The 143128-nt window shown below is 50.2% G+C and overlaps 2 protein-coding genes, 2 long non-coding RNA genes and 2 pseudogenes across 4 annotated transcripts; 5 read left to right on the top strand and 1 right to left on the bottom strand.

The window, feature by feature from the left end:
• Positions 1-23208: 23208 nt before the first annotated feature.
• Positions 23209-29177, top strand: LOC129397560 (endogenous retrovirus group K member 5 Env polyprotein-like; annotated as a pseudogene).
• Positions 29178-55018: 25841 nt separating this feature from the next.
• On the top strand, positions 55019-62340 carry LOC117978151 (uncharacterized). Its single transcript, XR_008625052.2, has 3 exons — positions 55019-56000; positions 57503-57565; positions 59449-62340. It is a non-coding gene; the product is annotated as an uncharacterized LOC117978151 (long non-coding RNA).
• A 15-nt stretch (positions 62341-62355) lies between these two features.
• Positions 62356-67395, top strand: LOC134730240 (putative protein N-methyltransferase FAM86B1). Its single transcript, XM_063603678.1, has 3 exons — positions 62356-62560; positions 63736-63885; positions 67271-67395. Exons 1-3 carry the CDS (start codon positions 62356-62358, stop codon positions 67369-67371), a joined length of 456 nt encoding a protein of 151 aa, XP_063459748.1. The 3' UTR covers positions 67372-67395.
• Positions 67396-68102: 707 nt separating this feature from the next.
• Positions 68103-100420, bottom strand: LOC100992801 (chitobiosyldiphosphodolichol beta-mannosyltransferase-like; annotated as a pseudogene).
• Positions 81491-84418, top strand: LOC134730241 (putative gustatory receptor clone PTE01). Its single transcript, XM_063603679.1, has 2 exons — positions 81491-81632; positions 83567-84418. Exons 1-2 carry the CDS (start codon positions 81509-81511, stop codon positions 84265-84267), a joined length of 825 nt encoding a protein of 274 aa, XP_063459749.1. The 5' UTR covers positions 81491-81508; the 3' UTR covers positions 84268-84418.
• Positions 100421-117664: 17244 nt separating the features above from the next.
• Positions 117665-119838, top strand: LOC117979870 (uncharacterized). Its single transcript, XR_004670923.3, has 4 exons — positions 117665-117779; positions 118377-118474; positions 118931-119028; positions 119524-119838. It is a non-coding gene; the product is annotated as an uncharacterized LOC117979870 (long non-coding RNA).
• Positions 119839-143128: the final 23290 nt, after the last annotated feature.

Below are 143128 nucleotides of genomic sequence, written 5' to 3'. Positions count from 1 at the left end.
GCCAGAGTCTTAAAGAGGTTAGAGAGGTGGAGAAAGAGAAAGGAAATGAAGTCCCAGCTGCCGAGAGCAACAGATGCTGACTAGATGTTGCTGATAGTCATCTTTAAACTGAGTTAAAAGATGCTGAGAAGCCATCAGCTCCCATCCTGCTCTCCAGGGACAACACTGCTGAAAAAGGCCTGGAGATCAACAAAGGCCCAAACACAGCTGCACTGAGCAAAGAAACCAGAGATTGAGACAAAAAAGACATTTCCTAGAAGACTAGTCATTTCCAAGAGGGGAGAAAAAGTGGAGTCAGCAAAAACAGTTGAGGCTGGGTAGAGTGACTCACACCTGTAATCCGAGCACTTTGGGATTACTCCCAGGCTTAGACGGGAAGATTGCTTGAGCTCAGGAGTTCAAAACCAGCCTGGGCAACACAGCAAGACCTTGCCTCTAGAAAAAGGGAAAAAATTAACCAGGTGTGGTGATACATGCCTGTGGTCTCAGCTACTCGGAGGCTGAGGTGGGAGGATCGCTTGAACCCAGGAGGTAGAGGCTGCAGTGAGCCAGGATCACACCACTGCACTCCAGCCTGGGCTACAGAGTGAGATCCCGTCTCAACAAAGAAACAAATTAAACAACATTAAGGCCGGGCATGATGGCTCATGCCTGTAATCCCAGCACTTTGGGAGGCCAAGGTGGGCAGATCACGAGGTCAGGAGATCAAGACCATCCTGACACAGTGAAGCCCCATCTGTACTAAAAATACAAACAATTAGCCGGACATGGTGGTGGGTGCCTATAGTCCCAGCTACTCTGGACGCTGAGGCAGAAGAATGGAGTGAACTCGGGAGGTGGAGCTTGCAGTGAGCCAAGATCATGCCACTGCACTCCAGCCTGGGCAAAAGAGCAAGACTCCATTTCAAAAAAAAAAAAAAAAAGAAAATTAAAAATTTTTTTGAGACCAAGTCTCACTCTGTCGCCCAGGCTGGAGTGTAATGGTGCGATCTCGGCTCACTGCAACCTCCGCCTCCTGGGTTCAAGTGATTCTCATGCCTCAACCTCATGGCTCAACATGACTACAGGCATGTTGTCACCATGCCTGGCTAATTTTTGCATTTTTAGTAGAGGTGGAGTTTCGCCATGTTGTCCAGGATGGTCTTGAACTCCTAGGTTCAAGCAATCTACCCACCTCAGCCTCCCAAAATGCTGAGATTACAGGCATGAGCCACCGTGCCCGACCTCTAACTTTTCATTATGGAAATTTCCCATATGCACAAAAAGCAGGGAGAGAATTGCACCATGAACCCCCATGCACCCATCATCCCACTGTGAGAACTTGTCAATATTTCGCCAATCTCATTCCAGTTCCCGCTTTTCTTTTCCTTCTTGCTATTTTAAAGCAAATTCCACATATTTCATTTCACCCACATCCATAACACACCAGGGTGCATTCTTGATGTAAGGATTTTGTTTTGTTTTATAACCCTCATGCCATTGCCACAGTTAATAGATTTAACATGAAGAAACTAAGATTCTTGCAGGTGGAGAAAAGATCTAATTACCACCTTAAAGCCTCTCCTACCAGCGCTTCTCAGATCTGAACGTGTACGCAAATCACCTGGGCATCTTGTTAAAATGCAGATTCTGGCCCAGCAGGGCCTCCCGGGTGAGCCCTGAGAGTCTTCAATTCCAAAAGCTCACAGATGACGCAATGCTGCAGGTCCATGAATCACACAAGAGGAAGGGTCGGCCAAACACCCAAAACAACTGGGTGCAAAGTCCTGACTGTTCCCGACTGCAGGGCCTTCAGTGAACGGGGAAGTTGGGGACCATTTGGGAAAGAAGGGAGGTTTTTCGTATCAGCTCCTGGCCCTGTAGAACTGCCAGGGAATAACAGACACAAGGTCAGCAAAGTTCAACCAACAGCACGAGTGCATTCATATTCCACAAACACTGCAGCAAAGAACCATGAAATGGGTGGCTTCAAACAATGTCTGGGCCGGGTGCCGTGGCTCACACCTAAATAATCTCAGCACTTTGGGAGGCTGAGGCGGGTGGATCACTTGAGGCCAGGAATTCAAGACCAGCCTGGCCAATATGGCAAAACCTCATCTCTACTAAAAATACAAAAATTAGCCATGCATGGTGGCACGCACCTGTAGCCCAGCTACTTGGGAGGCAGAGGCTAGAGAATGGCTTGAGCCCGGGAGGTGGAGGTTGCAGTGAACCGAGATCGTGCAACTGCACTACAGACTGGACAACAGAGCAAGGCTCTGTCTAAAAAAAAAAAAGAAAAAACATGTCTGGAGGCCAGAAGTCCAAAATCAATCAAATGTCAGCAGGACCATGCTCCTTCAGAGGTTCTAGGGGAGAATCCATTCCTTGCCTCTTCCAGCTTGTAGAGGCTATTAGAATTCCTCAACTTGTGGCTGCATGATCCAATCTCTGCCTCTGTGATCACCTTGCCTCCTCCTCTTCTCTTCTGTCTCGGTCTCCTCCTCTGGAGAAGAGTGCCAGGCCTCTGAGCCCAAGCTAAGCCATCATATCCCCTGTGACCTGCATGTACACATCCAGATGGCCAGTTCCTGCCTTAACTGATGACATTATCTTGTGAAATTCCTTCTCCTTGCTCATCCTGGCTCAAAAGCTCCCCTTCTGAGCACCTTGTGACCCCCCACTCCTGCCTGCCAGAGAACAACCCCCCCTTTTTCCTTTACCTACCCAAATCCTATAAAATGGCCCCACCCCTATCTCCCTTTGCTCACTTTTTTTGGACTCAGCCCACATGCACCCAGGTGAGATAAACAGCTTTATTGCTCAAACAAACCCTGTTTGGTGGTCTCTTCACACACACCCATGTGAAATTTGGTGCTGTGACTCAGATGGGGTGGGGGGGACCTCCCTTGGGAGATCAATCCCCTGTCCTCCTGCTCTTTGCTCTGTGAGAAAGATCCACCTATGACCTCAGGTCCTCAGACTGACCAGCCCAAGAAACATCTCACCAATTTCAAATCCAGCAAGCGGCTTCTTTTTACTCTTTTCTCCAACCTCCCTCACTATCCCTCAACTTCTTTCTCCTTTCAATCTTGGCGCCACACTTCAGTCTCTCCCTTCTCTTAATTTCAATTCCTTTCATTTTCTGGTAGAGACAAAGGAGACACGTTTTATCCGTGGAGCCAAAATTCCGGCGCCTGTCACAGACTAGGGAAGGCAGCCTTTCCTTGGTGTTTAATCATTGCAGGGACACCTCTCTGATTATTCAGCCAGGTTTCAGAGGTGTCAGACCACGCAGGGAAGCCAGCCTTGGTCCTTCACCCTTAGTGGCAAGTCCCGCTTTTCTGGGGGAAGGGGCAAGAACCCCTCAACCCCTTCTCCTTCACCCTTAGCAGCAAGTCCCACTTTTCTGGGGGAGGGGCAGGAACCCCCTCTTATCTCTGTGCCCCGATCCTTTATTTCCATGCCCCAAACTCTTATCTCTGTGACCCTATCCCTTATTTCCGTGACCGGACCTCTTATCTCTGCACCCCAACCCCTTATTTCTGTGCTCTGACCTCTTAGCTCTGCACCACAACCCTTTATTTCTACACCCCAACCCCTTTCTCACTTTTCTGGAAGGCAAGAACCCCCCACCCCTTATCTCTGTGTCTCTACTCTGTCTTTTCCCTAGGCTTACCTCCTTCACTATGGGCAAGTTTCTGCCCTCCATTCCCCCTTCTTCTCCCTTAGCCTGTGTTCTTAAAAACCTAAAACCTCTTCAACTCACACCTGACCTAAAACCTAAATGCCTTATTTTCTTCCACAATGCCTCTTGACCCCAATACAAACTCGACAGTAGTTCCAAATAGCCAGAAAATGACACTTTCAATTTTTCCATCCTACAAGATCTAGATATTTCTTGTAGTAAAATGGGCAAACGGTCTGAGGTGACTGACGTACAGGCATTCTTTTACACATCGGTCCCTCCCTAGTCTGTTCCTAGTGCAACTCATCCCAAATCTTCCTTCTTTCCGTCCCACCTGTCCCCTCAGTCCCAACCACAAGCGTCACTGAGTCTTTCTAATCTTCCTTTTCTGCAGACTAACCTGACATCTCCCCTCCTCGCCAGGCTGAGCTAGGCCCCAATTCTTCCTCAGCCTCCGCTCCTCCACCCTATAATCCTTTTATCACCTCCCCTCCTCACACCAGCTCCAGCTTACAGTTTCGTTCCATGACTAGCCCTCCTCGACCTGCCCAGCCATTTCCTCTTAATAAGGTGGCTGGAGCTAAAGGCACAGTCAAGGTTAATGCTCCTTTTTCTTTATCCCAAATCAGATAGCGTTTAGGCTCTTTTTCATCAAATATGAAAATCCAGCCCAGTTCGTGGCTCATTTGGCAGCAACCCTGAGATGCTTTACAGCCCTAGACTCTAAAAGGTCAACAGGCCGTCTTATTCTCAATCTACATTGTATTACCCAATATGCTCCCGACATTAAATAAAGCTCTGAAAATTAAATTCTGGCCCTCAAACCCCACAACAGGACTTAATTAACCTCGCCTTCAAGGTGTACAATAATAGAGTAGAGGCAGCCAAGAAGCAACATATTTCTGAGTTGTAATTCTTTTCCTCCACAGTGAGACAAACCCCAGCCACATCTCCAGCACACAAGAACTTCCAAACGCCTAAAGCGCAGTGGCCAGGTGTTCCTCCAGAACCGCCTCCCCCAGGAGCTTGCTACCAGTGCCAGAAAGCTGGCCACCAGGCCAAGGAATGCCCACAGCCCGGGATTCCTCCTAAGTCATGTCCCATCTGTGCAAGACCCCACTAGAAATTGGACTGTTCAACTCACTTGGCAGCCACTCCCAGAGCCCCTGGAACTCTGGCCCAAGGCTCTCTGACTGACTCCTTCCCAGATCTTCTTGGCTTAGCAGCTGAAGACTGACAATGCCTGATCGATCACTTCGGAAGCCTACAGGACCATCACAGACGCTCTAGGTAACTCTCACAGTGGAGGGTAAGTCCGTCCCCTTCTTAATCAATACGGAGGTTACCCACTCCACATTACCTTCTTTTCAAGGACCTGTTTCCCTTGCCTCCATAACTGTTGTGGGTATTGACGGCCAGGCTTCTAAACCTCTTAAAACTCCCCAACTCTGGTGCCAACTTAGACAATACTCTTTTAAGCACTCCTTTTTAGTTGTCCCCACCTGCCCAGTTCCCTTATTAGGCTGAGACACTTTAATTATCTGCTTCCCTGACTATTCCTGGACTATAGCTATATCTCATTGCCACCCACCTTAACCCACAAGTAGGAGATACCTCTACTCCCTCCTTGGCGACCGATCATGCACCCCTTACCATCTCATTAAAACCTAATCACCCTTACCCCTCTCAATGGCAATATCACATCCCACAGCATGCTTTGAAAGGATTAAAGCCTGTTATCACTCGCCTGCTACAGCATGGCCTTTTAAAACCTATAAACTCTCCTTACAATTCCCCCATTTTACCTGTCCTAAAACCAGACAAGCCTTACAAGTTAGTTCAGGATCTATGCCTTATCAACCAAATTGTTTTGCCTCTCCACCCCATGGTGCCAAACGCATATACTCTCCTATCCTCAATTCCTCCCTCCACAACCCATTATTCTGTTCTGGATCTCAAGTATGCTTTCTTTACTATTCCTTTGCACCCTTTATCCCAGCCTCTCTTCGCTTTCACTTGGACTGACCCTGACACCCATCAGGCTCAGCAAATTACCTGGGCTGTACTGACGCAAAGCTTCACAGACAGCCCCCATTACTTCAGTCAAGCCCAAATTTCTCCCTTATCTGTTACCTATCTCAGCATAATTCTCATAAGAACACACGTGCTCTCCCTGCTGATCGTGTCTGACTAATCTCTCAAACCCCAACCCCAGCTACAAAACAACTCCTTTCCTTCCTGGGCATGGTTGGATACTTTTGCCTTTAGATACCTGGTTTTGCCATCCTAACAAAACCATTATATAAACTCAAAAAAGGAAACCTAGCTGACCCCATAGATCTTAAATCCTTTCCCCATTCCTCTTTCTGTTCCTTGAAGACAGCTTTAAAGACTGTCCCCACCCTAGCTCTCCCTGACTCATCCTCACCCTTTTCATTACACACAACCGAAGTGCAGCGCCGTGCAGTCGAAATTCTTACACAAGGACCACGATTGCCTCCTGTAGCCTTTTTGTCCAAACAACTTGACCTTACTGTTTTAGGCTGGCCATTATGTCTCTGTGCAGTGGCTGCTGCTGCCCTAATACTTTTAAAGGCCCTTAAAATCACAAACCATGCTCAACTCACTCTCTACAGTTCTCATAATTTCCTAAATCTATTTTCTTCCTCACACCTGATGCATATACTTTCTGCTCCCTGGCTCCTTCAGCTGTACTCACTCTTTGTTAAGTTTCCCATAAGTACCATTGTTCCTGGCCCGGACTTCAATCCGGCCTCCCACATTATTCCTGATACCACACCTGACCCTCATGACTGTATCTCTCTGATCCACCTGACATTCTCGCCATTTCCCCACATTTCCTTCTACCCTGTTTCTCACCCTGATCACACTTAGTTTATTGATGGCAGTTCCACCAGGCCTACTCGCCACACACCAGCAAAGGCAGGCTATGCTATAGTACAAGCCACTAGCCCGCCTCTTAGAAACTCTTATTTCCTTTCCATTGTGGAAATCTATCCTCAAAGAAATAACTTCTCAGTGTTCCATCTGCTATTCCACTACTCCTCAGGGATTATTCAGGCCCCCTCCCTTCCCTACACATCAAGCTCAGGGATTTGCCCCCACCCAGGACTGACATATTAGCTTTACTCAACGTGCCCCGATTCAGGAAACTAAAATACCTTTTGGTCTAGGTAGACACTTTCACTGGATAGGTAGAGTCCTTTCCCACAGGGTCTAAGAAGGCCACCACGGTCATTTCTTCCCTTCTGTCGGACATAATTCCTCAGTTTGGCCTTCCCACCTCTATACAGTCCAATAGTAGACTGGCCTTTATTAGTCAAATCAGCCAAACATTGTTTCAGGCTCTTAGTATTCAGTGAAACCTTTATATCCTTTTCAGTCCTCAGTCTTCAGGAAAGGTAGAACAGACTAATGGTCTTTTAAAAACACACCTCACCAAGCTCAGCCAACAACTAAAAAAGGACTGGACAATACTTTTAGCACTTTCCCTTCTCAGAAGTCAGGCCTGTCCTTGGAATGCTACAAGGTACAGCCCATTTGAGCTCCTGTATAGACGCTCCTTTTTATTAGGCCCCAGTCTCATTCCAGACACCAGACCAACTTGGACTGTGCCCCAAAAAACTTGTCATCCCTACTATCTTCTGTCTAGTCATACTCCTATTCATCGTTCTCAACAACTCATACATGTCCTGCTCTTGTTTACACTGCTGGTTTACACTGTTTCTTCAAGCCATCACAGCTGATATCTACTGTTGCTATCCCCAAACCGCCACTCTTAACTCTTAAATACATAATCTTTGCTGGCAAGGCTATGCTGAACCTCCTTAGGCACTCTCTAATTAGATGTCCTAGGTCCTTCCAATTCTTAGTCCTTTAATACCTGTTTTTCTCCTTCTCTTATTCTGTTTAGTTTTTCAATTCATACAAAACTGTATCCAAGCCATCATCAATAATTCTAAATGACAAATGTTTCTTCTAACAACCCAACAATATCACCCCTTACCACAAAATCTTCCTTCAGCTTAATCTCTCTCACTCTAGGTTCCCATGCTGCCCCTAATCCCGCTCAAAGCAGCCCTGAGAAACATCGCCCATTATCTCTCCATACCATCCCCCAAAATTTTCGCCATCCCAACACTTTACCACTATTTCGTTTTATTTTTCTTATTAATATAAGAAGACAGGAACGTCAAGCCTCTGAGACCAAGCTAAGCCATCATATCCCTTGTGACCTGCACGTACACATCCAGATGACCGGTTCCTGCCTTAACTGATGACATTCTACCACAAAATAAATGAAAATGGCCTGTTCCTGCCTTAACTGATGACATTATCTTGTGAAATTCCTTCTCCTGGCTCATCCTGGCTCAAAAGTTCCCCTACTGAGTACCTTGTGACCCCCACTCCTGCCTGCCAGAGAACAACCCCTTTTTCCTTTGCCTACCCAAATCCTATAAAACAGCCCCACCCCATCGCCCTTCACTGACTCTGTTTTTGGGCTCAGCCTGCCTGCACCCAGGTGAAATACACAGCTTTATTGCTCACACAAAGCCTGTTTGGTGGTCTCTTCACACGGATGCGCGTGAAAAAGAGTGTCCTTTTTTTTTTTTTTTTTTGAGATGGAGTTTCACTCTTGTTGCCCAGGCTGGAGTGCAATGGCATGATCTCAGCTCACTGCCACCTCCTCCTCCTGGGTTCAAGCAACTCTCCTGCCTCAGCCTCCCCAGTAGCTGGGATTGCAGGCACGCACCACCATGCCCGGCTAATTTTGTATTTTTAGTAGAGATTGGGTTTCTCCATGTTGGTCAGGCTGGTCTCAAAGTCCTGACCTCAGATGATCCACCCACCTCGGCCTACCAAAGTGCTGGGATTACAGGCATGAGCCACTGTGCCCCAGTAAAAGTGTCCTCTTATAAGGACACTTGCCATTAGATATACAGCCTACCTAAAATACTCCAGGATAATCTCATCTCAAGATCCTTAACTTAATTACATCTGCAAAGACCCTTTTTCCAAATAATGCCACCTTCACGGATTCTAGGCACAAGGATCTGGATATATCTTGTGCAAAGCCACCATTCAGCTCACTACCCTAGAAAGAGGAAAAACAACGAAGTAACAGAAGGTGCAGAAGAAAGAACAGATGCAGCTTGTGTGGCAGTGGCCATCAAGGCAGGCTGGGGTAAAACTTTATCAACAGAACCCCCTGATGGAACTCAAGTGTGGCCGTCTGCTCCCAGCTACTCACAGAGAACCTTTCTGTTTCTGACAGCAGAGTAAGAGAATAGGTGGGAAGAGAGATAGCCCATTCTCTGTTGGCCTAATTCCTAACGAATCATGCCTCTGCCTTCGGGCCATTCTCAAGTCTTGTTCAAGGATAAAATGATTTATTGATGGCCGTAATTATAAAGCAATGCCAACAGAAGCAGCGTCAGCATTTTTCATTTGTACTTACACATTAGCAAGAGCAGTTTAGGGAAACGGGTGCCTTCAGGTTCTGTTTTCTCCATCTAGAAAAGGGCTGCCTTCATGGAATGCTGGTCCTGGGGAGAAGCCTCATTTCTGTAGCAGGAATTGACATAGTTTTAAATTCCGATTGGTACTTGGAGCTACCCGTCCTCATTTCAAGCACTTCTGGTTTGTTCTGGGTTCAGTGGGTGAGCAATGAGTAGAACTCTGGGGAGGAGGATTTGGGGTGAGCGTGGTTTTGATACCCAGAGAGAGCTGTTTTTCCATCAGTGTCTTGAATGTGATTCAGAATGGGCTTCTCCGCTCAAGATGGGAGTACTGGGCTGATTTAAGACGGGTGATTGACTTGTTTTGGTGGCTCTTTTTATACTAGCTGGTTGACGAGCTATTTTCTTCATTAGTTTCAGGCATGTGAGCTTAATGAAGCATTGGACCTCCCAAATTACAAGGAAAATAAAGATTTAGCTTATATGGTAGGTTCGAAGGAGTTAGTGAACAAACACAGTAGGGCCACAAATTATTGTTAAAGACATGAATGCATGAAAGTGTATCTATGTCCAAATGGACTCTCTGCAACCATACTGTTCCACCTGAAAATTGGTAGATAGAAATTCAGCAAATGCTTGGACAGGGGATACTCTCAGAAGTATTCTGACTCAATAGCATGGTTTCTTTTCATATCACTAAAGTAATTTCTTCCCAAATTGACTCTGGACTAAATCTTATGATACCTACTTGTTCTGATTATACTCAGTCACCTGCAAATAAGGTGGGGGCAGTGGTAAGGGGAGCTGTTGAGTGAAATTAAACATTTGTTGGATGCCTACTGAGGATAAAGCCCTGTGCTTTGTGCCAGGAAGATTCCAGAATAAATGAGGCACAGACCTACTCTCAGGAAGCTTTTGCAAACGAATGGAGAAAACACATTTGCAGGCAATGACTTATGGTATAAGAGGAAATGGGGCCAGGTACAGTGACTCACACCTGTAATCCCAGCACTTTGGGAGGCCAAGGTAGGTGGATCACTTGAGGTCTGCAGTTCAAGACCAACCTGGCCAACATGGCGAAACCCTGTTTCTACTAAAAATACAAAAAAAAAAAAAAAAATGAGCCAGGCTTGATGGTGTGTACCCACAATCCCAGCTACTTGGGAGGCTGAGGCAAAAGAATCACTTAAACCTGGGAGGTGGAGACTGTACTGAGCCGAGATCCCACCACTGCACTTCAGCCTAGGAGAGAGAGTGAGACTCTGTCAAAAAAAAAAAAAAAAGGAAATAAGATTGGTGTTGAATGGGAAATCTAAGCAGGATGGAATGGCAGGAGAGTGCCCACTTGCCCAGCTCCAATAACACTTTTGACAGCCATGACAATATTGCAGGGAAGCCCATTCCTCATGGTATCTGAAACCCCATGAAGGCTTGTGTCTGGAGGCTGCTTCAGTCTTGACTTTAAGATCAGGGGATACAAGGAATGATTTTCATCTATCCCAAGCCAATAGTCCAGCCAAAAATCTAGCTCTGAGATGATGAGAAACAGCAAGTCATGAACCATGTCAGCAACTTCATCATCATCATCATCATCATCATCATCAAAAACAAAAAACAGACCTGTAACCGTCTTGGTCTTGTGTGCCTGGCTCTTGTCTTAATTCAAAATATAGAAGTAAATTCTATGGCCAGTGAACAATGACCAAAATAGCTCTCATCACACTTGTCTGCCACCATGTAAGATGTGCCTTTTGCCTTCCACCATGATTTTGAGGTTTCTTCAGCCACATGGAACTGTGAGCCCATTAAACCTCTTTTTCTTTATAAATTACCCAGTCTTGAGTAATAAAAGAGTGGTTTGTCCACAACATCAATGAACAATGCTGTCACCTGTTCCAAACGCGTATGGTTTAAGAGGTTTGGAAAAACAACAACCTAAAATAAATAAGCACTAACCAAACTCATGGCTACATAATCCCTGTGGTGAGGTAACTGACAATGGATACAACTGGGACAGTTTAATGTTAAATCACCTCTATCTACATGTGCCTAAGCAGTGAGATACTTGGTTTTAATCCTAAAAAATCACAGTGTACATTTACTCCTGCCTTCCAACTGGGCTCTAACGTCACCTCCTCAGAGAAGCCCTCTTTTCTGTGCTTCCATTCTGCTTTTTTTCAGCATTTAGTAGAGCATCAGTCACCACCCATATCTGGGAACAATGATTGTAAGTAACAGAAACCCATTTGCATGAGCTGGAGGGAAAGGAGCACACCTTATCTCTAACAGGCAAACTCATGGGCACAAGAAACAAATGAGAGGCCATGAGAGAATGGAAACTGCAGTTACAGAAACCAAAATGCCTCTTTCTGGCTCTCAGAAGCCCATGGTCTCTTTTTTTTTTTTTTTTTTTTTTTTTGAGATGCAGTCTTGCTCTGTCGCCCAGGCTGGAGTGCAGTCGTGCTATCTCAGCTCACTGCAAGCTCCACCTCCCAGGGTTCACGCCATTCTCCCGCCTCAGCCTCTCAATTAGCTGGGACTACAGGCACCCGCCACCACACCTGGCTAATTTTTTGTATTTTTAGTAGAGATGGGGTTTCACCGTGTGAGCCAGGATGGTCTCGGTCTCCTGACCTCGTGATCCACCCATCTTGGCCTCCCAAAGTGCTGGGATTACAGGCATGAGCCACCGCTCCCGGCAGCCCTTGGTCTTTCTTATCAGCCCTGTGGACTTTCTTATCTCTGCTTCTCTCACTCACAACCAATTTTCCCTTTTTGCTGGTGGCCCATCATGGCAGCCAGCAGAACCCACCACCAGCTGATCAGTCTGTTACTGGATATCTTGGAGAGGGAGGGAGGGAGAGAGGGAGAGGGAGAGAGAGAGAGACAGAGAGAGAATGATAATTGGGCTTCTGGCCAACCAATTGAGTATAGGGAGGGGAAGCACCATGGTACAAATATGGCGCCAAGACCTGCTTTCTAGCATGGCCAATGAGTAGGGAAATTGAGGGAAGGTACCTGCAAACACAGCAGACATCTCAGAACATGCTCTCTGTTCTTAGTTCTCTCTCCTGCCTTCTCCTAGATTGTAAATATCACAAGACAATCTAGAATAGTACCTGGCTCAAAATATTTGAGAAAGAGAAAAAGGAAGGGATTGGATCAAACTCTGGACTTCATGGTTTCCTGAATTCACTCTGCAAGTTTTTGGGTTGTTTTTTGAGACGGAATCTCACTCTGCTGCCCAGACTGGAGTGTAATGGCATAATCTTGGCTCACTGCAACCTCCACCTCCCAGGTTCAAGCAAATCCCCTGCCTCAGCCTCCTGAGTAGCTGGGATTACAGGCATGCACTGCTACATCAGTTAATTTTTGTATTTTTAGTAGAGATGGGGTTTCACCATGTTGGCCAGGCTGGTCTCGAACTCTTGACCTCGTGATCCACCCACCTTGGCCTCCCAAAGTGCTGGGATTACAGGTGTGAGCCACCACACCTGGCTGACTCTGCAAGTATTTAAGTGAATGAATGTCAGTCCCTGAGCATCAGAAGAAAGGCATTAAATCTCTGTTAGGTTTAATCATGGTCAGCAGCTGTGGGGTGTCCTGGGTTTGGGATCAGTGGGATGAGGAACAAGCAGGTTCTCCAAACCACCACTCAGGGAGGGGAGGTGTTAACTAGGCCAAAGATGACAGGTGGGTACATGCCTGGGTTTCAAACAGCTTATGCCAGGCCTAAAAACTGACGCTGAGGCAGAAACTGTATTAAGCAAATTTATGACACAGTGGAGGGGGTCAAAAAGTTTAATATTGATCAGAAGAATATAAATATTAATCATGCAATATGTTATGGCTATCACGCCATCTCCTGCTACACGCCAGGTTTCCTTTACCATGAGATACAAGAGATTTGTGCATCTGACATAACCCTCCAAATTGTAAGGTCCCTGAGAGTGGACTCATGACATTCATGTTTTATAAATGTGGCATAAAGGCTCACGCTGGCTGCCATGTGGCCCAATGCCAGTTTGATGCTGCATTCAAAGAACCATCATTCCAGCATCCAAGCATACTTAAAGGCAATTGAAATGTTTACCGACGTCCCTCAAGACAAACACCAAAGAAAAATTATTTTCAAAAGGCATAGCAACACTTCTTAAAATCTTATTTTCCCATTTCTTTCTGTCTCTCTACCACATTCCCAAGAGTTTCCCAGGAGTAAAACTATCATAAAGACCCAGGAGCAAAATGATTAATGACTTCACTATATCTGATTCTGATTTAGTTGGTTTAGAGTGGTGTCCGGGCATACGTATTTTTTAAAATCTTGCTGGGCACAGTGGCACACACCTGTAGTCTCAGCTACTCAGGAGGCTGAGGCAGAACAATCACTTGAGCCCAGGAGTTTGAGTCCAGCCTGGGCAACTTAGCAAGACCCTGTCTCTGAAAAAAAAAAAAAAAGTGAAAACAAATCTCTCTCAGCTGCAGTCAGGGTTGATAACTAGTTGATCTAATAATTGTGGTAGCCATCCTTCACAATGGACCTTAATATTCCCACCTCCTGGTGTTATTCATTGTGGCATCTGTCTTAGCTAGTCCTCAATTGGGTCTGGTATCCTGGCCCCACCTTGAGAGTCTAGTCCCACCTCCTACCCCACACAAGGTTTTACACTTACTTTCAAGACTGGCCTAAAAATGTAAAATGTACTTGTTTTGACCTTGTTTCCAATAAAACAACTATTCTAAACATTCATTTAGGATGGTTAGGGAAATTTGAACACCGGCTAAATATTAGAAGATATTTGCTTCAAAATAACCCAGCTTGGTAATGAGATGATGGCGGCTGAGGCTGGTGATAGGCACAGAGGGCTTCATTATCAAATAGAAACAAGTGGAAAAAACAGAATTTTTCCATAATAAAAATGTAAGGTAAACAAGAAAATGTATTGAGTGCATAAAAAGAGTCTATGGTCTCACAGGCATTAGCTTATAATTTGAACATAAAAAATAAAAGTGATGGCCAGGTGCAGTGGCTGATGCCTGTAATCCCAGCACTTTGGGAGACCGAGGTGGGTGGATCACTTGAGCCCAGGAATTTGAGACCAGCCTGAGCAACATAGTGAGACCCCCATCTCTAAAATAAATAAATATAAATAAAAGTGACTAGAATTGATTATAGAACATCAACTCAATTTGAGTCTATAAAGATTCCTGGTGGAGGGGGGCAATGGGGAGAAGGAGAAAGAGAATATATTTGTGACCTAGATTATTTTCCTTAGTTTTGAGAGAATCTTCGGGTCCCCTGGGTCTTCTAGCCCAGTATTTATGTTTATTTTTTATTTATTTATTTATTTTTTATTTTTTTAGATGGAGTCTCACTCTGCCACCAGACTGGAGTGCAGTGGTGCAATCTCGGGCCACTGCAACTTCCGTCTCCCAGGATCAATCTATTCTCCTGTCTCAGCCCCCCAAGTGGCTGGGACTACAGGTATCTGCCACTTCACCCAGATAATTTTTTTTTTTTTTTGAGACCGAGTCTGGCTCTGTTGCCCAGGCTGCGGTGCAGTGGTGCAATCTCGGCTCACTGCAAGCTCCACCTCCCAGGTTCATGCCATTCTCCTCCCTCAGCCTCCCGAGTAGTTGGGACTACAGGCACCTGCCACCATGCCTGGCTAATTTTTTTGTATTTTTAGTAGAGACAGGGTTTCACCGTGTTAGCCAGGATGGTCTCGAACTCCTGACCTCGTGATCTGCCCGCCTCAGCCTCCCAAAGTGCTAGGATTACAGGCATGAGCCACTGTGCGGGACCGCACCCAGCTAATTTTTCTATTTTTTGTAGAGATGGTGTTTCACCATGTTGATCCAGGCTGATCTCCTGACCTTAGGTGATCCGCCCGCCTTGGCATCCCAAAATACAAGGATTACATGCATGAGCCACCACACCCTGCCTATTTTCCTTAGTTTTCAGAGAACCTTTGTGTCCCCTGGGTGTTCTAGCTCAGTATATCTCAAACTTTGCTGCACCGAGGACCTTGTTGAAATGCAGGTTCTCATCTGGGAGGCTCAGTGGGCCAGCAAATCTGCATTGGTTTAGGAAGCTCACCCTGAGTATCAAGCTTCAGTGAGGACCAGGCAGGCCCCTGCCTGCCAACCACCTCTCAGCTGGGCTTAACTCTGGCTCTCTCCTGCCAGGGTTCCTCCCCTCAAAATAGGAGCTATTTTCAAAAAGTCTCTTGGAAAAAAAGCCCTGTTTTAAAATTGGGGCGTTCAGGATTGGCCATCTGCTCACCATGGGGTTTTAAGACCTTTGCCCAGACCCCTGCAACCAACTTAGAACTGACATCTTTACTCTTGAAGGCCCGACTCCACATCATATTAAATTCATTAAAATCAACCCCCATTACAGGCATATCTCAGGCATCACGCCCTCAGAACGGAGTTGCAGCTGACCACTTGACAGTGTTGTAAAGCATTAAACATGCATTCATTTCAGCCTTGCAGTTTGCACATTTAGGAGCCAATTGTCTTAGGTCTAAAGCATTCATGTCCAAGCATTGTTATGGGCCCCAGACACTATGCTTCCCAGCCTTCATGGCCTCTGCAATGCTGGTTCCTACTGCCCCACCCCTGGGTTCTGGCCGGCTATCCCGCACCACCTCACTGCTCCCCCATTCAAGTGTGCCTTCGATGTGTGGTTTCCAAACTCATCTACACTTTAAGGTCACATGGGATTTTTTAAAAATCTTCCAAAACCCAGGCCACACCCAAGAACAATTGAACCCTAACCTCTGGAATGGGACAGAGCATCCGTTTTTTGTTTTGTTTTGTTTTTGAGACAGGGCCTCGCTCTGTTACCCAGGCTGGAGTGCAGTGGCACAATCATAGCTCACTACAGCCTCCAACTCCTGGGCTCAAGAAACCCTCCCACTTCAACCTCCACGGTAGCTGGGATCACAGGCGGGCACCACCACGCCTGGCTAATTTTTAAATTTTTTACAGAGGCAGTATCTCCCTATGTTCTCCAGGTTCGTCTCAAACTCCTGGGCTCAAGCGATACTCCCGCCTCAGCCTCCCAAACTGCTGGGATTATAGGCATGAGCCACCATACCTGGACATCAGCATCTGTATTTTTTGAAGCACAGATGAGTTTGGGAACTACCGCGCTAGACTGAGCTCGGTTTCCTAGCCCTGTCTGACCGTAGGATTCGGCTGGGCTGCTTCTGAAAACAGAGCTCCCCAGGCTCCTTCCCAGGTAATTCTGATTCATTAGGTCTGGGGTGGGCCCCGGAATGTGCATTTTTTATGAGATCCCTCTGGATGAATCAGGCTAAAGCCAGTTTGGGATCTGAGACCTTGGAGATCATTCCCCAGCCTCCCTCCTAACCCAGTTCCCAGCTTGACCCACCTCACCCAGGCTGTGTCACGTCTGACTTCGCAGATTACACCTGAGAGGGAAGCCCCAGCCATCACAATGTGAGAACATTTTACAATGACGAGGATACGCCAAACACATTTTAAAATTCATTCAGGATTAGCGTTCACCTTAAACTTGACAGACTCTGAGAACGGGCTGGCCACGTGCTGTGCACAACCCTTAGTGCTCTTCTGTGACTAATATTTGGATAGTTGACAGTTGGAAGCTCAGGAAGCCTCTCTCTCTCAGAGGGGTCGAGGTTAACTTCTTTATTTCTGAGGTAGGGAAGAAAATGAGGATGTTCTGCCTTTTGCCAGACTGAATACTGTCCTCCAAAAATTCACATTCACCAGGAATCCCAGAATGTGGCCTTATTAGAAAATAGGGGCAGGGCATGGTGGCTCATGCTTGTAGTCTTAACACTTTGGGAGGGTGAGACAGGAGGATCACTTGAGATCAGGAGTTCAAGACCAGCCTGGCTAGCATGGCAAAACCCTGTCTCTACTAAAAACACAAAAATTTGCTAGGCATGGTGGCATGCACCTGTAATCCCAGCTACTTTGGAGGCCGAGGCTAAAGAATCACTTGAACCCAGGAGGCAGAGTTGCAGCGAGCTGAGATTGTGTCACTGAACTCCAGCCTGGGCAACAGAGCAAGACTCCATCTCAAAAAAAAAGAAAAGAAAATAGGGTCACTGCAGATCTAATTACAAAGAGGTCATATGGGAATAGCGTGGACCTTAAATCCAGTAATAATGGCAGTCCTCATGGGAAGAGAAGAAGAGACAGAGACACACAGGGGAGAAGGCCACATGAGAATGAAGGAAGAGAATGGAATGATGTGGCCACAAGCCAAGGATTGCCAGCAACCACCAGAAGCCAGAAGAGGCAAGGAAGGATTCATCCCTAGAAATTTCAGAGGGAGCACGGCCCTGCCCGTTTCAGACATCAAGCTTCTGGAACTGGAGAGAATGACTTTCTGTTGTCTTGAGCCACCCATTTGGGGAACTTTGTTAGAACAGTCACAGCCAGGTCATGTGCTCCTGAATGCATCTCAGGCATTGATAAGCACTGTCTTGGTCAGTCAGGGTGGCTCACCCCTGTAATCCCAGCACTTTGGGAGGCTGACGTGGGTAGATCACCTGAGGTCAGGAGTTAAAGACCAGCCTGACCAACATGGAGAAACCCCATCTCTACTAAGAATACAAAAATTAGATGGGCGTGGTGTTGTGCACCTGTAATCCCAGCTACGTGGGAGGGTGAGGAAGAGAATCACTTGGACCCTGGAGGCAGAAGTTGCAGTGAGCCGAGATTGTGCCATTGCACTCCAGCCTGGGCAACAAGAGCGAAACTCCGTCTCAAAAAAAAATAATAAGTACTGTCTTGACTGTGGTCATCAAAAATATTTGATTAAGGGTTAGCTAGAAAGCCTGACCCTTTCACAGATGGACGGAAGGGCCAAAAGAAAATAGATTGTTTGCAGTGGGGCAAGAAGGATAAGAATCCTATGGAAAGAAAAACAGAGGGATTTGTTTAGTGAGCGCTGGGGAGAGACATTTGTTTTCTTGCTTAAAAAAGAAACACAGGTGGGGTGCGGTGGTTCAAGCCTTAATCCCAGCACTCTGGGAGGCCAAGGTGGGTGGATCACCTAAGGTCAGGGGTTCGAGACCAGCCTGGCCAACACTGTGAAACCACATCTCTACTAAAAAGACAAAAACAAAAGAAAGAAAGAAATTAGCCAGGCATGGTGGTGAGTGTCTGTAATCCCAGCTACTCCGGTGGCTGAGGCAGAGAACCACTTGAACCTGGGAGGCAGAGGTTGCAGTAAGTCAAGTTGGCATTGTTGCACTCCAGCCTAGGAAAAAAGAGTGAAACTCTGTCTCAAACAAAAAAAAAGAAAGAAAGAAAAAAATAAAACATAGTTTTAAGTCCACTCAGTGGAGTTTAAAAATACATTCCCATTGCACAGTGCTTTAGGAATCCTTTCTAAACTTCTGTTGCACATGATCTAATTTGATCTTCATAGCAACTCCTTGAGGTGGATAGGGCAGGCCTTTCTGAACACCTATTTTCTAGTTTGCATTAAAAGAACGGAATTGGCTGGGACCAGTGGCTCATGCCTATAATCCCAGCACTTTGTGATACAGAAGGGAAGTGCTCGGAAGGGAAGAATGTGGTCCATTTAAATGATGTCGAAGTGAGGAAGGGAAGTACTGGGTAGAGGAGGGTGTGGTCCCTGGCTAGGGCTCCACCCCAGGGCCTGTGCCCACGGACCTAGGTGAGGACAGGCATTTTTGTTTTCCTGCCCAAATGTTGCATTTCCCAAGACCACCCTGGCTGCCACACCCCCATTCTGTGCCTATAAAAACACTGAGGCCCTAGCAGGCAGACACACAGGCAGCTGGACTTCGAGAGGAGCACATCAGCGGAGGAACACAAGGGCGCTGGACGTCAAGAGGGAGGCACCAATGGGCACCAGCACACCGCAGGCCACTGACTGGCAGAACAACGCACAGTTTGGCTGGGACAGTCAGAGAAGAGTCAGGCCACTCGCCCGACTCCAGGGGTAAACCACCTCCCTTCTGGCTCCCCCCTCTGCTGAGAGATACTTCCACTCAATAAAACCTTGCACTCTCATGCCTGTAATCCCAGCACTTTGGGAGGCCAAGGCGGGCAGATCACGAGGTCAGGAGATCCAAACCATCCTGGCTAACACAGTGAAACCCCATCTCTACTAAAAATACAAAAAAATTAGCCGGGCGTGGTGGTGGGCACCTGTAGTCCCAGCTACTCGGGAGGCTGAGGCAGGAGAATGGCATGAACCCTGGAGGTGGAGCTTGCAGTGAGCTGAGATCGCACCACTTCCGGTACACCAAGGCAAGAACCCCAGGACAAAGAGAGTCCTCTGTCCTTGCAATAAGGCGGAGCTCTAATTGAGCCGACTAACACAAGCTACCTACAGATGGCTAAACTAAAAGATCACTCTGTAACACACGCCCACTGGTGCTTCAACTATAAACATTCACCCCTGGACACTGCCATGGGGCTTGCTGCCTGTCTGCATGCTCCCCTAGAGGTTTGAGCAATGGGGCACTGAAGACCCCATCTCTACAAAAACAAAAACAAAAAAAACCATTAAAAATTAGCCAGCTGTGGTGGCACACACCTGTAGTCTCAGCTACTCAGGAGGCTGATGTGGAAGGATTGCTTGAGCCTAGGAGGTTGAGGCTGCAGTGAGCCAAGATTGAACCACTGCACTCCAGCCTGGGCGACAGAATGACACCCTGTTTCGACAACAACACAAAGAATGGAACAAAATCACTTCTCAAATAGCTAGCAGAGGCAGATCTGGTTCTCAAATGCAGGTTTTCCAGGTTTCAATTCTTGTTTCTAGCAGTATTATGGAGAAACATGATCACTAATACATAAAGGAGAGGAGGATTCAAGTTCTGATGAAAAGATGGTAAAGAGAGGAGTTAGTTGACTAGGAGTGACTAGGAATGGGAAGAAAACGCATGACACTACTTACAGGAAAGAAGAAAAATAAGCATAGAGGTGACTGAGCGGACAGAAAGGACTTGGGAGAAGCGTTTGTCCCCGTCTCTGCATTTTTTCCCTTGCTTTAGTAACTTCCCTGATGACTTGGATGAATCTTCTCTTCCAGGGCACCTAGTGTTCCCTTTCTGTCCACTTCTCCTGTCCCAGGGCCCATACAGTCTGGGAAAGCATGCTCTGCAGGCTTCTCATATCTTTCCTTCCTTAATCAGCCCCTAGCGTCTGTACATAACCCATATACACCTGGAGTTCCACATGTCCCAGTCTTTGCACTGCAATGAATTCAAAGAAAGGTAGACTAGCTGGGTGCAGGGGTTCACACCTGTAATCCCAGCACTTTGGGATGCTGAGGCAGGCGGATCACTTGAGCCCAGGAGTTCAAGACCAGGCCTGGCCAACATGGTGAAACCCCATCTCTACTAAAAATACAAAAATTAGCTGGGCTTGGTGGTACATGCCCAGTAGTCCCAGCTTCTGGGGAGGCTGAGGCAGAAGAATTGCTTGAACCCAGGAGTCAGAGGTTGCAGTGAGCTGAGATCGTGCCACCGCACTCCAGCAGCCTGGGCAACAGAGCAAGGCCCAGTCTCAAAAAAACACAAAGACAAAACTAAACCAAAACAAACAAACAAACAAAAAAAAGCTCACACACACACACACACACACACACACACACACACACAAAGGTAGACTCCAATAGGAAAAATTCACTCAAAAGCAATTCAAATAATTATTCAGTCAACCCAGTTCTATCTCAGTTCTTTATTATATATATAAACTTATTCTGTCCAGATTCCCTAGTTTTCTTTTTCTTATCTTTTTTGTTTTCTTTTGAGACAGGGCCTCACTCTGTCACCAAGGCTGGAGTATAGTGGCACAATCATGGCTCACTGCAGCCTCAACCTCCTGGGCTGAAGTAGTTCTCCCACCTCAGCCTCCCAAGTAAGTGGGACTACAGGTGCATGCCACCATGCTCAGCAACTTTTTGTATTTTTTGTAGAAACGAGGTCTCACTATGTGGGCCAGGCTGGTCTTGAACTCCTGGACTCAAGAAGTCCACCTGCCTCAGCCTCCCAAAGTGCCAAGATTACAAGCATGAGCCACTGCATCTGGCTGATTCCTTAGTTTTCTTTTTCTCTTTGCCCATTCCCTGGATTCCATAAGCAGAAGGAAAACCCAGGGGCTGACTTTGTAGGCAAGACTCTTTCCTCTTCAAAACATAAATTGGTTCAAGTGGTAACAAAACTGAAACATGTCTATAACCTAACATCTTTTCTTCCTACCCCTTCAATCTCCTGAGCAATGAGAAAAGTTACTGTGTTCTTTATTTGTGTAGGGAAAAGAGACATCAGACTGTCACTGTGTCTATGTAGAAAGGGAAGACATAAGAGACTCCATTTTGAAAAGGACCTGTACTTTAAATAATTGCTTTGCTTAGATGTTGTTAATTTGTTGCTTTGCCCCAGCCACTTTGACCCAACCTGGAGCTCACAAAAACATGTGTTGTATGAAATCAAGGTTTAAGGGATCTAGGGCTGTGCAGGACGTGCCTTGTTAACAAAATGTTTACAAGCAGTATACTTGGTAAAAGTCATCGCCATTCTGTAGTCTCAACAAACCAGGGGCATAATACACTGTGGAAAGCTGCAGCGACCTCTGCCCTTGAGAGCAAGGTATTGTCCAACGTTTCTCCCCATGTGATAGTCTGAAATATGGCCTCATGGGATGAGAAAGACCTGACTGTCCCCCAGCCCGATACCCGTAAAGGGTCTGTGCTGAGGTGGATTAGTCAAAGAGGAAAGCCTCTTGCAGTTGAGATGGAGGAAGGCCACTGTCTCCTGCTTGCCCCTGGGAACTGAATGTCTCGCTGTAAAGCCCGATTGTACATTTGTTCAACTCTGAGATAGGAGAAAAGCTGCCCTGTGGCAGGAGGCGAGACATGTTTGCAGTAATGCTGCCTTGTTATTCTTTACTCCACTGAGACGTTTGGGTGGAGAGACACATAAATCTGGCCTACATGCACGTCCAGGCACAGTACCTTCCCTTGAACTTAATTATGATATAGATTCTTTTGCTCACATGTTTTTTGTTGACTTTCTCCTTATTATCACCCTGCTCTCCTACTACATTTTTTTTTGCTGAAATAATGAAAATCATAATCAATAAAAACTGAGGGAACTCAGAGGCCGGTGCCTGTGCAGGTCCTTGGTGTGCTGAGTGCCGGTCCCCTGGGCCCACTGTTGTTTCTCTATACTTTGTGTCTTATTTATTTTCTCCGTCTCTCATCCCACCCGACTTGAAATACCCACAGGTGTGGAGGGGCAGGCCATCCCTTCATCTGGTGCCCAACGTGGGGCCCTTCTCTAGGGTGAAGGTACCCTAAGAACGTGAGCATTGAGGACAGCCGACGACAGATTCCCGAGTACGTCCACAGTCAGCCTTGAGGTAAGCTTGTGCGCTCGGAGGAATCCAGGGTAACAATGGGGCAAACTGAAAGTAAATATGCTTCTTATCCCAGCTTCATTAAAATTCTCTTAAGAAGAGGGGGAGTTAAAGCTTCTACAGAAAATCTAGTTACGCTATTTCAAACAATAGAACAATTCCGCCCATGGTTTCCAGAACAGGAAACTTTAGATTTAAAAGATTGGGAAAAAATTGGCAAAGAACTAAAACAAGCAACTAGGGAAGGTAAGATCATCCCACTTACAGCATGGAATGATTGGGCCATTATAAAACAACTTTAGAACAATTTCAAATAGAAGAAGACGGCGTTTCAGTCTTTGATGCCCCTGAAAGCTGTGTAATAGATTGTGAAGAAGAGGCAGGAACAGACTTTAAGAAAGGAATGGAAAGTACACATTGTAAAAATGCAGTAGAGCCTGTAATGGTTCGGTCAATGCAAAATGTTGACTATAATCAATTACAGGAGTAATGTATCCTGAATCATCAAAATTGGGGGAAGGAGGTCCAGAATTATTTGGGCCATCAGAGTTTAGACCAAGATGGCCACCAACCCCTTCTCCCGCGGTTCAGATGCCTGTGATGTCACAATCTCAAATGCCAATCCAGGCACAGTGTCCGCAATATCAGCCAGTAGAAAATAAAACCCAACCATCGGTAGTTTATCAACACCAGCCGCCAGCCGAATTTCAGTATCGGCCGACTCCAGAGGTTCAGTATGGATCTCAGGCAGTGCGTCCTGTGCCAAATAGCAAGGCACTATAGCAACAACCCACGGCGATGGAGTTTCATCTTACAGTACCACCTAGTGGACAAGATAGTGCACTGCATGAGACCATTGCTACAGCCAGAAAACAGGGAGAACTTGGGGCATGGCAATATCTGGTAATGTTACAACCGATGCCGGCCGGGAAAGGGAGTCAAGCAGGAGCGTCTGTCTGAACTGAGACCAGATATGAATCTTTCACCACAAAAATGTTAAAAGATATGAAGGAAGGAGTTAAACAATATGGACCTAACTCTCCTTATATGAGAACATTATTAGATTCCATTGCTCATGGAAATAGACTTATTCCTTATAATTGGGAAATTTTGGCTAAATCTTCCCTTTCACCCTCTCAGTATCTACAGTTTAAAACCTGGTGGATTGATGGGGTACATGAACAGGTATGAAAAAATCAGGCTACTAATCCTGTTGCTTATATAGATGCAGACCAATTACTAGGAACAGGTCCAAATTGGGGCACTATTAACCAACAATCAGTAATGCAAAATGAGGCTACTGAACAACTAAGGGCTATTTGCCTCAGGGCCTGGGAAAAGATTCAGGACCCAGGAACCTCCTGCTCTGCTTTTAGTTCAATCAGACAAGGCTCTAAAGATCCGTATCCAGACTTTGTGGCAAGGTTGCAAGATGCAGCTCAAAAATCCATTGCAGATAATAACGCCCGAAAAGTTATTGTAGAAATAATAGCTTATCAAAATGCAAATCCAGAATGTCAATCGGCCATAAAGCCATTAAGAGGAAAGGTTTCAGCAGGAGTTGATGTAATTACAGAATATGTGAAGGCTTGTGATGGGATTGGAGGAGCTATGGGTAAGGCAATGTTATTGGCTCAAGCAATTACAGGGGTTGCTTTAGGAGGACAAGTTAAAACATCTGGGGGAAAATGTTATAATTGTGGTCAAATCGGACATCTAAAAAAGAATTGCCCAGGCTTAAATAAACAGAGAAAAAAAAAAAAAAAAAGAGCCACCTGGCCTGTGTCCAAGATGTGGAAAAGGAAAACATTGGGCTAAGAAATGTCGTTCTAAATTTGATAAAATTGGACAGCCATTGTCAGGAAATGGGAAGAGGGGCCAGCCCCAGGCCCCGCAACAAAGTGGGGCATTCCCGATTCAGCCATTTGTTCCTCAGGGTTTTCAGGGACAACAACCCCCACAGTAAATACCACCATTTCAGGAAATCAGCCAATTACAACAATACAACAATTATCCCCTGCCACAGCAGGCAGCGCTGCAGTAGATTTATGTTCTACTCAAATGATTTCTTTACTCCCTGGAGAGCCCCCGCAAAAGATTCCTACTGGGGTATATGGCCCACTGCCAGAAGGGATGGTAGGCCTTATTTTAGGAAGATCTAGTCTAAATTTGAAAGGAGTTCAAATTTATACTGGGGTAATTGACTCAGATTATAAAGGGGAAATTCAGTTAGTGATCAGCTCTACTGTTCCCTGGAGTGCCAATCCAGGTGATAGAATTGCTCAATTACTGCTCTTGCCTTATATTAAAATTGGGGATAGCAAAACAGAAAGAACAGGAGGGTTTGGAAGTACAAACACTGCTGGAAAATCTGTTTATTGGGCTAGTCAGCTCTCAGAGAATAGACCTGTGTGTACAGTTACTATTCAGGGAAAACAGTTTGAAGGATTAGTGGATACTGGGGCTGATGTTTCTCTCATTGCCTTAAATCAATGGCCAAAAAATCGGCCTAAACAAAAGCCTGTTACAGGACTAGTTGGTGTGGGCACTGCCTCAGAAGTGTATCAAAGTGCCAGGATTTTACATCGTCTAGGACTTGATAATCAAGAGAGTACAGTTCAGCCTATGATTACTTCTATTCCAATTAATTTATGGGGCCAAGACTTATTAGAACAGTGGCATGCAGAGATTACTATTCCAGTCTCTCTATACAGCCCCACGAGTCAAAAAATCATGACTAAAATGGGATATCTCCCTGGCAAAGGACTAGGGAAAAATGGAGAAGACATTAAAGTTCCAATTGAGGCTAAGGGAAATTCAGAAAGAAAAGGACTAGGGTATCCTTTTTAAGGGCGGCCACTGTAGAGCCTCCAAAACCCATTCCATCAACTTGGAAAACAGAAAAGCCTATAAGGGTAAATCAGTGGCCACTACCAAAACAAAAGCTGGAAGCCTTACACTTATTGGCAAAAGAACAATTGGAAAAGGGACATATTGAGCCTTCGTTTTCGCCTTGGAATTCTCCTGTGTTTGTAATTCAGAAAAAATCAGGCAGATGACGCATGCTAACTGATTTAAGAGCTGCTAATGCAGTAATTCAACCCATGGGGCCTCTCCAACTTGGGCTGCCCTCTCCAGCCATGATCCCCAAATATTGGCCTTTAATTATAATTGATCTGAAGGATTGCTTTTTTACCATTCCTCTGGCAAAACAGGATTTTGAAAAATTTGCTTTTACTATACCAGCCATAAATAATAAAGAACCAGCCACCAGATTTCATTGGAAAGTGTTGCCTCAGGGAATGCTTAATAGTCCAACTATTTGTCAGACTTTTGTAGCTCAAGTTCTTCAACCAGTTAGAGACAAGTTTTCAGACTGTTATATCATTCATTATGTTGATGATATTTTGTGTGCTGCAGAAATAAGAGACAAATTAATTGACTGTTACACATTTCTGCAGACAGAGGTTGCAAACGCAGGCCTGACAATAGCATCTGATAAGATTCAGACCTCCACTCCTTTTCATTATTTGGGAATGCAGGTAGAGGAGAGAAAAATTAAATCACAAAAAGTAGAAGTAAGAAAAGACACATTAAGAACATTAAATGACTTTCAAAAATTGCTAGGAGATATTAATTGGATTTGGCCAACTCTAGGCATCCGTACTTATGCCATGTCAACTTTGTTCTCTATCTTGAGAGGGGATCCAGACTTAAATAGTAAAAGAACATTAACTCCAGGGGCAACTAAAGAAATTGAATTAGTTGAAGAAAAAATTCAGTCAGCACAAGTAAATAGATCACTTAGCCCCACTCCAACTTTTAATTTTTGCTACTGCACATTCTCCAACAGGCATTATTGTTCAAAATACAGATCTAGTGGAGTGGTCATTCCTTCCTCACAGTACAGTTAAGACTTTTACATTGTACTTAGATCAAATGGGTACATTAATTGGTCAGGCAAGACTACGAATAGTAAAATTGTGTGGAAATGACCCATATAAAATCATTGTTCCTTTAAATAAGGAATAGGTTAGACAAGCCTTTATCATTTCTGGTGCATGGAAGATTAGTATTGCTGATTTTGTGGCAATTATTGACAATCATTACCCAAAAGCAAAAATCTTCCAGTTTTTGAAATTGACTACTTGGATTTTACCTAAAATTACCAGACAAAAACCTCCAGGAAATGCTCTGACGGTGTTTACTGATGGTTCCAGCAATGGAAAAGCGGCTTACACTGGGCCAAAAGAACGAGTCACTGAAACTCAATATCACTCAGCTCAAAGAGCAGAATTGGTTGCTGTCATTTCAGTGTTACAAGATTTTAATCAGCCTATTAACATTGTTTCAGATTCTGCATATGTAGTACAGGCTACAAAGGATGTTGAGACAGCCCTAATCAAATATAGTGTGGATGATCAGTTAAATCAGCTGTTTAAATTGTTACAACAGACTGTAAGAAAAAGAAGTTTCCCATTTTATATTACTCATATTCGAGCACATACTAATGTACCAGGGACTTTAACTAAGGCAAATGAACAAGCTGACTTGCTAGTATCATCTGCCTTCATGGAAGCACAAGAACTTCAGGCCCTGACTCATGTAAATGCAACAGGATTAAAAAACAAATTTGATATCACATGGAAACAAGCAAAAAATATTGTACAACATTGTGCTCAGTGTCAAGTCTTACACCTGCCCACTCAAGAGGCAGGAGTTAATCCTAGAGGTTTATGTCCTGACGCATTATGGCAAATGGACGTCACACATGTACCTTCATTTGGAAAACTGTCATTTGTCCATGTGACAGTTGATACTTATTCACATTTCATATGGGCAACCTGCCAGACAGGAGAAAGTACTTCCCATGTTAAAAGACATTTATTATCTTGTTTTGCAGTCATGGGAGTTCCAGAAAAAATTAAAACAGATAATAGGCCAGGATACTGTAGTAAAGCATTTCAAAAATTCTTAAATCAGTAGAAAATTACACATACAACAGGAATCCTTTATAATTCCCAAGGACAGGCCATAATTGAAAGAACTAATAGAACACTCAAAGCTCAATTGGTTAAACAAAAAAAGGAAAAAGACAGTAAGGAGTATAACACTCCCCAGATGCAACTTAATCTAGCACGATATACTTTAAATGTTTTAAATATATATAGAAATCAGATCACTACTTCTGCAGAATAACATTTTACTGGTAAAAAGAACAGCCCACATGAGGGAAAACTGATTTGGTGGAAAGACAACAAAAACAAAACTTGGGAAATAGGTAAGGTGATGACATGGGGGAGAGATTTTGCTTGCGTTTCACCAGGAGAAAATCAGCTTCCTGTTTGGGTACCCACTAGACATTTGAAGTTCTACAATGAACCCATCAGAGATGCAAGGGAAGGCACCTCCGCAGAGACAGAGAACCCGCAATCAAACATCATTGACTCGCAGGGTGAACAAAATGGTGATATCAGAAGAACAGATGAAGTTGCCATCCACCAAGAAAGCGGGGCCGCCGACCTGGGCCCAGCTAAAGAAGCTGACACAGTTAGCTGAAAAAAGCCTGGAAAACACAAGGGTAACACAAACTCCAGAGAATAAGCTGCTTGCAGCTTTAATGATTGTATCAACGGTGGTAAGTCTCCCTATGTCTGCAGGAGCCGCTACAGCTAACTATACTTACTGGGCCTATGTGCCTTTCCCACCCTTAATTCGGGCAGTCACTTGGATAGATAATCCTATTGAAGTATATGTTAATAACAGTGCATGGGTTCCAGGCCCCACAGATGACCGTGGCCCTGCCCAATCTGAAGAAGAAGAAATGATGATAAACATTTCCATTGGGTATCATTATCCTTCTATTTGCCTGGGAAAAGCACCAGGATGCTTAATGCCTACAATCCAAAATTGGTTGGTAGAAGAACCTACTGTCAGTGCCACCAGTAAATTTACTTATCATATGATAAGTGGAATGTCACTCGGGTCACAAATGAATAATTTACAGAATTCTTCCTATCAAAGATCATTAAAATTTAGGCCTAAATGGAAACCATGTCAGAAGGAAATTCCAGAAGAATCAAAAGACCCAGAAGTCTTAGTTTGGGAAGAATGTGTGGCCGATACTGCAGTGGTACTACAAAACAATAAATTCAGAATTATTATAGACTGGGCCCCTCGAGGCCAATTATATTATGACTGTATGGGCCAGACCCACTCATGTTCACAGGCTCCATCTGTCTGGCCCACTAATCTGGCCTACGATGGTGATTTAACTAAAAGGCTAGACCAGGTTTATAGAAGGCTAGAATCACCCTATCCATGGAAATGGGGTGAAAAGGGGATTCCATCACCCCGACCAAAGTTAGTTAGTCCTGTTGTTGGTCCTGAACACCCAGAATTATGGAAGCTCACTGTGGCCTCATACCACATTAGAATTTGGTCTGGAAATCAAGTTATGGGAACAAGAAATCATAAGCCATATTATACTATTAACCTAAATTCCAATCTGACAATTCCTTTGCAAAGTTGTGTAAAACCCCCTTATATGCTAGTTGTAGGAAACATAGCTATTAAACCAGATTCCCAAACTATAACCTGTGAAAATTGTAGCTTGTTTACTTGCATTGATTCAACTTTTGACTGACAGCATGGTATTCTGTTAGTAAGGGCAAGAGAAGGCGTGTGGATCCCTGTGTCCATGGATCGACCGTGGGAGGCTTCTCCATCCGTAGATATCTTAACAGAAGTAGTAAAAGGAGTTCTAACTAGATCTAAAAGATTCATTTTTACTCTGATTGCAGTGATTATGGGTCTTATTGCAGTCACAGCTACTGCTGCGGCTGCTGGAATTGCTTTACACTCCTCTGTTCAAACTGCAGAATATGTGAATAACTGGCAAAAGAATTCCTCAAAATTGTGGAATTCTCAGACTCAGATCAAAAATTGGCAAATCAAATTAATGATCTTAGACAAACTGTTATTTGGATGAGAGATAGGCTCATGAGCTTGGAATATCTTTTTCAGTTACAGTGTGACTGGAATACGTCAGATTTTTGTATTAGACCTCGAGCCTATAATGAATCTGAACATCACTGGGACATGGTTAGACGCCATCTACAAGGAAGAGAAGATAATCTTACCTTAGATGTTTCTAAATTGAAAGAACAAATTTTTGAAACATCAAAAGCCCAGTTAAATCTGGTGCCAGAAACTGAGGCAATGGTAAAAGCTGTTGATAGCCTCACAAATCTTAACCCTATCACTTGGGTTAAAACCATTGGAAATTCCACTATTGCAAATTTTGTATTAATTCTTGTATGTCTGTCCTCTCTATTGTTAGTCTACAGAGGTATATCCAGCAGCTCCGGAGAGACAGCGACCAGTGAGAATGGGCCATGATGACGATGGCGGTTTTGTCAAAAAGAAAAGGGGGAAATGCAGGGAAAAGAAAGAGAGATAAGACTGTCACTGTGTCTATGTAGAAAGGGAAGACATAAGAGTCTCCATTTTGAAAAAGACCTGTACTTTAAACAATTGCTTTGCTTAGATATTGTTAATTTGTAGCCTTGCCCCAGCCACTTTGCTCCAGCCACTTTGACCCAACTTGAAGCTCACAAAAACATGTGTTGTATAAAATCAAGGTTTAAGGGATCTAGGGCTGTGCAGGAAGTGCCTTGTTAACAAAATGTTTACAAGCAGTATACTTGGTAAAAGTCATCGCCATTCTGTAGTCTCAACAAACCAAGGGCACAATGTACTGTGGAAAGCCACAGGGACCTCTGCCCTTGAGAGCAGGGTATTGTCCAAGGTTTTTCCCCATGTGATAGTCTGAAATATGGCCTCATGGGATGAGAAAGACCTGACTGTCCCCCAGCCCGATACCCGTAAAGGGTCTGTGCTGAGGTGGATTAGTAAAAGAGGAAAGCCTCTTGCAGCTGAGATGGAGGAAGGCCACTGTCTCCTGCTTGCCCCTGGGAACTGAATGTCTCGCTGTAAAGCCCGATTGTACATTTGTTCAACTCTGAGATAGGAGAAAAGCTGCCCTGTGGCGGGAGGTGAGACATGTTTGCAGCAATGCTGCCATGTTATTCTTTACTCCACTGAGATGTTTGGGTGGAGAGAAACATAAATCTGGCCTACATGCACGTCCAGGCACAGTACCTTCCCTTGAACTTAATTATGATATAGATTCCTTTGCTCACATATTTCTTGTTGATCTTCTCCTTATTATCACCCTGCTCTCATACTACATTTCTTTTTGCTGAAATAATGAAAATCGTAATCAATAAAAACTGAGGGAACTCAGAGGCCGGTGCCAGTGCACGTCCTTTGTGTGCTGAGTGCCTGTCCCCTGGAACCACTGTTGTTTCTCTATACTTTGACTCTGTGTCTTATTTCTTTTCCCCGTCTCTCATCCCACCTGACTAGAAATACCCACAGGGGTGGAGGGGCAGGCCACCCCTTCAATTTGGTGACACATAGCCTGTGTCCTCAAAGAACACTGACACCCCGGTAACATCCATTCGAAGAGTTTCTCCGTACCTCCCCTCCTTTATCCCCAAGGTCACTGGGTCAGAGCTCACGGAGTCATTCACAACATGATGTTTAACAGCGAGACGCTCTGGAATTACTCCTTCAAGACGACTCAGAAGAAGACCCAGTGCTGAGACAATTGTGTTCTCTCTCTCTCTGGATCACCGCCCAGAGACAAGGACTGCCAGAGACCCTGGCTTCCACAGCTGCTGCCTCTCATTCCTGCACCTGTGGGATGAGAGTTCGAAGCTGTGTGACCTTGACCAAGTTACTTACCCTCTCTAAGCATATGTTTCCCTAAATGTGAAACAGAGATGATGGTGATGTGTTTATTTCATAGATTTGATAGAAGGATTAAATGAGAGATGCATCAAAAGCAGTAGGCACAGGGTCAATGCTCAGTGAGCTTTCTCTTTTCCTATCAATAGACAGGTCTCCATGAGGACAGAAACTGGCTTCATCTCGACTGTAGCGTCAGGGTTGGCCACAGTGTCTGCACCCAGCAGGACTTCAGTAAATATCTGTTTATACACTAACCACAGACTTAGGCATAAAAGCCCTTTGGAATAAAGTTGATCATTTCATGCACCTTCAGACTATGAAGAGCAGTGATGACAACTTTAGCTTGAGAGGCTCTCAGTGCCCATTCATCACCGCTGTGTAAAGGCAGAAACCAGAGCTGTGTGTTTAACTCCCAGGCCCAAAATCTGTTGGCCTTGCTTTATCACTATGAGCTTCCAATGCCATCCCTTTAGAATGGGGCCTCTCTCTTCTTCCCCAAGGCACCAGCCTTCACCCCAGACCTCTCCTTATTAGCTGGTGCCTCCTCTCTGTACTCTGAGCCCATGCTGTGCTCGTCAGATAGCAACATGGGAGAATACAACATCCCAGAATGCAGGCTGCAGAGTTAGATCCCCAGAACAGGATCTCAGCCGGCTCCATCCTTCCTCAGCTGGGCAACCATGGCCATTGACTTGCTCTCTGTGCCTCAGTTGCTCCATCTATGAAATGAAGATTGTCATAGTCCCTGCTTCAAAGAGTCACTGGGAGGATTAACTGAGAAAATGCAGGGAAGGTGCTTGGAAATAAATGCTCAAAAAAATTCCATGTGGCCAGGCACGGTGTCTCACGCCTGTAATCCCAGCACTTTGGGAGACTGAGGCAGGTGGATCGGTTGAGGTCAGGAATTCAAGACCAGCATTGTCAACATGGCAAAACCCCGACTCTACTAAAAACACAAAAATTAGCCAGGCATGGTGGCAGGCACCTGTAATTCCAGCTACTTGGGAGGCTGAGGCATAAGAATCTCTTGAACCTGGGAGGCAGAGGTTGCAGTGAGCCGAGATGGTGCCACTGCACTCCAGCATGGGCAACAAGAGTGAAACTCTGTCTCAAAAAAAAAAAAAAAAAAGGCCATCATTCTTATTAATGGAGGCCAAATCATCTCAGCGCTTCTTTGGCTGATCAGTACCCTCCAAGCCAGTGTTATCCAATAGACCAGAGGTCCCCATCCCCCAGACCACAGACCAGTAGCGGTCTGTGGCCTGTTAGGAACTGGGCTGCACAGAAGGAGGTGAGCAGTGGGCTAGTGAGTGAAGCTTCATCTGTATTTACAGCAGCTCCTCATGGCTAGCGTTACTGCCTGAGCTCTGTCTCCTGTCCGATCAGCAGTGGCATTAGATTCTGATAGGAGCACCAACCCTATTGTAAACTGCATGTGGAAGGGATCTAGGTTGTGTGCTCCTTATGAGAATCTAATGCCTGATGATCTGTCACTGTTTCCCACCACCTAGAGATGGAATTATCCAGTTGCAGGAAAACAAGTGCAGGGCTCCCACTGATTCTACATTGTGGTGAGTTGTATAATGATTTCATTATATATTATAATGTTAATAACAATAGAAATAAAGTACACAATAAATGTAATGCACTTGAATCATCCTGAACTTTCCCCCCACAAATACATGGAAACTGGTCCTTGGTGCTAAAAAAAATTGGGGACCACTGCACTAGATTATTCAGTCACTGTCCAATCAAACATTCTGCAATGGCAGGCTTGCTCTACTCTGCACTGTCCAACATGGGAGCTGCTAGCCACCCACATGGGCTGTCGAGCCCTTGAAATGTGGCTAGTGAGAATGAAGAGCTGAAATTTCAATTTTCTCTTAATTTTTTGTTTTTTTTTTTTGAGACAGAGTCTCACTCTGTCCTCCAGGCTGGAATGTAGTGGTGCAATCTCATCTCACTGCAACCTCCATCTCCCGGGTTCAAGCAGTTCTCCTGCCTCAGCCTCCTGAGTAGCCAGAATTACAGGAACGCGCCATCATGCCCGGCTAATTTTTGTATTTTTGTAGAGACGAGATTTCACCATGTTGGCCAGGCTGATCTTGAACGCCTGACCTCAGGTGATCTGCCCAACTTGGCCTCCCAAAATGCTGGGATTACAGGTGTGAGCCAACATGCCCGGCCTTAATTCATTTCTAAATCACAAAATCTAAACAACAAGTGGCTAGGAGCTACCATAGTGTACAAGGCAGCTGTAGAATCACAGGAAATTGTCAATGACCCTGTCCTGCTTCAAGTTTACTTTTCCCCCTCATGGTGAGACTCTAGATTCTTTTCTCTTCTCTCACATTTTTTAGACTTTTAGGATTAGACCATGAAAATAAGTTCTGTCCTTCCAAGAAAATAACGTTCATAACAATTACTGTATACCAGGATGATTTCAGTGCTTTACATGTATTAATTTACAACTACTCTGAGGCAGGAGCTGTGATTATGCCCATTTAACAGATGACAAAACTGAGGCACAAAGCAGTGCTGGAACTTCTCAAAGTCACACAGGTAGCAGGAAGCAGAGCTCGGATTTGAACTCACTTTGGGTTCAGCAACTCACAGCTCTCATCTATGACATAATATTACTTCTATGGTCAAAACACTTAGATCTGGATTTCACAGGAATCTTGTGCTTGCCTGGCTGCTAGGGAGGTTTTCATCATCTTCATTATCTCACAGTTCAAAACCCAGGGCCTCCATGCTCTTGCTATGGTGGCCGTTCACTGGCAGGAGGCTTCTGGGAAGGTTCTCCTTTTCTGTCATTTTTCTTATTCGTGGTTTTTTGTCTCGTTGGTGTTTATCTGCAGAACTTTGTTTCCTTCTGCTCAATTCATAATCAGAGTGCTTTTCCTCCTGGCTGAATTCATAAGTGTTTGTGCAAAAAGAGGTTGGCGCAGAGCCAGGTGACTGACGACACCCAGCTCATCTGGCAAGTGGATATCAAATTGTTGTATCTCGTTCTGCCATTCACAGCTCCTGCCGTGGGGCTGAGTCATCTGCCAGCTCTCCAAGGAGCTGGTGGGAAACCACTGCAATCAGAGCGAACCCACGGCCCGGGTGAGCCCGCCTTGGCACAGCACTCCAGCTGACCCCCAGTGCCTTTTGGGAACACATCTGCATTGCCAGGCAGGGCTGTGGGAGGGCCGCCTGCCTCCTGTCCATCACAGAGAAAACCTACCCTTGTCCCGCGTCCCTTCCAGGCAGCCTGTGTGGGGATTGCTGCATTCACCTTTAATATGGCTAAAATGTTTTCCTTCAATGACAGTAATGCTGCCAGAACCCATCAAGACACACAGGAACTGATGTGCCTTGGCAGATGATGCTGGAAAGATGGGATTCCCGGCAGCCTTTTCATCTGTTGCTCACAGCCCACGAGCATCTCCACCGTCCAGCAGGTCAGGGCACGGTCTCTCTCTCTCTCTCTCATGGTCTCTTTCTCACGGTCTGGGCAGAAAGAGAGAGAGTCCATCTGGAGCAGACTCGGATTTTAAATGAGTGTCCCCAATAATTTAACATGATTGATGGCTGAGGTATTTCACCAAGTTCAGGAGTCCCAGTTCTCAGAGAGAGGCAGCCAGCCATGACTGTAAGACCTGGGCAAACCGTACAAACCAGACAGCAGGTCTCACCCCTCACCAGAGAGCTCCAGAGTATCAAAGAGTGAAACAGCAGAGGGATGGTCTGGGTGGGGTCATCGTGGCTGGCAAGGGTCTGTGACAGCACCTTGTTAGGCTACCCCCAAGAGGAAATTTGGAGAGAGGGTGGGAGGGCAGCTCTCAGTGCAAGTTAAGTCTCCTGGAAAGTAACTTCCAAACTTTGGAGGATTGTGAGCAAGATGGGACCAGCAACTTCTACCTAAAAGGATGTTAGTAGCAAGATAACTCATCCTAATATTGGTCTAAGCTAGGTCTTTATTATGCATCATAAAGGTTCTGAGAATAACAATGTAACCTCCAAAAGGGCTGCGGGCTTTGAGGAATCTCAGGCAACTCGCTTCCTTCTGCTCAGTGACTCCCCTGGAGCACAGCAAAGCAAGGAAACACTTAGAGCCAAGCTTGAGTTCGAATTTCAAATACAGGGAGTCCATCTCTTTCTACCCAATTGTTCCCTAGAATCAGTAACTAAGTCCTACCCCTTAACGGCAAGTACTTCCTACCAAAGCACAAGAGCGATGGGCTGTCCATGATCCTCCCCCAAACATGTGCACCTTGTGACATAAATTCAGTCACCCAAAGAGACCACACAAAATGCAAAACCAAAGTGGAGACTTTCCTTGAATTATAGGTTCCAAAGAGTTTTGGACCCTCTACAAAACCCAAGAGTTAGGAATTGCCTGTAAGAAGCACCAGCCCTTGTTTTAAAGAGGCAATTTAGGAATAAGAGCCATGCTGATGCCACACTACGCTAAGGGAGAATAATGAACCTAATAAAACTAGCGATTTCCCAACTGCTTTTGCTGCTGGAAACACTGATTATTTTATATATATATTATATATTATATTTAATATATATAATATAATAATCTGAACACTTAATTGGATGCAAAAGAATGGGTATTTACTATATATATGTTATATAATATATAATATATATTATATATAATATATATAGTATATATATATATAATATATATTATATATATATAATATTATATAGTATATATATAATATTATATATAATATATAATATATAATATATATCATATAATATATAATATAATATATATTATATAACATATATATATAGTAAATACCCATTCTTTTGCATCCAATTAAGTGTTCAGATTATTTCTCAGAAGTATTTGTGGAAAATAGCACTTCTGATAATCAAGTGTCCCAAATAAACAGAGTCAAGTGTGGTGTGGTACATGTGTGAGTGTGTGTGTGAGTGTGTGTGAGTGTGTGAGTGTGTGAGTGTGTGTGAGTGTGTGTGAGTGTGTGAGTGTGTGTGAGTGTGTGAGTGTGTGTGAGTGAGTGTGAGTGTGAGTGAGTGTGTGTGAGTGTGTGTCAGTGTGAGTGTGTGTGTGAGTGAGTGTGTGTGAGTGTGTGTGAGTGAGTGTGTGTGTGAGTGTGAGTGTGTGTGTGAGTGTGTGTGTGTGTGCACACGTGTTTTTCTGGAGCTCGTTTTATGGAGATCCCACATAGCTCCCCAAATTCCTATGAGACCAAATAAGAAAAATCACAGTTTCCTAAGACTACAGCTAGGAATATCTTTGGAAAAGGTGTGTATTGAGAACACAGCATATGGAAACTATTTCACGTTGGCAATATCTGTGATTTAACATTGCAAACATTAGAAATACAACTGGTTCTTCAGAGCTACCTAAGTCCCTCAAAATGGCAATATTAGCTTCTTCTAAATAATAAATTAGCCAGTCAAACTGTGTTCTACTGCATGTTAGAAGTTTCATCCTTCTAGTCAATGTCACATTTCAAGGCAAAGTCGATTTATATGTAAGTTAAACAAAGTGCTGTCACTAAAAGTTGAGAATTATGTCTAATGCCAATCAGAAATGGAATAAATAAGTATTAGAGGATTTGCAAGTGAAAGCAACCATAGAAATGCTATCACCAGGAAGGAAAATGTATTACCTGCAGAGGTTACAGATAGGACGCTAGAACCCAAAAGAGAAAGAATCCCTGTAAATATTTCCATTAAGTTAATCAAGAGTGGCTGGGTATGGTGTCTCATGCCTGTAATCCCAGGACTATGGGAGGCCAAAGGGGGCAGATCACGAGGTCAGGAGTTTGAGACCAGCCTGGCCAACATGGTGAAACCCTGTCTCTATTAAAAATACAAAAAATTAGCCGAGCGTGGTGGTATGCACCTGTAATCCCAGCTACCCGGGAGGCTGAGGCAGGAGAATTGCTTTAGTCCAGAAGGCAGAGGTTGCAGCGAGCAGAGATCACACCATTGCACTCCAGCCTGGATGACAGATCACGGCTCCATTTTGAAAAAAAAAAGAAAGAAAGAAAGAAAGAAAGAAAGAAAGAAAGAAAGAAAGAGAAAGAAAGAAAGAAAGTTAATCAGGGTGAAAATAGGATGAGTTTTTCACCCACAAAAGGAGATGAGATTCATGCATTCTTTCAACATGCATTCCATCAATAGTGAGCACCTGCTCTGAGCTAGGCCTGTTCTAGGTCCCAGGAAATGGGTAACCAACCAGACATGGCCCCTGATTTGGAGCTCACATTTTAGAGCAGCTAAATGGACAGTAAACAAGTGAGCAAATTAAGATCATCTTAAATTGGGGGAAGTTCTTTAGAGAAGCACTTCCATAAAGCTGAATCGCATCATAGACTATGACTGCCAGGCAGTAGGGAAGGTAATATCTCACCTGCCTGTGGATAGCAGAGTTTCTGAGGCCTTGCAAAGTATTTAGTACTAAGATTTCTGTCTTAGCTCAAGTTCCCTAAAAGCAGAGCCTGAGGCAGGGATTGAATGCATGTAATTGATTCAGGAAGAACTCTCAGGAGATAGGAGTAAGGAAAACAGGATATGGCAGGGCAGGAGCTAAGTGAGATGTGGTCTCAGCTGGAGACTGGCTCCAGTCTGATCTCACAGGGAGCGCCAGAGGATGAACTGCACCACTATGTTATCCCAGCCTAAGCTGTTTTGTTCTCCTGTGTCAGCCGGTCCCTGGCCAAGGGCTGCAGACTCTCTGGGGGCCCCAGCAGACTGGAGGAGAAGGAGCATGGTCTGTGGTCTACTCTTTTGTGCACACCCACCCACCTCTTCCCCAGCTGACACTGCTGGAGGAGGAGAGGGAGAGATGTCATCTCCTCCTATGGCAACCTGTGGGATGGCAATGGACCTTTTCCTGTTGGGTGTAATCTGCTGCCATCTCTTGCTGTCTGCAGCCTGACACAGAAGGGTGAAGGTCACCAGGTTCCACTGACAGGGGTCTTTGTCTCAAGCGGCAACCCTAGGACCGCGGGTCCCTTGCAAGATTCAGTCACATTTCATGACTGTCTGCAACACACCCCATGCCTCTGATGGAAGGAACACAATGCTCCATGCTGCACACATTTCTGCCAGACCGGGGTCCCTGATCTCAATTATCCTCTGCAGTCCCCAACTCTGGGGTCTGCAGACACATTTCAGATCCCTTCTTAGTATCTCCCAGGAGGCAGAAGCCAGAGGAAATAATCCTTGTCCCAATGCACCTGACCATGCCACCTCACTACATGCTCTTTCTCCCTCTCCAGGAAAAATCAAGCTTGTTGAATACTTACCAATATGCCCACATGCATTTAGTCCCCATAACCACTTCTTGGGGCAGCATTACCATCCCCAAGTTACAGACGAGGAAAATGAGGAGAGCATTAATATAACATGCATCTAAGTGGTGGACAAAGGATCTAACCAGGCAGTGCGGCACCAGAGCACACATTTTTGTTGTTCAGAAAGATGGGGTCTCTCTCTGTCCCTCAAACTGGAGTGCAGTGGCCTGATCATAGCTCACTGCAGCCTTGAACTCCCGAGCTCCAGCAATCTTCCCGCCTCAGGCTCCCGAGTAGCTGGGACTAGAGGCATTCACCACCAACACAGCTAATTTTTTAAAAACATTTTTCTAGAGATAGGGTCTGATCCCAAACTCCTGACTTCAAGCGATCCTCCTGCCTCAGCCTCCCAAAGTGCTGGGATTAAAGTCGTGAGCCCCCGCACCCAGCCCAGAGCACACTTTTTTTTTTTTTTTTGAGATGGAGTCTCACTCTGTCGCCCAGGCTGGAGTACAGTGGCAAAATCTCGTCCCAGAGCCCACTTTTAACCACCATATCATTCTGCCTCTGGGTAGGTTAGTCAAGCTCTGTAGCTGATCAGATGTCTTAGAGAGAAAGAGACATCAGTCTCCCCTTTTTCCAGACACCCCCAAATTTTACAAGTGATTTTCTCAGATCCCTCAGCATCAGGAATGGGGATGAGCAGGGCAGCCTTTCCCCTTCCCAACAGCCCAGCAGATATCCCAACATTACATCTCATTGGCTCTGACTAGGACATGAGCCCAAAGCTGACCAGTTGCTGTAGCCATGGCATTCAGCATCCTCAGTCCTCTGGCCAGGCCAGAGCTACATCCCACCTCTGGATCCTCGGGTTGAGTCAATACATCTTGAACCAGGTGTGGACTGAAGCTCAAGGGGGAGTCAGAGTAATGTGACCCAGCCCACCAGGGAGTGGGTGCTGAGCAGGCAAGCATTCATCACCCACTGCACACACCAGGGAAGGCTTGTGGTGGCTTAGTCCCACCTGGGGGCAAAGAAAAGAGTGCCTGCTCTGTGCCAAAATGTGATGCCCAACACTGTATCTTAAAGCTAGCTGGCTTTGTAATCCCAGCTACTTGGGAGACTGAGGCAGGGGAACCACTTGGATCCAGGAGGCGGAGGTTGCAGTCAGCCAAGATCATGCCATTGCACTCCAGCCTGGGTGACAAGAGAGAAATTCTGTCTCAAAACAAAAAAATAAAATAAAATAAAAAGCTAGCCTGCTTAATCTTCACAAAGATGCCATCTACTTTTTGGCATTCTACAGGTAGAAACACTGAGACACTGAGGCACTGGGAGATTTTAAAACTCACCACCAGCCGGGCACGGTGTCTCATGCCTGTAATCCCAGCACTTTGAGAATCTGAGGCAGGCGAATTACTTGAACACAGGAGTTCACGACCAGCCTGGGCAAATTAGTGAGACCTCATCTCTACAAATTATTATTATTTTTTTTAATTAGGGCTATGCGCGGTGGCTCACACATGTAATCCCAGCAATTTGGGAGGCCAAGGCAAGTGGATCACTTCAGCTCAGGGATTCAAAACCATCCTGGCCAACACGACAAAATTCTATCTCAACTAAAAATACAAAACTTAGCTGGGCATAGTGGCACATGTCTATAATCCCATCTACTTGGGAGGCTGAGGCACGAGAACTGCTTTAACCCAGGAGTCAGAGGTTGCAGTGAGCTGAGATTGCACCACTGCACTCCAACCTAGGTGACAGAGTGAGACTGTGTCTCAAAAATGGCCCCAGCTACTCAAGAGGCTGAGGTGGCAGAATCACTTAAGACCAGGAGTTCAAGGGTGCAATGAGCTATGATTGTACTACTGCACCACTATATATACATGTATATGTATGTATGTATCTATACACAAACATATACATTTATATGTATGTATGTATCTATACACACACATATACATGTATATGTATGTATGTATCTATACACACACATATACATGTATATGTATGTATGTATCTATACACACACATATACATGTATATGTATGTATGTATCTATACACACACATATACATGTATATGTATGTATGTATCTATACACACACATATACATGTATATGTATGTATGTATCTATACACACACATATACATGTATATGTATGTATGTATCTATACACACATATACATGTATATGTATGTATCTATACACACACATATACATGTATATGTATGTATCTATACACACACATATACATGTATATGTATGTATCTATACACACACATATACATGTATATGTATGTATCTATACACACACATATACATGTATATGTATGTATCTATACACACACATATACATGTATATGTATGTATCTATACACACACATATACATGTATATGTATGTATGTATCTATACACACATATACATGTATATGTATGTATGTATCTATACACACATATATACATGTATATGTATGTATGTATCTATACACACATATATACATGTATATGTATGTATGTATCTATACACACATATATACATGTATATGTATGTATGTATGTATATATGTGTATGTATATATGTATGTGTGTATATATACATGTATACGTGTATATATGTGTGTGTATATATATGTGTATATATATATAACACACATGCACAAATTCACCACCACCAACTCAGAAATTACCCTCTCCCTCTATTCTAAGGAATTATTTTTCATTTTGCCATCTCTGAAGTTGGAATACACCTTACAATCACTGGAATGTCACGGTCTCCTTGGCAGCATTTTTCTGCTTAGTAGCCCATAACATAATAGCACATCTTGTAACTAACAATGTTGTAGACGCTATGAGATCCTCGGGAAGCCCAGAATCTAACTCCACCCTGTCTGACTCCAAAGACCACATATTTCCTATGCCTTTGGACTGGGGCACAGATGTAGACAACTCGAGCTTTGCTGATTGTGAGAAAGGTATGAGAAATAGCCCTGATGCAATTTTCTTCTTGTACTTGCAGGGGAACAAAGCGGCATCATTCCACTATTCCAGGGGAGGTGCTAAATACGAGGGTGAGGCTGTCAAGCGGTCCCTGGTGGAGTCCTACACTCACCCAAACAGCAACGAGACAGAGCGGAGGGGAACATCGATACTGTCATGAACAGGTTCACCTAGGAAGACTTTGACTTTGTGACTCTGTGCTACAGAGAGCCAGATAACGTGGGACATCGATTCGGGCCAGAGGCAGAGAACAGGAAGTTGATGATTCAGCAAATCGACAGGACCATCGGGTATCTGGTGGGAGCCACTGAGAAGCACAGCCTGCAGAGCACCTCAGCATCATCATCACATGAGACCATGGGATGACCACCGTGAAGAAGAGACCCAATGTCAACAAGATCCCTTGTCCAACTACATCAAGTTCAGGAACTTGGTCAAGTTTGATATCGTGGGCTATGGTGGCTTTGGGATGCCCCTACCCAACTTGGGGCAAGAGGAAACCCTTTACCAGGCACTGAAGAATGCGTACCCTCACCTCCACATCTTCAAGAAGGAGGAGTTTCCAGAGCATTTCCATCTCGCTAAACATGACCAGGTTCTGCCAATCGTGATGTATGCCAACTCTGGTTACAGTATCAATGGGGTAAGTTCATTCTAAAATGAATAAAGTCACCTTGGATCTAGGAGACAACCATTAGAGAAGGGTGGTTCTGCAAAAATCAAACATAAGTGCACAGCCGGGCAGGGTGGCTCAAGCCTATAATCGCAGCACTTCGGGAGGCTGAGGCAGGTGTATCACCTGAGGTCAGGAATTTGAGACCAGCCTGGCCAACATGGTGAAACCCCATCTCTACTAAAAATACAAAAATTAGCCAGGCGTGGTGGCGCGCATCTGTAGTTCCAGCTACTCTGGAGGCTGAGGCAGGAGAATCGCTTGAACCTGGGAGGCAGAGGTTGCAGTGAGCCAAGATCATGCTACTGCACTCCAGTCTGGGCAACAGAGTGAGACCCTGTCTCAAAAAAAATAATATAATATAACATAATAAAACAAAACAAAACAAAATAAAATAAAATAAGTGCACACACTACGAGTTGTAGCCCACAGGGTCCTAAATGTTCCCCACCCCCCGCCCAACCAATGCTGCCCCAAATTACCATTATACAAGATTAATGACCAATTCAACTTGACAAGGCTGATTTAAAAATAAAAATAAGGCTGGCCATGGTGGTTCATACCTGTAATCTCAGTGTTTTGGGAGGCCAAGACAGGAGGATTGCTTAAGGCCAGGAGTTCAAGACCAGCCCGGGCAACATAGGGAGACCCATCTCTACAAAAAACAAACAAATAAATAAATAGCCAGACATGGCGATGCATGCCTGTAGTCCCAGCTACTCAGGAGGCTGAGGTGGCAGGATTTCTTGAGCCCAGGAGGTCAAGGCTGCACTAAGCTGTGACTGCACCACTGCACTCCAGCTTGAGCAACAGAGCAAGACCCCGCCTCTAAAAAATAAATAAACAAATAATAAAAAATAAACACCAACTTCATTATTCAAAACTGTGCATAGCTCTTCACTAAACATTGAATAGCAGTTCTTTCATTTTTGTCTTCCCAACAGCCCTATAAAATAGATGATCTTAGTTCCACCATTTTAAAGAAGAAATCAAAACCTAGAGAGAAGTGACTTGAGATTAAAAATGTAAGGTTGGGCTGGGTGCAGTGACTCACACATGTAATCCCAGCACTTTAGAAGGCTAACGTAGGTAGACTGCTTGAGCCCAGGAATTTGAGACCACTCTAGGCAACACAGTGAAACACCACCTCTACAAAAAATGCAAAAAAAGTAGCTGGGCGTAGTGGCACGTGCCTGTGGTCCCAGCAACTCAGGAGGCTGAGGTGGGAGAACGGCTTGAGCCCGGGGGTGTTGAGTCTGCAGTGAGCCATGATCACGCCACTGTGAGATAGGAGGCAGGACTTGACTCCACAGGCAGGGCTTGGACACCAGACCAAATTGAGGACTAGCTAAAACAGGGCTGGGGCAGAAGCAGCTTTCCATCAGACATGCCCACCAGTGTGCCATGTGAGTTTACTATTGCCAAGGCAACACCCAGGAGTTACTGCCCCTTTCCATGGCAATGACCCAATGACTCAAAAGTTACTACCCATTTTCTAGAAATTCCTGCATAAACTGCCCTTTAATCTGCATGCAATTAAAAGTGGGTATAAATGTGATTGCAAACTCTCTGCTGCTGTTCTCTGCCTCCAGGGTAGCCCTGCCCTACAGGAGCAGTCACAGAGCTGTAATGCTGCCTCTTCAATAAAGCTGTCTTCTTTTATACCTCTGGCTTGCCCTTGAATTCTTTCCTGGGTAAAGACAAGAACCCTCACGTACTTTTGAGAGGTGACAGCATGCTGGCAGCCCTCAAGCTCACTCTCGGCGCCTCCTCTGCCTGGGCTCTCACTTTGGCGGCACTTGAGGAGCCCTTCAGCCCACCGCTGCACTGTGGGAGCCCCTTCCTGGGCTGGCCGAGGCTGGAGCCGGCTCCCTCAGCTTGCGGGGAGGTGCAGAGGGAGAGGCGCGGGCAGGAACCAGGGCTGGGCACGGCGCTTGTGGGCCAGCGTGAGTTCTGGGTAGGCATGGGCTCACTGGGCCCTGCACTCGGAGTGGCCCGTTGGCCCCGCTGGACCCGGGCAGTGAGGGGCTTAGCACCTGGGCCAGCAGCTGCTTTGCTCAATTTCTCGCCGGGCTTTAGCTGCTTCCCTGCAGGGCAGGGCTCGGGACATGCAGCCCGCCATGCCTGAGGCTCCCCCCAACCCGCCATGTGATCCTGCGTGGCCTGAGCCTCCCCGATGAGTGCCGAGCCTCTCCCATGAGCACCGCCCCCTGCTCCAGGGCGCCCAGTCCCATTGACCACCCAAGGGCTGAGGAGTGCCAGTGCAGGGCACAGGACTGGCAGGCAGCTCCACCTGCGGCCCCCATGTGGGATCCACTTGGTGAGGCCAGCTGGGCTCCTGAGTCTGTTGGGGACTTTGAGAACCTTTCTGTCTAGCTAAGGGATTGTAAATACACCAATTGGCACACTGTATCTAGCTCATGGTTTGTAAACACACCAATCAGCACCCTGTGTCTAGCTCAGGGTTTGTGAATGCACCAGTCGACACTCTGTATCTAGCTAATCTAGTAGGGACTTGGAGAACTTTTGTGTCTAGCTCAGGGATTGTAAATGCACCAATCAGCACCCTGTCAAAACAGACCAATCAGCTCTCTGTAAAACAGACCAATCGGCTCTCTGTAAAATGGACCAATCAGCAGGATGTGGGTGGGGCCATAAAAGGGAATAAAAGCAGGCTGCCCCAGCCAGCAGTGGCAACCCACTGGGTCCCTTTCCACACTGTGGAAGCTTTGTTCTTTTGCTCTTTGCAATAAATCTTGCTGCTGCTCACTCTTTGGGTCCACACTGCGTTTATGAGCTGTAACAGTCACTGTGAAGGTCTGCAGCTTCACTCCTGAAGCCAGCGAGACCACCAACCTACCAGAAGGAAGAAACTCTGAACACATCCGAGCATCAGAAGGAACAAACTCCGGACAAGCCGCCTTTAAGAACTGTGACACTCACCGCGAGGGTCCGTGGCTTCATTCTTGAAGTCAGTGAGACCAAGAACCCACCAGTTCCGGACACACTATGCTCCATTTCGGGTCTCCCCTGCCCTGCATCAACTGCACTCTGGCCTGGGTGGCAGAGAGAGAGACCCTATCTTAAAAAAAGAAAGAAATGTAAGGTTAAGTGCTGCCCCCAAGCCTGAGTGGCCAATCATTATACAGAGTACACAAAGATCACCTAAAAAGTCACCACAGAAGCCCCCCGCCACTGGTTCTCATTTGCCCATATCAAAAAATATGCAAGCCTGTTCATACAAAGACACACACAGATGCTCATAGCAAAATTATTCATAATTGTCAAAGGTGGCAACAACACAAATGCCTATCAACAACAGATGAATGGGCAAACAAGTACAGTCTACCCATGTGATGGAACATTAATCAGCCAAAATATCGAATGAAGGGCTGATTCATGCTACAACCTGGATACACCTTGAAACCATTAGGCTAAGTGAGAGAAGCCAGACAAATATGAGATGATTCTCTCTCTCTCTCTCTCTCTCTGTGTATATATATATGCCCAGAATATGAAAATCCAAAGACACAGAAAGTAGATTAATGGTTGCCAGGAGCCAGGGGTGGGGATAGTCGGGGGGAAATAAGGGGTGACTGCTAATGGATACAGGGTTTCTTCTGGGGTAATTAAAATTTCGAAAATTGATGGTGATGATGGCTGCACAACTCTGTGAATATATTAAAAACCACTGAATTATGCACTTTATTTATTTATTTAGAGACAGGGTCTGGCTCTGTTGCCCAGGCTGGAGTGCAGTGGTACAATCTCAACTCACTGCACCCTCCACTTCCCAGGCTCAAACCATCCTCCCACTTCGGCCTCCTGAGTAGCTGGGACTACAGACACACACCACCATGCTCAGCTAAATTTTTTGTATTTTTGGTCGAGACAGGGTTTTGCCATGTTGCTGGGGCTCATCTCAAACTCTTGGGTTCAATTGATCCTCCCACCTCAGCCTCCCAAAGTGCTGGGATTACAAGTGTGAGCCACCATGCCCGGCCAAATTGTACACTTTAAATGGGAAAATTGTGTGGTATGTGAATTATCTTTCAATAAAGCTGTTATTAAAAAGCAGCTTTAAGGGCCAGATATAAGGGCCATGCCTGTAATCCCAGCACTTTGAGAGGCCAAGGCAGGAGGATCACTTGAGCCCAGGAGTTCAAGACCAGCCTAGACAACATGGCAAAACCTGGTCTCTACAAAAAATTTAAAAATTAGGCTTGCGTGGTGGCTCATGCCTGTAATCCCAGCACTTTGGGAGGCTGAGGTAGGTGGATCACTTGAGGTCAGGAGTTCAAGACCAGACTCGCCAACATGGTGAAACCCTGTTGCTACTAAAAATACTTTTTAAAAATTAGCCAGGCATGGTGGTGGGTGCCGAGGCTGAGGCAGAAGAATCGCTTGAACCCGAGAGGTGGAGGTTGCAGTGAGCCGAGATTACGCCACTGCACTCCAACCTGCTGAGAGACAGAGCAAAACTCCATTTCAAAAAAAGAATTAAAAATTAAAAATTAGCCAGCGGTGGTGGCTCTTGTTTGTAGTCCCAGCTACTCAGGAGGCTAAAGTGGGAGGATTGCTTCAGCCCAGGAGGTTGAGGCTGCAGTGAGCCAAGATTGTGTCACTGCACTCTGGCCTCAGCAACAGAACAAGACCCTGTTTCACAATTTTGAAAACAATTAAAAAACAAGCCTAAAGAAAACACAAAAACCAATGCTAACTGTGAGACATAAATGAGGTGGTCTATTTTTTGTTAACTACCAACCAACAATTCATGGCAGAAACAAAGTTTAAATGATGCTATAGCCAGGCGCTGTGGCTCACGCCAGTAATCCCAACACTTTGGGAGGCTGAGGCGGGTGGATCACCTGAAGTCAGGAGTTTGAGACCAGCCCGGTCAACATGGTGAAACCCCGTCTCTACTAAAAATACAAAAATTAGCCAGGCGTGGTAGCGGGTGCCTATAATCCCAGCTACTCAGGAGACTGAGGCAGGAGAATCGCTTGAACCCCGGGGGGGCAGAGGTTGCAGTGAGCCAAGATCGCACCATTGCACTCCAGCCTGGGCAACAGAGCGAAACTCCGTCTCAAAAAATAAATAAATAATTAAATAAATGATGCTATAAACCTCATGTGAGGGAAGACTGCCCCAGGTACAGCTTGAAGAACCCTTGCTGTGAATAGGAGCCAAATGCGATCATTATGTTTACAACTTGCTTCATGTTAGCTTGCTGCAACTCCAGAGTGTAACAGGTATGAGAAAACTCATGGGGTTACTGTTGAATGTTGGTGGAAATATTCACATTAAAATACAACAGTTTATCACCTAAGGTATATTTTATCCCTCAAGTGGCCCGGAACACTGTGATTACTGCACACCAATCCCACGCCCATAAACCTGGTTTATGACGTTTTGTAACAGGGTATCTTGACAGTAGCATGAGGACATTTAACGAGACAAGAACATTCCCCACTGACCAACCAGATGGTTTGAGGGAACAGGATGCTGTGCTCAGTTTAATATTCTGCTGAACCGACCATTAGCCAGAAAATCCTTTGGGTCAATGTCTCTCACTGAATCCACTTCTCATCCTCTCCACCTGCCTGCTTTGCAGTGCAGAGTAAAGTGGGCCTTCCTTGACTCTCTTCAGGGACCAACGTGCTTGAGGCCAACATGAGGACGTTCATTTTTTTTTTTTTTTTTTTTTGAGAGAGTGTCACTCTGTCGCCCAGGCTGGAATGCAGTGGTATGATCTCAGCTCCCCATGGCAACCTCTGCCTCCCAGGTTCAAGTGATTCTCCTGCCTCAGCCTCCTGAGTAGCTGGGATTACAGGCACGCGTCACCAGGCCCAGCTAATTTTTCTATTTCTTGTAGAGACAGGGTTTCACCATGTTGGCCATGCTGGTGTCGAACTCCTCACTTCAAGTGATCCACCTGCCTTGGCCTCCCAAAACGCTGGTATTATAGGTGTGAGGAAACGTGCCTGGCAGAGGGCTTTCATTCTTGATGGACTGCTCCATAGCCTCAGAGACAGTCAGACTGGTTTCTTCAACCAGAGCGGAGCAGACAGGCAATTTCTGTATGCACCAGGCCAAATATTAGACCAACTCTTCAATGTACAGAGAGCATCACATTTCTTATATGCTAGAATATCTGTTGGTCTAAAATATAAATAAATAGTATTGTAGCCGCCACAGTGGCTATAATTCCAGAGCTTTGTGGGGCTGAGGCAAGAGGTTCACTTGAGGTCAAGAGTTCGAGACCAGCCTGGGCAACATGGCGAGACACGCCCACCACCACCTGCCATCTCTACAAAAATTAAAATAATTAGCTGGGCATAGTAGTGTGGGCCTGTAGTCCCAAGTACTTGGGAAGCTGATGTAGATGGATTGCTTGAGCCCAGGAATTTGAAGCTGCAGTGGGCTATGACTGCATCACTCTACTCCAACTAGACCTTGTCTCAAAAAAAGAAAAAAGTGTTGCCATTGACATTACTTTATCATTTGAAAAGAGGGACAGACAAGAAAGGTATTTGGCATTTACCATGCAATTACCCAGAATCCTCATCCCATTCTACCCCCACCCTTCCCCTAAAAGTATATGTATATGTATTTATACCATAAAAAATACATCTATTTGGCTCTGGAACCAGATTGCTTGGGTTCAATTACCTGATCTAGCATTTGCTCCTGATGACTCAGTGCAGAAAAGCTCTGTAACTCAGTTTCCCCAGCTGTAAAATGGGGAATGGCACCTTTACTGGGCTGCCATGAGGGTAAAGGAAGTAACATATATTTATGAAGCATTCAGAACAATTCATGATACATAGTAAGCTCTATATATATGAGCTTATTATTACTGTCAGAACGATTATCATCATCTTGCTGTTTCCAATGGGTACGCTTTCTACATTCTCTTTCTTAAAGACCTTTAAATCCTTGGTATTCTCTCCACCACCACCGAGAGCAGTGTCCTTGTAGTTTAAATTCTCAAAGACTTCGTGGATTCAACAAGCATGACATTAACTAAGGGACAGTTTTCTTTCAGCGGATTGGAACCTAAAATGGCTTTTTTATTGTTATTATTTTTCAGAGAATTATAATGTGTTTCAACAAAGGCAGCCGTGGCTTTGATAATGTCCTCATGGATATGAGACCATATTCAGAGCTTTCGGGCCAGATTTCAAGAGGAATCGCCTGGCCGAGCCTTTTAACGGCATCCACATCTACCCATTCATGTGTAAGCTCCTGGGAGTCACCCCCAAACCCACAACAACTCCCTGGCAGTCACCCAGGAAATGCTCGTGAACTCCTATGTCCAGCAGCCAGGTGAGATACAAAAGCAGCTGCCAGAAAACTGTCAGCATAGTCTGCTCCGTCCTGAGATAGAAAAGAATCAAAAAGGGGTCTCATGGTGGGGAGGAGGGAATTCAAGCACAACAATCCTGTTTCCCAGCAGCTTTGGAGCCCCAGGAACAAGATGCCAATAGCTCCAAACATATAGCAGGGGAGGTAGGGAATCCCTCGACCTGCTGGCAACATTTTACATAGTGTCTTTTAGGCAAAGGGAAGGCGCTCTATAAAGTCAGGCTGTAATCCTTCCGGTCCTCAGGAAATCACTGTGTACAGTCTGCCCCCAAGATGCCCCTTCCAGATACAGAAATCAGCCCTCCTTCAATAGCACAGAAAGCTGTTCATAGGGGAGGAGCAAAACCCTGCTGTTCCCTCGATGCTGAAAAAAGGAGAGGGGAGAGTCTGAAATGAGACTGCAAATTCTCAAGACTTCAAACCCCTTCAATCTGGGTGATACAAAGGAAGAATAAAATCATCTCAGAATTTGCTGTTGCCTTCTTTTGTGGGTTGTTTACAAACACTGGCTATCTTTCCTTTTGCCAGGAGAGACTTGGATACTGTCCAGTGATCTAATGAGCGCTTAAAGCAATTACATGCAAAAAGGAGTAAGGAGCTGGGCACAGTGGCTGATACTTGTAATCCCAGGACTTTGGGAGGACGAGGTAGGAGGATCACTTGGGGCCAGGAGATTGAGACCAGCCTGGGCAACATAGTGAGACCCTGTCTCTACAAAAAATTAGCTGGGTGTAGTGTCACATGCCTGTAGTCCCAGCTACTGGGAGGCTGAGGCGGGAGGATAGCTGGAACCCAGGAGTTTGAGGCTGCAGTGAGCTATGATTGTGCTACAGGACTCCAATTCCTGCCTCTGAAAAAAAAAAAAAAGGAAAAGAGGGGAGGGCAGGGGTGATACACATCCTTTCTCTTCTTGTAAGCCACTGCCCATGATCTCCTTGTGAACATACAGGAAGCAGTCCCTTTTGTAGAAAACTAATTAAATGAATGACTAATTCACCAAATTATGGAGGATTTTTCTGCTTTTTAAGTTTTGGAATTTTGCTACAACTATTTTGTAGCCCTTCCCCTGTCCCACATCCCATTGGGAGCCTGGGATAAGCTGCGTCTGACTGTCAGTTACTGATAAGCAGGACATCCCACAAACAGATTTTCAGTGAATTGGCTTTCAGCAAATTGATCACTTGGCAAATTGTTCATTAGGCAAATGGATCATTTAGCGAAAAGGTCATTTAGTAAATCGGCTTTCAACGACTTGCCCTATGAGATTTCTCTAGAGTGAGCATTTTCTTGGTTAAATGTACATTTCATTTCCATAATGAATACTCACTGGCGGCTAGATGGGAAACTTCCCAGGGAACCAGGAGCAACCAGAACAACCTCTTAATAATCAGGCAATTAAAAACCCTCTGGTTTCTTAACAGGAGCGGAGGTACAGATGGCATCTGCTCTGCAAGGCGCAGTGATCGGGTTCAGCATTGTCACAGGAGCTCTTGCGGTTCTGTTTGTTGCTAGTGTGACATACACAGCCATTCGTCGGAAAAAGGACTGAGTGGTCTTTGGGTCTCCTGTAGTTGATCATTCATATGATAACCCATGACAACTCCTTGCCACATGCCACAGGAGGTCCAGCACTCCAAGAACCCAGCAGCCAGGGCCAGCTTCATGGGTTTGCAACCTGGACAGTCCCACAGGGACACAGAAGAGTCCCCACTGTGGTTTAATAATCTGCCATCACCATCTTGAAATTCTTTATTTTTTAACAAGGGTGGCCAGGGATAGTGGCTCATGCCTGTAATCCTAGCATTTTGGGAGGCCAAGGCAGGCAGATGGCTTGAGCCCAAGGAGTTTGAGACCAGCCTGGGCAACATAGCAAGACCCCATCTCTACAGAAAATACAAAAATTAGCCAAGCGTGTAGTCCCAGCTACTTGGAGGCTGAGATGGGAAAATTACCTGAGCCCAGGGAGGTCAAGGCTGCAGGAGCTGAGATTGTACCACTGCACTCCAGCCTGGATGACACAGAGGGATCTCGTCTAAAAAAATAACCACAAGGCAGGGCGTGGGGGCTCATGCCTGTAATCCCAGCACTTTGGGATGCTGAGGCGGGCGGATCACTTGAGGTCAGGATTTTGAGACCAGCCCGGCCAACATGGTGAAACCCCATCTCTACTAAAAATACAAAAATTAGATGGACAAGGTGGTGCATGCCTGTAATCCCAGCTACTCAGGAGGCTGAGGCAGGAGAATTTCTTGAACCTGGGAGGAGGTGGTTGTAGAGAGTTGAGGTCGCGCCATTGCACTCCAGCCTGGGGCACAAGAGTGAAACTCCATCTCCAAAAAAAAAAAAAAAAAAAAACAACCACAACAACAATGAGGGCCCCGCATGTGGCTGAAAACAACAGAAAAGTATTGTCTCGCAGGCCTGGATGCTAGAAGTCCAAAATCAGGGTGTCAGCCGGGCTTCGCTTCCTCTGAAACATGTAAGAGAGAATACTTCCTCGTCTATTCTGGCTTCTGGTGGCCGCTGGCAATGCTTGGTGTTCCTTGTAGATGCATCGCTCTAATCTCTCCTCCCTCATCACATGGCTGCCTTCTCCCTGTGTCTCTGTCTTCACCTGACATTCTCCTCTTTATTTTATTTTTTTGAAACGGAGTTTCCCTCTGTCACCTAGGCTGAAGTGCAGTGGCACAATCTTGGCTCACTGCAACCTCTGCCTCCTAGGTTCAAGTGATTCTCCCGCCTCAGCCTCCTGGGTAGCTGGGATTACAGGCGCCCGCCACCACGCAGTGCTAATTTTGTATTTTTAGTAGAGATGGAGTTTCACCATGTTGGCCAGGCTGGTCTCGAACTCCTGACCTCAAGTGATCCACCCACCTCACCCTCCCAAAGTGTGCTGAGATTACAGGCATGAGCCACCATGCCCGGCCCTCATTCTCTTCTTTTATAAGGACACCAGTCATTGCATCTGTCCCCGCAACAGCAGCCCCCAATCCAGTATGACTCATCGTTACTTGATTACATCTACAAATACCCTATTTCCAAATAAGGTCACATTCCTGGGTACCGAGGATTAAGATTTCCAATTTTTTCCCTGAGTCAATTTTTTTTTAGTCAGGGCCTCACCCTATCACCCAGGCTGGAGTACAGTTATGTGATTATAGCTCACTGCAGCCTCAAACTCCTAGGCTCAAGGGATCCCCTGACCTCAGCCTTCCAAGTGGCTGAGACTACAGGTGCACACCACCATGCCCAAGTAATTTTTTTTTTTTTTTGGTACAGATTAGGTCTCACTCTGTTGACCAGGCTGGTCTCCTGACCTCAAGCGATCCTCTTGCCTTGGCCTCCAAAAGCACTGAGATTACAGGCGTTATCCCATGCCTGGCCCTCTTTCTACATCTCAATAATTGTATCATTAGCCTGAGCTGCCCATATTCCTTATTCTGCCCATCCCTGACCAATCTCCTCCTTTAACATAACTTCCATCTCGATATCATGGGGCCTGCTGGGCACTGCAAACAGCCTAAGGAAAGTGGAAACTTTACTTAACTTTAAATCCTATTACAAATTCCACATTGAATGTAATTTATATTTGAACTATAAAAATTTTCTGTAAGTTGAAACAGGACCTATAAAGGTCTCTACACCCTGAAGCAACGTTTTAGAAAGAAATCAATTGGTGCTTTTCTGCAGAAACCATTAACCATAGGAGAGATAAAGAAAAACTTCAGTGTACTGATTGAACTTCCATGCCCATAGCTTAATTTCTAAAAGGCAATCATTCCATACTGTTAAACTGCCTTAGGTTGCTATTACTGTTATTAAAGAGACCCTCAAAGCCAGAAGCTGAATCTTGATTGTAGTTCTTGCACATACACACACACTTGCAACTGAAACCACTCAGATTGTCCTAATGCTGCACCCCATAACAACACTACCTGGAATTTTACGTTTGGTTTTAAGCATCAGTCCTAATCTTCACTTGCACCCGAACACACCGCACCTGTGAGAGCCACGTGACATTAAAAAAATCCCTTCAGTGAGGCCGGGCATGGTGGCTCACGCCTGTAATCCCAGCCCTTTGGGAGGCCAAGGCAGATGGATCATGAGGTCAAGAAATTGAGACAATCCTGGCCAACATGGTGAAAACCTGTCTTTACTAAAAATACAAAAATTAACTGGGCGTGGTGATGCCTGCCTGTAGTTCCAGCTACTCAGGAGGCTGAGGCAGGAGAATCACTTGAGCCCAGGAGGCAGAGGTTGCAGTGAGCCAAGATCGTGCCGCTGCACTCCAGCCTGGCAACAGAGGGAGACTGTCTGAAACAAAAAAATCCCTTCAGTTCCTTGATCCTTCCAGATTCAGGTCCAAGATAGATGACATTTGTCCCTCATCAGAGCCCGAACACCAAGATAAAGATTTCTTCTGGCCGGGCGCGGTGGCTCATGCCTGTAATCCCAGCACTTTGGGAGGCAGAGGCGGGCAGATCACCTGAAGTCAGGAATTTGAGACCAGCCTGGCCAACATGTTAAAACACTGTCTCTACTAAAAATACAAAAATGGCCCGGCATGGTGGCTCACGCCTGTAATCCCAGCTACTCGGGAGGCTGAGGCAGGAGAATCACTTGAACCCGGGAGGTGGAGGTTGCAGTGAGCCGAGATCGTGCCATTGCACTCCAGCCTGGGCAACAAGAGAGTGAAACTCCATCTCACAAAAAAAAAAAAAAAAAAATGTTTCTTCTGTGTGCATGGCTCAGCTCTGTGGTCCACTAGCGTCCTTCCTCAATCCGCTTCCAATCTATGGAATCAGGAAAGACTGAACCAACCTAGATTTATTAATATTTTAGTATAACATAATACAGTGTTACTTACTATGGCATTGACCGTATATACCCTTTTGCTCCTTGGAAGAAAGGCAATTAATAGCTATTATGTGAGTTAGTAAAATAAGCCCAGGATTTATGAGTGTAACTAACCTGTTCCCATTGGTTTTCCTTGTCTCCTGCAGGCAGAGAGCTGATCAAAACAGCAAAAGCAAAGCAGTGCCCCTGGCCCAGTTCTGAAGCCAACCTTCCTTAACCACGCAGACCCATCCCTGGTTAGGACTTGCTGTGGATTCTCAGGTGACTCCATCTCAGGATTCAGGGACTGAGAGGGTATATGCAACATCTCAGACCCAGAAACCGTTGATTCTGTCTAAAAGCACAGCAATAACCACATCCCACCCTCTTGATTTAAATGAAAGTGTTTGGGAGAATAAAAGATGAACCTTTTTTTTCTTTGTCAGATCTTGCGCTCATTTGGTTCTGGTGGGCAACAACAGCTATGAGAGAACAAGTGTATTCAATTAGAATTAATTCCCCTCTCTTATTCTCACAGCTGAGCAGGGCTCAAGTGCCTCTCATCTGAAAGAGGTAATAAGATTTAATCTGTCTCCTCATCTACCTTCTGCAAGTATACTTAACAAATTAGCTCTCGGGACTCTTCCAAATGGAGTTTTATGAGGCATTTGCTAAGGTAAACGTTTTAGACTTTGAACACAGTTCAGATTTCAGGGGCAGTACTGAAATCTGAACTGTGTTGCTAACTGCCCTGCTTTTCAACTCAAGACACAATAACTTTGAACTAAAATAATTATATTTTTGTTGTTTTCCACTCTGTCCCCAAGTCTATATCACCACCACCACTAATCCCACCCCGCAGGAGCTAACTCCTCCTTCCTGTCCCTGCAAGATCAAAACTCCTCCTGGAAGCCCCGCTAGCTCTGTCGGCTCACCTTCATGGCAGATATCGCTATTGTACTTTTATATTCATTTGTATGATAAGTACTTCAATGTCCACTTCTTCCACCAGCCCCTGAGACCCTGGAGGGCCTGGACCACACCTAGTTTTTCTCACTGTTACATCTGCCTTGCCAGGCGCATGGTAGGCGCTTAGTAAGTATTTGGTGAACGAATGGCTTGTTTGGTGACAGTCCAAAGGCTGGGGGACAGAGGGAAAGCTCCCTCCTGTCGGGCCCCAGACGGGTGGCGCTGATGGAGAAGCGGCTAGGATAAGGCCTCCAGGACCGAAGCGCGCACCCATAAGGCCCCTGCCAAAAAGACCTTCCTGAAGGCGGAGGAACTGCGACAGTGTCTACTTTGGCCCAAGGCCTGACTCGACGATCCCAGGGACCCTTGCCCTAACCGGCCCCGCCTCCCGGGCCCCAAACCCGGACTCGGCCCCGCCCAAAGCTCCGGCTCCTAGGGCCCGCCCCTGGCCCCGCCTCGGCCGACCATGGCCTTGCTCCTGGGCCTGCCTCAAACCCTCCGCAGGTAACGCCTCCCGAACGTGAGCCACACTCCGATCCCCGCCTCAAACCCCTCCCCGTTTCCCACACCCTGGACCCCTCGCTCCGTCTCGGCCCCGCCCCAAGCCCAGCTCCCTCTCGGCCCCTGAGCCCAGCCCCGACCCACCTCCCAGTCCCTGGGTTCCTCCCGACACCGGCGCCTCCCTAAGCTCCGCCTCCCAGGGCCCGAGCAGCGCCTGGCCATACCCCAGGGCCCGCCTCCTGAGCGCAGCCCGCAGCCCAGACTCGGACCCGCCTCCCGGACCCTGGGCCCCTCCCCACATCGGCCCGCCCTAAGCTCTGCCTCCCAGAGTCCGAGCACCGCCTGGTCATGTGCTACGACGTAGTCAACGCCCCGCCCTGGCCCCGCCTCCTGAGCCCTTCTCTGTGCTATTGTTTTCTTCTTAATAAAATGGGGGATATAATGATAGCTACCTCTTAGGGTTGTTGTCAGAGTTGAGTACAAAAGCCTGTGGATCAGTGCCTGGCTCATGGTAAATGCATGTCGGTGTTAGCTACTGTTTTTATTCGGTCTGAAAATGTTTAATAAATGCCTTCCGTGAGCCAGGCACCATGGATCAGCAGTACCCATGACAGATGAGGCTCTGCTTGCATGGGAGAGCCAGAGAACAAACAAATAAATGAATAAACAAGAAAAGACCAGATGAGAGTAGCTTTAAAGCCAATAAAACAGGGAAATGGTGAATGGAGCAACTGGGGAGAAGAGTCACCAAAGTCGGGGAATCAGGGAAGCCTTCCCCAAGGAGATGGCATTTGAACTGGGGCCTGACTGGTGAAGCAGCTAGCCATGGGAAGGGCTTGGGGAACAGGATATGCAAAGTCCCTGTGGTGGAAACAAGCCAGCTGTGGTTGAGGAACAACAGCAAGGCAGCCAGTGTGGCTGGAGTGGAGTGAGCAGGGTGGGCAAGAGGTGAGGGAGAACAGGCCAGAGAGAGGGATTAGGACCAGGTCTTGTAGGGCCTTTTACGGCATGGAAGGAGCTCTGAAGCAATGAAGTGCCTTGCCCCGTGTCACATACCAGCCGAGACAGTCTGCCTAACTCGGGAGCCAAAGCTCGCTGCTGGGCTTGAGGCCCCTGTAAGAGGACAATGTAACCCAGGCTGGTATGGGCACATTCTGCATTTCCAGTTAAACTCAGATGGCAAGCCCATCAAACCTTGGTGCAATGGCTGCCCTGGTAATTCCTGGCTGACCAGTGCAACCAGGGAGCTGGCCCATGACCTGGGTGGCAGCTAAGTAGCCAAGACTAATGTGGCCAAGAGTCAGTGTTCTAGCCGTCTTCCTGTGACTCATCCAGGTGCACCTGCGACATTTGAAGGTCAGGCTTTCAGCTGCTGTGGCTTCCGCTTCCAACTGGCTCCACGTCCCCAAGGAGAGATCACATAGCGCTTTGCCAACACATTCTATTGCATGTTTAATGTTCCTGTGAATGCACCCTTGAGATTTCTCTCTCTTCCCTCCACACAGAGCTTAGAAGCAAAGTTAAGAGACTCATCAGATTCTGAGCTTCTGCGGGATATTTTGCAGAAGGTAAGAATCCCAGAGTCCCTGGGACTCATGATCCTGCCTCCTGAATCTCTCCGGAAGACCTGAGAGAAGAACCACAGGTGTGCTTGTACCCTTTAAAAACACCCCTGTTCAAAGAACAAAATCATTGAGTCAGCACTGGAGGTGGGTGTCAGCACCTCCGACAGCTCCAGCACTTTTGTTTTCTATCTAAGACTTAGACAAAGACATCAGTAGATACAAAAATCTGCATAAGAGGGGGGAATCTAGGGAATGTTTTTTAAACCATCCACAGCAGAAACAGAGATGACAGGTGCAAAACAGCTTCTAGCATTTGGTAGATGCTCAGAGACTTTCTTTTTTGCATTTATGAGGCCTGTCCCGCCCACTCCTGTCTCTTCTAGACCTAAATGGGCCCTTGCTTTGCCCAGGGTGGGGTTTGCACTCAAATGCATCTGCATGCAGGTGAGAGGCAGGATCACCACCCGGCCCAGCCACAGCCTGACCTTGGCCTTGAGGGCCAAGTGCAGATCACCCTGCATCCTGGGTCTTCACCTTCAAAGGGCCATGAGCCCTTCAGAAAAGACAAAGCAACAGACTCCCTCCCAGAAAGAAGTGCACCAGAAGAATACATTTTCCATACAAACTCAGGGGAGGCAGACATCCTCCACCCCCACCCACCCAGCCCATCCTAGGAGCCCCAGTGAAGAATTCCTGTGCTAGAGGTGAACCAAGATTATCCACGTGGAAAAGATGCAGCCACAGCAGGGAAGACTTTCGGGGCAATACAGTAGGACAGGGCTTCAAGCATGGAGATACCTGAAGTTATCTCGCACCCTACTCTGAGTTTCACCCTGAGCCTCACTCTCGTAGGTGGTGAAGCATGAAATGTAGGGAGAGCTGCTTTAAAATCCAGCAAAAGGCTGGATACACTGGCTCACACCTGTAATCTCAGGACTTTGGGAAGCTGAGGTGGACGGAACACCTAAGGTCAGGAGTTCAAGACCGGCCTAGCCAACATAGCAAAAACCCATCTCTACTAAAAATACAAAAATTAGCTGGGCGTGGTGGTGCATGCCTATAGTCCCAGTTACTCAGGAGGCTGAGGCAGGAGAATTGCTTGAACCTGGGAGGTGGAGGCTGCAGTGAGCCAAGATCGGGTCACTGCAATCCAGCCTGGGCAACAGAGCGAGACTCTGTGTCAGAATAAATGAAAAACCAGCACCAGCCTGAAGAGCCTGTATATTGTGTGGGGTACTTTGCTGTCCTTGGGCAGAATCTGCATCCCTCCCAGCCAGCAGGCACTGCGGACCATCTCCTCCCTCTCCCTCCAGGCTCTTGTTTTCCCACCGTCCCCACTCCTGCTGCACAATTCCCTCTGCCCTCATTTCCAAGTGCCAGGCTATGGCCACCTCAGAGCTTGCACCGGCTGTTGCCACTGCCTGGAACTTGCTCGTCCTGCACTTGGCTTCTCTTGGCTTTAGTTGGAGTGTCACCTCCCCTCCATCCTGTCCCCAGGGACACATGCTCCAAGAGAGCAGTTGCCGAGTGGGCCTTCCCGCCTCTTCCATAGAGTCAGACAGTTGGCGACTGTCCTTACTGCAAACCCTGGTTCACACAGGCTCCCCTGGGAGGGAGGTGGTTTGGGCCCACATGCCCTGTGTTCCTGCTCAGAATGGGCATTAGAAATGCTGCCATAGCCTGTGCCACTGCAGTGGAAGCATTTTTAGGAAATGACTTATATCTTAAGACAAACTTCAGATGCTTGGGGCCAGAACGCTGTGTCCATCTACATCTTTGCTGAGGGATGGGGTAGCCTGGAGTTTGCCCTCTGCTGTGTTGGCTTGAAGCTCATAGGAGACTTAAGATGGGCTCTCGAGCAACCAACGTTCTGTCCTTTGCTATAGAATGTGAAGCATCCTGTGTGTGTGAAGCACCCGCCGTCAGTCAATTATGCCCAGTGCTTTCTCTCAGAACTCATGAAAAAGGTCAGTTATGGGCAGTGTCCACCCAGTAGCCGGACAGCATAGCCACCTGCATGCTGGAGCCCCCGTCCTTCCCAGGCCCTGGCCCTGCTTTGCAAACCCCAGCATGGCAGGGCCCTCCCCAGGCAACTGGCTGCAGCTGTGTGTGACCCATGGGAAACAGTGCAGGGCGGGAAGAAGGGGAGGCCAGCGTCTCTCCCTCACTCTGCCTCCTGGGGTTTCCACAGCAGCTGCTTCTCTGGGGCCCCAGCTCCTAGCATATGGATTCTCATTCCTACCAGGCTGGCCCAGCCCACAGCACTGGAACCCTCACCCACACCCTCTGTCCTGCCCGCCAAAGGGTTTGGAGTTTCCTGCTCTTCTCCATCTCTGGGTTGCCCCACGGGCCCCTGTTGGAAGTTTTTCCTCTTGCCATACCTTTGGAACTAGTTCCTCTGGTGAATTCTCCGCATTGATCCTGCTGGAATGAGCTCTTTCCTGACTGATATAGGATGGATTTTATTTTTTACTTATTTATTTATTTTTTTGAGACAGAGTCTCACTGTGTTGCCCAGGCTGGATTACCGTGGCACAATCTCGGTTCCCTGAAACCTCTGCCTCCTGGGTTCAGGCAACTCTCATGCCTAGCCTTCTAAGAAGCTGGGACTACAGGCACACGCCACCATGCCTGGCTAATTTTTGTATTTTTAGTAGTGACAGAATTTCACCATGTTGGCCAGGCTGGTCTCGAACTCCTGACCTCAGGTGATCCGCCTGCCTCGGCCTCCCAGAGTGCTGGGATTACAGGCATGAGCCACTGCACCTGGCCTAGGATGGATTTTAAAGATGGGCCCGAACATGCAGGGTTTGACATGAGGATATCGAGAGGCCATTCCTTAGTAGGTAGTAGCAGACCTGCTGAGTAAAAGGGCCACACTTTTAGCAACTAAACAATCCCCTGCTTCTCCAATAACTGCTTTCTCCCTAGTCCTCCCCAAAAGGGTGCATCTATGGTCACCAGCAGGTCTGCCCTGTGCCACCAGGAGAGGGCAGCAGTCACCCAGTGTACCCTGCTGCTGTCCTGTGAATCCTAGGACGGGGCCAGCTGTGGAGAAGCAGCCTGCTGACAGCCACAGCCTGCAGCATGGGCCGCCCTCACAGTTCTGCCTGGGCTCACTTAAAAACACCTTTTGTTTTCCTCCTCTCTGTCATGGTCATGTGGCAGCTCTCACGGAATCTTTGTCTCCTGCACTAGACTACACCTAACCCTACCCTCTCAACACCTCTTGTTGAAGGCCCTCCCATCCAGGTTTCCCTACCAAGTGGAATTATTTTTTTTTAGAGACAAGATCTCTGTTGCCCAGGATGTCCTCGAACTCCTGGGCTCAAGCAGTCCTCTCACGTCAGCCTCTAGAGTAGCTGGAACTATTCGACACACACCACCACGCCCAATGAAGTGAATATTTTATATACCAGCTGGCCGATATTACACCATTCCATCCCAAATCTCCCCTCTGAACTTGGTGAAAATCATCTGGCCATTTTTACAGATTAGAACGAAAGCAAACAAGCTCTCACTCTGTCTGCCCCCAGCACGAGGCTGTCCACACGGAGCCTTTGGATGAGCTGTACGAGGCGCTGGTGGAGACTCTGATGGCCAAGGAGTCCACCCAGGGCCACCGGAGCTATTTGCTGGTATGAGAAGGACACCCTCCTCCCCCTCACAGCCCAGATACCCTTCCTGCACAGACAAAGTGTAAACGTGGGTGTGGGTTCAAATCCTGACTCACCCATTCTGCAGTCTTAGACATGAGGTCCATTAACCTTCTTTAGCCTCAGTTTCCCTGTCTGTAAATCAAGCACTTCAACAACAGCATGTGTCGTGGGGTGTTGGGCATTTGTCCAATAGGTGACACACACTACCTGCTTCACAAGGACCTGGTGCCCAGTCCTCAAAGAATACTTGACAGGGCTGGACATGGTGGCTCACGCCTGTAATCCCAGCACTTTGGGAGGCCAAGGCGGGTGGATCTGAGGTCAGGAGTTCGAGACCAGCATGGCCAATATGGTGAAACCCTGTCTCTACTAAAAATACAAAAATTAGGCTGGGCGTGGTGGCTCATGTCTGTAATCCCAGCACTTTGGGAGGCTGAGGCGAGGGGATCACCTGAGGTCAGGAGTTTGAGACCAGCTTGGCCAACATGGTGAAACTCCATCTTTACTAAAAATACAAAAATTAGCGGGGTGTGGTAGTGGGCGCCTGTAATCCCAGCTACTCGGGAGGCTGAGGAAGGAGAATCTCTTGAACCCGGGAGGTGGAGGTTGTAGTGAGCCGAGATCGCGCTATTGCACTCCGGCCTTGGCAATGAGAGCGAATCTGTGTCTCAAAAAAAAGTACAAAAATTAGCCGGACATGGTGGCACACGCCTGTAGTCACAGCTACTTGGGCAGGTGAGGCAGGAGAATTGCTTGAACCCAGGAGGCAGAGGTTGCAGTGAGCCAAGATTGTGCCACTGACTCCAGCCTGGGTGACAGAGTTCAAAAAATAAATAAGATAAAACATAGATACAGAAAACCACAACGGAAAAACAGCATATTGAATCATCACAAGGCAGCCACCCCTTCATAGCCACACCTGGCCCCTGGCCACCACTGACCTGGGCTCCATCGCCAGAATTCCATTGTCTCAGGAATGTTCGATGAATGGAATCCTGTGTGGCCTGAGATGAGTGTCTTTCATGCCACGTGACACCCTTGAGGCCGTGCAAGCTGTTGGTATGTCAACAGTTAGCTGCTTCTCATTGCTGAGTGGCGATTGGTCCTGTCATGGTTTATTCAGCCATGTGGTGGATGGCTACTTGTCTTCTAAGCCACTTGCCTTCTGATCACTGGACTGACTCTCTCGTCCTCTCTTGGTGCAGCCCTCGGGAGGCTCGGTCACACTCTTTGAGAGCACAGCCATCATCTCCCACGGTACCACAGGTCTGGTCACATGGGATGCCGCCCTCTACCTTGCAGAATGGGCCATCGAGAACCCGGCAGCCTTCACTAAGAGGTGACCTCGGGGCACAGGGCAGGGCACTGAGGCAGGCTTACCCTGGTGCAGTCGAAGACACGGTCCCCTTTCCTCCCGCCAGGACTGTCCTAGAGCTTGGCAGTGGTGCCGGCCTCACAGGCCTTGCCATCTGCAAGATGTGCCGCCCCCGGGCATACAACTTCAGCGACCCTCACAGCCGGGTCCTCGAGCAGCTCCGAGGGAATGTCCTTCTCAATGGCCTCTCATTAGAGGCAGACATCACTGCCAACTTAGACAGCCCCAGGGTGACAGTGGCCCAGCTGGACCGGGACGTAGCGACGGTCCATCAGCTCTCTGCCTTCCAGCCAGATGTTGTCATTGCAGCGGGTAATGCCCAGCCCCGGGCATCCTGTGCAGGCGGTGTCCTTGCAGCTCTACCCAGCTCTTGGCTCTGGGAAAAGGGAACAATGGACGCTGTCAGGCATGGACGTGATGGGGCTTCCAGAAGAGTTACTCTGGGCCTCCAGGGTGACATCAAAGGACAGGGGTGCCTCTTAAGGTGGCCTTCAAGCCACAGCCCTCTTGTTGGAGACAGGCACACTCCCGTTACAGTCGTCACCACATGGCTCTGTCCCAGAGCCATGCCCTGTGTCCTTCAGAGACCACAGGAGGAAAACAACCACTTCTGGGATGAGGCCAGGGCCCTTGAGAGAAGGTGGTGTTTGGCTGGGCCACCGAAAACCCCTCACCCCTGCCAGCACACTCAGTCCCCTCTCTGGTGGAGCAGAGCTCTGCCTGTGGTCCTGGGTCCCAGCCCTGAAAACCACAGGTCCAGCGGTGGCCAGGGACACAAGCCCACCCCTGCAAGCCAGCAGACCAATCGGCAGACACCTGAAACATGAAGTTCACGGCAGGGTCAGGCTTTCTGTCATTCAAAGCCCTCTAGAGAGGCCGAGAACCAGAGCTGGTTTTTTAAGGAACGCCAGTGAGTCTGGAGATTTTTTTCTTTTGCTTCGGTCTTTTGCAGCTTTCTCTACTAAGGGTTCTCCTTTTTCACCCAAGTAATTGCCTTTCCATCTAATGGCCCGAATGGTTAAATGGCATCTAATAGTCTCATATGACCGCTGCCCCTCTGGCTTCGCCCTGCTGCTGAGGTCAGCATGAAGTGGAACTTTCCACTTGTCCCTTTCAGTAACCTGAAGCTTTCACTGTAGACGTGCTGTATTGCCCAGAAGCCATCGTGTCGCTGGTCGGGGTCCTGAGGAGGCTGGCTGCCTGCCAGGAGCACAAGCGGGCTCCTGAGGTCTACGTGGCCTTTACCGTCTGCAACCAAGGGACGTGCCAGCTGTTCACCACCGAGCTAGGTGAACCCCCACGCCCACCCGGGCCTACATGGTCCCCGAGCTGTCCCTGCAGGACTCCAATGGAAGTGAAAGAACTGGGTGCCGGGGAAAAGCTAGGATGCCCCACACTCCCACACCATGCAGGGAACTCGGGCAGAGGCCGGTGAGCAGGGTCGACTCGGGACGTGGGGGGCTTGCGGCAGGAGGAGGGCAGCTCAGCACAGGGAGGGAGGGTCTGAGCCCAGCAGCCCTACTATGTGCTTCAGAGCAGGGTTCCCTAAGCCCTTGGGCCTTGGTTTCCTCATCTATAAAATGGAGGTGGCGGGAGGGGCAGTCGGGGTCAGGGCTGGACACAGCTGTGGCCTGCAGGATGCTGGAGCACAGGCTGTACAGGCGGATCCTCCACACCACTGTCCTGAACACCCAGTTGATGGGAGATGAGCAGGGTGACTATAGAGAAGGGAACCTGGCCCCATAGTGGGCCAGTCACTGTCCTCAGACCTGACATTTGTCAGCCCCCAGCACTTGTGAGGGTGTGCTGTCATTGTCCCATCCCACTGACAAAGACACTAGGACACACAGAGGCCAAGTGACTCCCGAGCTCCCGCAGACTGCAGCCCGGCCACCTGGCTCTCGTGCCTCCACACTACACCCAAGCCCCCCCATTGCCAACAGCCTCTGCCCCAGCTCCCCCTGAGCACAGCCCCTCCCGGCAGCCATGTGCACAGATGCACCCGCAGCAGCCTCTGCCTGCACACAGAGACACGGATGACCCAGTGCCTGTCCACGTGGGGCAGCCCGTTAACTACAGAGTCAACAAACAAGCCAGCACACGAAGGCATACTGGGTTCCACGACAGAGTCCCGCACAACCTTGCACAGGAGGCTGGCCCGGCGCAGGGCTCAGGCCTGTCATCCCAGTACTTTAGGAGGCTAAGGCAGGAGGACTACTTGACCCCAAGTGTTCAAGACCAACCTGGGCCACATAGTGGGACCCCATCTTCACAAAACATACAGAAACTAGCCAGATGTGGTTGCACACGCCTGTAGTCCCAGCTACTCGGGAGGCTGATGTGGGAGGATGGCTTGAGCCCACGAGGTGGAGGCTGCAGTGAGCCCTGATCTCACCACTGCACTCCAGCGTGGGCAACAGAGCGAGACCCTGTCTCAAAAAAGCAAAAAAAAAAAAAAAGGAAGTCTTTCTTCAGATACTTACGTGAAAAAATACCTGCAATATCTTTTAAGTGAAAAAAACAGTGCCAAGCAGCACACATAGTATAAGAACCCACCCACCATTTTTTTTTTTTTTTTTTTTTTTTTGAGACAGAGTCTGGCTTTGTATTGCCCAGGCTGGAATGCAGTGGTGCCATCTCGGCCCACTGCAACCTCTCACCTCCCAGGTTCAAGCTATCCTCCCATCTCAGCCTCCTGAGTAGCTGGGACTACAGGCAGGTGCTACCACACCTGGCTAATTTTTGTATTTTTTGTAGAGTCGAGGTTTTGCCATGTTGGCCAGGCTGATCTTGAACTCCTGACCTCAAGTGATCTGCTGCCTCAGCTTCCCAAAGTGTTAGGATGACAGGTGTGTGCCACTGTGCCCAGCCCCATTTTTGTTTAAAAACTAATAATAATCACCCACACATGGTTATGACTACCTATATTCCCAACTACTCAGGAGGTTGAGACGGGAGGATGGCTTAAGCCCAGGAGTTTGTGGCAACCTTGAGCAACATAGCAAGACTTCATCTCAAAAAAAAAATTATCACAATCATCATTTTCACATAAGTATACTTATAGGAGAAAACCTAGAATATATATATAGCAGGCTTGTCCAACCTGCGGCCCAACACAAATCTGTAAACTTTCTTAAAACAGTACAAGGTTTTTTTGTGAATTTTTTTCTTTTAGCTCATCAGCTATTGCTAGCATTAGTGTATTTTATGTGTGGCCCAAGGTGATTCTTCTTCCAATGTGGCACAGGGAGGCCAAAAGATTGGACATCCCTAATACACTCGTTAACAGGTGCCATCCTTGCATGGCAGGATTATAGAGACTTCTACACATTCATGTCTACACTACTTCATTTTTATAGATATGCATTTTCCACTTGTAACAAAAAACTGTGATTGAAAATCATCCCGGGTCACAGTGTCTCACACCTGTAATCCCAACACTGTAAGAGGCTGAGGATTTGGGAGGCTGAGGTGAGCGGATCACTTGAGGTCAGAGTTCAAGACCAGCCTGGCCAACACGGTGAAACCCCATCTCTACTAAAAACACAAAAATTAGCCAGGCGTGGTGCTGCACGCCTATAATCCCAGCTACTTGGGAGGCTGATGCAGGAGGATCACTTGAACCTGGGAGGCGTTGCAGTGAGCTGAGATTGCGCCACTGCACTCCAGCTAGGGGAACAGAGTTAAACTCCGTCTAAAAAAATAATAATAAAAGAGGCTGAGGCAGGAGCATCATTTGAGGCCATGCGTTCAGGACCCCATCTCTACAAAATAAAAAAATTACTGGCATGGTGGCACGCACCTGCCATCACAGCTACTCAGGAAGTGGGAGGATTGCTAGAGCCCAGGAGTCGAGGCTGCGGTGAGCAATGACTGTGCCACTGCACTCCAGCCCGGGTGACAGAACAAGATCGTATCTCAAAAAAAAAAAAAAATCATTCTGGCTAATGGCTCTTCAGATATCTGTGCTTATGAGAACACCAGCCCCTTCTAAGCTGTGTGTGTGTGTTTTTGTTTGTTTGTTTGTTTGTTTTTGGGTTTTTTTTTTTTTTTGAGATGGAGTCTCACTCTGTCACTCAGGCTGGAGTGCAGTGGCACAATCTCAGCTCACTGCAACCTCCGCCTCCTGGGTTCAAGCAATTCTCCTGCCTCAGCCTCCCAGGTAGCTGGGATTACAGGCACCTGCCATCATGCCTGGCTAATTTTTGTATTTTTGTAGAGATGGGGTTTCACCATGTTGGCCAGGCTGCTCTCAAACTCCTGACCTCAAGTGATCCCCCCACCTTGGCCTCCCAAAGTGTTGGGATTACAGGCGTGAGCCACGTGCCCGGCCGCTTTCTAAGCTTTGTGAAGAGTGTGTTGACTGGGCAGCCAGGTAGATGTGGGTTCAGAGCTCTGCTTCTGTCCCGCTGTGCCAAGTGCTGGGGCAGATGCCAGCAGAGAGTGGACAGCGGCACGGTGCCTGCTGCTAACCATTTCTATGCAAAACCAGATTTCTGATCCCATCCTGGAGGCCAATTCTAGGTACCTGGGTGGGCCTGGGAAACTGTGAAACAAGTAAACTGACTTGGACACTCCCCCACCACACCAAGCCTGTCCTAGCAGCCCCACACAATACGCTCATGTCCTGTCCCCAAACACCGCCATCCTCAAACACATGTGCTCTGTTTCCAGGCCGGGCCAGGATCAGATGGGAAGTGGAAGCTCATCGTGACCAGAAACTGTTTCCCTACAAAGAGCACTTGGAGATGGCAATGCTGAACCTCACACTGTAGGACTCACACACGACTCCAACGGGATTGTGAGGATCAAGTCACTCTCATGGGAAGAATTTTTACATGGGAAAGCGGATAAAACTTTCATTGGACCAGAATGTTTGGAGAATGTTAATTTCCAAATCAGGAACCACAAACTGCCCTCTAATAAGACATCGGCTATCTAGGCGTGTGGGTGCTCCCTTTCTGCCAGCAGTTCTGGTTCTTAAGAAAATCACCATAAATCAGACATGAAAACTCTGGCTCCAAAAATAGCATTTTCTTTGTGCAAATAAAAACGTGTGTATCAAGTATGATGTTCCCCCAACGTGGACACACTCGGTTCCTCACAAAGCCAAGCCTGCTGCAGCTGCCACATCCCTGGGCTTACGGTGCAGCAGGTGCTTTTTTCAAGACCGGAATCAAAATGTTAGGAACACGGCAGAAAGGCGACACCTGGAGACCAAACGCAGGATGAGGAGTACTGCAGAGGTCACAGAGAAGTCACAGAACAGTAGTACGCTAGCAGGGGCATGGGGCGTGAAGAACAGAAGAAGACAGGAAGTGTTTCCGAGCCTCCAAAAAAGAAATCAGAGCCAACCACAGCTTCCCGGGTCACAGAAGCAATTCACTCACCAGGTGGCACCACTGCCGTCATTTCAGCTTCTGGCCACTGGGAGGCGCTGCTCGAAAGGGTTTGCCCTGAGACTCCGAGAAGAAGCTGCGGGAAGGACAGCAGGGGCCCTGGGGTTTTAGCCTCTGGCCCGGGAGTTATGTGTCCATAACCAAAGGGAGCACAGTCTGCACCCAGCTCTCATCCCATCGGAGCTGCTGCAACTCCCGCAGGTTCTTCCGGAACTGGTTTAGCTTGCCCTCAGGATCAGGAAAGTTTGAGAAAAGCATCTGCAAAAAAATAAAGAGCAGAGCTTACCTCATTGCCTGTCCCCACCGCATCCCAGGTCACCACCTGGCTGACCCCAGGTGCCCGACCCAACAACAACCCCTACCAAGTTCTTAACTCCCTCACTTGGACTCGAGACTCTTCACGCCCCAGCAGCGCTCCGCCTCCAACTTGACATCACGCTTTCTGGAAACTTCCCCGCATGTCCCACTTTCCCACACTTGGTGTCCTGGGGCACCTCCCGGCCTCTTCATGCTGTATGCTCCCCTGCGAGCACCCTCCTCTTGGCCTCTGGCCAAGTCCCACCCATCTGTGGGTAACAAGGGGGTGTCGGTGTTCTTTTCAGCCTTGCTAAACTGTCTGAATCAAGGATCACAAACTACAGCCTGCAGGCCAAATCCAGCCCACAGCCTGTGTTGTAAATAAAGCTTTATTGGAACAAAGCCACACCCCTTAATCTACAGATGATCTGTGGCTACTTTCACACCCCAACAGAGTACCATGGTTCTGACAGAGACTGGGGGACCCAGTCTAAATGACTTCCGACTTGGACCTTTACTGAAAATCCTGCCAGTCATTCTGTTGGCAAGAATGATGTATTACTTTTTGCAATAAGAAACAAGTAACCTTTGCAGAATTCCACCCATCTTTCAAGGCTGGTCCCAGAAGCTCCCTTTGCCCACTCACCTACCTGATCCTGCTCACTTCCTAAATTGCAGCCCGGCCCACCCGGCTCCAGCGTCATTTGTGGAGTGTCTGTTCCATAAATCCAGCGGGCAGGTGGGGTTGTGTCCTAACTTTCCCGAGCCTACTGTACCGAAACGGGACAGCAGAGTGGGCCGGCCTCTGTGACCTCTGCTCCCTCCCTAGCTTTTCCGCCAGACCCCACATGGTCCCACCCTGGCTGTGGGAAGCAGGGATCAGGGAGCGTGTCTCGGTGCCAGTCTCCAGAACCCTCCCCACCCTGGCGTAGTGGCAGATGTGGCTACCTGCAGCTGAGCTGCCAGTTCCTCTGAGTACTCAAAGACCAAGCCGTTTTCTTCATGTTTCACCAGCTCATGTAAACTGCAGAGAACCAAGGGAGCCTGAGAGCTGCCTGGAGAAGACACCAGACCCCTGGGGTGCCCACCTGGGCTCCCCTCGCACCCCACGCTCAAGCCAGGCTGGAGGTTGGAACAGGGGGTGTGGTTTCTGGGAGCTGGTTCTTAGATTTGGCACCTGAAGGGTATAAAGACCTGGGGGAGTGCACATCAAAATGGCCAACCGATTTGAGGAGGGAGCCTTAAGGAGGGTTTGTACCTTCTGTGCTGGATGCTCTTCAAGGACTGAAGAATTATTTTTGCATGTTTTTCTTAATTCCATGGCTGTGGAACAAGTAAGGCAACCCCCTGGGGACTGGTTCAGCACATAAAAGATGACTTTTCTAGGGCACCAGATTTGATCAAGACGTTCCCTGAGCTCAGCTCACACGAGGGGCTCACATCCCTGAATCCCATCCAGGGGCCGGCTCCTGAGCAGGGGCCAAGGGCTCAACTTGTGCTGGGGCTACTCCTTCTAGAATCTCCTCTAATGCCACCCTTTCAAACACCCATCTATGCTGGGTGGAGTGAGGCCACAGCATGACACTCATTTAACTGATTCAAACCCACCATGTGAGCTTGGCCAAAAGGGACACGGTGGGAGAGAAAAACAAAGAAAACCATGTAAGCCTGCAGGCAATTCCCGCCAATTCTACTCTAGGAGCAAAAGCCCCGAGTGGAGTTCTTGTATTTAAGATGCGTTTTTTTCATATTAGGTTGGTGCAAAATCATTGCCATCTTTAATGGCAAAAGCTGTGATTACTTTTGTACCAAACTAAATATAACATGAGCTCTAAATGGAAGCAACTACTTCAGTGAGGCTCAGCCCAGCCACAGTAACCACAGGGCTCCTCCTCGTGGCCTCCAGTGTGTGCTGGACTGACCGAGGGGCAGGGCCTCACTGTGGGCAGCTCACTCTGCACTGCTCCCCCTCAGCGGTGGATCTGTGAAGCTATCCCCAGAAAGATTCGGGTTCTGCTCCTACCACTTGAAGTTCACGGCACACACAGGCAAACAGCACCCGAACATGTCCACCACCTTCATGGGCAGGTCCAGGCCACTGGAGGACGTGTGCAGACAGACACCCAGGTCCACCGACCCTGCTAGGCAAGAGGGGTGCGGTCAGAGAGCTGGTCTCTGCCCTGGGAACACAAATCCTCCCAGCACAGTGAGGCAACATCCCCCGAGGGGAGTGAAAATCAGATAAGGCCCCCCGCAGCCCCAAGCACAAGTGGCTTAAGCTGGCCAAGCAGCCACATGGTCTGGCTGGGACATCTGAAAATGTAAGTTGACACTTTTTCTACGTAATCACAATTTGGTTTTGTTGTTGTTGTTGTTGTTTTTGTTTTGTTTTGAGACAGACTCTCACTCTGTCACCCAGGCTGGAGTGCAGTGGCACAATCTCAGCTCACTGCAACTTCCACCTCCCAGGTTCACCTCCCGCATGTAATCCCAGCATTTTGGGAGGCCAAGGTGGGCGGATCACCTGAGGTCAGGAGTTCAAGACCAGCCTGGCCAACTTGGTGAAACCCCATCTCTACTAAAAGAAACACAAAATTAGCGAAGTGTCGTGGCAGGTGCCTGTAATCCCAGCTACTCAGGAGGCTGAGGCAGGAGAATTGCTTGAACCTGGGAAGGCAGAGGTTGCAGTGAGCCAAGATCGTGCCATTACACTGCAGCCTGGGCTACAAGAGCGAAACTCCTTCTCAAAATAATAATAATAATAATAATAATAATAATAATAATAATAATAAACCACAGCACACCCACTACAAACCAGCTGTCAGTGTGAAAATAAAGCGAAACAGCTTAACATTTCTAAAGACTAGCTGGGACCAGGCGTGATGGGTCACGCCTGGAATCCCAGCACGTAGGGAGTCCAAGACAGGAGGATCACTTGAGGTCAGGAGATCAAGACCAGCCTGGCCAACATGGTGAAACCCTGTTTCTACTAAAAATACAAAAATAAGCCAGGTGTTGTGGCAGGCTCCTGTAATCCCGTAATCTACTCGGGAGGCTGAGGTGGGAGAATCGCTTGAACCCAGGAGGCAGAGGTTGCATGAGCTGAGATCGTGCACTCCAGCCTAGGCAACGGAGCGAGACTGTCTAAAACAAAGACTAGCTGGAGAGTCCTGCCAGGAAAAGGCCCTCAGCCTCCAACTGCTCTGCTCACTCGAAGCTGGAAGATGCGGCTCTAGAGATGCATCAGGACCAAGAGACGCTCCCCACTTGGAGAAAACAACGGGGAAAGAGACGGAGGCAAAGCAGAACCATCTCACTGGGAGAGGCGACGCTGTTTGACACATCGTCCCTGTACCTCCCAAAGCCACTGCCTTCCCACGCCTGGGCAACAGTGGCCCCAACCCCAGGCCCAGCCCTCCTGCAGGAAGGAAGAGGACTGAATGGAGGGCGTGGCAGGCTGAAAGGATGTGACCTCCTCAAACCCCTTGGTAAACGGCCTCTGGCGCCACCTGGCAGGGAGGGGCTGGCACACCAGGAAGTAGCCTCCTCCCGGGAGTAGAGCCAGAGCCCAGGTCCTGTCCCCAAGTGGCCTCCAGAGCCACCTTTTCAGAAAAATTACATCCCACCCACCCCTGTTCCCCCTGCTTAAGGCCCCGCTTCCTCCGTGAGCCTCCCGCTGGCCTCTCACCTAGAAGCGGGGGTAGTCCTCGGCCTCCAGCCAGGGGGTGCAGACCTGGATGTGCTGGAAATGCTTCTGGTGGATGAGGCGGCTGTAATACTCCCTCAGAGGCCCTTTGCCTTCACAGAGAAGAGCAGATACTGCCATGGACCCGTCTCTGTCCCTGCCAAGTGGCCCCAGGCCCAGGACACTCCCCCCTAGGAGGGATCCCTTTCCCAGAAGCTCCACCCCTCAGCAGCTCCAGTCAGGCCCCACCCGAGCCCTTCCAGAAGCAACCCAGGAGCCCCGAGACCTGCAGGGGTGTGTGCACCCTGACCCCTGACGCACAGCCCTACACCTGCGGCCAGCTGGCCTTGGACTGCAAACATGGCGGGGTAAGCACTGGCCTGTCACCCGACCGCCCACTGGGTGGACCCAGCCTTTTGTCTGTGTTGTGCGCAGGGGACACGAGAACTCCCCCTGCCCTGCCACAGCCCGCTGAGCACATGGCACGGGTTCCAAACCGCCGCTGCCCTGCCACAGCCTCCAGAGCACATGGCGCAGGTTCCAAACCACTCCTGGGAGCCTAGAGGCCAGAGGAGGGAGGAGAGCAGGACCAGCAGCTGGCCCAGACCCCGCCTCTTCCCACACCGCTTCCGCTTTTCTCCCTCCTCACTGAGTCACCTTGAAAGGGCTCAGCAGCAGTAACTGTGGTACAGGGGCTCTTCCGTTTAAAAAATTAAAAGACGCTTGGTTAAGGCACCAATGACATGGCCAGGCACAGTGATTCATGCATGTAATTTGAGCATATTGGGAGGCCAAGTTGGGTGGATCACCTGAGGTCAGGAGTTCAAGACAAGCCTGGCCAACATGGTGAAACCCTGTTTCTACTAAAAATACAAAAATTAGCTGGTTGTGGTGGGCCCCTGTAGTCCCAGCTACTCGGGAGGCTAAGGCACGAGAATTGCTTGAATGTGAGAGATGGAGGTTGCAGTGAGCCAAGATCACACCACTGCACCCCAGCCTGGGCGATAGAGACTGTGTCTCAAAAAAAAAAAAAAAAAAAAAAAGACACCAGTGATGTAACAACAACAACAAAAAAGATGCTTGGAAACTACTGAAAAAGTAAAAAGCTTGGTATCTACAGATTCAAATCTGGGCTCCCTGCCCTGCTGTGAAACCCTCTGAGCCTCAGTTTCCCCCATGTCAAGCAGTATAAGACCCTGTGGCAGAGAGCTGCAGTGAGGATTAAGGAGACAAGATCGTGGGAAGCACAGGGTGAAGGCTGCGTGCCCCTCCCCATCCGCCATACCCCAACCACACAGACACCCAGGGTCCCAGGCGGTACCTGTTATCACACAGACGAGAGAAGGAAGGTTGTGTCTGTCAAGAGTCAGTTATTCAAACTCTGTGTTTAAAAAAAGAAACAATTCTACACGGAATTTCTGGTAGAATTTTTTTTTTTTTTTTTTTTTTTTTTTCCGACAGACTCTGGCTCTGTCACCCAGGCTGGAATGCAATGGCATGATGTCAGCTCACTGCAACCTCTGCCTCCCGGGTTCAAGTAATTCTCGTGCATCAGCCTCCCAAGTAGCTGGGATTACAGGCCCCCACCACCATACCCAGCTACTTTTTGTATTTTTAGTAGAGACAGGTTTCGCCATGTTGGCCTCGAACTCCTGCCCTCAGGTGACCTGCCTGCCTCGGCCTCCCAGAGTTCTAGGATTACAGGTGTGAGCCACCATGCCCATTCAGAAAAAAAGTTTTAAATAAACAATAGCCAGAGTCACCTGTTCAGGTGGAGAAAGAGCACTGCTCTGGTGGGGAGGCCACCAGCCTCTGTGAGATACTCTCCTGGAGGGGGCATTTCAGCCTGAGGGCCTGGTCACTCAATGACCCAACTGGGGATTCAAGGCGGCCCACCTCCACCACCCCCACTGTCCCCAGGCTGCCCCACCCAGTGGCCAGGAACAGGAACATGCTGCAGGCCAGGCAAGCAGCTCACAGCTCAGTGGCCCCCGACAAGCCCAGAGCTCCTCACCGCAGCCACACACCTACTTTCTAAAGCTTCCAGCAGGATGGAGAAGTCTTCGTCCTCTATGAGAAGAGAATTGAATGTCAGGGGCCTGTTTCTAGACACCCCTCTTCCAGCTCTCACGCCCTCCCCTTCTCATTGAGACCGTGGTGGGGTGGGGGCATGCAGGACTGGCAGGGGTGAGGACAACACAGGTTGGCCAGGTGACTGTCACACCAACCCCAAGTGTTGCAGGGGTCGTGCAGACCTGTCCAGCCTGTGCTGCTGACCAGCAGGGCTGGCCGCTCATGGAGACGCATCACCAGCCCGCTCCCAGCATCCCGCTTCATGAAGGCCGACCGCTCCGTGGCTGGGTCCTCAGGTTCTGAGCTGAAAGAGCAGGAAAAAAGCCTGTGAGAGGCCACAGAGCAGGCCCAGGACCCAGGACGGGCATCTCCTGCCGTGGCAAGGCCTGCAGGCTCCCAAAGGTTGGGGTGCCCGGCCACATCAGCAGCACCAGGTCACCCCTGCCATCCGAGGCCTGGGCTTGCTTTCTCTAATATTGTTGCTGGGTGATAAGTTTACAACAGCAAACAAGACTGACTCATTCCTTTTCTCCACGGGACTTACTGTCTTATCATCCCCTGGACTCAAGATGAGGGTGCAGGGACGCCCTCCCACACCACCCCAGCTTACACAGGGGCACACCTCAGGGTGCGTGGACCTGCACAAAGGTCCCCTCCTTAGCCCCGTGAGACACCCCAGGGGACACACAGGTCCACAGATCCTGCCACAGGCCTGGGAACCCATTGGCAGGAGAGTAAGACAGCGCAGGGGTCCACAAACATTTCTTAAAGGGCCAGAGAGTAAATACTTCAGGCTTTGCGGGCCACAGGTTCTCTGTTGCAAAACACGATTCTGCTATTGTAGCTCAAAGGCGGCTGTAGACAACTCAGAAGTTAATGAGTGTGCTGTGTCCCAGTGACACTTGATTTACAAAAGCAGGAGACTGGCCTGTAGCCTTAGTTTGCCAACCCCTGGGTGAGTGGGTTCCCAGGTCTGCAGTGAGAAGGGGACAGGCCAGGGCAGTGGCAAGCAGGAGAGAAGGCAGCTGAGGATGGGAGGCCTACCGGGCCCTGAACGGAGAGTGTGTGCCGCTCAGCTTCATGAAGAGCCGGCGCTGCAGGTCCAGAGGTGTGTCTTGAAAGAAAGATGCCGGCTTGTCATAGATGGTCACAGCCCTGCAATGAAATCATGGCAGGGCTATTGGGAGGGCTGAAGAAAGGCCTCAGGAATGGAGGACTCAGAGGCTCCAGGAAAAGAAGGACGCTTGGGGAATCCAAGTCTCAGGCGATGACAAGAAGAAGCCTTGCAATTACTTGGGAATGCACAGAGAGATGTCCTAGGACCAAAAGTGCCTGGACACCCTGGCTGGCTGGGAAAGAAACTCTGCCCCCTCCTCTCCCGGCTTCCCCAAATTTTCCCATACTGTTGCCAAGCATTAGTCCAGCGTGGAGGCTACTTTTTGCTCAAACCACTCATTTGGGTCCCGCGCCCCATGTAACCCATCCCCAGCGATGCGGGGAGTAAGAGCCAGCCCCTCTTGCCCCCCTGGCTCTTAGGATCCGTGCTGGACTCACCTCCTGTTTGTCATATTGTGAGTAATATCATCTCCCACTCTGAAGATTATGAACTGTTTCACAGACGGGTGTACACCCTTGGTGTACAGATGTTGTACACCCATCTTTATTGGGAGTCATATCATCCTCTTCCTCCTTGTATTTTAAGAACAGTATCATAGGGGTCTTTCTACTCCCTGGGATATCGGGTGTCATGTCCTCCTCTCCCACGTTGCTTTTAGAAACAATATCAGTGGGGGCGTGTCCACCTTCTGTGATATTGAAAGTAGTATCATCCTCTTCCCTTCAGAATCATGGGAATAATATCCTTGGGGTTGTCTACTTTCTGCCATATATGTAGTCATATCACCCCCCCCCCCGCCTTGGAATATTTTTAAGGACCATGTCACACGGGGGTGTACACTTCCTGCGATGTTGGGAGTAATAGCATTCTCTTCTTCCGTGAATATTAGGAGCAAAATCACCGGGTGGATGCACACCCAGTGCTATATTGGGAGTAACGTCATACTCCAGCCCCTGGAGATTATATTCGGATCTATATCACCGGCTGGGTGTACACCTACTGCGATATTAAACGTAATATCATACTCTCTCCCTCCCTGGACATGAGGAGCAATATCACAGGTGGGTGTGCACCCACTGAGGTATTAGGACATAATATTAGTATGAATTATTCCTCATTTATTGTTAACATGAATATGAATAACCGATATTAATATTAATATTAACAAATAATTGCTAATAAAAAGTTTTCTGTTTATTAATATTAATATTAATTATTAGGGGCTAATATTACTGTTTTCTAATGAATAAGATCAATATCAGTTATTAATGTCAGGCATCTTTAATCATTAATATTAATCATTTATTGTGATCATTAGTATAACTGTTTCATATTAATTATCATTATTATCGGTATTGATTTTAAAAATTATATTATGGGTTATTAATATTGACAATTATTAGTGTCAATTAATAATTGAGATTATTAATTGTGGTAAGTCGCATTGTGCCATTCCACCCCTCCCTCGGCAGCTCGTTTACGACACAAAAAGGGGACACAAATGCCCCTGAGAGAGCAGCGGTAGACTGGGATAGATGAGGATGGTCACGTGGTGGAGAGGCGTGTTTTTGGGTACCAGCCCTTCACCTGCGTCGACCTTATCTACTGGAAAAACACTACACCACCCTCTACCGAAAAGCCACAAGCCCTAATTGATTTTCTCCAAGCTGTTATCCAGACCCACAAGCCCACCTGGGCTGATTGGCACAAGTTGCTCGTGTTCCTCTTTAACTGCGAAGAAAGGCGGAGAGTCCTCCAAGAAGCAACTAAGTGACTAGAGGAACATGCACCAGCTGATTATTAAAACCCCCAAGAGTATGGAAGGACCCAGGTGTCAGGAACCGACCCCCATTTGGACCCACATGAAAGAGAGGATATGCAAAGGCTAAACCGAGACAGGGAAGCTCTCTTGGAAGGATTCATGAGGGGAGCTCGGAAGGCCACAAACATTAACAAGCTCTCTGAGGTCATTCAGGGAAAAGAAGAAAGTCCAGAACAATTCTAGGAGAGACTGTGTGAGCCCTATCGTATGTATACTCCCTTTGATCCCGATAGCCCTGAAATCAGCGCATGATTCACATGGCTTTAGGCCGTCAAAGCGCAGAAGACATGAGAAGAAAACTGCAGAAACAGGCTGGGCTTGCCGGGATGAATCCATCCCAATTACTAGAAAGAGCTAGCCAGGTGTTTGTAAACAGGGATGCAGTAAGCCGTAAGGAAAACGGCAAAGAGAATGGAGGACAGGCCCGGCGACACGCCGCCCTGTTTGTCAGCTGCTGCAATCAGAGGGGCCCCCACAAAGAGGCAATGGAAGGGGGGCCATGGGAAGGAAACTCAGCTTGGCTGTCAGAGTTTGCAGCATACCCAGTGTGCTTATTGTAAAGAAATAGGACAGTGGAAGAACAAATGCCCTCAGCTCAAAAGAAAACAAGGTGACTCAGAGCAGGAGGCCCCGGACAAGGAGGAAGGGGCCCTGCTCAACCTGGCAGAAGGGTTCTTAGACTGAGGGAGACCGGGCTCAAGCGTCCCCAAAGAGCCTCTGGTCAGAATGACAGTTGGCGGTGGAAACATTGACTTTCTTGTAGATAGCGGTGCTGAACATTCGCTAGTAACCGCCCCGGTCGCCCCCTTATCCAAAAAGACTATTGACGTCATCGGAGCCATGGGGGTTTCAGCAAAGCAAGCTTTCTGCTTGTCTCGGACTTCTACTGTAGGAAGACATAAAGTCATTCATCAGTTTTGGTACATGCCTGACTATCTCTTGACCTTTTTGGGAAGGGACTTGCTCAGCAAGCTGAGAGCCACTATCTCTTTGACAGAGCATGGCTCTTTGCTACTCAAGTTACCCGGAACGGGAGTCATTATGATCCTTATGGTCCCCGAGAGGACGAATGGAGACTTTTGTGAACTAAGCCGGGCCAAGAGAGAAGATCAGCTCTGGCTAAGCGGTGGCCAAGAGTACGGGCAGAAGACAACCCTCCGGGATTGGCCAGTTAAGACTGGGGCCCAGCCGGTGAGGCAAAAACAGGACCCGGTCCCCACAGAAACCCTTCAAGGTATCCAGGTCCGTCTCAAGCACCTAAGAACTTTTGGAATTATTGTTCCTTGTCGGTCTCCATGGAACACTCCCCTCCTGCCTGTTCCCAAGTCACAGACCAAGGACTACCGGCCGGTACAGGATTTGCGCTTGCTTCATCAAGCTACACTGACTTTCCATCCAACACTACCTAACCCGTCCACATTGCTGGGGTTGCTGCCAGCTGAGGACAGCTGGTTCACCTGCTTGGACCTGAAAGATGCTTTCTTTCCTCTCAGAGTAGCCCCTGAGAGGCAGAAGCTGTTTGTCTTTCAGTGGGAAGATCCGGAGTCACGTATCACTACTCAGTACACTTGGACCGAGCTTCCCCAAGGGTTCAACTACTCCCCCACCATCTTCGGGGAGGCGTTGGCTCGAGACCTCCAGAAGTTTCCCAGCAGAGACCTAGGCTGCGTGTTGCTCCAGTAGGTTGATGACCTTCTGCTGGGACACCCCACGGCAGTCGGGTGTGCCAAGGGAACAGATGCCCTACACCGGCACCTGGAGGACTGTGGGTAGAAGGTGTCCACGAAGAAAGCTCAGATCTGCCCACAGCAGGTACGTTACTTGGGATTTACTATCCGACAGGGGTCGGAACGCAGCCCAGGATCAGAAAGAAAGCAGATCATCTGCAATCTAGTGGAGCCTAAGAGCAGAAGGCAGGTGAGAGAATTCTTAGGAGCTGTGGCATTTTGTAGAACTGTGGATCCCAAACTTTGCAGTATTAGCCAAACCTTTGTATGAGGTCACAAAGGGGGCGGGGACCGGGAACTTTTGGAATGCAGATCCCAACAACAGCAAGTCTTTCATGAGTTAAAGGAAAAACTTCTGGCAGCCCCAGCCCTGGGGCTACCCAATCTGACAAAGCCTTTTCCATTGTATGCGTCAGAGAGAAAAGATGGCAGCTGGACTTTGAACCCAAACTGTGGGGCCCTGGCCGAGGCCGGTGACCTACCTCTCTAAACAACTAGATGGGGTTTCTGAAGGATGGCCCCCCTGTTTGAGGGCCTTGGCAGCAACTGCCCTGCTAGTACAAGAAGCAAATAAGCTGACTCTTGGGCAAAACCTGAACCGAAAGGCCTCCCGTGCTGTGGTGACTTTAATGAATACTAAAGGACATCATTGGCTAATGAATGCCAGACTCACCAAGGACCCAACTTTGCTCTGTGAAAATCCCCGTATAACCATTGAAGTTTGTAACACCCTACACCCCGCCACCTTGCTCCCAGTATCAGAGAGCCCTGTCGAGCCTGACGGTGTAGAAGTGTTGGACTCCATTGACTCTAGCAGACCTGACCTCCGGGACCAGCCTTGGGCATCATAGACTGGGAACTATACATGGATGGGAGCAGCTTCTTCAACCCCCAAGGAGAGAGAGGTGCAGGGTATGCAGTGATAACCCTGGACACTGTTGTTGAAGCCAGATCATTGCCCCAGGCCACGTCAGCCCAGAAAGCTGAACTCATTGCTTTCATTCGGGCCTTAGAACTCAGTGAGGGTGAGACTGTCAACATTTACACTGATTCTCCGTGTGTCTTTTGAACCCTTCAAGTGCATGGAGCGTGATAGAAAGAAAAGGGCCTATTGAACTCTGGGGAAAAAGACAGAAAATATCAACAAGAAATCTTGCAATGATTAGAAGCAGTGTGGAAACCCCACAAGGTGGCAGTTATGCATTGCAGGGGACACCAGCGAGCTTCCACCTTGCTGGGTTTGGGGAATTCCCGCGCTGACCCAGAGGCTCGAAAAGCAGCATCTGCCCCCTTCTGGGCATCAGTGCTCCCTCAAGCACCTGATCTTGGACCTACTTCTTCTAAAGAAGAAAAGGACTTTCGCCAAGTAGAGGGAAGGAGAAGTGATGGAGGAAGGATGGATTCGGTTACCAGATGGGAGAGTAGCTGCGCCGCAGCTGCTAGGAGCTGCAGTTGTACTGGCTGTGCAAGAAACCACCCATCGAGGTGAGGAGTCACTGGAAAAGTTGTTACCCTGGTATTTCTACATCTCGCCTTTGTCAGCCCTTGCCAAAACGGTGAGGCTGCGGTGTGTTACCTGCCGACAGCATGATGCGAGGCAAGGTCCAGCCGTTCCGCCCGGCATACGAGCTTATGGAGCAGCCCCCTTTGAAGGTGGACTTCACAGAGATGCCAAAGTGTGGAGGTAACAAGCATGTACTAGTTCTTGGGCGTACCCACTCTGGGTGGGTGGAGGTCTGGGTCTTCCTCCCCAAACCTGGATGTTAGCAATGAGATCACAGAGGGGGTGTACACACCCTGCGACATGGGAAGTAATATGATCCTCTCCCCACCTGGATACTGGGAAAGATAACACAGCGCGGGTATATGTTTCCTACGCTGTTGGGAGTAATATCATTCTTTTCCTTTCTGGATATTAGGGAGAATATCACAGGGGTGCTGTACAATTACTTTGACATTGGGAGTAACATCATCCTCTATTTTCCTGGATATTGGGCACAAAAACACAAAAGGGTGAACAACCCCTGCGATATTTGGAGTAATATTATCCTCTCTCCTCACGATTATTAAGAACAATATCGTAGGGGTGGGGGATGTACACCCCCTTTCATGTTTGATATCATCCTCTTTCCCCCTGGATATTAGGAACAATATCAGGAAGGGATGTACAGACCCTGTGACCTTTGCTGTCATATAATTGTCTCTCCCCTAGATACTGGGAAAAAATGTCCCTGGGGATGTGAACAGCCCTGCGATATTGAGAGTATTATCATCCTCTCCCCCCTTGCATATTGGTAACAACATCACACGTGGGGTGTACTGCCTCTGTGATATTGGGAGTGAAATTTTCCTCTCTTCCCCTGGACATTAGGAAGGGTATCAGAGGGGTGGGTGTACATTCCCTGCGATATTCAATGTAACCTTATCCCCTCCCTCCCAGGGTATACAGAACAATATTACAGGAGGGGTGTACACCCTCTGCAATATTAAGAGTCATATCATCCTCTTTCACTCTGGATATTAGGAACAATATCACAGGGTTGTGTACACCCCCTGTGATATTGGGAGTCATATCATCCTCGCTCCCTGTGGTTATTAGGAAGAGGATCACAGGGCTGTGGAAACCCCCTGCGGTACTGGGAGTAATACCATCCTCTCTCCCTCTGAAAATAGGAAGATTTTCACAGGGGTGTGTTCACCGCCTGCGATATTGGGAGTAAGATCATCCTCTCCACCCAGGAAATGACTAACAAGGTCATGGGGGGTGAACTCCACCTGCGATATTGGGAGTAATGTCGTCCTCCCCAAACCTGCATGTTAGCAACGACATCAAAGAGGGGGTGTACACACCGTGCGACATTGGAAGTAATATGATCCTCTCCCCACCTGGATACTGGGAAAGATACCACAGCGCGGGTATACGTTTGCTACGCTGTTGGGAGTAATATCATTCTTTTCCTTTCTGGATATTAGGAGAATATCACAGGGGTGCTGTACAATTACTTCGACATTGGGAGTGACATCATCCTCTATTTTCCTGGATATTGGGCACAAAAACACAAAAGGGTTTACAACCCCTGCGATATTGGGAGTAATAGCATACTCTCCTTCCCTGGATGTTAGAAAACAATATCATCAGGGCTGAACACCCCCCGCGATAATGGGAGTCATATTTACTCTTTCACAGGCCATTTGGAACAATATCACAGGGAATGTTTACAAACAGGGGTGGTGTACACCCCCTGTGATATTGGGAGTAACATCATTCTCTCCACCTCCGGATATTAAGAACAATATCCCAGCGGGAGGTGGTACACCCCCAGTGATATTGCGAATAATGTCATCTTCTCCTTCCCTGGATATTAGGAACAAAATCTCAGGGGGGTGTACACCTTCTGTGATATTGGAAGCAATATCATCCTCTCCCCCGCTGGATATTAGAAAAAAATATCACTCACGGTGTACACCCACTGTGATATGAGGAGTAATATCTTCCTAGGGTATTACGAATAATTTCACAGTCTGTACGCACATGGTGTACACTCACTGTGGTATTAGGAGTAATATCTACCTAGTAGATAACAAATAACATCGCAGGGTGTACACCCACTTTGATATTAGCTGTAATATTTTTCTAAGTTGTTACAAATAAGATCACAGGGTGTACCAACATGGTGTACACTCACTGTGATATCAGGAGTCGTATCTCTGTAATATATTATGAATAATATCACAGGGTGTACACCCACTGTATTATTAGGAGTAATATCTCTGTAGGATATTACAATTAAGATCAGAGGGTGCAGAGCCACCGTGATATTAGGAGCAATATCTTTCTAGGATATTACAAATAATATCACAGGGTGTACGCCCACTCTGCTGTCAGGAGCAATATCTCCCTAGGATATCAAAAATCCTATCACAGGGTGTCCAATCTCTGCCTTCCAGGTTCTAAGGGATTCTCCTGCTTCAGCCTCCCGAGTAGCTAGGGTTACCCCCACCACGCCCGGCTAATGTTTTTTTATTTTCACCGGAGACGGAGTTTCACCACGTTGGCCAGGCTGGTCTGGAATTCCTGACCTCAGGTGATCCATCAGCCTCGGCCGCCCAAAGTGCTGGGATTACAGGTGTGAGCCATGGTGCTGGGCCAAGAGTTATAGATTCAATTCATTTGGAAACACAGCTCCCATCTTTGAGCGTGCATGTACTTTTATGAAGAAATGATGTCAGAAAACCGAAGGATGATAATAAATACGAAAAGTAACAGGCATGTGAAAAGGTCTTCCGATTGAGAACTATAAGGTTCGATGTCGTTTTCAGATAATGGGGTCCTAGCTCTTGTGTCGTCCTTTTACATATTCTACATCAATGGAAGTTGTAGCACGGTGTCAGAATAAAGTAGAGTGTATTTCACGGCTTCTTAATTCCTTTCAATTAGACTGAGGTCTTTTTCTTAAAGAGAGAAGGACATTGTCATTGCATTGTATTTTTCTGAAAAGAGTAGGCTGTATTTTACTGAGATCACGGATTTGTTATATATGACCTTTCGGTCTTCTAATATTCTTCAGTGGATTTTCTCTAAAGTAGTATGTACAGAAAGCCTTGTATAGCAAAAAAGTAAATCACGTAATAATTCTGAGGTTTTTGGAATTGTCACAACTGAGAAACATTGCTGGTGGTGTATGGTCTGCAAGTGTGAAGATGTTCCTTGTGAATTGCTTGCATCCAGCATTAAGGGCTGGTTTTTATCTTTTATTTTTCCAATCCTCTTTCCTTCTCAAGGTGTCCAAGACACACAGAGCCACGGAATCTCACAGATGTCTGAGAATTCCTCCTCCTCGGACTCTCAGGGGATCCAGAACTGCAGCCGGTCCTCGCTTTGCTCTCCCTGTCCCTGTCCATGTATCTGGTCACGGTGCTGAGGAACCTGCTCAGCATCCCGGCTGTCAGCGCTGTCTCTCCCCTCCACACCCCCATGTACTTCTTCCTCTCCAACCTGTGCTGGGCTGACGTCGGTTTCACCTCAGCCATGGTTCCCAAGATGATGGTGGACATTCAGTCGCATAGCAGCGTCATCTCTCATGCGGGCTGCCTGACGCAGATGTCTTTCTTGGTCCTTTTTGCATGTATAGAAGGCATGATCCTGACTGTGATGGCCTATGACTGCTTTGTAGCCATCTGTCGCCCTCTGCACTACCCAGTCATCGTGAATCCTCACCTCTGTGTCTTCTTCGTTTTGGTGTCCTTTTTCCTTAGCCTGTTGGATTCCCAGCTGCACAGTTGGATTGTGTTACAATTCACCATCATCAAGAATGTGGAAATCTCTCATTTTGTCTGTGACCCCTCTCAACTTCTCAAACTTGCCTGTTCTGACAGCGTCATCAATAGCATATTCATATATTTCCATAGTACTATGTTTGCTTTTCTTCCCATTTCAGGGATCCTTTGGTCTTACTATAAAATCGTCCCCTCCATTCTCAGGATTTCATCGTCAGATGGGAAGTATAAAGCCTTCGCCACCTGTGGCTCTCACCTAGCAGTTGTTTGCTGATTTGATGGAACAGGCATTGGCATGTACTTGACTTCAGCTGTGTCACCACCCCCCAGGAATGGTGTGGTGGCGTCAGTGATGTACGCTGTGGTCACCCCCATGCTGAACCTTTTCATCTACAGCCTGAGAAACAGGGACATACAAAGTGCCCTGCGGAGGCTGCACCCCAGAACAGTCGAATCTCATGATCTGTTCCATCCTTTTTCTTGTGTGGGTGAGAAAGGGCAACCGCATTAAATCTCTACATCTGCAAATCCTGCCCCTTAGTCACATTATTTTTGTGGCTTGATGGCTTTTATTCCTTTCCGCATTTCCTTTGTGAATATTGCTTTCTTCGTTATGCCTTTCACTGGAATGGGTGAGGATTCTGGGATCCTTTGTTTAGCAGAAACCTCATGACAGAATCCTCTATACCTAGGCAGCCTCCTTTAGTTTCTGAGGAATAACCCTGTTATCCAGCTGGAATCACAACCATCTTTTTATATACACGAAGTCCTCACTTCATTTTGGAATTCCCTGAACACTGACTTTATGGAAACAATGTACAGGAGGTCCTCCAACACCATTGGTTGTTCAAAGTTGTGTAGTTATACTGTTGATGAAAAATAAGTGGTTTCACTATACATAATTTTGCTTCAAGGTGAAGTTTCCAAGAGACTTTCAAAGATGTTAAGTGAGGACATACTGTACATCATATTCATATCCTCTTCCACAGTTCATGTGGAATTTCTTTATAAGCTGCTTCTAGAGAATCTATTTAGGCAGGTTATGTGTAGAGATCCATGTCGCCGTTCCTCAATCTTGGCTTTGAGTCCGATCACCTGGGGAGCTTACAACTGATGAGGCCTGGGTGTCAATACCTGAGATTCTGATTTCCTTGCACCTGTGTGAGTATGTGGATTTTTTTTCTTTTAAAGCACCAGAGGTGGTTCCAATGAAGAAGTTTTTAGAGGCATCAAACTCCAATGAGTAAGAACAGAAATTAATTGTAATATGATTTCTTCAAATATTATCTTCAAATGCATTGTCCATCAACACCATACAAATGATTATTATGCTGTTTTTTCTTACCATTTCTCATTTTCTATTTCTTTCTTTTCCTTTTCTTTTGAGTGAAGAGTTTCACTCTTGTTGCCCAGGCTGGAGTTCAATGGCACAGTCTCGGCTCACTGCAACCTCTGCCTCCCATATTCAAGCAATTCTCCTGTCTCAGCCTTCCAAATAGCTGGGATTACAGGCATGCACTAACATGCCTGGCTAATTTTTTTTTTTTTTTTTTGTATTGTTAATAGAGACGGTGTTTCTCCATTTTGGTCAGGCTGGTCTTGAACTCCCGACCTCAGGTGATCCGCCCGCTTCCGCCTCCCAAAATGCTGGGATTACAGGCATGAGCGACCGCGCCTAGCCACCACTTAGCATTTACATTTTACATTTGTTGAAGTTATAGATTTATACACACATTGATTGCTGCTTTGTTATACACTTGCATATACATAAGATGGGAAATAGAAAAGAACAAAATGGGCACAGTATCCCTGAAGTTTCACATTCCGAGACATTTTAAAAATATTTGCTCTTCAGAAATTTGTTTCAATGAAGAAACTGGGGCATACACACCCAGTGAAGTATTGTTCAGCCTAAAAAGGAAGAAACTCCTCTCCGCTGCAGACAAAATGGATGAGATTGCAGGTCTGTATATTAAATGAAAGAAGCCAGGCACAGAATGACAAATATTTCATGTCCTCACTTCTATGTAGGAAGAAAAAAGGAAACCTTGGCCAGGTGTGGTGGCTCAGGCCTGTAATCCCAGCACCCTGGGAGGCCGAGTCGCACGGATCACTTGAGTCCAGGAGTTCGAGACCTGCCTGGCCAACATGGTGAAACCCCGTCTCTACGGAAAACACAAACAATGAGTTGGGCATGGTGACACGTGCCTGTAGTCTCAGCTACTTGGAGGGCTGAGGCCCAAGAAGCGCTTGAACTCGGGAGGCGGAGCTTGCAGTGAGCCCGGATTGTGCCTGTGTACTCCAACCTGGGCAACAGAAAGAGACTCCATCACACACCTACACACAAAAGGAATCTCAGGAAGGTGGAAAGTATAAAGGTGATCAGCAGACGCTAGGAAGACAAGGGGTGGGATAGGGAATGAAGACAAGTGGATAATTGGGTCCCAAAATACAGAAAGATGGAATAAGTGAGTTCTAGTGTTTGATAGTACAGTATGAAAATTTTAGTTCACAAGAATTGCTTGCATATTTCCAGATGCTTTGGTAAGAAGCTTCCTAACTTTCTCATTATGCTGGTTTTTAAGCTCTTCTCTTTCTGCTCTTGAAATCATGCTGGTTTTTTGTTTTCTGTTTTTTGTTTTGAGATGGAGTTTCACTCTTGTTGCCCAGGCTGGAGTGTCATGGTGAAATCTTGGCTCACCGCAACCTCTGCCTCCTGGGTTCAAGCGATTCTCCTGCCTCCACCTCCTGAGTAGCTGGGATTACAGGCATGCGCCAGCACACCCAGCTAATGTTGTATTTCTAGTAGAGACGGGGGTTTCTCCCTGTCGGTCAGGCTGGTCTTCAACTCCTGACCTCAGGTGATGCGCCCACCTCGGCCTCCCAAAGTGCTGGGATTACAGGCGTGAGCGACCGCGCCCGGCCCGTGCTGTATCCTTATCTGTTGTCTGTTGTTGTTTGTTCGTTTTTGAGCCCAGAAATAACTTCTCACCTATATGTTCCAATGATTTTTCACATGAGTGCTAAGAAAGCTCACTGGTGGAAAAGCAGCCTTTTCAAGAAATGGTGTTGGAGAAACTTGATTTCCACGTGCAGAAGAATGAAGGTGGACCCTCTGTCACACCAGGTGCAAAAATTCACACAAACTGGATCAAAGACCTCACCCCAAACGCTAAAAGTATCATACACCTAAAAGAAAACATCGGCCACACTTTCATGACATCAGATTGGGCAATGTTCTCTGGGATATGACACCAAAAGCATAGGCAACAAAAGAAAGTTAGATTCCTTGGATTACATCTAAATGACAGACACTTTTGTGCAGCAAAAAACACTGTGAACTGAGTGAAAACATAACCCATGGATTAGGAAAAATATTTGCAGAGCATATATCTGAAAAGAGGCTGATATCCATCATATATAAAGAACAGCTAGAACTAAACACCAAGACACCCAAAGCATCCCATCAACAATGGTCAGAAGACTCGAGTAGACGTCTTCCTGAAGAAGATATAGCAATGGCCAATAAGCATCTAAAATGATGTTCAAAATCAGTCATCATAGGGAAGCACAAATCTAACCAAGAATTTGATACCACATATTAGGATGCATATTATAAACAAACAGGCATTGTTGAGACCAGAGGGAAGTAGCAATGCTCGAATATGATCGGAGGGAATGTAAAACCGTGAAGGAACGGGGAAAATAGTATGGCGTGTACTGGAAAAATTAGAAACAGAATGATCAGATGTTCCCGCAGTTTCATTTGTGGGTTCCTACCAAAAAGAATTAGAAGCCAGGAGTGGAAGACAGATTTGTGTACACCCATATTCATAGCAGCATTATTCACAACAGCCAAAATGTGGAAGCAACCCAAGGGTTCGTGGACAGATGAATGAAAAAGCACACTGCAGTTCCTTCATACAATGGAAGACTATTCAGCCTTCAAAAGGCGGGCACTTCTGGCCGGTGCGGTGACTGACGCCTGTAATCGCAGCGTCTTGGAAGACCGAGGTGGGCGGATCACCTGAGGTCAGGAATTCAAGACCAGCCTGGCCATCTTGGTGAAACCCTGTCTCTACTGAAAATGCAAAAAATGACACGAGCGTGGTGGCTTGTGCCTATAGCCCCTACTACTCGGGAGGCTGAGGCACAAGAATGGCTGGAACCCGGGAGGCGGAGGTTGCAGTGAGCCCAGATCGTGCCACTGCACTCCAGCCTGTGCGACAGAGTGAGACTCCATGGAAACACAAAACAAAACAAAGTCAAACGAACAAACAAACAAACAAAAAAAACAGAGGCACTTCTGATGCAGGCCGCAACATGGATGAACCTTGAAAACATCGTCAGTGAAATAAATAAATCACAAAAGGATAAACACGCCCAGGCTCAGTGGCTCACCCCTGTAACCCCAGCACTTTGGGAGGCTGAGCCAGGCGGATCACTTCAGGTCAGGAGTTCGAGACCAGCCTGGCCAATATGGTCTCTATTAAAAATACAAAAATTATCTGGGCGTGGTGACACACGCCTGTAATCCCAGCTACTCGGGAGACTGAGACACAAGAATCGCTTGAACCCACGATGCGGAGGTTGCAGTGAGCCGAGATCACGCCACTGCACTCCAGCCTGGGTGACAGAGAAAGACTCTGTCTCCAAAACAAAAAATTAAACACGGTATGATTCCACTTATCTATCAAGTGTCTAGAGTAGTTAAACTCATAGAGTTGCAAACTAGAAAGGTGGCCCCCAGGGGTGGGCGAGAGAGAGGAGTGGAGAGCTTGGTGAATGGGTGCAATTTCCATTTTGAAAGATAAAACTGTTCCGGAGACGATGGCGGTGATGGTTGCTAAACAATGTGAACGTACTTAATGTCATGAAACTGTAAACTGAAAAAGAGTGGAAACTGTAAATGTTTATACTGGCCATTCTATATGAACTAATATATTTATAATTTTTAATATTTCTACGTGGTATATTTTCCCATAATAAAAGATGAAAATTAAAGCAGTTGGATGTTCACAAAGAAAAGAAAGAAGTGAAGAATACACACCAGCTTTCTCCTGATTAGAGGAAGAGTCCCAAAGCTTCTATGGACACTCACTTTTCTCTTCTTCTTCTTGCATTATTATGAGGAAATCCTTAGAGGTTGGGGAACTTGGGTGACTTTGGCTAATAAGGAGCTCTATGCCTTGAGCCCCCTTTGGGGGTTCCTTGTAGACCACAGCTAGACCAGTGGGTGCCACAATCACTGTGTCATGTATAGAAAGGGCAGCTGAGATCACATCAAGGATTCCAGAAAGAATTGGCACAGGATCATTCGGGACGCATCCCTCCCTTGCCCCTGTTCCTGGCTTTTCTTACAGCTCTCAGCTTCCTCAAAGGAGTCATCAATTCGGAGTTTGGCTTCCATTCCTATTGAGGAAGCTGGAAAGTGTTTCAAAAATGCTCCTTCCATGTGCCTGTGGTTAAGACCTCTGAGCTCTGCTTAAAACTTTTGGAAGCTGGGCGCGGTGGCTCACGCGTGTAATCCCAGCCCTTTGGGAGGCTGAGGCAGGCGAATCACAAGGTCAGGAGTTCGAGACCAGCCTGGCCAACATGGTGAAACCCTGTCTCTACTAAAAATACAAAAAAAAAAAAAAAAATTAGCCAGGCATGGTGGCGTATGCCTGTAATCCCAGCTACTGGGGAGGCTGAGGCAGGAGACTCCTTTGAAGCCGGGAGACAGAGGTTGCAGTGAACCGAGATCACGCCACTGCACTCCAGCCTGGGCAACAGAGCAAGACTCTGTCTCAAAAAAATAAATACATAAAAATTACCAAAAAAAGTGCTTGGATGGGCTTGGCAAACTTTAGCCATTAGCTCACGTACCACTTTGGAAGGGCATACCTTCAGTCACTTCACCCTTTAATCCCTTTGCTCAAGACTAAAGTTCTGAGAGGAAGTCTAATCGGCTGAGTTGTGTCCATGTGGGCAGTGCAGGAAAGGATGCAGCGGGAGGCGGCTCCAGGGACGTCTTTGGCTTCCATCATGGGGGAGCAGGCGCGTGGATTATCCACCCTAACAAATTTGGACAAAGGAAAACGAGGTTCTCTGAGGAAGGAGACATAGAGCCCAAGGAGCTAACCAAGAGACAAATAGTCATCCTGTCTTGTCATTTTCTTTTACACATGTGTGTACATTATCTTACACTTATCACTTTGTTTTCTTTCTCTCCTTTAATTGCAGCCTGCTGCCAAAAGTTAAAATAAAATGAACGTATTGAGATAGCTCAGTAACTGACTTTTGGTCAATTGCCTTTTCATATAGTGAACAGCTGCCCAAACGATTGTCTCTGTCACTGTGCAAATTTGCAAGCATTTGCATGATCACTCCCAATCCCCCAACACAGGGCTGTGTTACAGCACAATTTAGTTCAGTGTTTTGCTCTCTGCAACAGGGAGGTTCTCATCCATTGCAGGTTGCAGTAAAAACAGGGGTACCATAAGCAACCACCTCTTTCCTCAACGATGTGATGGAAGCAAAAGCCAAGTAGCTCCATGTATCCAACTTAAAAATATAAAAAGTTACGCCCGTGGGCTGTGGTGCCATCTTTGGTTCAGTGTAACACCAGGGGTGAGAAACGGACAACTTCTAGCCTCCAAGGAGACCCTGGGGCATGGCGGCAGACCCTCGCTGCACGGAAGGGGCTCCAGGGCTCCAGGACTCGGGCAGCCAGCGATGCGGCCCCACCTCTCCACCGTCCGCCTCTGGGAGCCTCGGTTTCCTCAGCAGGGATCATGACACTTCATGGCTGCTCTCATTGAGGCGGAGGCTTTGTCATCGCCACTTTGTGGATAAAGGAAATAAGGCCCAGAGATGTTGATTAACCACCCAAGGTCACACAGCCAGAATCTAAGCCCAGGTCTGTCCAAGGCCTATCCAGCTCTTTCTTCCAGGAAGGCCCTCCCTCTTCCTTCCCGTCTCCACGTCACCCATCTCTTTCCTCCTCCTGTCCTCTTCTCACCTCTTCTTGCCTCCCCTCCCCTCTTTCCTCCCTTCTTCCCCTCTCCTCCCTCAATTTCTCCTTCCTTGCTCTCTCCTCCCCAAGCTCTCAGGTGAACGTGCGTCCCACCTCTTATGGCGAATGGTCAGCAGGTGGCAGCAAACCCCGCCTTCCTGCGCGGGAGCCGGCCTCAGCCCGTGAAACGATGAGAACTGGGCTGCGGAGCCTGAGCTGGGCGGGCGTGAGTTTGCAGATCTGCAGGAGGAACCCGGTGCAGGCGCCTCTGGCAGGGGTGGAGGTTGGGGTGCCCAGGCCTGGTGGCGGGGCGGGGCAGGGGGGTCACCTGCAGGCGTGCGGCCGGGGGAGGGATGGCTCCCAGCTCAGCATCTGGGCAGAACAGCTCCTTGGGGGTGGGAAGGTTCCCTGCAGCGCTTCATCCTTCTAAGTGAATATGCAAATCCCCTCCTCCCGCTCGAGAGGGAACTTCTGCGGACCTTCCTCAGGCAGCCCCAGGGCAGCAGTCCTTCCTCTGGGCGCCATCCTCACAGCGCCCTGGCAGCGCAGCAGACACTTAGTCCGCACCTGTTCTGGACAGGGGTGGGAGACACCAGGATTGTGGCCACAGGTCCCTACCCAACATGGGTACCTAGTGAACAGAGCTCAGCCTGCCCAGTCAAAGGGCTGGGCCCTTCCTGCATAGGGTCGCCTTGCTTGGGTGCATCTTGAAGGAAGGTCAGAGACACCCAAAAGGACCGGGCTGAGGGAGCAGCGTCTGGGTCCAGGGCACAGCCTGGGCAGAGGCCAGAGGGCAGCAGGCCTGAGTGTGGGATGCAGATCTTGGGGTGGAGGCCAACTCCACGCAGGGAGGCCCCTCCCGCCGGCGGGTGGTCATGGCTGATTTGAGCCTGTTGTTATTGTTGGCAAATTAACAATACACTGTTAATTGCATGTGGCTGAAAGGAAAAATTAATAACAAGGAAACAAGTGGGCCCTGCTGAGCTGCTCGCGCCGGGGCTGTGGTTCCCACGCTGGGGCTGTGGTTCTTGCGCCGGGGCTGTGGTTCCCACGCCGGGGCTGTGGCTCTCGCGCCGGGGCTGTGGTTCTCGCGCCGGGGCTGTGGCTTTCATGCGCTCCTCCTCGGCTTCCGAACCGGAACACAGCTGCAGCCTCTATAGACTCCTTCCGTGGCGCTTCAATGCTGAGCCCTAGCAGACTCCTCCTGGCCAGACTTTCCTGGCTCCTCTGATACCTCATTGCCACCGGGCCTCCACGCTGGGCTTTGGATTCATCTCTGCTGGTTTAGGGAGAACCTCTGACCTCTGATATCTGCTCCCCTCCGTGAATGATCAGGTTCCTCATCCCCCACCTGTGAGTTCTGACTCCTCGGCCGCCTTCAACAAGAATCTCCTGCCCTTAACTTCTCATCTCAGTCTTTTGCCATCCCCCGAGGCCCTTGGCTATCAGCCCCCACTAGTCCTTGTGGCAGGGGCTATGAACCCCCTCCTCCTTGGCTAGAGACTCCCACTTGTCCTCGTGGTCTTCGGCGTTGAGCTCAATCTCTCCCTGTTGTGGTCATCCTGACGGCTGCTGCGATAGTCCTGAATAGAGTCTTCCTCACTGTTTTAAGTGTCAGGATCGTGTTCTATGTACTCCCACCCCCGGCTTCTCCTGCCCCCTCAGCTGGCCCGGCATTTTCCCTGGGAGCCTTCATCACAGGTCAGTGGATGCCATATGTTTCTGAGCCGGGGTGTGAACTCTGTTGCGATTCTTAGATAACTTGTTCTCCCCGTGACTTAAGCATGACCTTATAGTTTAATTTTCTTCCTCTATGGGGGACCTATTCGAGAGTGTAATAAGGGTTTTCTGCATCCCTGTATTCCAGATGTATATTTCCAGGATACAGGGCTGCTTTTAAGTACCAAAATATTCATATTTTTGTTGGTATCATGCCAATACTTCAGTATGTTGAAAGTTCTGAGACCTGATTCCATTTACACAAAGTAGAAGAACAGACAAAAGTAATCTGTGCTGTGAGTCAGAACTGGCATCACCTGTGGGAATAGGCGGGGCCCGAGGGGGCTCCTGAAGTGCTGGTTCCCTAGTGTGGGCACTGGTTACTCAGGAATCTTCACTTTGTGCATTTCCCCAAGCTGCAGACTTAGGGGAAGAGTGTCTGACCTGTTTTGTGATCCTCTCCCTATCCCCATTTTTCTGCCCCCAAATGCTTTACAGACTTGACACTCACCCAGCAGTGCTTTTTTCCAATGCCCAAGCATAGCTCTCAAATGTCTGTCCCATGCATTTTCCTTTTGAGCTGCTCCCCAGTTCCCTATGTCACACCACACTCAGGCTGCACCGGGCTCTCCAGGCCTGGGCACCATGTATGTCCCCACACTCCCCATGAACTGGTTCCTGGGTGAGAGCCACTAGCTCTCAAATTGTGAGCCCCCTTACTGAGGTCCCTCCCTCACTGACTTACACCTTCTGGAGCAAGCTTGTCCAACTGTGGCCCATGGACTGCATGTGGCCCAGGACAGATTTGAATGCAGCCCAACACAAATTTGTAAACTTTCTTAAAACATGAGGGTTTTTTTTTTTTTTCAATTTCTTTTTTCTCTTTCTTTCTTTCTTTCTTTTTTTTTTTTTTTTTAAGCTCACCAGCTATTGTTAGTGTTAGTGTATTTTATGTGTGGCCCAAGATAATTCTTTTCCAGTGTGGCCCAGAGAAGCCAAAAAATTGGACACCCCTGCTCTAAAAGTCTCTTAAGGAAAGAAGCATGGAATGGAACTTGTAAATTCCACTTATTCTGACAATATCTTGATTCATCCCTCAAACCTGATTGATAGTTTGGCTGGGTATCAAATTCAGGGCTGAAAATCATTTTTACCTTGGCCCATCCAAGGCCTTGCTCACTGACTCACAGCCTCCAGTGCTGCCCTCCAGGAGTCTGAAGACCTCAGAGTCTCTGCTCCAAGTGTGACCCTTTCCTTTGTCCCTGAAGTACTCAGCTCTTTTCTTTGTTCCTACTGTTTTGAAATTTCACAATATCAGTGCTGGGGCCTTGGTAGGACCTTCAATCTGGCAAGTTATATTCTTTAGTTCTGAGAAATTTTCTTGAAATAATCAGGTAGAAATTGTTTTCACTTTGGTTTTCCTTTTTCTCTTTCAGGCACTCCTGCTCGCTGTATGTTTGGTCTCTGTGGAGTCTCCATTTTTAACATGTTTATCTTTTCTATTTTCTATTACTTTGGGGATTTTTTTTGTTCTATGTTCTAAGATAGCCCCACACATTTTATTTCTGTTAAATTTGTTTTCCTTCTGAAGTCCTCCTCAACTTCAGATAGAATAGATATTAATATATAATAGATATTAATACATATAATAGATATGGATGGATATACATTTGCAACAGCTCATGTGTATTCTCTGCCCATTCCTTTTGTAGAGCACACTGTTCTTGTTCTATGGAAGCAACATATTCTCTCTCTGAGATTCTCTTTTGCTCCCTGTGTTTATCTGTTCTGGTTTCTGTTCCTCATGGTACAGACATTCCTTGACTGCGCAGCAATCCTTGGTCATCTGTATTAGTCAGAGTTCTTTGGAGATTACATATGCCTATATAAAATAAGATTTATTATAAGGAAGTGGCTCATGCAATTATGGAAGCCAAATCCCACAATCTGCATTCTGCAAACTGGGGACCAAGGAAAGCCAGTGGTGTAGTTCAAAGGCCTAAGAGCTGAGAGCCAATGGTGTAGTACCCCATCTGAGTTTAAAGGCCTGTGAACCAGCAGCATCGGGAGCAGGTTCTTCTGCCCAGCTCAAACATTCAGGCAGAGTAAGAGCGAACTCAACCTTCCTCTGCCTTGCTCTTTTGTTCTATGCAGGCCCTCAACAGACAGGAGCGGTGCCCACCCACACTGGGGAGTGCAGTGTGCTCACTCAGTCACTATGCTAACCTCTTCCACAGACAACCCAGAAATCATGTTTCACCAGCGATCTGGGCATCCCATGGCCCAATCAAGTTGACATATAAAATTAACCATCACACCATTCACCCCTGCTTGAGGACAAGGCACCTGAAGGCAGAAAGAAAGGTGGGTGAAGAAGGACATTGAGTAAAGGTAGGAAGACAGCCAGAGAGTGAGTCAATAGCTCTCTGGTGGTACCTGTGAGGCAAGCACTGCTGTTCCCCATTTTACAGATGCTCAAGGTCACACAGTCTGTAGAGAGTAGATCTGGTCATCTCTGTTAGTTCTAAGGTGCAGCCCTGGGATGCCTGCTCTCACACCCTTGTCTGGCCGGAGCTCTGCAGTGCACTTCACGTGCTTTTGTCACCCTGACGGGTTTGGAGAGCTCTGCAGTGTGCTTCACGTGCTGTGGTCACGCCGCAGGGTTCCCAGAGCTCTGCAGAGCCCATCACGTGCTGTGGTCACGCCGCAGGGTTCCCAGAGCTCTGCAGAGCCTGTCACGTGCTGTGGCCACCCTGAAAGGTTCTCAGAGCTCTGCAATGCACTTCACAGGCTGTGGTCATCCCAAAGGGTTCTGAGAGCCCTGCAGTGCACGTCACGTGCTGTGGTGACCCCGCAGGATTCCAAGAGTTACCCCGCAGGGTTCCAAGAGTTCTGCAGTGCGTTTCATGTGCTGTGGTCACCCTGAAGAGTTCTGAGAGCTCTGGGGTCACATGAGCTCTTACTTAGGAGTAAAGAGTTTTTTGTTTGTTTTGTTTTATTGCCCTGGAATTCAGAGGACATTCCAGGGTCTGCATAGGGCAGAGAAGCTGGTTCAGGGTTGCAGCTGGCTTGAGTCTCTTTGTCTCCCACCCTATCTAGTGGGATCTGTTGTGTCTCTGTGGCAGAGCTGTCCTTTCCATCCTCCGGCAGCCAGGTTCCAGCAGCAGAGGCACCGGCATGCTTCCACTCACTGTGGCTGCACACTGCAAAGCGAAGTCCACTCCAATAGCAAGACCATCAGAACGGAGCCCACACATAGAGGTCTCTGTCTTCACATCATGGCCATTCTGGGAGGTGCCTTTTCTCACCATACTCTGGGTTCACGGCTCTCTCCACTCTATTCCTACCCTCCATTCTACGCAAATGCTAAGCTTCTCCTTGCAGAGACCCTGGGGACCAGCATGGGCAGGGCAGGGGGACAAGCAGCTGCTTCTACTGTGGCCAGATATGGCAGAGGCTGGCAGAAGAGGAGCTGCTTGCTCTCAGCAAGCAAGGAGGAGGGCAGCAAAGGGGCGATGACTCCCGCTGTGCCCAGTCCTGTGCTAAGGCTACAGAATCACCTTAAAAATGAATTCTTGTGTGCCCAGATCTTGGGTTCTAAAACCATTTTCAAAAAAAAAAAAAAAAAAGGAACCACGGCTGCTCGGAGAAATGGCTGATTCTAGAACTGGAGCAAAGGGAAATACAAGAGGGGCCTGGGGCACCGTTTCACCCCAAAGAGCAAGGAGGTGCTCAAATGAAACTGAAACACCCAAATCACACTGATGGGGCCTGTCAAAGGGACAGGAGCCAGCACAGAGAGCTCCCAAGGGCTGAAGCTGGGGCTACTGAGCAACGGAAGGAAGCACCACTGGATTATCAGGAAAAGCGCACGACGGATGTCCACAAGCCCACACTGGCAGAAACAAATGGCCAAATAAATAAATAAATGGGGGTGGGGGGCGAGGGGACAAACCTCCATGCAGAAGGATGCCACATAATATAGGTAGATGCTCCGCCCTCAGAAAGCTGTGGCATAGCTCCCCATGCCTTAAGCCTCGGCTGCACAGTGACTTCCTGCCACAGAGGACAGTGTGGAAATGGGGAGAAAGAAACTTCACAGTGGAGAAACCTGACCAACACCCCTCAGCCAGGTGACCAGGGTCAAGGTCCACAGTGCACAGTCCTAAGTGTGCCCTTGGTACAAGGTGATGGGGATGGCACCGCACCTCTCTGGTTTTCCCCACCAATAACCCATCATAACCCCAATCTAATCACAGGAAACACATCACACAAGTCCCTATTGAGGGACAGTCTACAAACTCCCTGGCCAGTCCTCCTCAAAACTGTCAAGGTCATTGGACACCAGGAACGTCTGAGAAACGGCCCCAGCCAGGCAGAGCCTACGGAGATGCGAGCAAGTGCCATGCGGGGCCATGGGTGGGATCCTGGGACAGGGCATTGGGTAAGAACCGAGGCAACAGGGATTTGGGACTCTGGTTAGTAACAACAACGTGTCAATACTGGTTCACTGATTGTAACAAATGACCACACTGCTGCCAGATGTTAGTGATGGGGAAACAGTGGAAGATATATGGAAAACCTGTACTATTTTCTCAATTTTTCTATAAATATAAAACTTTTAAAAAATAAACATTATTTTAAAAAGTAATTCTAATGATAGCACTAATGGTCGGGTGGGATGTTCTCATTCACAGGCAAAGACACGGAGTCTCTGAGAGGTGAATGCTTCCCCCACCCCAGGTACAGAGCTCTGAGCGCCGAGGCGTCGGAGGATGGTGGCTGGAGGCTGGTGTCATAAAGGCTGGCATCCCGTGGCTGGCATCCCAAGCCTGGCGTTATGAAGGCTGGTGTCCTGAGGCTGGCCTCCCAAGGCTGGTGGCCCGAGGCTGGCACCACAAAGGTTCTTTCTGTGCCTTGGGCAGCATCTTCAGGAGGAACCGGATCAGATCTGGGCAGCGGGTTTGGGCCTACAATTCACCCCTTCCATCCTTGGGCCGCCCAGCCAGACGCTAGGTCCCGCATCTTCTTCTTGGCTTCTCAGGGTTTCATCTCCCCAGACTGCATTTCCTTCCGCTTTTCCATCCTGTCTCCCGCCCAACCCTCCCTCTCTCCCCTTTCCCTGATCAGCTCCTCCCTGCCCCTGCCCCACTGCCCGGCCCCACCCTGACCATCCCCAGAGCTGATCCTGCCCTGGCCAGGTTCCAGAAGGCACCTCAGGGGCTCACCATGACGGGTCCCATGGAGTCTGCCCTTCCTCCTTCCCTGGCATGTCTTCATACATGAAGACGCTGACCTGGCCTCCAGTGAAATATTTAAACCAAATGCATCTGCTGCGAGGTAGCAGGATCTGGGGTGGAGGTGGTTGGCTCCGCCCCTGCCTGGCTGGCTCAGAACACAGAGAAGCCCAGGGCTGGGGAAGGGCGGGGAGTGCGCGCAGGGACAGAGACTCCAGCCATACAGGGGAGTGGCCTCCCCTCTTCACACAAGAGGGCAGGGCATGGCTTGGTGGGGAGGGGCCTTCTGAGGGAAGCGCCCTGACTGTCCGAGAGTGACCCTCCTCTGGGGTGGCTTTTGGATTCTGCTGCCCCTATCTGCCTAGACTATGGGGAATGTTCCAGACATTCCCCAGAGAGGGCACAGGCCCTCCCTACTCCCCTCAGTAGGGCCCCCAAGCCCTGGGGAAGCAGCAGGGCAGTGGAGAAACAGGAACTCAGATGGTCTTCCCCATCTGCTGCCTAGCAAAGCCCTACCTGCCCTTTGATTCAGCGTTTGTGTTGCCTCTTCCAGGAAGTCCTCTCTGATAGCCCTCGGTTGGGCTATGGCCTCTTTGACAGCTGTCACAGCCTTTAGGGTCACTCTGCAAATTAGGAAGAAGCGTCTCCTCCTCCAATCATCTCATGCCTCCGCTGCGTCCCCTCCTCCAATCATCTCATGCCTCCGCTGCGTCCCCTCCTCCAATCATCTCATGCCTCCGCTGCGTCCTCTCATCCAATCATCTCATGCCTCCGCTGCGTCCCCTCCTCCAATCATCTCATGCCTCCGCTGCGTCCCCTCCTCCAATCATCTCATGCCTCCGCTGCGTCCTCTCATCCAATCATCTCATGCCTCCGCTGCGTCCCCTCCTCCAATCATCTCATGCCTCCACTGCGTCCCCTCCTCCAATCATCTCATGCCTCCGCTGTGTCCTCTCCTCCAATCATCTCATGCCTCCGCTACGACCTCTCATCCAATCATCTCATGCCTCCGCTGCGTCCCCTCCTCCAATCATCTCATGCCTCCAGTGGGAACCTCGTGATGAGCATGCATCCGATTTTTACTATGCGCACAGCATCCTTCAGGGTGCCCCTCTTCCCCCGACCCCTGCTCTTCTCACCACCCTGGTCCCACCACCATCCAAGAGCCAGCTACCCCAGGCCTCAGGCTGTGTATGGCCCATCTCTGTGTCTACAGGACAGGGCGGGCACGCAGTAGGTATAGTGGGGTATCCTGGGAACACCCAAGCTCACCAGGACAGGCTCTGGCTGTGGCTCAGGAGGGGAGGGCGCTGGGCTGGGACTGGAGCTGGACAGGGTGGCACGACACTCCCCAGAGACTGCAGACAAGTGTGCCGGGCAGGCCCTCCCTGCAGTTCTCCTCTCACCCATCCACCCATCCTCCCTCTGTCTCTCTGCCCACCCCTGCGCAGAGGGGCCACGGGGCAAGCCCGCTGAGCTCAGGTTTTCAAAACACAGGAATGGGAGGGCAGGTGACAGGGTTGGTGACAGCAGTGCAGGGTGCTTGGAGATGTCCTAGGGTAGGGCTCCCCCAACCCTGCAGCGCCACTCTGCGAGTCAGCGGCCTCCTTCTCCATTAGAGAGGAGCAAATGAGGCAGGAGGCCAGCCCTTCTCCCACGTGCAGCCGGCAGAGCCCCCAGACGCTCCAGCCCCAGGACAAGCTGCCTTGTACCCTGCGTTAAGGCCATTTCACCCGGGCTCGCAGCCCGCGCTCCGCGTCTCCAAACAGAAGGCCCGGCTAGGAGCTGCGCGCACCTCGGAGGCCTGGGCAACTTGGACCCAGTGCCGTCTGCGCCTCCGTTTCCTCATCAGTAAAAGGGACCGTAATTCCTCACCAGGACATGACCTCGAGCCCACCGAGAGCCCCCACGGCAGGGAAGTACTGGGTTCCCCTCTGTCTCCCGCACGCTGCCGGGCGCAGGGTTGGCGCACAGTAGGTGCTTCCTCTGTGAGTGTTCGAGCCGCGCCGCGACGGCCTGGATGGCAGTGGGGGCGCGCACTCGCCCTGCGACGCCCCCGCCCCGTCCCCGCGGCCCCACTGTGCACCTCCCCCGCCCCTGCCGCCGTCCTTCCCCTCCCCCTCACCCCTCCACCGCCCCGCCACGTCCCCGCCAGCCCCGCCAACCCCGCTCCCTCTGGACAACGGCTCCTGGGAGGGCCTATTAAAGTGCAAGTCGAGTCTCCCGCTCTGCTTTCGGCTTCCCGTCCCGGTGCACACCTGGGGCTCCGCGGGGCTGGGCTCTCGGTCTCCATGGCAACCCAGGCGTCCCGCCCACAGGAACCGCCACTCAGGAGGGCTGACGCTCCGCCGCGGTGGGCTCTAGACCGGCCAGGCAGCGGTCGCGCAGGTGCGGCACCTTCTCCGCAGCGGTGTGGCCAGGAGGGAGGTGGGGCGGCGTAGACCCAGATCCGGGCCCCCACCACCTGCCGAAGGGTTGGGCTCCTCGAGGCTCCTCCCCGTTGCTCACCCTCGTGATGTCCCCGCGGAGCCCAACCCGGCGCACCCCAGGGCAGGTGCGGGCCATTGGAGCCAGGGTGGGGATTTTACGTCAAGGCGCACAGCTGCTCCCTCCCCGTGGAGCCCGCGATCGCCCTCCAGTCTACTGCACACAGCCCTAACTCCCACCCCGGGACAGTGACCTCCCTGCGGTTGAGGCCGGTCTGTCTCCCACCCTAAACCTCCTTCCAGGGACCCCCGGGGTGTCCCAGCCTCACCTCCTTTCCTCTGCGGCGCGGCCCTGGACCGGTGTGGACCAGGCAGGCTCCGCCAGGGAGTGCCTCGATGACCAAGTGCGTCCTGTCTCTGGCCCTTGTCCCCTCCCTCTCTGTCTCTTTCTCTCTGAGCACCTCTGTCTTTATCTCTGTCTCTTTGTCTCTATCTCCCAGTGTGTCAGTATGTGTGTCTGTCAGTCCCTGGAGTTCACTGTGTCTCCCGGTCTCTGCGTGTCTCTGTCTCCTCCTGTCTCTGTGTCTCTCTGTCTCCTGTCTCTCTATGTCTCTGTCTCCTCCTGTCTCTGTGTCTCTCTGTCTCCTGCTGTGTCTGTGTCTCTGTCTCCTCCTGTCTCTGCATAGATGGCACCCAGAAGAGTGTTCGTGTCACCAGAAGGCAAGGAGGACCCTCCCCACAGCACCTGTCCCTCCCCACCCCCACCCTCGCTGGGGGTGCCCCCGCAGCATCCCACTGTCCCCGCCATCTCTGCCTCGCCCCCTTAGTCCTGCTGCCACCCGCTCTGCCTCTCCAGAAAGCTCACCAGGTTAGGAGTCCCATGCGGCTCCCTCTAGGTTAAGAAGTGAAACTTCCCTCTGTTGGAAAGTCTTGAGCGTCAATTTTAAATAAAAAGTTAATATCGTTGAAATAGGGCAAGAAACTGCCGATGAAATCTTCAATATTTTCTCTCCATCAACAGCTTTAATATTTTATGACCTTTCCAATTTGGTGGTTGTACCCTGATGTGTCAGAATTCCATGCCAGTGTCCGGGCACGCTTCGTTTGCTGGGTCTCCAGTGTGTGGGCGTCGCAGCTGGCATTCCTATGTGACTGATGAAATCGCCCCATGAAGCTCAGGTGCTCCTGCAAAGCCCTGTCCTGGGTCCCTTGCCTTGGGCCCCATCTCCTCCCTTTCCCCAATGGGGAGGAGTGGAGGGGCTGATGCCTGCGAGTTCCCCAGCACCAGGTGATCACACGGTGTCTCCTGAAGCTGCCCAGCGTGGTGTGAGGGCAGCCCCAAGCATTTCTGAGGCAGGAAGCCTGGCTCCAGGGGATAAAGGACCGGCCTGTCCCTTCTGCTCCATTCTGCTCTGGGAGAGCTGGGGTCTGGGGCCTCCGCCTTTTGCTCCTGAAGTCTGCTTTTCTGTTGCCTGCCCAGCCTGTGGAGGGGAGGGCAGCCAGGGCTTACTGGGCAACGAGACAGCCCCTGGCTTACCACAGGGGAGGCCCACGAGGCTATCCAGGACAGCGGCAGTGACAGCCGGCCCCGGCTTCAGCCTGCCAGGCCGAAGGACCCTGGTGGCACATCAGGAAGCCCTCCCTGGGGCTGGCAGAACAATGTTGGGGACAGGGGGCTTCTGGGCCAGGCAGACCTGCCATGCTTTTGGGTTGGGGCCTGGAGTTGTGGTGAGGACTAGGTGAGGAGAGTCCATGGACAGCAGAGCCCCCGGACGTGAGCTTTCCACGTGATGTGGGGACGAAAGGTGGGGTGGGGACCATGGCTTCAGCTGTGCAGGTGCCGGTTGGCTCTCACCTGGGCTGGGTGGGGACCAAGGGGGATTGCCGTGGGTGGAATTGTGTCCCCCCAAAATACATGTTCAAGTCCTAACCAGCTGCAGCTGTGAATGTGACCGTATTTGGAAATAGGGTCTTTGCTGATGTCAGTAAGTTACGATGAAGTCATCCTGGATTTAAGGTGGCTTCATCCAATGGCTGATGTCCTTGTTAGAAGATACAGGCACCCGGGGAGAATGTGACAAAGGAGGCAGGGATGACAGCAATGTAGCCACAAGCCCAGGAACACCTGGGGCCCCAAGAGGGAGCCTCCCCAAGGCCTCCTGAGGGAGCACGGCCCACCGTCACCTTGGTCTGGCATTTCTGGCCTCCGGGATGGTGAGAGGATAAACTCTGTATCTGAGGTCACCGGCTTTATTGCGCTTTGTCGGCAGCTGTAGGAAATTAAAGGCATGATGTCAAGTGGACCCACTAGGACCCGGCCACCACAGGGAGGCCATCTGGGAAGCTGCAGGTCTCTCCTGCTTAGTGGCTGCCTCTCCTCCCTCCCCACTGCCCTTGACACTGCTCTCTTCGACTCCCAAGGACATATTAACCCTCAGATCCCTATCTCCAGTCAGCTCTGGGGAGACACAAACCCAGACACGTCATTTGCTTGCACTGCGGGGCACTCGGAGATGGATGCCCATGTTTGGTCTGCTGCAGTGGGTCATCTGGGGAGTGGGGGTACGTGGTCGTGGGGTCTGCATTCCTTGTTTCCAGAGAACCTCTATGATGTGGCATTCCCAAGTCACAGGCCCAGGCCAGGTCTTGCAGCAGGGGTGAAGTGCATGGGACCCTTGGGCCCTGCCTCTAGGGGGCTGCTGTCCCTCTGCTTGCCCCCGGTGTGAGCGCCTGCTTATGGTGAGAATGTGAACCCTTCGAGGTCCTCGGGGAGCGAATCTGGGGACCCCAAGAAGGAGGAGGTGGGCCGGGGCATTCCAGGTTCACATCTGGAGCTGGAGACTTTGGCCTGGCATGCACAGGTCTCAGCTGCCCAGGCCTGGGAAGAGCTGGCATGATGACACCCGCTGGCATGGCCTCGGTGCGCGAGCCTGGCACACAGTGGATGCTTGAAGACTGTCTGCAAATGCTCCAATGACCCTATCAGGAGGTACATCTGGTGGTTAGGCCGCTGTCCTTGGTACTGCTAGTGCTGAGTCCCTGAGGGTAGCAGCTATCTCTAGGACTGAGACTGACCCATACTCCTTGGTGATATCCAGGAGCAGTGCTGGCGGCTGCATGGTTGGGCCTCCAAACCTCAGGTTGCAATTTGATCCCAGAGTGTTGGAGGTGGGGCCTAATGGAAGGTGTTTTCCTCATGGAGTGGAACCCTGTGAGTAGATTCATGCCCTGGGGCCGGGGGTGGGGAGTGAATTCTACTGTCTGAGTTTCCGACAAAGCAGCTGCTGAAAATAGCCCGCACCCACCTCCTTCTCTGACTTCCTCTCCCGCCCTGTGAGCTCCACACACGCAGCCCCTCCCCCTCCACCGTGAGTGGAAGCTTCCTGAGGCCTCCCCAGAAGCCAAGCAGATGCCAGGGCCGTGCTTCCCAGGCAGCGTGCAGAACCGTGAGCAAGTAAGCTTCTGTTCTTTATAAATCACCCAGCCTCGGGTATCCTTTGTAGCGACACAAGTGGACTGAGATAGGCAGCTGTCGTTCAGCAGCATTTACTTTGTGAAGGCACTGGAAGCCTTTCCACTTTAGCACAGAAGACTTCCCAGGGGCCACAGCAGGTGCACACTTGTGCAGCCGACAACGGAAAGGCAGAGATGAGTTGGCCAGTCACTGGGCGTCTTCCCCATGATGCTGGGGGCTCCTGGAAGGCAGGGCCAGCGCCTTGTCATCTCTGTACCCAGTGCCTTTTCTAGAGGAAAGGGACAATATTAGAGATTCGATGTTTTCCAAGGCAGAAAGTTCCCGAACGTATTGCAGGAGGCTTGGACTCTGCTCCTTAACAGCCAGTGTGTCTGCAGCAGCAGCTGCCCACAGGGGGGGACATGTCCCAGCCAAGGGCTGCAGAGTCCTCACAGCAGTGCCTCCTCGCCTCCAAGGCCTGGCTGGCAGGTCAGCCCGAAGAGGCTTCCAGACTTCCCCGGGCAGGATGGGCGGCACTGCCTGTGTCCCTGCCCCTCTCACCTGCTACCTTGCATCCTGGTGCTATGGCCATCGCCACAGCCAGGCTTGCTCCCCGAGGACAAGGGCCACAGCACAGCCCTCTCCCTCACTGATTCATCCACACGTTTGTGGAGGCTGGCTCTGAAGGCCCTGGACTGCTCACCTCCACAGGGACCAAGTCTCCCTCCCACCCTGAGACCAGCCCAGGAGGCCCTGAGGCCTTCAGCCAGTATACTGGGTGGATAATGTCCCCCTCATTTCATGTCTCTCCTGGAACCCCAGAATTTGCCCTTCTCCGGAAACAGGGAACTGCAGGTGTAGTTGGTTCAGTTAAATGAGGCCCTGTTTGAGTAGGGTGGGCCCTGAACCCACATGACTGGTGTCCTTAGAAGGGGGGAAGAGGCATGGACAGGCAGGGAGTGTGCGGGGCCAGTGGGGGCAGAGACCAGAGTCCTGCTGTAGCCTGCAGAGGCTGGAAGAGGCAGGAAGGAGCCTCCCTGGGGACTGCAGAGCCACCACAGTCCTGCTGGCACCTGGATCTCGGGCTTCTGGCCTCCACAACTTGGGGAGAAGCAGTGTCTGTTGTTTGAAGCTCCAGTTTGTGGGACTTGGTTTTGGCGGCCCCAGGACACGAATCTGGCCGGCATCCGTTGGAATGAGTCTATCTGAGCAGACAGAGCGGCCCCAGCCTTGCTGGCCTCCCGTTCCCGCAGCCCATTCTGTGTTCTGCCTCCCCACTCTCCTGCCGTTTTTCTTCCCATCCCTGCTGTCCCTCACATGGGGGCCACCACGCTGGACCACTGCCTTACCCTCCTGTGTCCACGTCCGTGGTGACGGAGGTGGCTTAGCAGTGAGTCCCCATCTCAGGGAATTCAAGCCAGGCTGGAAGGGGGATGACTGAAGGTCCTTTGCAGCCTGCCAGGAGGGCTCTGAGAAGTCAGGCCCAGCCCTGGGCTCCCCATGGAGCTGCCCACTCCCCTCGGGGCTACCCTCCTCCTCACCGGGGAAGATGAGGCCTTGATCCCAGAGCTCCGGGGGCCCATCTGGACTCCACAGTGGGCATAATTATCACCTGAGTTGTAATATTCTAGCCAGGATTCAGCCTTCCCCTTGCCTGTCCAGCTCACCAGCCCCGCCTTCAACCCCTGCTGGGCCTGCGTCGCCCCCACCTCTGGGTCAGCCCAAGATGCTCCTGGCCCTCCTGACAAAATCTCCATCTCTCAGCCTGGCATAGCTCTTGCCTGCCTGGGTGGCCGTGACTTCCATTTGGGCTGCAGGCATCACGCTGCTTTTTCCACCTGAGGCACACCTGCCACCCGTGTCCACCCAGATCACACCTCCCACCCTCGTCCACCCAGCTCACCCCTCCCACCCGCGACCACCCAGATCACACCTGCCACCCGTGTCCACCCGGACCACACCTCCCACCTTCGTCCACCCGGGTCACGCGTCCCACCTGTGACCACCCAGATTACACCCCTCCCACCAGCGTCCACCCAGATTGCCCCTCCTGCCCACATCTACCCGGGTCACCTCTCCCACCCGTGTCCATCTGTCCCACCCGTGTCCACCTGTCCCACCCATGTCCACCTGTCCCACCCGTGTCACCTCTCCCACCCGTGTCCACCTGTCCCACCCGTGTCCACCTGTCCCACCCGTGTCACCTCTCCCACCCGTGTCCACCTCTCCCACCCGTATCCACCTGTCCCACCCGTGTCCACCTCTCCCACCCGTGTCCACCTGTCCCACCCGTGTCCACCTGTCCCACCCGTGTCCACTTGTCCCACCCATGTCCACCTCTCCCACCTGTGTCTACCTGTCCCACCCGTGTCCACCTGTCCCACCCATGTCACCTCTCCCACCCGTGTCCACCTGTCCAGCTTTCACAACTTTCTTTCAGCTTGGGAGCTGTAATGTGTAGAAAACCTTCCTGTCCAAATGAGCTCTGACTGGCCCTTAACACAGTGGCCTGCAGCTTGGGGAAACAACTCCAGGTTGTTTCCAGCAACTGGTGGGTGCTGGGCATCGGAGTGGCACGGGCAGCCTGTCTGGTTGGGGATAAGACGAGCATCAGGGCAGGATGGGCCTCAGGAGAGGGATTTGAAGGACAGGCAGGCTACCTCCTCTGGAGCATGATGCTTATTCTGTGTTGCCTGGACTGGATGCAGAGGACAGTACCCTGGGTGGGACGCCTGGACCTGCCACCCAGCTGTCACAGCCACAGCCACAGCTCCAGTCATCACAGCCACAGCTCCAGCCGTGTTCCCCCAAGGAAGGGCAGGCGAAGTTGCTCCCTCCTTTCTCCTGTGGGCAGATGGAGCCCTGTGCTCCTGCAGCCCCGGTGAGTACCTGCACAGGAAGCCTTGTGACGACCTCCCCGAGGCAGTGGGTGGGGGGCGGGGGCGCTTTCAGAGCTGGCACAGGCTGCCCTGGAGGGAGAGGGGTGTCTTCAGGGCCTGGAGCCTACCCTGGTGAGGGTAGCCTCTGGGCCATGGGCTGCAGGAGCTGAGAGCCATGACGGCCCCCTCCCCACGCTGGCACTGCCGGCACAGCGCAGCACTGCCCGGCAGCAGGGAGGCTGGAACCCCAGACACTCATCTGGCCTGCCCCTGGACCGTGGCTACCTGGGCCCAGGCAGGGAGGTGGGAGGCAGAGACGGAGTGCAGGCCCCTCCACAGCGCCTGGGTGGCCCCGCCGCCACAGCCGGAAGGTGGGCTCAGCACTCAGCTGTGATCTCCCTGGAGCTCAGGGAGGCCATATCAACCCTAGAGCGGGGACCCCAGGAAAGAAGAACCACCTGCACCCCACGCCTTGCAGAGTCCCGGCCGGGCCTCTTCCTGCTCCAGCTCGGGCTCCCGGAGACGGCTGCTGTAAAACCCAGGCTGTTCCCATCCTACAAACAAGGAAACAAACAGCACTTGGGTGTACTCCCATTTTAGAGACCAGGAAACAGACCTGGAGAATGAGGGGCTTTGGACCAGCGCTCCCCGGGGAGGGGTAAGGGCTGACTCTGGTCAGAAGTGGGGTCAGGGAGGTGGGAGGGGAGTGACCTGTGACCTTTGGGCACACGTGTCACCTGCTTCCTGGGAGGCCAGCAGGGCTTATGCTTTTTGGTTTTCAGGAGAAGCCATGAGGACCAGAGGGACTGAGTGACTTGCCAAGGTCGCACGGCAAGGAGGCGTGGGATCGGGCAGCTCTCCTTGTTAAGGCCGCTCCCGGGGGCTCTGTCATACCCCCGTCACCCAGCCCAGGGCCGTGGATGCCCATGGCCTTGGCCTCCCGGGGGACATCCCTTGCAGTCAGAGCCAAGTGCAGGCTGCTCACTGAGTGGCCTGCAGGGCAGGTGTCAGCGCGGGCAGGAGACAGGGCTGACCCTCTTGGGAGAGCAGAATCAGCTTCGTCCAAGCCGGTGGATTAATCACAGGAATGAAGATTGATCTCCAACGTGCCTGGCCTCGTTACTCATGTTGGAGCTTGCAGATGAGAGGCTTCCGGCTCCACGCGGAGCTGTGACCCCCCAGGGCGGGAATGGTTCCCATTCTCTCCCATCTCAAGTGCAAAACCAGGAAGGCTGCATGCCAGGCAGAGGGACCCCTGGGGACCCTGACACATGAGGGCTCTGGGGTCCTGTGTCCCCTTTCTGACCCACACAGAGGCGGCCTCCGCTTAGTCACAGCTGCCTGCGACCCTCCAGCTTCATCCCCAAACCCTGCCCACCGGGGCCCTGCCATCCTGGTGTAACTCTGACAGTGCGAGCTTTCCGGGGATTGTGGCAAGGCTGTGAGGTGTGGACCCCCTAGAGATAGTTGCATTTAAGAAAGATCAGCTGGCCGCCTGTTAGGACAGCTACCATGAAAAAGACAGGAGATGTGGGCGGCGAGGGCCTGCAGAAAAGGGGAACCTTGGACATTGCAGCTGGGAATGTGGAATGCTGCGGCCGCTACGGCAAACAGAGCAGGGGACCTAAAGAAATTAAAAAGGGGACCACCCTGGGGCCCAGCAATCCCACATCTGGTTGTATACTCCCAAAATCAAATCCCCACCTCGTAAAGATGTCTGCACTCCCAGGTTCACTGCAGCACTACTCACCATGGTAAGTGTCCATCGACGGACAGATGGTAAACCGGGGCGTATATTCACAACAGAGTGTGATTCAGCCTTAGAGAGGAGGAGACCCTCCCATTTGCCACCCTGTGGACGGACCTGCATGCCTACAGCTCTACACCCTGCACCCCTGAAGCTCCTGCTCCAGTCTATTTTTATACTCGCCCAGGAAGGCACCCCCACAGGCACATAGCCATCCAGTCTGCAAGGAGGGCTGGGAGCAGCAGAGGGGTGTGTGCTGCCCCTTCGTCTCTCCTCCACTTGAGAAAAAGCTTGGCCCAACTTGGCAGACGACTTGGATAGACGTTATCCTCTGGTCATAGCCCTGCCCAGTGGCCTCTCCTGCTCTCAGATGGTCCCTTCCTGAAGTCACTGGCAGGGGATGGAGAACACCCAACTAAATCTGGCCCTGCTTCGAGAAAGAGGGGTGGTGCCTGCTGGGACCTAGATGCCCGACAAGAGTGCTGGCTGTGCCTGGGACTCTGGCATTGGTGGAGAACAGGGGAGCAGACCCTGCCAGCCCTGCAGGGTGGGCCAAGGTGGGCCGCAGTTCCCAGGCCACCCAAGCGGGGTGGGGTGTGGGGACAGGGGGAGGCTGTGCCAGCTTCCACCCCCATCTCTCCCTCCCCACCCCCACCTTTTGCAACCTCCCATGGTCTTGGGTTCCACGGCGAGCCACAGTCTGGGCTGTTCTCCGAAGCTGGACTCATTAAAGGAAGTGTTCTCATCGGCACTTTTCCAGCCCAGACGGTGGCAGCTTTAATATCCAGCAGCACAGCCTGGGGGCGGGCCTGCTCCTGCGGCTGTGAAGGGCCTGCGTCCTCCTACAATGGAGAGGAAATGAAACGCGAAGATGTTTCCCCCTCGGAACAATGGCCCAGCAATCAACCATCGGAGGGCCAGAGAGGTGCACTGGCCGAGGCAGGTGGGGTGAGTGGGCGGACCAGGCAGGCAGCAGCTCCGCCCGACCCGCCTCCTCCTCTGGGAAATGGGAGCAACACTGGGGGAGGAGGCGATGGCCCAGCCTGCCAATGCGCATTAGCGCTGAGTCCTTGAAAAGGAAGCCATGAGTGAGTGGTGGTCACTGGGGCTGTCGGGGTCGGGAATAGCCAGGATTTCTTGAGCCAGCTCTGTGTCTGCTTTGACACTGAGGGGTGCACGGGCAGCAGTGGGGGCAGAAAGAGGAGGGACACTGGGTGGGCAGCTGTCCAGAGGAAACTCCATCCACTGTGGATCAGACAAGGGCCTCTGACCCGCAGGAGAATGTGTGGCATAGTGGCAGGGGCCTGAGGTCGGAGCCCCAATTCAGCAGCCACCGGAGCCCTGGGGCAACTGACCAGCAGTCTTTCTGGGTTTAGTGACTGCATGCATGTGAGTGTTAAGAATGTGTGTGTAAGAGTGTGACAGTGTAAGAGCGTAGATGTGAAAGAGCATGTATTTGTGACTGTGAGTGTAAGGATGTGTGTGCGTCAGTATGAGTGTGCATGAGTGTGCACATGTGAATGTGTGTATGTGTGACTAATAGTATGTGTGTAAGCATGTGAGTGTAAGCATGTAAGTGTGTGTAAGACTGTTAGCATGAGTGTAAGAGTGTGTATTTGTGTGTGAATGTAAGAATGTGTATGTGTGTAAAAATGTGTGTGTGTGAGTGTAACTGTAAGATTGTGTGTGAAAGTGTAAGGCTGTGTGTGTATATGTAACTGCATAAGGATGTATGTGTGTAAAAGTGTGTGTGTAAGACTGTGTGTATGTAAAAGTTTGCGTGTGTAAAAGTGTGTGAGTGCATGTGTATGAGTGTAAGTGTGGGTGTGAGTGTAAGTGTGTGTGTAAGAGAGTATGCATGTGTGAGTGTGTGAGAGTGTGCACGCTCATACAAACTCCAACAAGGTCAGAGGGAAGCCTGCTCCTCCCACCACACAGCTGGCCCTGCCACTTGCCACGTCCACACCGAGCTCCCTGGACTCCTCTCCCTGAGGCCTTCGTCACTGTTGGAACCCATGCTCCGCCCCTCCTCACCCCTTTTTGGTCCCAGGACTCTCTGGGTCCCCACCTGTCTCATCCCCTGCTCTCCAAAGCCTTCTTGAGGCCTCTGGGGTCCGTCCTCCATCACTGGCTACGTCCCCAGGATCCTCAACCCCCTCACCTTCTTGTCCCAAAAGAAACCTCCCTCGATGATGCTGTCCCCTCAAGGGGCACTTGGCAAATGGGTCACCCCAACCCCGGGTCCCAAATCCAAGGCCCAGGCACCGTGCTGGGGCCTCCCTCACCGTCGCCCACTTCTAGCCTCAAGATGCGGAGTCCTTCTGATTGGGCTCCCCGTGAGCACAGCCTCCACCTCTCCCCTCCACCCCCACACAGCAGAGGGAGGGACCTGAGCCCTTCGGGGTGGGGTGGCAGCCCCTGTTGACCCCAGGCTATGGTGGGGATTTCGGCTTTATTCTGCGTGAGACAAGTCCAGTGTTGGGTCTTCAACAGAGGAGGTGCAATCCCATGGACGTTGTACAGGATTCACAGGACCCCCCTGGCTTCGAGGTTAAACAGCCGGCAGGGACTCCAGGGTGGACACAGGAAGGCTGGTCTGTTGTGACTCCTCGAAGGACGGTGGCTGCCCTGCTGGCTTTGGGGTTACACAGTGGCTGCCCCCCAGCTTCAGGATTAAACAGTGGCTGCCCCCTGGTTTCGGGGTTAAATAGCCGGCAGGGGCTCCGGGTTGGACACAGGGAGGCTGGTCTGCTGTGACTCCTCGAAGCGCAGTGGTTGAGAATCACCCATCTTTTTTAGTGGGTCGCTGTTTTGTGGGTCAAGAGTTTGGGAAAGGCTCGAGGGGCCGGTTCTTGCTTGGGGTCCCTCCTGCGGTTCCAGCCAGGTGTCCAATGGGGTTGTGGTCATCTGAAGTCTCGTCTGGGCTTGATGTCCGCAATGGCAGAGTCACGTGGCGGGCAGCTCTCCTGCTCATCAGATGGGAAGTTCGTGGGGCCGAGAACGGGAGCACCCACCATGGGCCTCTGCCTGGGGCTGGAGCTTCTCACAGCTCGAGGTCTGGGGGCAGCATTGCAGGAAGGAGCCTGGGCGCTCCATGTTCCCAAAGACCAACACAGCAGCTGCCAGGCGTCTTCGGACCCAGCCCTGAACGTCACACAGCTGCTCTCCAGCTACATGCGACTGGCGACTGGTTCCAAGCCAGGCTTCAAGGCCAGCTCAGATTCAAGGGGAAGGGGATTCGACCACACCTGTCAAGGAGGAGCTGCAAGACATGCACGGCCACCTTTTAAAACTGCCGCAGGAGACTGGCAGCATCCCAGAGTGGAGAGGACGCGGGTGTGAGCCAGGGAGGCGGCAGTGCAGGTGACGGAACCGGTCAGCGTCTGGATTTAGTTTGAAGACACAGCCTGACTATGCCTGCCGATGGACCACAGTCCTCAGTTGCTGGCTCCAGGGACCTGTGGGCGTCCCGAGGCCAGCTGGCCCTATCTGTCTGTGTGGCCGGCGCACAGTCACGCCCTGTGGGGTGAATGAATGAGAAGGGCTTCCCCTCCCCAGGCAGGCCCCTGGAGCACAGTGCTGGGCACTCAGCAATGCCAGGGAGGAGCATGCAACCCGGAGAGTCAGGCAGGACCCAGCCTCCACGCTCTGGGGATGCGGAGAGCTATGGGGAGAAGGGGAGCTGACCTCATGCTTTCGCCAGGAGCTCTTTCTAGAAGCCAGGGCCAACTCCACCCCAAGGTGTTTGTGTGTGAAATTGGGGATGAGGAATATTGAATAATAGTGCAAGAAAGGGCGTTACCAGCTTGCTCTTAGACCTTTAGCTGAACATGGGTGATCGTGCTAGGAACCGGCCACTGCCACACAGAGGGGCTCCAGCTGCTTCACCCGCTCACCCCAGTGGGTAAACTCAGCAGCCCAGTGCCCAGCACATACCAGGCACTCAGCCTTGTCAGCTCAGAAGACTGAGCCCCATTGCTTAGCATATGCCTACTATACAGCAGGTGCCAGGTGGATGCATCCCTCTACACTGAGCCCCAGTGTTTAGCATGTGGCCAGTATACAGCAGGCACCAGGTAAATGTATTCCTCAAGACTGAGCCCCAGTGCTTAGCCTGTGCCTAGTATACAGCAGGTGCCAGGTGGATGTATCCGTCAAGACTGAGCCCCAGTACTTAGCACATGCCAAGTATACAGCAGGCACCAGGTAAATGTATTCCTCAAGCCTGAGCCCCAGTACTTAGACCGTGCCTAGTATACAGCAGGCGCCAGGTAAATGTATCCCTAAAAACTGAGCCCCAGTGCTTAGCCCATGCCTAGTAGCCAGGTAAATGTATCACTCAAGCCTGAGCCGCAGTGCTTAGACTGTGCCTAGTATATAGCAGGTGCCAGGTAAATGTATCCCTCAAGACTAAGCCCTAGTACTTAGCCTATCCCTAGTATACAGCAGGCGCTAGGTGGATGCATCCCCTAAGCAGCCCCAGGAATGCCTCGGGCCCAGACAGTGCTGGAGCACACACAGTGCAGGTGGCTGCAAACTGCTCCCTTCACTCACCTGGTGAGTGCTGTGTGTTAACTGCTGGCCACTGGCTGCACAGCTGGGGCAGTCCAGACCCCCAGTTTAGCACCGCAGGGCCCTCTCTGGGCTCCCCTGAGCCTCTCTTGCTCTAGCACTGGTCTCTGTTGAGGCAGGTGAAGATCCAAAGCTGTGAGGGATGGAGCCTTCCTAGTCCTGTTGTGGAAATTCACCTGCAACTGAGCCTCTCCTGGGTCAGCAGGTGGAGGGAGCCACACAATGCAAACATGAAGGTACCTTCAGAAAAGGCTGTAATGGAGGAAAACAGTGAAAAGAGGCAGCAGCCAGGAGGGCTTCCTGGAGGTGGCACTGTTCAGGAAGGAGCTGTAGGACTGGAACAGCAGGCAGAACAGCATATGCGCAGGCATGGGGATGGAGGAAACACTGTACTGGGTGGGAGTGGGGGAACCAGGGGGCTGAGGGAGTCAGGGAGATGGTGGTGCAGACACACCGAGGGCTGGCCTGTCACACAGGAGCACAGCACTGACGCAGAGGCGTGGGAATTGTGCAGTGCCTGAGGCTGGGGGCTCTCTGCCACCCCTGAGCTGTCCCATGAAAAGCAGACAGCTGTTGAGTCTCTCTCCACCCTCCATCCTCTAATTTTTTGCTACACTGAGGCCACGCCGATTTAATTAATTAATTCCCCAAATTACTGAATCAATACCTAATTACAACCACACACAATGCTGACAGCCCCGGAGCCACACTCTGTAATCACCGCTTTTACAGCAAGAAGCTGAGTCTCAGGGAAATGACATCACTAGCCCAAGCAGACGGCACCAAGATCTGTCTCCCAAGATGCTCAGCAAACCAACAGGGAAAGAGGTGAAGGGTAGGAGGGACATGGGGCTGTCAGTTTGCAGTCCCTGCACCCCTGCACTCCTGCATCTCTGCACCCCTGCAGCTCTGCATCCTGCACCCCTGCATCTTGGCACCCTTGCACCCAGCACTACTTCAGCTCTGCACCCTGAACCCCAGCACCCTGCACCCCTGCGCCGTAACCCTGCACCCTGCATGCATACAGCTCTGCGCCCTGCACCCCTGCGTGGTAGCCCTGCACTCTGCACCCTGCATACCTACAGCTCTGCACCCTGCACCCCTGCGTGGTAGCCCTGCACTCTGCACCCTGCATACCTACAGCTCTGCACCCTGCACCCCTGCGTGGTAGCCCTGCACTCTGCACCCTGCATACCTACAGCTCTGCACCCTGCACCAGGCGCCAGGTGAATGTATCCCTCAAGACTGAGCCCCAGTATTTAGCCTGTGCCTAGTATACAGTGGTAGCCCTGCACCCTGCACCCTGCATGCCTACAGCTCTGCACCCTGCACCCCTGAAGCTCCTGCTCCAGTCTATTTTTATACTCATCCAGGAAGGCACCCCCACAGGCACATAGCCATCCATTCTGCAAGGGGGGCTGGGAGCAGCAGGGGAGTGCGCACTGACCCTTCATCCCTCTTCCACTTGAGAAAAACCTTACCCCAACTTGGCAGATGACTTGGATAGATGTTACCCTCTGGTCATAGCCCTGCCCGGTGGCCTCTCCTGGCCTTGCACCTGCTTGGTGACCAACTGCCTCTCAGCTGGAGAGGGTCAAAGGAAGACACCCAGAAGGAGCCTGCCTGGGAGAGCTGTGGGCCTCTCAGGAAGGGGACCCCAGCTGCTGCCCTTCTACCTCTGCTGCACCTCCCAGAGGAGACGGATCCAGCAGGACTGACCTGCTATAGGGCTGCTGCTCTCCTGGAAGTTCTTGCAGAGCAGCAGCTGTGATGGGGGCAGGCCTGCTGGCCCCGGACTTCCCACCTCTCTTTCCTTGAGTCCCAAGACCCAGGCACTGGGGAGGAGGAGCTGAGGCATGTCGGGGGGAGAATCAGGAGCTGGCTTTGGAAGGGACAGCCTCACCATGAACTCCGGCTGAGGCTGTGCTGCTTTAGGGAAGGCGAAGGGTCCAGCCCAGCTCCCTAGAGCCATGTGCATGGACAGAGGACTCAGATGGGCTCCCAGCCTTCAGGGGCTCCCTGTCTCAAGGGCGAGCAATGTTGGTGGCCTGGGCCTTTCACACATACCTGGCTCTGCCCCCATGGCAGCCCTGAAAAGGAGAGGATTATCACGCCCATCACAGATGAGGAAGCAGAGGCACAAACACTCCAAACAACTTGCCTGGGTCCTGCAGACAGGACATGGCGAGCTGGGCTTTGAACCCAGGCACCCAGCTGCCTCACTCCTGCAATAAGTGCCTGGGGTGATACTTGTTGTCCTTTGATTCTAAAACGCTGTCCCATATTGTTTTAATTTTGCTAGAACATGGGTGTTTTCAGGTCCCCATGGCTGATGATCATCCTCTGCTTCCGAGTCCCTCTTGGCGTTTGCAGATGCAGGGCAGCTGCCCGGGCTCAGCTCACACACCATGCTCCACTCCTTATGTTTGCCTTCGTCCGTGTCCATATTTTTTCCAAAAGGGAGACTGTTTATCGAGCACTTACAATGCGCTGATGTTGTTCTAGACACTTGAGAGACAGCAGTGAACAAAACAGGGGAGGCAGCCTGCCCCATGGGACAGTGGACACCCTGAGAGCGGGGACACAGTGGGCAATGTGAGTTCCCAGGCAGGGGTTGGGCTGGGAAGTGTGGGCACTGGAACACTGGGAGATGGCCCTGCCAGGGCAACAGTTGAAGGCCGAGAGCAAGGGCATCATGGAGATGCTGGGGGCAGCAGAAGTGCAGGTGCAAAGGTCTTGAGAAAGCGGCACGTGACTGGTCTGTGGGGGAACTCCTGGGAGGCCGGTGGACGGGAGTGGAGGTGGGAAAGGGTCCAGGCGCTGAGGTCTGAGCACCCCTCGAACGGGAGGGCACTCAGTGAATGGGCACTCATGTTTGGCAATGAGCTGCTTTGAGAGTGCAGGAACCCCTTTGGAAAATGTCCCTTTCAGAGACCACTAAGGACTCCTGAAGGAGGAAGGTGAGTGAGGGGCCAGGCAGGAGGGCCTGCCAGCGGGGAGGGTCAGGGCCCTGAGGCTCTGTGACCTAGAAAAGGTGGTAAAGAATTGTGTGCACCCACCTTGCACCCCCAGGGCTGGGCGTTGGGCATTGGGCGTTGGGCGTTGGTGGCGTTTCATTGATTCTAACTTCAAATCCAGGCTTCAGAGCCATTGTGTGATTTATCATCTGGGCTAGGTCAAGATCACATCGCTGAGAAGTGGCTGGATTGGGATTCAAACCAGCTCCACCTGACTCCAGCACCGGCTGTTCACTTGACCCTGTCCACTGTTCAGGGAAGAATCTCACCAGCTCCTGGGCCTCAGTTTCCCCATCTACAGATGGTGAAACTCACAGGAGGTGAGGCCAAATACTCACCGAGGTCCCTTCCTCTCTGGCAGAGGGAGCAAGTAAGCACATTGTGGAGGAAGAGAATAAAACACGGGGTATTTGGTCTCTCCCCCTACCCAGTGCCTGAGGAGCAGCCCAGCCTACCTACAATCATGCATGATTCAAATGCAAGCCTGCAGACGCACGGGAGACTCGCAGCCTGCCAGATCCTGCAGCGAGCGCTCAGCACCGAGAGAACCCACTTCTCTCTGGTTCCCGACTGTGCACACATTTCTATTTTGGTGTTTATTTTATTTATCTCATTAACTCGCTCCAACACCACAGCACAACCCTGGGAAGCGCTGACCTGCTGTCTCTTAGCAATAAGTGCCAGGCTGTCTGTGCAGCCCAAGCCAGGCTGGTGGACGGGTGAGACCAGCTTCCCTCCTGCATGCTAGCGGCAGTGCTTGGACACAAAGCCCACAGCGACTGGTGCTGGCTCCTGCTGCTCCTGAAATGAGGTGTGGGGGCCACACCTCTGTGGATGATCAGCATCCCCTGGCACCTCCGTGGGTGATCAGGACCCCCTGGCACCTCTGTGGGTGATCAGGACCCCTTGGCGGTCTGTGCAGGGCGGGATGAGCCCCTCATCTTACAGAGGGGGATCCGAGGCTGAGGACCCATGGGCCCTGCCCCAGCTCCCAATCTGGGCAGGCGAGAGCCAGGACTGAAGCCTCGACCCTCGGGGTTCTTCCCCAAAGCTCCTCTTCTCCCTAAACTTGGGGTGCCGTGGCCAGAAGCCCGACTCAAGGACAGAATGTCTTGGGTGCTGTCCTCCCCAGACGGCCCCACCACCCCCAGGCTGGAGCACCATGCATAGTCTCCCTCCCTGCTCTCTATAAAACCATCGTTTTGTTTCTGATTTAGAAAATACCATGTTCATTGCAGAGAATACTGGAAACACACATAACTATGAGAAAGCAAATAAAAGTCACCTGTAACCCTACCCCCTAGAAATGCCTGCTCTAGCTATTTTAGTTTATGATTTCTAATCTTTCCAAATGCTCAGATCTCTACAGAGATGCGTGCATGGCTAGGCATACGGAAGGCACAGACACTCTCGACAGTTCCCTACAGGGGAGCCTGTGCTGTGGCGTGAGCCGCCCTTCGGTGTTGTGCTAGTCCCGGGTGCCCTTTGAGGCTGAGAGGCAGGAGGGCTTATGAGACCTCATCCACTCCTGATCATCATTGCTGTTGGGAGAAAGAATGGCATTCCTACAGAGAAACAGATGCCCCACATCTCTGTCCGTCTGCTGTGTCACTCAGGAGATGATACGCCCGCCCTCCCAGGACCAATAGGTGTGGAGTGTGATTGTGTGGAGAACAGTGCTGGCACCGGGCATGTGCGGCACAGAGCAGGTGCTCAGTAAACATCAGCAGGAGGCATGGTGAGTGAGGAGCCGTGTGAAGGAGGCAGGTGCTGAGGGGCTGGGGGCTGGGCAGGGCACCAGACCTCCCCCACCAAGTTCCTGCCCTGGGTGGGCAAGTGGGGCTCTCTGGCAGTGTCCATGATCTGGGTAGCAGAGGGGACTCTGTACCAGTTACCTACAGGCATGATAATTCTGCCTAACAAACAGCCCTGAATCCCAGGAGCATAAATATGCCTTCACTCAGCCCCTGAGTCTGCAGGGATCTGCTGGCCTGGGCTGGGATAAGCCGTAGGTTGGCCTGCGGGAGAGAGAGTCGCAGGGGGCCACTTCTGCCTGTCCCTGAGCCGGATCAACCCAGCTTAATCCATGCTGGCCTCCAGTTCAGGTCCTCCAGTGTCTCTTTCCCACTTTCCCTGCCTGAGCCCTGCTCTCTGCAGGGTCCTGTACCCTTGGAGAGCCCCAGATACTCTGATCGGGGAGAAAAGTGGGTGATGGGCTCTGTTACACATAGGCCCTGGGGGTGATGGGAGAATTAACCAACTCATAATCTAACTCCAGGTAGAGCCCTACTTCTTTCTATCTGACTTGTTCTTTTGAAAAATTTCAAACCTATAGAATAAATGCTATCTACTCTTCTCCCCAATTCACGGATGGTCAACATGTTGCTACATGGCTTTCTACCTGTCCATATACATTTTGAAAGTGAGTTTCCTGTAAGTATCCACTAAAGCCCAGGACACTCTCCTACCTAACCCCACTAACCTGAAAATTTCTATTTCAGTTTTCTGAAAAATCCCATACCTGACAAATTTAACATTGATACTGTCAACTGAAGAATGGTTAGGATCCTAAGTTTGGAAAGGAGAGCTTTGTTTCTAATAAAAATGGTAGCAGCCTGTTGCGCAGCCATTCTGACAGGCTGGAAAGCACAGCCTCAGGTCAGAAGCAGGAAACAGACATTTCGAGAATGGGAAGAATTAGACAAGGGGTTATGGTGAGTAGGGTGGCCAAATATGCATATTCAGTGAACTACAGGAGGAGTCATGAATATTTATGAGAGGAGAAATGTATGCGTGTGCACTTGAGCTTCCTATCTCTCCATGGGACCCATGCTCAAGACATGGCAGCATGATCTGAGGGTGGACTTTTCTACCCTCTGATGTGAAAAGGTGAAGCGAAGGACACAAAAACCCTCACCGTGCATCCCCTGCAGACTGACCAGAAACTCTGTGATCCGTGGTCTCTCTCCTATCAGGAAGGAACTCAGGTGAGTTGCTGTGTCAAACCTGTAAGGGGTGCGGGGCGGGGCGGAGTGGAGCGGGGTGGGGGCAGGTCAAGCATTGGTTATAAGCAGGGCAGAGTCTTTTGGAAGAGCTGGTTTCTCTGCAGCCCTCAGGGAGGCAGCCCGGTGGCAGTTAATGAGGGAGGGAGGCATATGACGAGGCGGGTCCAACCTCCTGTCCTGCTGTGGGTGGGAACTCATCTCCCAAGGTTTCTCTGGGGTCCCATTGGCCAAGAGGGGTCTGCTCAGATGGTTGGGAGGCTTAGGATTTCACTTTTCTTCTCAATTCTCTGTAATTGTTATGGATTGAATGTGTTGAATTCATATGTTGAAGTCCTGCCCCCCAGTGTGATGGTATCAGGAGGGGGCGTCTTTAGAGGTGATTAGGCTTAGACCAGGGCATGAGGGTGGGTCCCATGATGGGATTAGTGCCCTTACAGGAAGAGAACGAGACCAGAGCTCTCTCTCTCTTTCCATTAGCGAGGACTGGATGGTTTGGAAGCCTGGAAGACAGCCCTTGCTGGAACCCAGCCCGGCTGGCAGCTGGCCTCATCTCAGACGTCCCGCCTCAGACCCAGAGAACTAGGTGTCTGCTGCTGAAGTCCCAGCCCTGCTATTCCATCATGGCAGCCTCAGCTAAGACAGCAATGATCTAATATTCATCCACGTTCTAATTTCCCCAATTATTCCAAATTATATCTTTTAGATAGAATTAACCTGTTTGTCTAAATCAGTACTTAATGAGGACCACGCATTACATGTCATTGTCATTTCTCTTTAGTCTCCTTCAGTTTAGTTTCATCTCCTTCCCTGTCATTTTTGGTCACTCACAATGTTCACAGGCAGGACCCTCCTCTTCTAAAGACAAAAGAGAACGAGCTAAAGGCTTCTCCTGCCCCCATATCCCTCTCCACACAGGAAAGAGGGGACCCAGTGCCTGCTGGGAGAGCTTCTGCAGGAGAGGGTGTAGCTTGGGGCTGCCTAGGGCTCTGGAGAAAGCAACCGAAAAGAAGATGGTCAAGGTCAACTTTAGATAAAGGCGTGCAGCCAGACATCATCTCCTTCCTCTCAAATGCACTCAGAGCACCATTATAGCCGCGCCTCTCCTGTTCCCAGCAGCCCAGACACAAACAAACAATGGGAAGAGATGAAGGAGCCCTGAAGACCTGGCCTCTGCAGCCTCCCAGCAGCTGGGAAGCATTTAATTGCCCGCAGGGCTTGTTATGCAAATGAGTCATTGGCTGCTCTAGTCTCGCACAGATGTCTGATGAGGCGGGCTCCTTGGCTCAGTCCTTTCTGAAACAGACAGAGTTTATCTGTACCCTCATTTTGCAGATGAGGAAACTGAGTCTCAAAGAGGGTAAGTATCCACCCAAGGTCACCAACTGGCAGATGTTAGGTCCGAGCTGATTTAGGCCTCAGAGGGAAGGGGTGGCCTTGGCCTAGGAGAGGGTACTGGCCTCCAGGGAGCAGACCCCTGGGTCAGGCACTTGTGGGAGGCATGGACACACTCTGGTGGGCACGAGGAAACTTGAATGCAACACTGCACCCAGCTGGCACCAGAATACATTCCTCCTTTAGTCTACAGTTGGCATTCATCAAGTGCCAGCTGTGTACCAGGCTCCATGATGGGTGGGTGACCCAGAGATCAGTCAGATCCAAGCCCTGCACAGGCCATCTGCAGAGAATGCTCCAGGAATGTTGGGTGATCACTGAATCAATAAATACATCAATGAATTAATGAATCAATTAGCAAATGATATGGGCTTTGACGTATGGATGGGGCTTTGCACAGTTCATGTGTGGGGTGAGGGTTGCATGCATGGCCCCGGGACATAGACTGAGTGTGTTTTCCTGTGTAGAAGCAGGATCCAGGAGTAAAGACCCAGCAGGGCCAGGGATGGGTGTTCTTGGTTCCCCTGACCCCACCCTCACCTCCAGGAAAGTCACCACTCTCCTGCAGAGAGGAGTTGGGGAGAAAGCAGGGACAAGAGTAAGGGAGCAGCATGGCTCCCCAAAAAAGCAGAGGCTTCTGCCAGAGGGCAGCAGGAGCTTGGGATGGCCTAGGCCTAGACACACGACATGAGCAGCTCACAAGAAGCCTGGGCTGAGGTTTGGCTTATCTGGCCCAAGGCCAGGGGAGGGGAGGAGAAGAAGGAGATGTCCATGGTGCAACAGGCTTCCATCCCATTCTGCTTATCTATTGCTGTGCAACAAGCCCCACTAAAACTCAGTGGCGTAAAGCAACAGTGGCTGATGAGTCTGTGGTTTGACTAGGCTCAGCTGGGTGGCTCTTCTGTCTTTGCAGTTGAGGTCTCTCATGGGGCTACAGTCAGTGGGCAGCACAGGCTGGAACACCCAAGATGGCTTCACTTAATGTCTGGGGCCTTGGTAGGAACAGCTGGTAGCCTGGCCTCTGAGGTAACAAAGGGGCCTCCCCTCTTTCCATGTCTTCTCTCCAGCAGGACTTCTTACCTGCTACCTCCCAGCTCCCAGGAGTGGATGTGTCATGCTTTCTTAAGGCTTGGTCTCAGAGCTGGTGCAGTGTTGCTTCCTCTCTTTTCCACCAGTGATATGGATTGGATATTTGTCCCCTCCAAATCTCATGTTAAAATGTGATCCCCATTATTGGAGGTGGGGCCTGGTGGGAAGATGTTTGAATCATGAGGGTGGATTCTTCATGAATGGCTTGGTGCCCTCCCCACAGTAATGAGTGATTTCTCATTCTTTTCATGCGAGAGCCAGTTGTTTAAAGGAGTCTGCCATCTCCCGCTACTCTCTCTTGCTCCCTCTCACATGTGACACACCGGCTCACCCTTTGCCTTCTGCCATGATTTTAAGTTCCTGAGGCCTCACCAGAAGCTGAGCAGATGCCAACACCATGCTTGTACAGCCCACAGAACTGTCAGCCAAATAAACTTCTTTTCTTTATAAAATATCCAGTCACAGACACTCTTTTATAGCAATGCAAAATGGATTAACACCACCATCACATCATAGGGCCAGCTCAGATTTGACACAAGAGGGAACTGCCAATGGTGTTAGTACTGGGAGCATGGCCCACCTCAGGTGACAAGTTGATTGTGAAGGGCTTTACTCTCCATGCAGAAAAGGGAATGGTTGAATCTTCAGTAGTCAGTGTGCTTTGGAGAGAACATTTGGTGGCACAGAAGTGGAAGCAGAAGAAGGCAGTTGGGAGGTTGCTGCTAGAATTTAGGAGCATCCTTTACCTGGAGGACAAGGCTAGGGTGGGAGGAGAGAAGCACATTTGAGTCAGGGAAGAGCACATGGAAGGGACATGTGGCAGGAGGGCTGTGGTCATTAAAGGAGGGAAATCAGAACAGCTGGGCCCAGAGAGATGGGAGAGACTGAAGAAGGGTGGCCAAGGCCACCCTGCAGGGCTGGAGGCCATGGGGAGGGGCATGGGGCTCACCCAGGAGGCTGGTTAGCTCTACCCTCTCTTCCAATTCTTCCAAGGCACTAAACCCACCCCTGAGAGCAGCACCACCCTCAGGACCGAGTCACTTCCCGAAGGCCCCACCTTCAAATACCAGTGTACTGGAGGTGAGGGCTGTAACATATGAATTTGGGGGACACAATAGCAGGTGGCTGATACTGATGGTGGTAGCAGCCTGTCTGGAGCAGAGGGTCTCCAGCTGCAGTGGGTGAGGTGCAGCCATGGCTGCAGGCTGCGTGGAGCTGGTGGGGGCCGGGAACAGGTGTGAGCCCTTCCCCCTACCAAGTTAAAGGAGCGGGAGCCCCATGTTCCCAGGCACAGCTGCAGCTGCCCATCCACAGCTCCAGACTGGGGCATCTCTGTGCTGTCAGTGGCCCGGGAAAACCCCCATAAGCCCACAGGCTTGGAAGTATCTGCTCCTGCTCCCTGGCCTCTCCCTGTTCCTGGCATCCACTCCAATTTCAGAGCAAAGTTGTGGCTGAGCCTGGGCCCTGTCACAATCCAGCCAGGTGTGCCTACCCTGGGGGCAGAACTGACCACGCCAGCCCCTTGACACCTCAGCCCCTTCTGGACCTTGGGCACTGACTAGCACAAGAGGGAAGTCAAGCGGGGACTGAGGGTGGCTCATCGCAGACCTGCAGGTGCCCCCCGGCACAAACAGCCTGGTGCCGTGGATGACCTGTTGATGGTGGCTGAAGGCAGACAGGCTCCTGGGTGGAAAGGGGTGGGTCCCTGGTGAAGCCCCATCTCCAAGCCAGGGCTGGCCTGAAACCTGGGGGCTGGGCTGTCAGTTCTGGGTAGAGTCTGCCCCTCAGAGTGAGGACTTGTGGTATTTTTTCTGGGCCCACCCATGGCTGCCCATGGACCAATCAGCACACACTTGCTCCCTTCTGAGCCCATAAAAACCCAGGACTCAGACAGACTCACACAGACATTGGGACTACTAGCTGTGGGAAGGAACTACTCACCTGGGGTCTCCTGAGAGCTCTTCTGTCACTTAATGAAACTCCTCTCTGCCTTGCTCACCCTCAAGTTTTCCATGTATCTTCCTGGACACAGGACAAGAACTCAGGACCTGCCAAATGGTGAGACTGAAAGAGCTGTAAGACAAACAGGACTGAAACATGCCCCCCGCCACCAACTGTCCACATCATGGGCGATGAGGAGAGAAGAGCTGTGGCCCTTCAGGGAGCCCAGGCCAGGGCTGTGACACCCTCTTTGGGGCTCTGTGGTTCCTGGTGTCTCCAACCTTCCAGGCACCACTGCGTTTCCCTTGTCCAGACACAGGTGTCCACAGCAGAAGCCACGAGTGATACATCTGGTCCAGCCACATCCTCTCAGGGAGCCAGCACCTGTGTTGGCACTGGAGCTGCCCACCCCACCGCAGCAGTCGGCGTGCCTGGCTGTGTGCAGTGGCTGGATATGGCTCTGCGCTCGCTCATACATCCCTCACCACTCTGCGCCTGGCTCACCATTGGCAGGTGTGGGATCCGGGCCGGTAGCAGGAGCAGAGGCAGCAGCAGCAGAAGGTACCACCGACCACAGAGGTTTCCACAGAGGCTGGCAAAGTTACACCCCAAGGGTTCCATGACAATACTGTGATCCCACCATCACCCCCATCTGTCATTCCCACTGAGCTGTAGGCACTACATCACCATCCCTGGTAAAAAGCAAAGGGCTCAGCTTACAGGAGATACTTGGTTCTGTTGTGAGGTTAATGAGAGACTGAAACTTATTACCCCCTTCCAGATAAGGGGCTTAAACCAGGGCCTCTCCTGTCTGGAAAGCCTTCTAATCAACAAGCACTGAATTACTGCAGGCAGGCATTGTAAGGGCCAAAGGATGTGTATTGTACCATATTGAGCCAAAGCTGAGACTCAGGTGACATTCTGCTTTTCTGCTATCATCCTTCAGCCATGGACCCTTGCATCTGCTTAAATCTTCTTTTTGAATTCAAAGAACATGTCTTTTGCAGGGCACTGAAGACAGTCCTCGGAGAGTGCCAGCCATTTTGGGGATTCTCTAACCAGTTTTAGGAAAATCTCATCTATGTTTAGGACCAATAACAGCTCTACTCCTCTCTCTCAAGTTATGCAAACTTCATCACATCTTCCTTCATGCCTGCTTCTCCCCACAAATGTTGAAATCATTTTTGTGAATCACGTTTTCTCTCCAAGAGAACTCATTTGAGAAGATCTGTGTATATCCTCTTAGGGCCAAGGAGACCTGAAGGATATTTGCTTCCTTAATCAACTAAGTTACAGGCATCCCACTGGATTCACTTTACAGGCTTCAAATTAGTTTAGGAGTTTCCTAGAGTTTGCTGAGCTCAGTTCATCCTAATTGGGACAATTTCTAAGCATCACGGAAACAGCTGGCTGAGAGAGATGAGAAGCCATGAAGCCCACCCCTGCAGTGGGCATGTGTATTAGTCCGTTTTTACACCGCTGGTAAAGACATACCCTAGCCTGGGTAATTTATAAGGAAAAAGAGGTTTAATGGACTCACAGTTCCATGTGGCTGGGGAGGCCTCACAAGGCGAAGGGCACGTCTTACGTGGCAGCAGGCAAGAGAGTATGAGAGTCGAGAGAGGGGTTTCCCTTTCTAAAATCATCAGATCTCAGGAGACTTATTCACTACCATGAGAATAGTATGGGCGAAACTGCCCCCATGATTCAATTATCTCCCACCGGGTCCCTCCCGCAACATGTGGGAATTGTGGGAGCTGCAATTCAAGATGAGATTTGGGTGGGGACACAGCCAAACCAAATCGGCACATATGACCAGCCCTTCCAGGGTGCTCTCTGATGTATTTTCCTCGCTCCCGAGCATGCTTGTCATGCAGAGGTGAGAGTGGGTCCCACTTAGGTTCTCCTCCGCACATGGGCACCCTGAGGCTGGCAGGTTGAAGCAGCGAAAAGCCACAAACAGACTTGAAAAATGAGCAGATGCCAGCACATTTCAGCCATGGTAGAATCTCAGTCACATGAGCCACCACTTGTAATGCCCCAACCCACTGCTTGGCACATATTGGGACCCCCAAATGTTAGCTTCCTTGCCCCCTTACTTGAAGGACTGACAGAGGGAAGAAAATGTGTTTCTTGGGCAGATGGGGGACAGGCCTCATTCATTTTCACAGCATCAGAGGCAAGCACAGGGCCTGGCACATAGGAAGTACGCAGCCAATATTGCTGTGTGACCTCAGACAAGTGGCTCAGCCTCTCTGAACCTCAGTTTCCCATACATAGAATGAGGTTGTGGTTCACAAACCAGTGTGCTCCATCATACACAGGCAGCAGTTGACTGTGGCTCATGTCACAGCCATCACAGTGCCCACAGTGAACCTGAGGCTTTCCTTCTCCCCTTGAATTGTCTAAATTATGCTTGACGGTTGAAGCAAAAACTGTAACACTCTCTGTGGTTCTCAATGTATGTGAAGGAGCTATTTAAGACAATTACATTATAAACGGAGTATGACAGAGGGACAAAGGGAGGTAATGTTTTTATACTTTACTCAAATGGTAAAATGACTACAACAGTAGCCTGTGATAAGTTATGTATACATAATGCAGTACCTAGAGCAACCACTTAAAAACCCATACAAAGAGACACACTCAAAAACACTACAGATAAATAAAAATGGAATCCTAAAAAATGTTTACATAGCTCACAGGAAAGCAGAAAAAAAAAAAAGAAAGTTAAAAAGGGAGAAAAAAATATATGGCCAACTTAAGCCCTACCATATTTAGAGCTACATAAATGCAAAGGATCTAAACACACTGACATAGCTTGGCTGTGTCCCCACTCAAATCTCATCTTGAATTGTAACCCCTATAATCCCTCGTGGGAGGGACCCGGTGGGAGGTAATTGAATCAAGGGGGCAGTTTCCCCCAGGCTGTTCTCATGATAGTGAGTGAGTGCTCACGAGATCTGATGGTTTTATAAGCATCTGGCATTTCCCCTGCTGGCACTCATTCTCTCTCCTGCCACCCCGTGAAGACATGCCTTCCACCCTGATTGTAAGTTTCCTGAGGCCTTCCCAGCCATGCAGAACTGTGAGTCAATTAAACCTCTTTTCTTTATAAATTACCCAGTCTTAGGTATTTCTTCATAGCAGTGTGAGAACAGACTAATGCACGCATCAATTAAAGGCAGAGATTGGGAGAATGGATTTTTAAAAAAACCAATATATGTCATGTGCAAGAAATTCACTGCAAATATAATGAGAAGGTAGGTTGAAATAAGCATATGGAGAAAGATATATCATGCAAACATTAATCTAAAGAAAGCAGGAGTGACTGAATTAACACAATATTGTATACACAGTATAAATATCAGATAAAGTAAACTTCAGAGTAAAGAAAATATCAGAGACAGGGAGTGACATTACATAATGATATAATGTTAAAAAGATCACTCCACTAAGAAGATATAGCAATCCTAACCATGCCTGTACCATACAATACAGCTGCAAAATGTGTGCTAGAACAAAAAGAACCAGTTGTGTGTTTCTGAGGTGGTTTCTTGCTCACTTATGTCTCCAGGGGCTCTTTTGACATGTCCCAATCATAAAGGTAGTTTTGTGTGTATTCCTTCCTTTCAAACTAAGACAATTTATTTTTACAAGACAAATACTATTTGAGGAAAAATAGCAAAGTATTGCCACAGTCAATTTCAGGATGATTCATTACTCCCGAAGTTTTTCTACTCTCGTTATTGTCAGTTGTCCCCAAATGATTTTATTATGATGATCAAATTGACATAAGAAATGTACAATATAAAAAAAATTAAAGGGATAGGATTCTTTTGTGGAAAACAATGTTTGTCTCAAAGAGCTGGCCCAGGAAAATGGGAGGTACTGCAGCCTCCCATGGGCACAGGTTTATCTGGAGAAGGGTCTGGAGGGGCCAACACATTGACTGTCCACATCTCCTAGGGAAGAATGCAGCAGGAGAGAGTTGGAGGGCATTTAATTTGGCTGGAAATATTGGTAGAGCTGTTCAGGGAGAAGAGGTAAAACATCCAAAAGGAAACTTTATTCGCAAGGGCCGTAAGATTTTAGGACCCTGGCGAGCCTTAGTGGTGGGGCTTCCCACAGGAAGATGTATTACCGCTTCTGCTTCAGTGACAACCTAACGGTCAGGTGTTCTTACTCAACAAACCATACAGGTCATTGAGGAGGGATGTTTGCTCAGAGAAATCCTAATTAAACCATCCTCCTGTCTGATTTCTGCACTGGGTAGATACATCTTTGTTGTATCACATGTAAATGTGTTTGGAGGGTCAAACTTCCAGGGGAAAAAGAGCCAGTGTTGAGGTCCAGCCTACCCAATCATGGATCTTCGCTTCCCTGCAGCCAGTGTGTGCTCTGTGAGGCTTGGTCTCCTCACTTGTTGAAGAGGAATGGTATCCCTCCTATTCCTGGGACTTTTACAAGATCTAGAGGATGCATGGGTGCCTGCCACAGTCTTTGGCATACAATAGATACTCAGGAAATGGTACTTTATTGAATGTTATAATCATTGATTTGATTTAAACATTATTTTTATACGTTTCTTACTTCTATACTAGATTGTAATCCTGAAATGAAGTAAATGATTTAACCTATCACACAAATACACTTTAAAAGGTGATATAATATTCTAACTATAATACAAAGGAAAAATGGAAGTGAGTTGTGATTTTTTTAAACTCTATATGCCAGTGTGCAGACACTGGCAGAACCGCTGGTACAGATGGTGCAGGCATGTTGCATCTGAGATGCAAGTGCCAAGCACAGGCCAGGTGACACGATTTTCATGAAGTGTCCAAATAAGCAGGTTCTATCTTTCCTCAATTTACATGTGAATTGCTAATACATATAACAAGGGAAAAAACAATACAAAGCATTTTTCCTATTCTCACACACCACTCAGTATAACACTTCTGATGCCAGATGTGTGGGGGTGACACCAAGCAATTCTGCAGTGGACACCAGCCGGGTGTCCTCCAATTCAATTCAATTCTGATGCTGTCTACCTAAAGTCAGGTCCCACAGTGAGGGCTCAGTCCCACAAGACAGCCCCAACTTCAGATTCTGAGCGCAAGTCCAGGTGTGGCCTGTGCTTCTGACCAGCTGACTGTAAGTTGGGGTTCCTGTGAGTCCCCACCTTGGGTTTGATTAATTCACTGGAGCAGCTCACGGGACCCAGGGAAACACTTTACTGATGTTTACTAGTTTATGATAAAGGATACTGCAAAAGATACAGATGAAGAGATGCATAGGGTGAGGCGGGGGGAGAGCTACAGAGCTTCCATGCCTTTCCTTCAGGCACCTCCATGTCTCCAGCTTTCCAGAAGTTCCCCCAACCCAGTCCTTGTGGGGGTTTACGGAAGCTTCATTATGTAGGCCTGATTGATTACCTCATTGGCCGTTGGCGGTCAACTCAGGTCAACTCAACTTTCAGCTCCTCCTCCCTCTCCCCTCCCCAGAAGTCAGGGAGTGGGGCTTAAAGTCCTAACATTCTAATCATGCCTTGGCGTCTCTGGGTGACCAGCCCCGTCCTGAAGCTGCCTAGGGGCTCCCAGCCCCCAGCCATCTCATGAGCACACACAAGACACTCTCACCACTCCAGAGACTCAAGGGCTTTAGGAGCTGTGTGACAGGAAGCAGGGGTAAAGACTAAAGCTATATTTCACATTATCATAGTTGCATTCCTAGAAAATCCAGCTTATTTCAAAACTATAAAAATACTCACTGTTTGTTTGTATAGTGAAGTGAGGATCTAGGTTTAGATAGCCACTGATAGGATTTTCATGCACAATAATGCCCCATGGTATTTGTATTTTATTTTATATTTTTTAAATTGTTTTTTTCTTTTCTGACAAAAATGCCCTTCAGAAGCCCCACAGTATTTGAGAAGCTTTGCAGAATGCGGACTGCGGCTTTCCTGTGGGGGTTTGTCCATGCATTATGGGACACCCAGCTTCGCTGGATGCTAATTACCAGGTGAAATCCCACCACTGGGACAACCAAGAACACCCTGAAACCTCCCCAGGGAAAAGCTCGCCCTGTTGACTTTACGGCCATTACCCTATGTGGCCCAGAGCCCAGTGGTGCTCAGTAAAAGTCTGCTGTTCTGAACCGACCCCTGCAGCCTGCTGAACCATTGCTATGCACATTCATAAGCCTGAGGAATATGCTGTCTCTCTCTCTCTTTTGTTTTTTTACTTTTTTGAGACAAGATCTCCTCTGTCGTCCAGGCTGGAGTGCAGTGGAGCGATCATGGCTTACTGCAGCCTTGATCTCCTGGGCTCAAGTGATCCTCCCATCTCAGCCTCCCACGCCACCATGCCCAGCTAATTTTTGTAGAGACGGAGTCTTTCCATATTGGCCAGGCGGGTCTCAAACTCCTGAGCTCAAGTCTTCCACCCACCTTGGCCTCCCAAAGTGCTGGGATTACAGGCGAGAGCCACCAAGCCCAGCTCTGAGGAATATTCTTGGAAAAAGTGGAAGAAATGAAGGCAGCTCCCAGCGTGTCAGGAAATGGCCATTCCAGGAGAGCGCTGTCCCTGCCTCGCATCCTCCAGAGGACTCCAGTGCAAATGATGAGGCCACCACCACTGTCCTCAAAACAAGGTCGCCAGCTGAGTCTCAGGGCAGGTGGTCCCGGCTAGTTCAGCAGCTCAGAAAGGCCATGGAGGATGGGGCCCTTTCCCTCTCTCTGCTCCACTATCCTCTGTGTCTGCCAGGCTGCCTTTGTGGCTGCAAGGGGCTGTCACCATCCTGGGGGCCTGTGCAAACATGACCATATCCCATGGAAGAGTCCTCTCCCTGTGTGCTTCTGTGTAGAAGCCCATAGCGTGCTCCTCACTTGCTGTGGGCTGGACTGAGGGGTTTTCCTCAACCGTCACTGCTGCAGGACCTTCTGAGGCAGCAGCGTGGAGACTGCCCTTCCCTGGCATGGTACAGCTTGCCTGGCTGCTTCCTTCTGATGCCCACCAGGACAAGGGTTAAGTGAGGCAGTCCCTGGCCTCAGGCACAGAATTTAAGGGGCACCAAAAAACCTCAGTGATCAAATTAAATATTTTGATGCAGAATTATGAAAAACCAAATGCAAAAGAAAATCTGTGATGAAGGAAATACTAACCTTCTAAAGATGAGATCTGGTCCTGCATAGCACAGCTCCCCTTGCTCACCCCACCCCAGTCCCTGGTCCTGCATAGCACGGCTCCCCTCGCTAACCTCACCCCAGTCCCTGATTTGTCTGGTACTCGTTGTTTGAAACCATGATATTTTGTTCATCGTATATTTTTCATTAATTTTGATTTTTAAGATGTGACATGAATAAATGGTTCCTCTTGGGATGAGTGCTTGGAGGCCCCTTACATTTGTGCCCCGGTGAACCCCTATTGGCTCCACCCTCGTCCCAGCCCTGTCAGTGCCTCAGCCCGGCACTAAAGAGCTGAGCATCTGCAGATGGATGCCAGTCACGTACAGGGTTTCTTTGCCAATGCAGTTGCTTTAAAAGCTCAGCAGACGTCTAGATTGCTGTGTCCAGTCAATGTCATGGGATAATGACCTCAGCCAAAGATCTGGACCAGACATAACCTTTGACTGTAGGCATGCCAGCCTCCTAGGCATGGGCCCACTGGCCCCTCTGCTCCCTGTAGCCTGATTTTTGCCAACTGGATTGTCTCTATATTTAGCAGAGGATGCTTGACAGAGGCTTGGGAAAACAGATTTGGTTTTCAATCCATTCATAGCTGCTGCTGCTCCTGAGTCTCTTGTCTTCTCCTTTGCTCATATGTGGGCCGTTTCTAGACAAGCCACTCACCTTTTTGTAAGCCCTTCTGAAAGCCATTAGAAGCAGCCAACTCACAGCACCTTGAAACCACCCTAGTTTCCCTGAGAGCTACAGCTTCAGCAGACACGTCGTATGCAGCCCAGGCTTAAATAGGTGACAATTCAGTCAAATGGAAGATCAATTTTTCTGCTTTTCACAAGTTCCACATTTTAGAGTTTGTTACTCCTACTCTTCTGGTACCAAATTCCATTAGTGGTCAGAGTTTTGGCCTGAAAGCAACAGAAACCAAGTTGGATTCTAAATGGAAGAGGAATTATGATGATGACTCTTGAGTCACCCAAAGATTTTCCAGAAGGAGAAGCTGGGTTCAGACCTGAGCAGCTGGGAATAATACTCAATCTTGCACTGCAGAGATGTTCTGGAGGGCATTGGATGTGGCACCTACAGCTCTGGGCCTGCATCTTGCTGCTATGGCCACCACCATTAATGTCACTGCCCCTTCTAAGGAATTCAGTGTTTCTGTAACTGCTAATGCTGTCAGAATTCACAGCTCCTTCTCCCTGCCACCCTACCCTATCCATATTTCTTGCTCCCGATTTGAAGTCTCAGGATGGAGGCTACCTGGTTTATCTACTCTGATGGAGACAGGCCCTTCCTCCTGCCAAGAGGCACATGGAGGTTGAGACTCTACAATAAATATAAAAAAGTATGTGACTTTCCTAAGAGAAAGGGAAAATGTCCACTCCACTTGCCCCAAGAGATGGGCCAACATCAGTCCCTTCTCAGATCCTCTTCCCTGGCCAGGGGCGAGCACCACCTTCAGGGTCTCACTTCCCTTGGCCACAGGTCCATTGGTCTCTCTCCACCCTTCTCTCTGCCTCTTCTTCCTCCTGTCTCTCACACAGGTATCTCTCCCTGGGCTCTCATCTCCTCTCACAGTGCCCATTCTCCCCTGGGGACTCACCACCACCCCTGGCTCCCCTAACTGCCCTATCTTCATTTCTAGCCCTGACCTTTGCCCAGGCCCAGGACTCCCATTTGCTCTGCCTGCTGGGCTCTTCTGTTTAGTCACCTCCCCAGGCACCACCTGAACTCAACCCAGAGCGTGGATCATCTTAGGGCAAGGACTCCCAGGACACTTTTTCCTGCCTCTCCTTGTTAACAGGCAGGAACTAGGCCTCACCACCAGCAGGCCCTCACTTGGTGCTGAGCTCAGAGGGACTCCACGCTGCCCTGTGGCCCTGACATGAGAGGTGCTGCACAAGGAACCCTCCCCAGAACAAGGGAGGTGGCTGGGCTGGTGTGGTGGTGGCCATGTAGGCTGCCCTCCTAGAGGCCCTGGCAAGGCACCACCTGCAGTCATGAGGAGGGGACATCTATGGTGTGAGGAACTGAAATTGACAACACTTGTATCAGGCACAGCCATGAACTCACCCTTGGATACTGCTGGCTGCCAGGTGCACCCAGGACATGCCTGGACCCCTGAACCTGCGAGGGGGAAACTGTGAACTCCACACTATTGCCTGGCCAGTGGGACCCAGGGACGCTGTCTGCCACAGCAGAAATGGAAACTGCAGCTGTGTGAGAGGCTGGCGGTACAACCTCACAGTGCAGGGACTTACCCCCATCCCCCTCAGATGAACTTTGTGCAACAGGAGGCAGAAGACAAGGGGTTCTTTGCCCTCCTCCCTCATGGACTAGCCAAGAAGTCCTGCATGACCAGGCAGAGAGCCAGACCAGCTTGTCAACCTGCCCCTTCACTTGCTTTCTGTCCCCGCTTCCCTCTGTCCCTCACTCTTGCTGCCTTGGGACTGCACTCACCTAAAGCTCTGGCAGGGAAATGTGGCCTTGGCACAGGAGGCAGACTTAGGGTGGCTCCCATGACCCTGTCTCCTGCTGTCCGTACCCATGAGTGTGGGTGAGACCTGCAGCTCACCACTGATAGAGGATGGCAAAGCAGATGGCAGTATCCATGGCCACGTGCCATCCCATGAGATGCCATCTGTCTAGCACATGCCATAGGGACCCTCCTCTCTGGCTTGACAGCCTCCATGGCCTTGCTAGGGAGGTCCAGTGACAGCAACTGCGGGAGGCCTCCAGGAGCCAACGAGCAGCTGGAACCTCCAGACTTACAGCTGTGAGGATCAGATTCTGCAACAATCTGAGAAGTTGGGAAGCTGATTCTTCCCCAGTTGAGCCTCTGATGAAAACGCAGCCTGGCCAGCACCTGTCTGCAGCCTGGGGAGACCCCTATGCAGAGAACCTGGTAAAACAGGGAGGCAGTGAGTGTGTGTGGTTCTGAGCCACTTCATTCATGGTGGCTTATTACATAGTAGGAAGCTGACACACCAGGTTCTGTTCTCAAGGGAACCTAGACTATGACAACATCCAGCCCCTCTGATCCGGCACTTCATCTCCAGGAAGCCCACATAGCCTCGCATATGTTTCACAGGAAAGAAAATGTATACTCCCCTCCCAAGGAAGGAGGTGAGTGTCGTGACAACGATGAACTGCACATGCTGGAGAGGGAAGCAGCATGGTGGCCCCTGTTTTATAGATAAGGAGGGTGGCTGGTGGCTTGGTAACTTGTCCTGAGCCAGCAGCTGACCCCAGGCACCCGACTCCAGAGCCCAGTCATGAGCCCAGGCCTCTCTAGCCATTAATGTCAGGGATGTTGCCTCGTGCCCCTACCTACCGCAGGCTTAATGTGGGGGATGCTGCTCCATGCCCCTCCCTACTCTGGGCTTAATGTGGGGGGTGCTGCCCCGTGCCCGTTCCAACCCCAGGCTTAATGTGGGGGACACTACCTCACGTCTTTCCCCATCCCAGGTGGGAGTTTGGGCCCACAGGCACTGTCCTTGACCACACTTCCTCCGTTGGTCACTAAAAAGTTCCGGGTAACTGATCTGTCACTGACTGGAGCCCTGTCTCCACGCTGGGAAGGCCTGCCTCTCCATCCTTATCCATGCCCCCTCAAGACTGTAGAACCAAGAGAACCACATGGGCCTTCCCTGGTGGAGCCTGGATATAGTGGTGGAGGAGGCATTGTGCTGAGGTCTGGGATGGGCACTAGGCGTAATGGGAGGTGCCACAGAAAGGGTGATGCAAGTAACGCTGGGCCATGGTTACAATGGGGGCGAGTCACAGGAATGCAGAACAGAGGGGCACCACTCCGGAAGGGCCACGAGGTGGGTGGGATCAGCAGGGATCAAAGCAACACTGTCGCAGGGCCTGGGGGACTGTGGCCAGCAGGGATCAAAGCAACACTGTGGGAGGGGGCATGGTCAGTAGGGATCAAAGCAACACCTGGGGAGATGGAGCTTGGTAGGGGGCATGGTCAGCAGGGTTCAAAGCAACACCACAGGAGGCAGAGCCTGGGGGAGGCATGGTCAGCAGAGATCAAAGCAACACTGTGGGAGGGAGCATGGTCAGCAGGGATCAAGGCAACATCAGGAGGCAGAGCCTGGGAGGGGGCATGGTCAGCAGGGATCAAAGCAACAACTCAGGAGGCGGAGCCTGGGAGGGGGCGGGGTCAATGGGGATCAAAGCAAAACTGTGGGAGGTGGGGTTAAGAGGTGGGCGTGGTCAGCAGGGATCAAAGCTATACCGCAGGGGTGGGGTTAGGAGGTGGGCGGGGTCAGTGGCCCGGGATGGGGCACGTGTGGTGGTGGGAGGGCTGGAACCCACTCACTGACACAGGCTGGTGAAAATGGAGAGAAAGTTAGAGCTCAGCAAAGTTAGAGCTGAGATGGGGGCGTAGACATTAATATGCTCTTAAAATAAGAACGCCCAGAAGAGGGGACTCATCAGCTGCCTGCTTCCAGATGTCAAAGCCTGGTTATTTTTAAGGCAACACCATCAAAGCAAAGCGTGCTGGAGCCGTGGGGAGGCGGCTGTCGCTCAGCAGCAAGGGGCTCAGGGAGGTTGGGGGAAACGGTGCTGCCCAGGAGATGCCCTCAGGGCAGTGCCCACCTCTGTCGGGTCACCTGGAGGGCTGGGGGGCACCCAGGGTGGGAGTCCCAAGCCCCCATTTCCAGGCCAGTTCCATGCTAGGCAGCCTGGACGAGGGTGACTGGCCCTGCCTGCCTGCACTCCCTCCTCCAAAACAGCCAGGCTCTTCTCACCCTGAGGCCATACTGGGCCATTGTGAAAACAGCAGCAGCAGCTGTGGGCCCGCTGGGAGCCGGGCTCTGCACCCAGCGCGTTGCAATGTTCTTTCAAGTCTCACAGCAGCATAGGAGGGAGGTACGGAGCCATTCCGAACCGTGGTTTCCTCGTCTGGAAAGGGGAACAGCAACAGCTACTTCCTTGGAGGGTGGTGGTGAGGGTTAAACAGGCAGCATGCACATGGGGGTACTCAGAACCCCAACAGGTGCAGCAGGCAGACACTGCTGTTCTCAGTGATTATCGCCTCCTTTTGCATGTGAAAAAACAAGGCGCAGAGAGGCTGAGCTGCCCAAGGCCCAAGGCCCAAGGCCACAGAGCTGGGTTTGATCTAGAGGCTGATTTGGAGCTCGCACCCCCATAAGTACTGCTGCAGTGCCAGCAGAGTGACAGGAGATGAGTCTCTGTAGCAAGTGTCTTCCAGCTCAGCCTGTGTTTGGTGTAACCTCTTCTGAGAGTGTTGGAAGCTGCAGGTTTGGGATAAGTTGGGGTCTTGCTCAGTGTCCCTGGCTGTGAGATCCCTGTTCCTGCACGGTCCTACCAGGAAAGTCGGTGGACAGGTAGATGTGATAGTGTCTGGCCTGGTGGCTCCTGGTGGGGCCAGGTCCCCTCCAGGTGTGGAGCCTGCCAGTCAGGCTCTGGCCAGTCCGGTCCCCAGGAGGCCCAGGAGGCCCACTTCTTGCTTTGTCCCTCTGGTTTTGACAGTCTCCCACTCTAGGGCCGCCTGCTGCTCCCCAGGCAGGTCTCGGGCTGCAGGTGCCATCCTCAGATGCTTGTGTCTGGGGCCTCATGGGGGCACCCTGGCGCTAGTTCAGGGGCAAATGTCTGTGACTTTTGTGTTTTGCTGACTACACACCCTGACTCCACACCCTGTCCGTTCGGAAGCACTACAGCGCCCTGTCACCTCCACCTCATCCTGGTAAGTCCTTGTTTAGATACAAAGGGACACAGGGAGGCGGCTCCTGGAACCTCACACAGACACCTGTCACCGGAAAGGGGAAGGCTGGGCCGAGGTTCGGGTGGTCTCTGGTGCAGCTATAGCCAGCTGTCTCCCTCTCTCTCTCCCTGCTTCCTCTCTCCCCTCCTTCCTTTCTCCCCTCCTTCCTCTCTCCCCTACTCTCCCTCTCTTTCTCTTCCCTCCTTCCCTCTTCTCTCTCTCCATGTCTCTCTGTCTGTCTCTGTCCCCTCCCTCTCTCTCCTCCCTCTCCTCCCTCTCCCTCTCTCTTTTGTCTTTCTCTCTCCCTCACCCCTGCCCTCTCCCCATCTCTCTCCCTCCCTCTCCTCATCTCTCTCCCTCCCTCTCCTCTCTGCTGTGCTCATCTCAGGATCTGGCCTCTCTCTTGCCTCCAGCACACAGACTCCCTCTCCCCACTATAGAAACATGGCTGCCCCCCGGTGCACACCCTGACCTCAGTGCACCTCTTGCCCTGCAGCTGGACTGCACGTGGCGATTGGGCCCTCACCTGGCCTGGCCTTGGATGGATGCCTGCGTCCCCTGCAAGCGACCCCACAGATGCAGGTCACATGTTTACGTTGTGCCAGGTGGGAGGGACATTTTGATCAACAGCCACCATAAAGCCATGGGGTGGGGGGGGCGGGTGTGGCAGGGCGGGGCGGAGGTGTGAGGAGGATCTATTTAAGGGAAGGAGAGCATTTACTACAGCAGGGAACAGGAGGAAAGGAAACGGCCACCAGTGCTGGTACTCCAGCTTGGCCCGCAGCTGCCCCCTCGCCATGCGCCTATTTGATTGGCTGCTTCCTGCTTTTCCTGTGTGTGTGGATGGAGGGTGGGACGGGAAGGCAGGAGGGTGTCTGAGCATCCGTGATCTGGGCCCGGAGGGGACTGGCTCCAGCTGGGTTTGGAACTCAACAAAGTCCCTAGTGGTGGCACCAATCATCACAGAGCAGCACGTTTACCCAGAACTTCTTGAGTTTTGCTCAGCAAAGGAACACGGAGCAGTTTCCGGAGCTCAGGAGTGGCTGGTCCTGCAGCTGAGGAGCCGAGCGTCCAGCCTTCCTCATGCCCCATCCAGGGGTCGGTGCTTCATCCGGGGACAATGGGGAGCCAGAGAAGGACGTTGAGGGGGCAGTCACCCATCAGGGGCGCACTGTGGAACCAACTCTTTAGCTGCTGGTGTGGAGAAGGTGTGGGAGGCAGGGGGCAGGGAGAGCATGAGGAGCCTCATCCCAGGCTGCAGAGAAACACGGAGGCTCGCCAGGGCCATGGCTGGGAGGTGGCACTGGCCGAGGGCCTGAAGGACTCTGCTGCTGCTAAGACTGTGGGTGTGGAGGGGAGGGAGCCGAGTGGGACCGCGGTGCCAATGGCTTCAGAAGCCACTTTGTTAATAGATAAGCGAGGAGAGGAATGATTAGAATGAGTAACCAAGCAGAAGGTGGGCGGTGGGTAAGAGGGATCACTCGTGGAAAATTCCTCGCTGCCAATCTGGCTGGAGAAGGATCTGGAACCTTGAGTCGAAGGCTGTTGCTCTGCAGAGTTCTCCTGGAGCCATGATCCACCTGTCAGGAGGACACACCCAGGCCACCCAGGGCCACCAGGGATCGCTGGCGCGATCTTGAGTTTGGGTCCTGGGCCATCACCTCCCAGAGCCCCCCGATCTGTAGGAGGCGCATGCGTTCCCACGGAGCTCCCTGATCTGTAGGAGCTGCCACTTCACTGGCAGCTGCAGAGCATCTCCAGCATCCATGCCGCAGAGCCAGGCCTTCCCCAGGCAGACACAGAGTCCTTCCGATCCGGCCTGCACTCCGGGACCACATGGTCTGGTACAAGGTGCTAAGGCCCTACGGGGACAATGTAGAGAGCAGAGATGGAGGAGCCTAGAGGAGAGGTCTTGTGGGCTTCCTGGAGCAGGTGGTGTTTGCATGGAGATCAAGAAGAGCACGCCTGTGGGCCTCAGTGCAGCCAGTGCACGTCCATACCACATGCATGTGTACACAGATGCACACGCCTCACGCCTGACTTGGATGCCGCTTCCTGTAGAGGCTGAGGTACTCCTCACAGTGACGTGCCCCACCCAGACAGACCAGCTCTCCCCCTGTCCCAAGAGCACTAAGAAGACCCAAGAGGCCTCTGGCCCGGCGGGGTCCAGGGTGAGGAAAGGCCTTCCACAGAGAGCACTTGCCCTGGGAATTATTCTCCCTCGAAGACGCCGTGTGGGTGACAAGCCCTCTCTCCCCACCCACAGGCTGGTTCTGAAAACCCGAGGGCGGCGGCCCCTCCTCCTGAGCCATTTCCTTACTTCCTGTGGCACTAACATCATTTCCAGGAGCAGGTATAATCTCTCAGAATAGCTCCTTCTGGATGACGCAGCCTTAGCTTGTCCTCCCTGAGCCCTAGGGTGGGTGGGAGTTGCAGGTTGGCTGGGTCAGGACCTGGGCCAAGACAGGAGGGCCCCAGCCACAGGTCCTGGACTCCCCTGCAGTACCTGTCTCCCTGGCACCTCCCCAACCCTGCCTATCTCACACGGGCATTGGGGAGGCACCCAGGATGTGGACAGCTCCAAGTGCAAACCCTGGCTCTCTGCTCACTTGCTGTGGATGAGTCTGTTCTCACACTGCTATAAAGACATACCTGAGACTAGGTAATTTATAAAGGAAAGAGGTTTAATGGACTCACAGTTCTGTATGGTTGGGGAGGCCTCAGGAAACTTACAATCATGGCAGAAGGTGAGAGAGAAGCAAAGGCACATCTTACATGGCGGCAGGAGAGAGAGAGAGCACGCGCAAGAACAAGAAAATCACTCATCAGATCTCGTGAGAACTCACTATCACGAGAAAAGCATCGGAAACCACCTCCATGACCCAATTACCTCCCACCAGGTCCCTCCCTCGACAGGTGGGGATTATGGGGATTACAATTTGAGATGAGATTTGAGTGGGGACACAGAGCCAAACCATATCATGCTGTGTGGCCTTGCGCCCATTACTTGACCTCTCTGTGCTCCAAATCCCTGACTCCTAAAAATGAAGAAGCCTACCTCACTGGGCTCTTGTAGGAGGAAATATATTCACAGCTATACACTCACCCCATAAATCCTGGCCCACAGGAGGTATACAGCGAACACCGCTGTCATTGTTCCCAACTCTGCCTCAGGGTAGGTCAGCTTTCTTTAGTGCATGCCTCACACGAGGCTCTGTGGCTACTCCCCACACTGGAGGCCACCTAGTTCTATGGCTGTGGAAACTGAGGCACAGGCCTGTCAGTCAGCAACAGTCAGTATCAGGCTTGGGACTGGCAGACCTGAAGCTGAGCAGCGCCAGGCCTGTGCTCTGGGCCTCGGCTGCCTCCGGGGATCCACAGGTGGATGGCTGGGTCCATGTTCTTGAGTGGAGTGGGGAAGTCAGGCACACACACACATGCCTGACACACACACACACCGCCCATGCGCAGGGCAGGTGCTAGTACAGAGGTGTTTACAACGTGCTGAGGGGGCAGGAGAAGGTTTCTCTGAGGATGGTGCTTGACTACGTTTTGAACTTCAAGCAAATAGTTCTGAGACCAGGAAATCAAAAAGGGGGCTCCCAACAGGGGCACAAGCTGTGCCAAGGCCCAGCGGTAGGGAGGTGCCTGAGCACGGGCACAGCGGGAGTGGGGCTGGGAAGGCAGGTTGGAGCCCGGGGCTATCAGGGATCTTGATGATCCCTGTGCAGTCCACAGGGCTGGGGCACAAGGAGGGGCCCCAGGCTCTGCTTTCACCCAGATGGTGCCGCGGGATGGGCCTTGGGGGCAGAACTCTGCCAGGTTGACCAGGCCGGGCCTCTCAGGGAGGCAGGGGTGGTGCTGGGACCTGCTTCCTGCCGCACCCTCCCCCACTGTGACAGGTCGCCGGCCCTGCCTGGGCCCCTTCCTGCCCACTTGTCCTCCCCCAGGGGTCATCCTCCCCTGTCTCCCCAGGGCTCTCTCTTGGCCACGTGAGGGCTGCATGGAAGTGCTGGGCTCTTGTTGGGGGTGGCAGTGGAGGATGACTTTCCAGCACCTTTGCCTTCAGTGGGGGTGACAGCGGGCATGCTCTCCCATGGCTCAGAACCTAGTGCCTGCTCACAACACACCTGTAGCGGCCCCTCCCCTTCCTGGTCTCACTGTCCCGCTCCCTGCCCTGCCTCCTGTGGCCCTCAAACAAGCTGATTGCACTGGAATCCCAGTCTCAGGGTCTACTTCTGGGAGCCCAGCCTAACAGCCCCTCCTAGCAGACGACAGGTGCCCTGGGTGTTGGGGTCAGGGACATTGGCACAGAAGCAGGGAAGCCTGGAGAGCCAGGGAGGCCCTCGGGACACAAAGGGGCTCTGTCTTCAGGGCCTAGCCCAGCCCCAAAGGGCCGTCTGGTCCCACTGCCTGGGTGGGCCCTTTCCTGGGGCTGCTCCTCCTGTTACACCAGGACTCATATGCTGCCTTCTCCTGGAAGCCCCCCTGATTGTATTCCCTCCACCCAGAGCTCCCCATGGGTTTGCTCTGTTTCATTCCCTGCTCCCTGGGCTGAGCCCCGCAGTCTCCCTGCCCCTTCCCTCCAACTGGAACGGCCTTGGCTTTCCACCCCTCCTCTGCTTCCTGGAGAACACGTGTTCTTCTCTCACGCCCCCGGGGCATCCTCTGCTCCTGGGGAATATAGCAGAGCGCTGTCAGCCCCTGAGCCTCTGGCTGGCCCAAGGAAGGGTCCTCCCTGGCTCCCTGGCCTGGCTGTTGATCTCCTTGAGGGCAGGACCAGCTCCGACCCCCCTTGACAGCTGCAGGGCTGGGGCACAGCCAGGGTGCAGTCTGGGTGCTGAGACCAGGAGATGGCACCTCCCACTTCGAGGTCACCTGTCCTTGACCAGAGGGTGAGAGTAGTTAGGGGTGGCAGGTGGGGCCATGGGCAGGGCTCTGCTGACCCGGGGCACGTGCCACCCTTGCTTCCCCGGCTGGCCATCCTGTGTGTAGAGGTGTTGGTGGGGCAGGTCCTGAAGGGAGGAGAGAACAGGAGGATGAGATACCCCATTGACCGAGGCTGAGCAGAAAACCAATTAGCCACGGTCTACTCTGGGCTCCGCCCAAAGGATTAAAAAGACAAAGGCAGACGGGGCATCCCCAGCTGGAGGAAGAAAGGCTGCCATTGCGCAGTGCAGCTGGGGGAACGGGGCGGAGCTCTCACTGGGGCCTCTTGCCCATCTCCCTATCCCAGGCTTCCAGAATATTTGCTCTTATCCTCACCTGCACCGTGCTCCTCCCACACCTAGGTCTCCACCCCACCTCCAGCCACACCTGTGCCAGGGGCAGAGTGGCTCAGCCCCTCCAGCTTCATGCCCTGGCCTCCCAGCCAGGTGGTCCCCCTTTGGGTCACCCACACACATCCCTGGCTCACCTGGGCTGCCCCTAGACGTCTGGGGATGGCCCGGGGTGGCCCTGCCTGCCTACCTGTCCGATTCCCTCATAGACAGTGAGTAGGACAAGAGCAGAGGCTGTGCCGGTTGATCTCTGTGCAGCCCTTCCACGTGCCCAGTACGGGCCTGGCACCTAGCCGCATGTGGCACCCACCTGCTGAGTGGCCATGTCCACAAGCACGTTCCAGTTATTAGAAGAAAGCGTGATGGAGGGTCCTGCATTAGCTTGCAGGGACCACGTTTGCTGGCATGTTCCACGCGTGCCTGTAAGTGCTGTTGGTACATATGTGTGTGCACATGTTAGTATCCCTGCATGGGCCGTGGGAGGCCATGCATGCCACACGTGTGTGTTTGTAAGTGCTGTGGGTGCGTGTGCACATTGCACCCGTGCATGTGTGTGAACGAGTTCCATCGCAGTTGCACAGTGCTGCAAGCTGGCACAGCCACAGCCCTGCCTCCAACTTTCCCCATCTGGGCCAAGGGCTGGGTGGCCCAAGCCCCCTGTGAGGCTGGTCCTCCACCATCGGAAGGTTCTGGGACTCCCAGATGCCAAGCTGCTGTGTGATCCTGGTCCTGACCGTCCCCCTGTGAAGTGAAGGTGACACATTAGCTTATGGTCCTCAAAGTGTGGTCTTGTGAACAGCTGCTGACAATTCCCTGGACCTGGTTCAAATGCAGACTCCTGGGCCCATCCCGGGTCTCCTGGGTCAGAGCTTGTGGAAGCAGGGCCCTGGAATTGGCATCTTAGCCCGTACTCTCGGGAGCATCTGTGCCTCCTGGAGGCTGTGCTGTGGTTGGAATCATTCTTGCTGCATCACTGCCCACAGTGTCGTATGAAAGAACAAGTTGTCTCCAGGGCTGGAGACTCCTCCCTGGCCTTGATTTGTTGTCCCTTGATGCCACCAACCACAAGTGCCCTCACCACATGAGGCAGGACTCTGTGTCCTCCTGGTACAGATGAGGAAACTGAGGCCGAGGACGCAGAGGGCAAGCTGGGAAAGAGCCAGGCCCACACTCGAGGCAGCCTTGCAAATGCCAAGGAGGTGGCTTTTCATGCCCCGTGGGAGAGAGCCTGCCGACCGCCACATCGACGGAACAGGCGGTCTTAGTGGTAGTGAGCACCCTGTTGCTGGAAGTATTCAAGAGGGGACCTGAATAACCACCCATCGCAGCAGCCCTCTTCCTGTAGAGGCTGGGAGTTTTTCTGCCTCGAAGATGCCACGTGGAATTTCAGCAGTGGATGGAAAGGCCCTTCCAAAGCCAGGATCCTGGGCACCAAATGGATGCTGCTGGTTTGAGTTTTGA

The sequence above is a fragment of the Pan paniscus genome, chromosome 3 (genome assembly GCF_029289425.2).
Source record: "Pan paniscus chromosome 3, NHGRI_mPanPan1-v2.0_pri, whole genome shotgun sequence".
Taxonomy (NCBI): Eukaryota; Metazoa; Chordata; class Mammalia; order Primates; family Hominidae; genus Pan; species Pan paniscus.
Note: the sequence above shows the minus strand (reverse complement) of the source record. Positions and strands in the feature narration are given on the sequence as shown.

Excerpts from the sequence above, each read along its gene's own strand:
- LOC134730241 (XM_063603679.1), top strand. The coding sequence starts at position 81,509 with ATGTCGTCCTCCCCAAACCTGCATGTTAGCAACGACATCAAAGAGGGG. Across the intron at positions 81,633-83,566 it reads GGAAAGATACCACAGCGCGG|GGGATCCAGAACTGCAGCCG; the intron begins GTATACGTTTGC and ends TCGGACTCTCAG.
- LOC134730240 (XM_063603678.1), top strand. The coding sequence starts at position 62,356 with ATGGCTACTTGTCTTCTAAGCCACTTGCCTTCTGATCACTGGACTGAC. Across the intron at positions 62,561-63,735 it reads CCGGCAGCCTTCACTAAGAG|ACGTGCTGTATTGCCCAGAA; the intron begins GTGACCTCGGGG and ends CTTTCACTGTAG. Across the intron at positions 63,886-67,270 it reads GCTGTTCACCACCGAGCTAG|GCCGGGCCAGGATCAGATGG; the intron begins GTGAACCCCCAC and ends CTCTGTTTCCAG.